The 144,179-nt window shown below is 37.1% G+C and overlaps 1 protein-coding gene across 5 annotated transcripts; it reads right to left on the bottom strand.

The window, feature by feature from the left end:
* Positions 1-53,788: 53,788 nt before the first annotated feature.
* COLEC10 (collectin subfamily member 10) lies at positions 53,789-141,564 on the bottom strand. Of its 5 annotated transcripts, XM_079142421.1 has the most exons (9): positions 141,434-141,564; positions 119,041-119,127; positions 113,962-114,075; positions 91,796-91,971; positions 72,151-72,222; positions 70,641-70,712; positions 62,632-62,685; positions 61,206-61,301; positions 53,789-59,286 (listed from the first exon to the last, which is right to left on the bottom strand). In XM_079142421.1, the coding sequence occupies exons 4-9, from the start codon at positions 91,941-91,943 to the stop codon at positions 58,895-58,897; spliced, it is 834 nt and encodes a 277-aa protein (XP_078998547.1). In that variant the 5' UTR covers positions 91,944-91,971; positions 113,962-114,075; positions 119,041-119,127; positions 141,434-141,564; the 3' UTR covers positions 53,789-58,894. The 5 variants fall into 5 exon arrangements, with proteins under 5 accessions (XP_078998547.1, XP_078998546.1, XP_078998548.1 ...); XM_079142420.1 differs by lacking the exon at positions 113,962-114,075; XM_079142422.1 differs by lacking the exons at positions 113,962-114,075; positions 119,041-119,127 and having other exon boundaries at positions 141,434-141,541.
* Positions 141,565-144,179: the final 2,615 nt, after the last annotated feature.

Here is a 144,179-nt window from a genome sequence, read left to right as displayed (position 1 = left end):
TGGTTCCATTCCAAGCTTTCTGAGGAATCTCCATACTGCTTTCCACAGTGGCTGCACTAATTTGCAACCCCACCAGCAATGTATGAGTGTACCTTTTTCCCCACATCCTCACCAACACCTATTGTTGCTTGTGTTCTTGATAATCGCCATTCTACTTGGGGTGAGATGAAATCTTAGGGTAGTTTTGACTTGCATTTCTCTTATTACTAGAGATATTGAACATTTTTTCGTATATCTGTTGATTGCTTGTACATCTTCTTCTGTGAAGTGTCTGTTCATTTCCTTAGCCCATTTGTTGATTGTATTATTTGTATTCTTGGTGTAGAGTTTTTTGAGTTCTTTATAGATTCTGGAAATTAGCGCTCTATCCGAAGTATGAGTGGCAAAGATATTCTCCCACTCTGTAGGCTCTGTCTTCACATTACTGATAGTTTCCTTTGCTGAGAAAAAGCTTTTTAGTTTGAATCTATCCCAGTTGTTGATTCTTGCGTTTATTTCTTGGGCTATGGGAGTCCTGTTAAGGAAGTCTGATCCTAAGCCAACATGTTGAAGATTTGGACCTACTTTTTCTTCTATAAGATGCAGGGTCTGTGGTCTGATTCTGAGGTCCTCGGTCCATTTTGAGTTGAGTGTTGTGCAGGGTGAGAGATAGGGGTTTAATTTCATTCTGTTGCATATGGTTTTCCAGTTTTCCCAACACCATTTGTTGAAGAGGCTATCTTTTCTCCATTGCATATTTGTGGCACCTTTGTCTAGTATGAGAAAATTGTATTTATTTGGGTTTGTGTCCATGTCCTCTATTCTGTACTATTGATCTACCTGTCTATTTTGGTACCAATACCATGCTGTTTTTATTACTATTGCTTTGTAATAGAGTTGAAGATCTAGTGTTGCGATACCCCCTGCTTCGCTCTTTCTACTGAGGATTGCTTTAGCTATTCTGGGTTTCTTATTCTTCCAGATGAATTTCATAATTGCTTGCTCTATTTCTGTAAGGTACATCATTGGGATTTTAATTGGAATTGCATTGAATCTGTATAGAACTTTTGGTAGTATGGCCATTTTGACAATATTAATTCTTCCTATCCAAGAACATGGGAGATCTTTCCATCTTCTAAGGTTTTCTTTAATTTCTTTCTTTAGTGTTCTGTAGTTCTCATTGTAGAGGTTTTCACCTCTTTTGTGAGATTGATTCCCAAGTATTTTATTTTTTTTGATGCTATTGTGTATGGGGTAGTTTTCCTAATTTCTCTTTCTGAAGATTCATCACTTATGTATAAAAATGCATTGGATTTATGAGCATTGGTCTTGTAACCTGCTACTTTACTGAATTCACTTATGAGTTCTAAAAGTTTTCTGGTGGAATTTCCTGCTTCCTCTAAATATATAATCATGTCATCAGCGAACAGGGATAGTTTGAGTTCTTCTTTTCCAATTTGTATCCCTTCAATTTCTTTGGTTTGTCTAATTGCTCTGGCTAGAGTCTCAAGGATGATGTTGAATAGAAGTGGTGAAAGAGGGCATCCCTGCCTTGTTCCAGTTTTTAGGGGCAATGCTTTCAGTTTTTCACCATTTAGAATGATATTGGCCATGGGCTTAGCGTAGATGGCCTTTACAATGTTAAGGAATGTTCCCACTACCCCAATTTTTTCTAGTGTTTTGAGCATGAAGGGGTGCTGTATTTTATCAAATGCTTTTTCTGCATCCATTGAAATAATCATGTGATTCTTCACTTTTAGTCTGTTGATATGGTGAATGACATTTATTGATTTCCAGATGTTGAACCAACCTTGCATCCCTGGGATAAAACCCACTTGATCGTGGTGCACTATCTTTTCAATATATTTTTGTATGCGATTTTCTAAAATTTTGTTGAGAATTTTTGCGTCGATGTTCATTAAGAATATTGGTCTGAAAGTTTCTTTCCTTGATGTGTCTCTGTCTGGTTTAGGTATCAGGGTAATATTGGCTTCATAGAATGAGTTTGGGAGGGTTCCCTCCTCTTCTATTTCATGGAATACTTTGAGAAGTATTGGAATGAGCTCTTCTCTAAAGGTTTTGTAGAACTCGGCTGAGAACCCATCTGGTCCCGGACTTTTCTTTGTTGGTAGGCTTTTGATGACCTCTTCTATTTCATTGCTTGAAATTGTTTTATTTAAGTTGTGTATGTCCTCCTTGTTCAGTTTAGGTAATTCATATGTCTCTAGAAACTTGTTGATGTCTTCAAGGTTTTCTGTTTTGTTGGAGTATAGATTTTCAAAATAGCTTCTAATTATGTTTTGTATTTCACTGGTGTCTGTTGTGATATTTCCTTGTTCATTCCGAATTTTAGTAATTTGAGTTTTCTCCCTCTTTCTCTTTGTTAGTGTGGCTAAGGGTTTATCAATTTTGTTTATTTTTTCAAAGAACCAACTCTTTATTTTGTTAATTTTTTCCGATTGTTTCTTTTGTTTCAATTTTGTTGATTTTGGCTCTGTTTTTAACTATTTCCTGTCTTCTACTACTTTTGGTGTTGATCTGCTCTTCTTTTTCTAGGGCTTTGAGCTGTAGTGTTAAGTCATTTATTTGTTGATTTCTACTTCTTTTGTTGAATGCGCCCCATGAAATAAATCTTCCTCTAAGTATTCCTTTCATAGTGTTCCAGAGATTTTGATATGATGTGTCTTTGTTCTCGTTTACCTCTAAGAATTTTTTTATTTCCCTCCTGATGTCATGTGTTATCCATTCATCATATCATAGTGTATTATTTAATCTCCAGGTATTGGAGAAGTTTCTGTTTTTTATTCTGTCATTTATTTCTAATTTCAATCCATTATGATCTGATGGAGTACAAGGTAGTATCTCTATCTTCTTGTATTTGCTAACAGTACCTTTGTGGTATAAAATATGGTCTATTTTAGAGAAGGATCCATGTGCTGCTGAGAAGAAAGTGTATTCGCTCTTTGTTGGATAGTATATTCTATATATGTCTGTTAAGTCTAAATTGTTGATTGTGTTATTGAGATCTATGGTTTCTTTATTCAATTTTTGTTTGGAAGATCTATCCAGTGGTGAGAGAGGCGTGTTGAATTTGCCTAGTATTATTGTGTTGTGGTCTATTTGATTTCTGGAATTGAGAAGGATTTGTTTGACGTACATGGATGAGCCAATGATCGGGGCATAGATATTTATGATTGTTATGTCTTGCTGATTTATGCTTCCCTTAAGCAGTATGTAATGTCCTTCTTTATCCCTTCTGACTAGTTTTGGCTTGAAGTCCACATTATCTGAAATGAGGATGGATACCCCAGCTTTTTTGCTGTGACCGTGTGCATAGTATTTTTTTTCCCCATCCTTTCCCCTTTAGTCTATGGGTATCTCTTTCTACGAGGTGAGTCTCTTGCAGGCAGCATATTGTTGGATTTTTCTTTTTAATCCAATCTGCCAGTCTATGTCTTTTGATTGATGAGTTCAGGCCATTAACATTCAGGATTATTATTGTAATATGATTTGTATTCCCAGTCATTTGACTCATTTTTGTTTTTTGACATGATTTGGTTTCTCCTTTATTTGGCTATTCCTTTAGGCTAGTTCCTCCTGTTGCTGATTTCCATCATTGTTTTTCATCTCTTCCTCATGGAATATTTTGCTGAGAATGTTCTGTAATGCCGGCTTTCTTTTTGTAAATTCCTTTAGCTTTTGTTTATCATGGAAGGATCTTATTTCGTCATCAAATCTGAAAGTAAGTTTTGCTGGGTATAAGATTCTTGGTTGGCATTTGTTTTCTTTCAGGGCTTGGTAAATGTTGTTCCAGGCCCTTCTAGCTTTTAGGGTCTGGATTGAAAAATCTGCTGATATTCTTATTGGTTTCCCCCTGAATGTAATTTGATTCTTTTCTCTTGCGGCCTTTAAAATTCTGTCTTTATTTTGAATGTTAGGTATTTTCATAATAATGTGCCTTGGTGTGGGTCTGTTGTCATTTTGTATATTTGGAGTCCTATAAGCCTCTTGAACTTAATTTTCCATTTCATTCTTCAGATTTGGGAAATTTTCTGATATTATTTCATTGAATAGATTGTCCATTCCTTTGGTTTGTTTCTCTAAGCCTTCCTCAATCCCAATAATTCTTAAATTTGGCCTTTTCATGATATCCCATAATTCTTGTAGATTCTGTTCATGATTTCTTACCATCTTCTCTGTTTGGTCAATTTTGTTTTCAAGATTAAATATTTTGTCTTCAATGTCTGAGGTTCTGTCTTCCAGGTGTTCTATCCTATTGGTTATGCTTTCTATGGAGTTTTTAACTTGGTTTATTGTTTCCTTCATTTCAAGGATTTCTGTTTGTTTTCTTTTTTTTTTTTTTCAGTCTCTCTAACTCTTTTTTGAAATGATCTCTTGCTTCCCGTATTTGCTCATTTAACTGTTGATTGGTGCAATCATTTAATGCCTGCATTTGCTCTTTCATCTCCTCGTTTGCTTCCCTGATTGTTTTAATTATGTACATTCTGAACTCCCTTTTTTACATTTCTTCTGCTGTGCTGTCGTTGGGTTTCATTGATAAAGTATCTAGGTTTGTTTGGGACCTTTTCTTCCCTTGTTTTCTCATTTTGTCAGATGTCAGTGGGACTCTGAGATATTGCAGATTTCCTCTATTGACTTACAGTGTCCCTGTAGATTTCCAGTGTATCACCTCCCAGCCCTCAGTAGCCTGAAGTCTTGGAGGAAGTTGATAATGCAATGCTTCCGAAGAAAGCTGCCCCTAGCCCGCTACTGGTTCCAGGGCTTGGAGCTGGCTCTGTGGGGAAAGGCTCTCACTGGGGGGCCTGCTCCCAGAAGCTTGCCATGTGGGTGGAGCCCACCACCGGAGTGAACAGGGCTACCTGGGGAAGACTCTAGCTGCCCTGCCCTGCTCTGATAAGCTGCCCCTATCCGCACAGGCCGAGCTTCACCTGGTGGGGGAGACTCACCCCGTGGCTCTATTTTAGTCTGAGTCTCTCAATGCCTCCCCTTCTGGAATCCTGGGTTCTGGAGCGACTGGAGATGCAGTCACCCTCTAGTCTGCCATCTTGGATTGCCCCATGGAACCCCAAGAAACTTTTATAGGTAATGGTATATCATTAGAGGGTTTGACTTCTACATACATGTGCCTAGGCATGTGAATGCATCCATATAAATCTGTCAAAATTATGAAAACAATTGTTGAAGTTACTCGGAATAATAGACTTTCACAAAATGGAAATGAGATCATGTAATGAAACAACAGTGCTGCTGGACATGATAAGATGCCAATAAGTGGCAGCTAATCACATCTTGATTTACACCAGTGAAATGCTTGGGTTCCTGGGTTCTGCACTGCCTGTTCTTTTCACTTGTATTTTGGTGTTACATGTGTGAAGTGACTGACAACACTGCCCAAGAAAAGGGCTGAGTTTTTCTGTCCAAGTTCATCTCCATTCATTCAACATTATTTTTGAATCCAGGATTGTGATATTCTGGTGCCATATTGAGAATCTGTTCCCCATTGTTAACAGAAGAAGCTGCATTCCTAAGAGTGAGTTTCTTTGAGGGTGCAAAAGAAGAGACCCCTGCCACACGGACCACCCAGCACATTGCATTTCAAACCTTCCTGACTTTTCTCAAGGTCCTTCACCACTGTCTTCTCATTTTTCAGTCTCTGCACCCATTCTCTCTCCCTTCCCACTCTTAGGGATGTTCCTGCCAAAGACCCTTTATTTCATGGATGCCCTGCATCCTGCTGCAACCCAACTCTGTAGACTACAAGCTTAGCAGTACATCTCTATGCATCCTGGATTTCACCCTTTCTTATCTGTTTTCCCATTAGACTAGAAATTGATTCAAGTCTCTTCCACCTTCACAAACAAAAAAAGGCAATTGCAAAAGACTCTTTCCCTTGCCACGATGTCCCTCCTCAGCTACTGTGTTTTTCTCCTTTCTGTGGCTACCAATCTCTATAAAAAGAAGCTTGCGTTTCCATCTGTGACTTCCTTGCTTCTTCTTGGCCCACTTTAGTCTGCCTTCTGACCCCACTCTTCCACTTCTCTGCTCTTCTTAAGGTCTTCAATCACTCAATCCAACCATTTAGATTTTTTTCTTTTGCTTGTTCTACCTTTCTTGCCTTTAACTTATTTCCAGTAGCTACTTTCCTTCTGTTATTTGATTTCTTTTCAGTACTCTTTGAAATGTGGTTTTCCATGGTTTTGTTTTGGGGACTCAAATTTTTTCAGTCTATACTCTGCAGGAGAGCTCATCCATTTGCACAGTTTCAATTGCCTCTACTCTACATGCAGATTAATGTCCCAATTTGTATTTCCAGTTGAGCCCACTTTCTGAATTCCTATATATCTAGTGGCCTACTAGATGTATTCATTTGAGTGCTCTATGGGCATCTCAAACCCAAAATGTCCAAAACCAAATTCAAGTTTCCCCATAATTTTACTCCTGTCTTATTACATAATCTGGTGGATGATAACTACCTTCAGCTCACTGATCAAGTCAGAAGTATTATTCTTTTAATAAAATATAAAACCTACTTTATGCAGGGGTGGTAGAACCCAGATTAAAGAAATGGTCATGCTCCTAAGGAGCTTTTCCTCCAGGAGAGATATCTGCTTTTCACCCCATCTTATTTATATTGGAATCTCCCTGGATTTGCCTCTTCACCATCTCTTAGTCTGTGACCTCCTTTCTAATCCCATTCGCTGACTTGTTTAGATAAAATATTTGCCATTGCTGTCCTGTAGAAAAACATAATAATGAGGTTCCCAATCCTTCCATGTCTTTGCTTCCAATTTGACCTAGTAGAGAAAAGTTTATTTCCTCCTTTTCCTGCTCTCAGAGGGGTGTTTTCCTCAATACTCTTTACCCTTCATTTATCTCCTTATTCTTCCTCAATCTTGATGATTTCTGAATCTTCTATGCAGAAACTTTACCCTTCAATGATAGAGTCTCACCCAGAAAGAATTCCAGTTTTCATAATCCCTTTAACTTTGATTGATATTACTGACACCGTCTTTTCCCTAGACCCTATCAGTCTGTTTTTACCATCTAGGATGAATCTCTTCATTTTTTTTCCCCCTAGATGTGATGTGTTTTGTGATTTGGACAATGGAATTTATTGTTATGAACTCTATTCTCAGCCAGCCACATTATCATTTGTTAACATATCAACATTCCTGGATCAGATTTTTAGGGACAAATCATTCTATGAGAGTTAAATCCAGAAATATAGTGTTATAAAATGATGGTGAAGTTTATATACCTGCAGAAACTTAGCTAATGATTCCAGAATGGATTCCTCACTGTCCCAGGTGCTTTGATACCCACATATAGGACTTCAGTTACTTGAGTGCCAGCTCAGACTCCCTAGCTTTTCCTGTATTCCCTTGACATTCTGCCCTGGGGCCTTCTCCTAATCCTCAGGAGGATGCTCAGTCCACATCAATAGTCCCCAGAAGTATGAGAGAGTTAACCCCATGGAGTCAATACTGAGTGATGATAATTCTCCAGCCTTTTATCTTGCAGGATCCTAAGGAGTCCTAGCAGAATCTAGCCTGGTCATCCACAGCAGGGATCTTGAAAGCATGCTCATGCTGATTTTCCTTCTTCACTATTTTTTTTTTCCCACTTCCTCCTGAACTTGTTACTAAATAAACCACTGCTTCCAAGTCTGTTGTAGGCTCCGATTTAGTGGGAAATTCAGGTGAAGACGCATACATTTGAAAATGTTATGGATCCACATGACTAATGGCCATATACTTGAGCAGCATTTTCTCCAGTGATCTGTTCTTGGGTTGAAAAATCCCCCGTCCTTCTCCTCCCTTTCCCCCCTTGAGTTTGGCTCATGGGTAGATGCCATTTTCTGCCATAAAATACTTCCCTTCCTTTATCCTTGAGCACATTGTTGAATTGTCTGCCTTACCCTCTGGATCAGCAGCTTTGTGAAGACAGGGTTCAACTTTATTTTATTTATTTCGATATTCTTAGCCTTTTGCCTAGGACAAAATCACATGAACTTAATCATATGAAACCATTGTCCATTTCATATGGTTCAATCCAATAGGTTCTCAATAAAGGTGTGCTTAATAAACAAATCTAAGGAAAATAATATTGAAAATGTCAGGAATTGGTCCTGAGCTCTGTTCCTACCTCCCTAATCTGGGAAACAGGGCAGATTAAATGTGCCAATGAATCTCACTGCAGTAAGCCTGTAACTTCTTGTCCTGTGAATGCAATAGCCACACCTAGAATGTAAGCACACCCAGATGTATTTAAAACAAAACAAAACAAAACAAAAAAACATGAATATAGATCTCATCCTATAAAATGCTTTGCTAGAATCAACTCATTAATCCTGTCAACAACCCCACAAGTAGATGCTGTTTTTATTCTCATTTTACAGAGGAGGAAATCAAGATCAAGAGTTCAAGTGACTTGCCCAGACTCAGGTTTCCTGCTACTGGCAGTGCCCAGATTCAAGCTCGGTGTAACTCCAAACCTCACCCTCCACTGCCCTTCAGAAACAGCAGTCCTGTTAGAGGTATTGGCAGTACCACAGAACTTAAAAGAAACAGTGTGTGTCTGCCTGTCCTGGTTGGGAAGGAAGTCTCTGAGATGTGGCATGCTAGGCAATTAAGATCTTGAAATCCATTCAAGGATTTCCTAGTGCAACTTAGCCCGACGAGCTTGCACATTTTATGATAAGGACATAGTTCTACTGATAATTATTTTTCCCACAAAGAAATAAGTCACTTTTTTTTGCAAGTATAAGGTGAAACTTATTCTCAGAACACTGACATTTTACATCTGTAAATTTAAATAGTTCATGAAGGTCATGGGAAACAAGTGGCAAAGAGAATGGGTCTGCTTGAAAATAAAAGGATCACATAAAAGCTATGTTGGAATGCTAACATTCTATTAAAGCATAACTAACCTAGTTAAACCATTATAGTGCCATTGTAAATATGCTTTTAGATTTTTATATTGCAGACAACTTCCTGAACTCTATTATTTTGCAAAGCAAACATTTTAGTGAACATATGATAGGTAGCTTTTGAATAATAAAATTGGTAGATGTATTACTGTCTTTCTTGCAACTTGAATGCACTCATTGAGAAGCCAGGGTTTTTATTATAATGAAGATTGTCAATCTCATCTGTTGAGACAACCTGTATAATGCTGTCACATTTTCATTGAATACATACATTTCTAAGATATTTTATTCTGGTGAATTCAGCTAAACTTCTAAACATCAAGAGACCAAGTTTTCATGGCAAATGAAAGATGTCATTGGTAAGGGAATCTGCCTTGCACATCACTAAGCATGTTTTGCCACAGAGTAATATCCTTTTTATTATAGAGCAAGCCAGTGATGTCCAAGCTCAAAATAAAGCCCATTGGCAGTTTCCTTTCCTATCACTCCAAAAATGAGACGATGGTGCAGGGTACCCAGGATCTATGTTTCCTAAAAGTGTAATATTGTACAAGCTAAATACTTTGGATTCAATTTAGTCAAATGTGGTACTTGTTAAAAACCAGCTATTTACAAGACACATTGATGGTTACTGCAAATAAATAAAGTTGATGATTGATTGCTATTATTCAAAATACTCTTTAGAATACATCAAAGGTATAAAGAGTACCTGGGAACATACCAGGAAAGAGGAATTGTACACAAAACTTAGTTAGAGGAGATTATGCTCTTGGGTTCACTGAAATGAGTGAAATTTGATAGTTATTGTGCAGCTATTCTGTGCCTATGTCTAAGTACAGGCTCCAAATAATTCAGTGGTCATTCAATATGTTGCTGTCAAAGAGTTGCTGTCACTGTCTGGGGTGACACTGTACTGAGTGCAGGGGAGTCAATGTATAGCAGTACAGACTGCGACTTTGCCTCAAGAAGGTACATTTAGCGGGGAGACTACAAACATAAACACAGCAGAGCCTCAGGCCAACAGTTTCCAGGGCTGGATAGCTTCTCTTCCAGACTCTTCCTCTTTTCTCCATCCTGCTGTGCGCCCAGGTCTGTAAGCACAACATAATGGGCTCCTTTTCCCTCTGGCTGTGTCGTGCTTGTCCAGCACCAGCAGAAGACAGAAGGTTGGGACTGTGGTGAGATCAGCTTCTTCCCCACAAGGTAGCTACAGGCTGGCTGAGCCTTGTCTTAGGAAAACTTTACAGCTTCTTTCAAGTAGCCCTTTCTGCACTGTTTCCAGTTTCTAGCACGTGCTTTCGCTTTTAGCCCTTTTAGAACTTGAGGTTGACCTCCTGTTATTAGCCACAAGATACTGCCATGTACATGTGCTTCCCCTCATTTTGCCCATATACCTTAAAAAAATGGCACCTTTACTAACCTGTCTTTAAGTGTCTTCATGTGTGTGCGACATCTGTATCCTGCTGACACTCAGACTGTACGATTCCTAAACTAGCCACTGAACTGGAGCCTTCTGCTGACCTACGATAAATCTTTGTAGGGAGAAGTCTGCAGTTTTGAAGTTTGAGGTTAATTTACAGCACAACTATGCTTATGTAATACAATAACTAACCCTATTGCAGCAGTGTGTGAAGATTTTAAATACCATTGAAATCTACAGGATCAGAAGAGATCATTCCAAGTAGTATAAATTTCTCTAAAGCAAAAGAAAACACTTTGGAAAAGAATGAAGTATGTAAGTAGGCTACATACTTCAAAGATGCTCAGAATTTGGCATGCATGGCTGCTAAAAATAAAAATCTGCAATCAAGTTGGTCCTTGGCAATAACTCATTGATGAATTAGGTAAGTTAGATACTCTATAGGAGATGTTCCCTATTCTGACCCCCTAGGGATCCTCTGATACATATACTGACCATGGAACTTTTCCTAGTATACATAGATAAATATCCAGAAATCATTTTTCCCTCATTTTCTATTATTTTCCTTTAAGGAGAGAGTTGAAGCTTTTTGGGATATAAAGCAGAGTCTGCACAGACGTTAGACTCTTGCCAGAAATTTGATTTAAGTTACTTATTTCAGATGACTACATAAATTCACCAATGATTTAAAGCAAAAACATCAAATATTGGTTACCTTAGAAATGGGTTATTGTTATTAATTATTATTATTTTTTGTCCTGAACTTATAGTTCAGACCCTCACATAAACTGAAGGTACAATAAGCATTTATTGAATGAATAAGCAAAGAAATGACTAAAGGAATATGAATAAAGATCAAAATAAATTCTAGTGGATTTTCTTTGAATTACTCAATTGCAAATTTAATTTTTAGATAAATGTACCAGAATTTATCCAGGTATATGAATGTCATTCTTTGAAGGAATCACCTTGGGGTAGTGTAGGCAATAAGCAAGACTGTCTCAACAATGCTACTTTTATTCAAGGTATTTTTCATGTACTGTTTTCAGAGGCAGTCATACATTCTCTTAAAGAGTGTCAAATCAGAGCCCTTTGGGAAATGATTCATTTTTTATTACTGCAAAGTTATGCAGAGTCAAGTTTTGAATGTAGGGTGAGTGACCAAGCTAGGTCTTTTAAGCAAGTCATGATTATGAAGTAATGATAAATTTTAAAAAATGGTTAGACTCAAATATACTTGGAGGTAGTTGAATTTCAATGTATGGCAATTCCAGATATATTCTTTGCAATATCACAGACTGTTGAAAATACTGTACAAGAGTTGTTGCAGAGGATGAAGAAGAAGCAGACTCCAGAACTTGGCAGATGGACTTAAGTCCTGCCTTGGCCAGTTATCCACTGCACGGATCTTGAGGCTCTTGTCTCCATCTACAACAGAGAGTGATGTTGGTCACCTTAGGATGCTGTCAGAGTTGCTCTGTGATCTGAGCCAGGTCCTCACCACTCTTGGTATTTACACCATACCATGATCTTGAAAATAATTTGAAGTTCTCAACTCAGGAATGCACTGAAGTACATCCACTGTACTTGGGTTTGAAGAAAAGGATGCCATTGTGAATTGAGCAGCTATGAACACTGATGTGGCTGCATCTCTGTAGTATGCTGATTTTAAGTCCTTTGGGTATAGGCCAAGGAGTGGGATAGCTGGGTCAAATGGTGGTTCCATTCCAAGATTTTCTAAGGAATCTCTATACTGCTTTCCAGAGTGGCTGCACTAATTTGCAGCCCCACCAGCAATGTATGAGTGTACCTTTTTCCCCACATCCTCGCCAACACCTATTGTTGCTTGTGTTCTTGATAATCGCCATTCTAATTGGGGTGAGATGGAATCTTAGGGTGGTTTTGATTTGCATTTCTCTTATTACTAGAGATGTTGAACATTTTTTCATATATCTGTTGAAGGAAGGACTGTATAGAGGGACAAGAGGGTGGGAGGGATGGAGGGAAGGGAAAAAATAACAGAATGAATGAAACAACATTACCCTATGTAAATTTATGATTACACAAATGGTATGCCTTTACTCCATGTACAAACAGAGAAACAAAACATGTATCCCATTTGTTTACAACAACAAAAAAAAAAAAAGAAAGGAAAGAAAAGAAAAGTATGCAAGTTGAATGGCTGGAGCCAAGCACAAAACTACACATAGTGGGTAAGTGTTAAATGTAAGAAGGTAGAAGACAGCTTCAACTGTATCCACAGCTGCAGACAACATCTTGTCATCATTCATGCTTTGTCTGTGACCCTCTCTTGGAAGTTCTTATTTAGAATATGATGGCATTTGACAAGAAACTAAGATTTGGGGATCCTCCAATAGTTGGCTAATACCCTCCTGGATTCAAGAAGGCATTATGCCAAAGGATATTCTTGGAAAAATCATTCTGTTTATTTCTAAAAGACTTTCCACTGAATCTCAATAGAGTCTTCATGCCATATAATTCTGTGAGAAAGCCTTTAGCATGGATTCTCCTCATCAAGACAGCTGGTCTCCTTGGTCCCATTTCTCTAGGTCTATACCCTAATCTCAGCTTTCCATTTCAATGCTGTGATGGGCAGTGAAATAGGTCCCAAAGAAAAGAAAGGAGAACATTTGTTTATTTACATGTCTTATACTAATAATTCAGTAATGTGGCCTGAATTGTTCTTGGATGCCATCCCTGAAAAATAATAGATCTCTTGTGGAATAGAAAGTTAAGATGAGCCCTGGCCACCACACACAATTGTCCCCATGAATCCTGTTTCTGCCAGCTCCACTGCAAAGTCCCCTTTCCAATAGAATATATTCAGATTTTCGGTTCCATCTCAGCCTTTGTTATCTTTATCATTTTGATGCCCTTCTTTATTATCACTGAGTACTAATTCTTCATTCTGGACATGAAGATCATTATTTGGGGAAAGCAAATAAAATAATACTAGAAAAAACTTCTGAAAGTTGACTAGCTCTCATAAAGTGTTAATTCTCCTACAAAACTTCTTTCAGAGTCATTTGCTACCTCCCATTGGTCACTTTGATCTTAAGGATCTTAAGACAATTTTGATATAAAGAAAGGCAAGGGAACCAATGGGAGAGAACAGAAAAGTCAAAAGACCAAAAGAGAATCAACCAAATAGACATATTCTCAGATAGAAGCAATTACCTTGAATGTCCAGCGATTCTCATTTCCTTCTTCTGGCCACTGGTTCTGCACCCTCAGTCTCTTTTGCACACTTAATGGTCTAAAGGTAAGCAAAGAAATTCAGAGTGATATACCTTACTGCCCCACTTTAATTTATTGGTCTGGAAAGAGCTTTTCATTTTAATTGGCCAAATAAGAGATCTCATTGATGGTTTAATTTCAGGAGGAAAGAAAAACAGCAGGTGTCAGTCATATTCTGGCTAGGACTCTGAATGATTGAACAATCCATGCTTCCTGTTGGTGGGAAAATCTTTTCTAAGAAAATGAAGCAATATGTGAAGAGAAGACATGTACCACATTCTGGAGACAATGCAGTTTCTATTCCTAGTTGTGTTCTAGGCTACATTTGCTCTTTCTGTGCTACAAATTGTCCAATAATTTTTTTTTTTGCTCAACTAGTTCTTCTTGAGAAATAAACTTGACTTAGGAAATCATTAAAAAAAAAAAAAAAAAAACACACACCCCATAAACCATCACTTTAAGGCATAGAATTGCCCAGACAGGAGATCTAGAAGTTGAAACTAATTCCAGAGTAGATATTGCCCTTGCCTGACTCTACTCAGAGCTAAATTAGAAAGGATTGAGGTCTGGGGTAAAGGAGAAATTGGAAAATAGAAGGCATTCCAAAAGAAGCTGTTGACCCTTATGAGCCAGTAATAGAATGAGCAAAAAAGATAACAGACGTAGTCGAAATCTAGAGTCTTCAACTGTTCATAATCAAACAGAGCAAATAGACCAGAAGTGGTTGTTAAGAGACAGGATTGGGCTGGGGAGATAACTCAGTTGGTAGAGTGTTTGCCTCTCAAGCACAAAGCTCTGGGTTCAATCCGCAGCACCAGGGGGTGGCGGGGGAGGAGACAGGATCGATCTTGTAGATGCTGATATTCAGTTACTGATAAGAGGCTAGTGCCCCAGTGAGAGGGTGACTGTGACTTCACTTGCAGAAAGGAAGAGTGCTATGAAATGGGTGGTATAAATACAGGTACAATGCTTTGCCACCCAAGGCAACGAGATGAATAAGAGCTTACTCAAATCATAGTGTCTTAATTCTTCATCTGTATCATCTCTTGGTCCAATGTAGATACTTCTGGTTCCTGGGTGAGGTTTCCACATTAACAATAGCACAAGGCCTAGGGAGATTGAATCCTTATGTTTAGAACACAAAGCATGAACAAAACCAAATTTATAAGACCATTATGTTTCAGCACTGAAAGTTTCTTCACTCTACAAAAGATGTATCACAGAATTTCTCTAATCCAAACAGTAACCTCCTTCCAATATAGCTAAGTACAAGTCAGTTTGTCTGTAGCCATCCAGTAAGTGTCAATTACATGAAGAAAGACAAACCAATAAGAACCAATAAATTGTCCAATGTGTTTAGCTTGCTGAACATAAGAGTTCAAAGATTGTACACATGCTCACTTCACTCCAGATGCATCCTATTTACTACTTTAATAGTTCTGAGTTGTTCTCTCTCTGTTTATTTATCCACACCTACAATTAAGATGGAAAAGTTGTAGACTCTTGAGGTGGGTCTTTAGAACTCAACATTCTAAGTCAGGAGTTCACTAACACAGTAGCAAGGACTACCGTATGGAACAATAACCAGTCTCTTAGATGAGGATGAGTCCTTTAGCACAGAAAGCCCTTTCCATGAAGTATTGTACATGAGCCTTATTGCACGCCTTTAAGACTCGTATTCTTTTTTTTTTCTTCTTTCTTTAGGATGATGAAATTGAGACAGGAACATTAAATGACTTGCCCAAGGTTGTACATGGGGAGTCAGGATCTGTAACCTGTTCTTGTGACTATTTTGCTTTCTAGGACAATACAGCTACTTCACACCAAAACACTTTATCTGTCCTTGAATGAGCTGTCTGCGATAGCTTGTAAATGACAGTAACAAATTCCTCTTAAGGCAGTTTCCTGTTTTCCAAGCATGATACTGCATAATTGGCCCAGGATTGAAAATTGTTCAGAAATCAAAGCCCAGAATGCATTCAGGCAGTTTCTCAATTGCCTGACACCAAACTTTCCTTGGATCTGATCCTGCTGTCAGATAAGGGACAGACATGCCCAAATTCTTAACTGATAAATTAACCACTTTTATTTATCTGGTTTTAATTGATTTAGCAAAATATGTTTATTCTACAAGTAGCTCAAGTATATGCTAGAGTAGAACTTTTGGGTTTTGCTTTGCAGGAATAAGTCAGAGAAGAATTTTTAAAAACCAAGTCTGTAGTGCAGATACAGATTTTTTTTTTTTTTTTTTTGGAGTTTTTCATCACAACTACACATTTTTGTGAGTCTTTAAAATATGTAGTCATTATTTTTATAATGGTGTTTGATTTATTGAGAAAATCCCCAAAATAATACGGTTTTTTTCCAGATTACCAAAAATTTTAGATAAAGTTAGAATGTGTTTATGATTTCATACAGGAAAAAAAATGGGAAGCAGAAGAATAGTTGATTAATAACTATCTAGCAAAGAAAGAATGTTCTCCAGTCATCAGTTTCATCACATCATTCTTCTTTCCCAACAGGGAAGTTTTAATTATGTATTAAAGCACTCTGTATGAAGGAACAAAATTTATTAGACCTAACACTTTCTCTGAACAGTTTTACATACATATTTATCATTCCAGGATAATAATAATAAAAGGAAGCACTTGGTCACTTCACATTGAAGAATTTTGAGGGAGAGGAGCATCCAGCAGCCATTATGCATCTTTAAAATCTATGCTACCCTGAATCACAGCGACTTTGGTCATATTTGGAGAGTCCCTTAGTTGGTATGTTCTATCTCCAGCTAACTTGAATCTGTGGAAAAATCAAGGCTTTCTGAATAACTTTGCGGCAATAGTGGTTTCCAACTTAAAGTCATTATCTATACAATTATTTGCCAAGGCCTTTTTTTTCAGTGAAAGCATATATATGCACAAGACATATGACTTCTCACTTAATTTTGGATTTATTTACGGGGCCTATCTTACAGCAAGAACTTCCTGCTTTGAAAGTCCTCTTGAAATGACTTCTCTTTTTGTTTAATTTACAGTGTTGCAATATGCAGCTAGTTTTTCACACAAATGCCATGTTGCCATGATAATCCTTTACCTCTTACTTCATCTTACAGTCGGAAAATCCAAGTCTTTCATACATTGTACCAGACATTGTCACTATGTTACAGAATGAAGTCAATTAAACATACCTACCTACGCACACTTAAAACATAGGTTGTTATAAAAATTTCTTCACAGACATATGGCCCATCTCAATGGCCTCAGGAAGGGTGTCTCTCAAGGGTAACCAACTGGTGTTGGCACTTTATCCTGTCTTGGAGTGAGATTTGTGTGGGTTGGGCTCCAAATGTTATTGAAGTTGCCTAGCTACCACATTTCAGGAGAGGAGAAACTGATAGTTTTGACTGCATTTAGTCATGTAGCAATTTACCAGGGCCTCTCTTGACAGCTGGGTCCTAGGGAGTTTTCCATTTTCACCTAGTATGTCTTTAAGTAGGATTGGCTCTGCTGCAAATGCTAGGGTGGACAGTTCTCCTCCTCTGTTACTCCTGATTCACATCAGTGCTTAGTAGTTTTTAGGCTAAAGTATAGATCAGAAGTAAATTTTAGTATTTTTGAAACACGTTTTAGCTTTCCTGATTCTAAGATGCAATGGAGATCTATGACAGACAGGAGGGCATTTGCAGCCTGCTCTGAGAGAATGGAGATGGTGAGAGAAGCTTCCTGGAGAGCAGATCCTCAAAGCAGGACACAAAGAATGTGATGGCACAGAAAAGAGAAAAAGCCTGGAAGCAGATGACTCAAGGAAAAGAGCACAACATGTTCAAGGGCCTTGAGAAAGCTTCATAGGACTGACAGAAAGGTAACTAACTGTATAAAAGGACCAAAAAGGAAGTCCAGCCCAATTCAGGTAACATCTTAAAAAGAAGTATTGAAAAATTTGGACTTCATCCTAAAGACAGTAGGTAGTTTTTAAAAGACCTTAATAGACAGGCTTCATAATCACAATGACGATTTAAAGAGATCCTACCCACAGCCCATGGGAGAGCAGATTGGTGACCCAAGAGAGGTACTATTTGATGCAGGAGTCCAGTTGGAAGGATGGCATGTTTTCATTGTGCTGTCACAGACAGAAGATGAAGCATGCACTAGGGTGGGGCCTCTAGGGATTAGAACAGGGGGATTTAAGAAGCATTTTAGAGGCAGGATTGTCTGGAGCAGGTGCATGGTATGCGAGATCATAAAGGCAGGGAGGGATCAGGATGAATACACATTCTTGCAAATGAATAAAGGAGCAGAGGCGGGGCAAGCATTTTTAGGAAAGCAGAGATTTAGATGCTTCTGAGAAAGCCAAACAGAGAGACTTGGCTTTCTAGGTTAGGACTCAGACATAGATTTGGGTCTAAGAAATGCATAGCAATGGAAACTATGAGGATGTTAGCGATTGCTTAGGAGCAGAGTGTGCAGAGGCTGGATTGAGCCCCAGAGAACTCCAACATTCAACTGCTATTTGGAGAAACGTAAACTGGTCATGGAGATGAGTTTGAGCAGAGTGAGAAATAGAAAAGAAAAATCAAATATAGATGTGTTAGGAATGCCAAAGTAAATGATTGTTTCAAGAAAAAATAAAAACCCCTTTGAATGAGGCTATGAGATAAAATGAAATGAGGGCTGTAAAGTCTACATTAGTATGTTTGCTTTGGAAAGTATGCTTCTTGGTAACATTTAAATTATCAGTGACTTGTCAAGAACTGTTGGTACAATGGTAGGAGGAGACGGCTAACAGGGAAGGGAAGTGAGAAATGGTAAATAGATATGACTGTGAAATGTGATGGTAGAAAGTAAAACATTGGAGTAGAAGTAGAGAAAGAGCAACATTTGAAGGTGAAAACACACAGCACACACTCATGTACATGTACACACACATACCTGTGCACATGTAAAGAACAGATGCACATGGCTGACTGATGATAGAAGAGAGAACTAAACATGCTGGGTTCCTAACGAGGTTTTCAAAATGAAGGAAAGAAACAAATGTTGGAGTTGAGTGTTTTTGTACGTTTTAAGACTGAGAGTTGAGGCAAATTTTATCTGCTGACTTGTGTTTTTCTGTGAATTCAGGGGATTACTTGAGATTTTCTGCTGAGACAGAGCAGGGAAGAAGAGACATAAGAGGTTTGAGAAATATAATAAAAGAATTTTAGTAAGAAGGAAGTCTTAGACCATTTACACTATTATAACAAGATACCAGACTGTAAGAACTAAAGTTTATTTTCTCACAGGTTTGGAAGTGAGAAGTCCAAGGTCAAAATTCCAGTATTCAGTACCTTTTTATAAGGTACTAATCCCATTCACTGGACAGTGCTCTTACAACCTAGTCACCTCTTAAAGGTCCTACCTCTTAATATCATCACACTGGGGAAGGGCACCTAGTTGGTTCTATAGTTTAGTCATTGTGAATTGAGCTGCTATAAACTTTGATTTGGCCTTATCACTTTAGTATCCTGATTTTAAGTCCTTTGGGTATTTCCCCAGGAGTGGGTTAACTGAGTCAAATGGTGGTTCCATTTCAAGTTTTTTGAGGAATCTTGATACTGTTTTCCAGAGTATTTGTACCAATTTGCAGTCCCACCAGAAATGTATGAGTGTACTGTTTTCTCCACATCCTCAACAAAAAATTATGGCATTTGATGGTTAATAAATGGAACTTGAGACTATCATGCTAAGTGAAATAAGCCAATCCCCAAAACCAAAGACCAAATGTTGTCTCTGATATGCAGATGCTAACTCACAATAAACCAGGTGAGGTTGCGGGGAGGGAAGAAAAGAAGTTCACTGGATTAGACAATGGGGAATGAAGGGAAGAGCAGGTGATGAGAATAGTAAAGACAGGAGAATGAATCCGACATAACTTCACCATGTTCTTATATGAATATACAACCTGTGTAACACCACATCATGTGCAGCCACAAAAAGGGAAGTTATACTTCATGTATGTATAATATGTGAAAATACATTCTATTGTCATGTGTAATTAAAAAGAACAGAAAAAGATTTTAAAAAATATTATCACACTGGAGATTTAGGCTTAATGCAAGATTTTGAGCAACACATTTGGACCCTAATGGAGAAGTGTACAATGACTAGCATAACAAGCCAGCATTTCAGGGCTGTACTCAGGATGTGGGGGTGTGGGGGAGTGCTGAGCACAACTTTGTACTGGTAACAATTTGCCCACTAACAGGAATTTCCCCAGTAGTATTCTTCAACCAGAGCTGTCACAGAGGAGATGGATAGTTACTTTCTTGGCTATTTGCCATGGAGGAGCAATGAAAGGGAAAAAATAATAAGGGAATTTTAGATATTAAGCAAAACTATTGGTGGCAGGAAGAGTCTGGAACCCTAATTGTGACAAGCCCTTATTTGGTTTTCTGTAGGCTTTGATGGGCTAAATCCACTCTATGTTCTATGCTGAGAAGACTTTCTCTAGGGAAACATCCATACCTTTTTTTTTCTGTGCTTTGAATATCTTATGTGGCTCCTCGTTCTTGTTGGAATAGCTTCTTCTAATATATCACTGGCATAGGTCCAAGTAGTGGATTTTGTAGAGAGAAGGGATAACCATACCTTTAACTATTTCCCTGCCTCTTTTCTTCATTGCCTATTAGCTGAAAACCTCCCATGTGGCTCAATTTTCCTTTCCCTTAGGATGATTTGTTTCCTTAGGAGGTTGCTCCATATACAGGTTAATTCCTTTTGAGGACACCTACCATTGTAGACCTAAGGATGCATCAAGTTTCCATGAAAGATTTTCATAAGCAAAATATGTGATTTCCTCCATGTATCTTCCTATGTTCCCATCAACCAAGAGAATCAACACCCCTTTCTATCCCCAGTTCTTCACAGCCAAATCTCAAGATTCTCCTGATAAACAGACACCCTTGTGATGGTGGAAGCCATTATTATGTATTTCTCACTAAAACTTGAGATGTTTTTCTGTCATTATTGTTTATGTTCTCCATCTTGGGTGAGCTCTGATTTGCACTGGCTTTTCCCAATTCAAGGTTTGAGGCTCATACAGAGCCAGGTGGCCTGATATTTGTATTCACGACTGTGGCCCAGCTCCTTTATCTGGTTGCGATAATGAGAATTTGGGCAAGAACACCTTTCCCTATTCATCTCTGTATAATACTATCCCCCATTTTTTTTTCTTTTTTATATCATTTACAAAATGTAGGGAGAAGAAAATGGAAACTTGTGTAGGTAGACCAATGAGTGTTTTAGGAATTTTCAGTGTATGGCAATTCTACCAACAAATGATAAAATTGCTTTAAACCTATCACTCACGTGATGAAAAAGAAAATGTATGATATTTCAATATAATATCCAAGAAGGGCTATTTGGCCACCTTTCTAATAAGTATACTGTGTTCTAATAGAAAGTACATTATTTCTCATTACTGAGCCAATTACAAAATAATGGCGGTATTGCCTAGACAAGAGGAATAGTCTTGACCAATAAAGGCAGGGAGGGAAAACAGGAAACATCCACTCTTTTTTCCTGCCTTTAGTTTCTGAATATTATTTTGTTGTGTATTCGAATTCCTGAGTTTTATAATCCATGTTATTTAGTAATTTCAATTACACACAATAAGAAGATCAAACACCATTTATGTATGATCTATCAAAATGTATAAATGCACTCCACAACAACTTAGAACAAATAAAAAAGTTTTAAAAAGGAAGCATAGGAGACAGATAGCACAAGGATTCTTTGTAATAGAAGTTCAATTCCAACTAAGAAATGTTTACAAGATGGTAAATTAGAGAAATCACAATTCTATAATTCCTAACCAGTTCACGTTTGATTTGTCCCAACTCCGAGAGCCTGTGGTTCCTGCACAGTTTCAGTGCCAGTAAGAACCTGCTTTTTGGAGTGGACTAATATGTTCAATTCTGGGGTCATCACTTTCTAACAATGTGACCACAGGCAAGCTGCATAATATCTTTAAGTTTCAGTTTTATTCTGTTAAGTGGTGACATTAGTAGTGTCTGTCTCTAAGGATCAAATGATATAAGACATAAAGTGCCAAATTTTCATTAAAATATCATAAATAGCTACTCTGCAACAAATACTGATCTAAAGTTGATTTTGAAATGGACAGGGTTCTGGTGACGAGACGCAGGAACATGTACAGACTCCCAGCTTCTGGCTTTGTGGAGCTTATGTTGCAGTGGTGAAACAAACCAAAAACAGCATAGAGGCAAGTGACGACAAGTCCTAATAAAGGCCCAAGGAAAGTCACTGCCCATTAGAGTTATCACAGAAGGCATCTCTGAGAAGGTGACATTTAAACAATGAGAGGAGAAGAGACGGGTGGGAGAGGGAGCATTTATATGAAGATCGAGGAAGAGCTTTGTCTTATTTACAGAATCCATGGGAATAAAGCCAGCAGTGAGTCACCAGAGAGGCAGGAAATGAGCCTGAATGACAGCAAAAGCCAGATCATAATGTTACAGGCCAGGGTTAGAAATATGGATTTTGTTCCAAGTGCAGTAGGAAATCATTAGAGGGCTTTGACACAGACAAGTGATCTCAATGTAGGTTTTAAGTAGCCTTTCAATGCTGTGTGGACTCAGGATGGGCAGGGAGTAGAGGGCACGTGGTTGGAAGGCTGTTGTTTCAGGAAAAGCAAGAGTGGTAGTTTGGTTTAAGGTGGTGTGAAAGAAGAGAGAGAGAACCCGGGCTCCAGATGCAGTTCTGACAATATGAAGAGGGCTGGAGGGTAATTAATGGAAGGAAAGGAGTGGAGGAAGTGGAATCAGGACTGCACTCCATCCAGCTTCTGGCTAGTTAGCAGGGTGGTGGGAGGGATGATCCGCCATATTCAGAGATGCAGAGAGGACAGGAGGGGAAGCCGGACAGGACTGGGGAAAAACTCAAATCCTAATCAGCAGTTCTTTATAGGACTTGCTAAATGTGAGAGGCTCATGTGTGAAAATAAATTGATGTTATTTTTTTTTATAATAATATTGATAGTTTTAGCATATGGGATTATTTTCCTTGGAGTATTTCTTTAGGAATTCTTCCTTGCAAACCTGAGATCATCATCAGTTACTATTCAAAGATTTGGGATTCTATTTTGGTTAAAAGTTTTATCATAAATTCTGTTATTAAATAGTTTCAGGATATGCTAACTTTTAAAAATCATGGCTTCAGAAAACATAAGAATGGAAAAATATGAATGTGACAATGAGTGGTCAAGTTGACATGGAGACCTCACTGGCTGTCAATAAAATTGTGCAATTTTGAAAGCCAACAATAGCTCATTAGTTTTTATCTTCATTCCATAAAAGGATAATATACCACAATAAAATTGAGTTTATGTATCTGTATTAGTTTCCAAATTCCTTTAATAGCAACATTTCAGAAGAAGCAAATGGTGTAAAACCTTTCTCTCGAACTGTGAAACATTTGCTCTAAATCAGGATAAAAAAGGGCATTAATTCGCATTGTGACTTAAAAATATAAACACAAAACTCAAAGTTAAATGGTTTAAATTTATTGTTCCCTTAGCAATTACAGATCATGTATGTTGAGTTGACATTTCCAGTGTGATTAGGCTGGAATATGGTATCACAAGATTGAAATGATTGCTGGAGAGAATTTTCCTGAGAACTGGATGTTTTGAAGGTTTGCATTTTTTTGTTATTTGAATTCTACTAAGTGTTTGAATTTTCTTGTCACTTTTTCAAATAACGATATAAGTAAAACTAAAGCATACTGTTTAACAACGTGTGTGACGTGCATGTGTTGTTAAGTAACTAAAAACCCTATGTACTATTGAAAGATTAAATTCTTGGTTTGAGAAATAATAACTTCACCTACAATGATCTATTGTTTCTAGAAGAGTTTGAGGCATATAAGAGAAACTCACTAAGTACTTTTAAAATTAAACTTACCTGAATCTGGTCCTGTGTAAGTAGGCTATCCATTTATTACAGTTTTTGTGAGAGTGAGGGAGATTTGGGGGTTTCAACTTTACAACTGGCACATTCTTGGGCAAACTGGGATTTTTTTTCCCATTTAATTTTGATTCTTCAGTGGCAAAGTGCTGTCTTCACATATCTGCAGTTTTTAAATGTGTAAGTCTGCCTATAAATCATTTAAAAATTGAATATGTTGATTTGGGAACTTTAAAGAATAAGTATTTTAAAACTCTAAATTTTTTTTGCTCTTTTTACAGTATGTTTCAAGCCAAGCTGTCTCTTATACTTTTTACATGATCAGTATCTCAGAATGACGCTCATAGTAGCACTTTATACGTTGATTTAACAGAATGGTTATTTGTCAAGAAAATAAAAAGAGACAGCAATAATCACAGTATAAGGGTTGCTTTTCTTTCCTTGCAGACCCAATTTTCAAGTTTGCATGAAAACAGAAAATTACTATGATGTATGCTTTGTAAAATATACCTGGGAAGAAAAATGTGTGAGTAATGTTTAGTTCCAAGACTAAACTGAGACAGAAATTTACATGAGCCAAAAGCAATAACTTGGTAATAAAAATATTAATCAGAGCAGAGTTTTGTTGCTGTAATAAAGCCTTATTTTAAGCCCATCATTTCCCTTTTTTCCTCCTAAATAACAATTCTTTAGTCTTCAACGTTTAATTGAAGTATCAGACATGTAGTTTTAATCAAATTCAAATTAAAGAAAATATTTTCCTTCTGTTCCTTTTTAATAAAATTTTTAAAAATACATAAAACTAATCCAACCAGTTAGTCTACATTCTTGGTAAAGCATTACCTGTTTCTTGACACAAGGAAGTAAAAATACAAAATATATATAAAGAAGTGTTGGATCAATGCCATATACTTTTCTATTTATGTTGTCATTTGAGACCAAAGATCAGAAAATGCCCTCTTTGGTCCCACAAATTCTTTTTTAGCCATGTAATTGATTCAGTGAAGGAGAGGCTAATAACACCTGTGAACAGAGGTAGGGTTTTATTGTAAATTAGGAAAAGAAGTGATGCAGAAATGTTAGTGGTTTGCCCCTCACATGGTTTAAGAGTGGGAATAGATTCAAGCTGGTGCACAGGAGAGCTGAGTGTGCAGCTGGGAGGGAGCAAGTTTCCTGCTGGTGGAAAGGGAGGCTCTGGTGATGCTTGGACTTGTCTGCAGAGCAGTTAGAGTAACAAGACAACCTCTTGCTGTGTCCTAAGTTTAAAAAATTGAACAAGTTTATAATGGCAGATATCCCATTATTTCTGGAAATATTTGCCTCAATTGTAGATGTTTAAAGCAAAACGGTCTTGAGTAGTTATTCATGGCCAGGCCTGAACATGCAGGAGTGCACGCGTGCACGCATATACATACACACACACACACACACACACATTTTGGTTTCTCTCTCTGTTTTAAGAAGTCTTCATTTAAAAGAGATTTCTGCCTTGTTATCTTGTAATTAAGAATTATAATTAAATCAATAAAATTTTTCTCTGGCAATTTGGACTGAGTTTAGAGAGGTTTCGGTGCATGATGTCTGCTGACATACTATTAGAATGAGCCAATTCTGAAAATGACAAAAGTAAATGTGTTACTATCCTATTGCTGCTGGAACATATTATAACAAATTCAATGACCTAAGCAGCAAAAATTTCTTATCTTCCAGTTCTGAAGTTCAGAAGTGTGGGTTTCTCTGGGCTAAAATCTGGGTTGTGTCTAAGTTTCTGCAGGCTGGCCTGGCCTCTCCCAGTCTCTAGAGTTTGTGTCCTTCTTGGCTCATGGTCATTCCTCCATCTTTAAAGCCAGTGCAGAGTATCTCCTTCTTGGACTCTGACTCCCCGGTACTACCCTTATGAAGATCCTTGAGTCCACCAAGATAATCTATCTCAAAATCCTTAACAGAGTTATATCTAAAAGTTCTTTTTACCATAAGCTAACACACTCATATTCACAGATTCTGGGGATTAAGGCCTAGATACCATTAGAGGTCTATTATTTTGCCTATCACAAAAAATACTCCTGTTGTTACAGTTCATATAACAAACACCCAAACCTGGCCAATGTAAGATAAAAAAGAAAATGGAAGATCAATTTACTTCTTAAAACAGATGCAAAAATCCTAAATAACACATTTAATGAAATACAGGTATATTTAACAAAATAATTTCAGAAAGTTCAATAATTTACTATTAGGAAAATTGTTGAAATAATTATTCTTAAGAGAAAAAAGACACACACCTATGGTGATTTCATAGATCCTTGAAAGGCATTTAATAATGTTTACAAATCAGTACTGATTTTAAAATTAGTAAAATCAAAGTAAAAAATGGATCCATGATTATGATAAAAATGTATATATCACAACTATTGCCACAATTCTGATGTTGAACCTCTAAAGGCAGTCCCATTGAAATAAATAATAAAGAGTACCAGTTTTCCCTGCTCTTACTTGATACTTTGGTAGACATGGTAAAGCATGCTGCAGGCCCCCTTTGGGAATAAAGAAGTCCCTGCCCCACTGCTGGGAGACCCAGTAGCATAGAGCTCTCTGCTGTCCTTTATTGCAGGGATCACCTGAGTTGAACAGATTTGCTTTGCCCAAAATGACATTCATCTTCCAAGATGGCTGCCTATATCCCATGACTTTGAATAAATAAAACGACACACTTTTCTCAATTGTTTAAAGACAATTGTTTAAAGTAATAATAGCAACATATCATGGGGTTTATATGTAGGTATAAAACTCACAACACCATAGCCCAAAGCACAGGAGGAGGGTAAATGAAATCGTACTGTATATGGTTCTTACATTAGATGCAAATGGCAACATATTAATTACAGGAGAAGCTGTTAAAGAAGTATATTGTGCTGCCTCAGCAACTGTTGAAAAACAGCACAAAAAGATAAAGCTAAATGCCAAGAGAAGAGAAGGAGTGGGATACTAAAGCCACTGGACTAACCAAAGAAGGCAGGTTATAGAGAAAAAGTAAGTTTAGGTAGATGGCAGGCTTGCGTCCAATCTTAACAATAATCACATTTTATCTAAAAGGCATGATTTTTTCAGAGTGGATAAAAAGGAAAGGCCATTTTAAGCACAAAATCAGACAGGGTGAAAGTCAAATGTTGGGAACAGATCCACCATGTAAACATTAGGCTAAAACAGCTCATCAGTTTGTAATAATACAAGACAAACTAGACATCAAGACAAGGAGGTTACCAGTTCATTATAAAGGAGAAAGTGCTAATTCATGAAGAAGACAAAACTGTTTTAGATGTGCATATATCTAGTAACAGTTCCAAATTACACAATGCATAAATTGACAGATATTTTATAGAGGGAGATAGATAGAAATTCGCTGGCAGAGAATTTTAACACTCTTCTCCTATAATTTATATAACAAGTAGACAGTGTCAAAGATATTAAAGTTTTGAAAATCACCATCAAACACCGAAATCTGGTTGACACATAGGCATGCCACACTAAACACACATGGGAAACTTACCAAGACAGATAACGTGCGGGACTGTGCAGTGAGTCTCATTAGATTCAAAGAGTTGATACACCACGAGTATGTTCTATGAACACAAGAGAATGGGTTTTATAAACTCAACAGAATAAAATTAGAAATCATTAAAAATTAAAATTTTTTAAATGGGCAAAGGAGCTGAACAGGCACTTCACAGAAGAAATATGAATGGTCAACAAATATATGAAAAAATGTTCAACATCTCTAGCAATTAAAGAAATACAAATTAAAACTACATTGAGATTTCATCTCACTCCAGTCAGAATGGCAATTATCAAGAACACAAATAACAATAAACATTGGTGAGGATATGGGGAAAAAACGTACACTCATATATTGCTGGTCAGACTGCAGACTGGTGTAACCACATGGAAAACAGTATGGAGTTTCCTCAGAAAACCTGGAATGGAACCACCATTTGACCCAGCTATCCTACTCCTCAGTTTATACCTAAAAGACTTAAACTCAGCATACTACAGTGACACAGCACCATCAATATTTATAGCAGTTCAATTCACAATAGCTAAGCTACAGAACCAACATAGGTGCCCTTCGACAGATGAGTGGATAAAGAAAACATGGCATAAATACACAACAGAATATTACTCAGACATAAAGAAGAATGAATTATGGCATTTGCTGGTAAAGGGATGGAATTGGAGACAATCATGTTAAGTAAAATAAGCCAATCCCAAAAAAACAAAGGTTGAATGTTCTCTCTTATACATGGATACTAACACACAATGGGAGTGGGGAGAGAGAACAGAAGTTCATTGGATTATACAAAGGGGAATGAAGGGAAAGGAGGGAGATGGGAAAATAAAGACAGTAGAATAAATCAGACATAAGTTTCCTATGTTCAAATATGAATATATGACCGGTGAAACTCCATGTCATGTCAATCACAAGAATGGGATCCTAATAAGTTATATTCCATGTATGTATGATATGTCAAAACACACTCTGCTATCATGTATATCTAAAAAGAACTAATTAAAAAAATTTTTAAAAAGAAACTTCAAAAAAATAAAATTCATATACTTTACTTTTCTTTGCACAATGCAGACTTAGACTGATAGTTATTTGTCAGTAGATGAAAGAGCAAAATTACATTGGCTTTTCAATTATGTTCTCCATAAATTCTCTTTCAAAATTATAAAAAAAAATGTTTCAAGAAGTTCCACATATTTGGAAACTGAGAAAGAAATTTCAAATAAAATATGAAAAAATAGGAAAAAATAGGAAAAATAGGAAAAAAATGGAAAACAGAAATTTAAATTAAATGTTAAAAAAAGACATAAAATTTTGGAGCTAAAATTATGGCTAAAATAGTGCTTATAGAGAAATTTATAACTCTGCTTAATATAAGAAAGGAATAAATGACCTAAGCTGAAACCCTCAAAATACTAGAAAAATAAGATCAAATTAAACCAATATAGGAAGAAAAAACATAATAATAAATATAAAAGAGGAAAATGAGTGAAAAATAGATGAGCAATGGAAAGAAATGACAAAGTTGAAAGTTGGCTTTTTCAGGAAGAACTGATATAAGCAAGACTCATCAAGAAAACCAAGAGGCAGAAAAACATTGGCCTTAATATTCAGAAAAAATGAGGAACTATTACTGAAAATCTTCCAGAAGGCAAAATGATTATAAAAGAATATGTCAAAAAATTACCAATAAGTTTGAAAATATAATTAACATAGATGAATTTCTTAAAAACACAATTTATTAAAATTAACCCAAGAATAAATAGGTAATCTATACTTGAATACCTCCTCTATAGCAAAATATTAAAGTAAGAAAATACCTTTGTACAAAAAATGTCCAGGCCCATTCAATGGGAGAATTTGTGAATTCTATTAAACATTTATAAAAGAAGTAGCATGAATATTACAAAAATTTTCCCAGAAAATAAAGGAAGGGGTATTTCTGGCTGTTTTATGAGGCCAACATAACCCTGACATCAAAATGCTTGATGCATAAACTTGACATTCAACCTTGAAGGGATATCCTTAATCTGATGATATCTAAGATGATAATTCTTCATGTAATCTGACTACTTTTTTCCTAACATGAGGAATAAGAAACGGATATCTGTTCTCACCATTACTACCCAACATTGTTTCAGAAACCCTACCCATAGCACTAAGGGAAGAAATAGTAATAAAAGGAATACAGGATAGAAAAGGAGTGAAACGTTTATTCACAGATGACATTTTGAAATTGAAAATACAAAGTGATATACAGAATATAGAAGGGCTTCATATCCTTAATAGCACAGACAAATAAATTTAGCAAGGACATAGGAAACACAGGCAATAAAAATCACTTCATTAGCAATGAAAACTTATAAAATGTTATTTATAAAATAATATGATTTACTGCAGAATTTCTTTTTTTACACAATACCTGTATTTTATTTTTATGTGGTGCTGAGGATTGAACCCAGAGTCTCACCTGTGCTAGAACAGTGTTCTACCGCTGAACCACAACCCCAGCCCCTACTGGAGAATTTTTTAAAAAACAAAATATTTGGAGCTAAATCTAACAAATATGTGTGAGACTCCTACACTATAAACTATGAAATAATTGCACAATTTAAAAATCTACACAAATATTAAGATGTCAGTTCTTTCCAAATTGACCAATAAATAGACTCAACAAAATCGTAGTCAAAACCCCAGAAAGATTTTCTTTTCTTTCTTGTAAAAGTAACCATCTAAATGCATATGGAATTTTGAAATACTTAAAACTGTTGAAACAAACTTTACATTTAACATTGGAAGGCAGGCACTAACTGATTTTGATGCTGGACTATGAAGCTACAGCAATCCAAATAGTGAGGTATTGCACAGGAAATAAACAAAGAGATAATGGACCAGAATTAAAAATCTGGAAATAGATCCACACATACTTTTTATTTTCAAAAACTTAACTAAGATAAATACAAGGGGAAAGATTAAAAAAAAAATAAGTGGTGCTAGAAAATCTGGCTATGCTTATGTTAAAATGATTCTTCTACCTTTTACATCATTATTTTGAGATGGATCATAAATTTAAATGTAAAAGCAAAAACTACAAAGCTTTGAGAAGAAAACAGTATATCTTTGCCATTTCGAGTATTTTTAAAGGAAGATTCCTCAGGTCACTTACAACACTAATCATTAAAAGTTATAAACCAATTTCCTCAATATTATAAATTTCTACCCTTCAAATTAAAAATTTAAGAAAGCTAAGTACTGGGACAAAATATTGGTGTAACATATCTGAAAAGGAATTTGTATACAAAATATATAAAGAACTCCTGCAAATCAATAATAAGACGTCAATTCAATTTTAAAATGTGGCAAGTGTTTTAAGTAGACATTTCATAAAAGATACACAAATACCCAATAAACACATGAAGAAACATTATTTGCCATCAAAGAAGTGCAAGTAAAAGCAAGTTAAAATCATTGACAGTGTTAAGGAAAAGCAGGATGAACAGCTAACTGAAGCTCACATACATTGCTGGTGAGAGTCCAAAGGGAAAGAGCCACATTGGAAAAGGTTTGGCCCATGCTTGGAAAGTTAAATATACACTTACTTATGAGTCATAAATTTTGTACATAAATATTTTTCCAGGAAAAATCAAAACATTTGCCCATGAAACTTGTAAAAATGATCAGAAAATGTTTTAACATGAGTCCAAAACTGAACACAGTGCAAATATTTATCAGCAGCCTAGTGCATAAACACACTACGATACAACTTAGCAATGTAAACTGAACGCATGAAAGTCTCCAAAACACCATGCTCTAAATACACAGCATTGTCATAGTTTTATTTTAATAATGTCACTAAATAAATAGTGCAATCACAAATGTTAGGTCTATGATTAGAGTAGCTCTGTTTTTTGATATTTTATTAAATTGATTATGTATATCATTTTATTTATATTTAGTTATACTGTTTTGTTATAGTATATGATGCTTTATATTATAGATGCAATTTTTTAGTGCAAAATAATATAAAAGTACATTTATTACATTTTTACATTTGATGAACTTGACTTTGGGTGTTATATGTTTAGGGGATTGAAAGCCTTTAAATTAAAACATGTTCTGATCTCAGAATTTTCTTTTTTTAATTTATCTTTTAATTTTTTACAGACTGCATTTTGATTCATTGTACACAAATGGGGTATATCATTTCGTTTCTATGTTTATACATTATGCAGATTCATACCATTCGTGTAATCATACATGTGCACAGGGTAATGAGGTCAGTTATAGATGTAATTTGATATAATAAAATATATTCACTATATGTTAATATATTATTTTATTTACTTATATTTTGGAAAATTATATTTTATTGATACAATTTATTAGTATAAAAATTGTTTAATAATCAAAATAGTAAAGAATGTCTTCAAGCTGGGCACAGTGACACATGCCTGTAATCCCAGCAACTAGGGAGGCTGAGACAGGAGGACTAAGTCTGAGGTCAGCCTCAGCAATTCAGGAAGACCATGTCTCATAATAAAAATAAAAAGGGTTGGGAATGTAGCATAGTCATATAGCACTCCTGGGTTCAACTTCCAGTCTTAAAAAATAAAGACATCAAAAGTTAATCTTGGGGAGCTTGGCAAAGCCCTTAAATTGTCTGGGATTCCCGGGGTTCCTCTCCTGGTTGTCCAGATTTTCCCACTCACAGTGGACAGCAGCCTTCTCTACTGCCCCTAGCTAACAACTCTCAATATATTTTTCATCCTGCAGAGTCGCTCTCCTGGGTATCTCCAACTGAATGGCAGGGACCTCAAACTCAACATTTTCTTACTAGACATAACTGAGAAACCACCTCCCTAAATCTTTCTGCATTTTAAAGACACACACTTGCTTCTCACATAAAATGAGATGTCGCCTTGGCTCCCCATTACCAGCCCTGCACACCTAAGTGAAACCGAGGGCGGCCAGTTCGCCTCCTGGAGAGCTGTTAGGCACAGTGCAGTCCCGGTTGCGCCTCTTGTTAGTTCAGGTCCTAGAGGTGACTAAGCTGCCCTATTTCTCTCCTTCCATCTTGACCTTTATGGCATTTGCCTTTGGGCCTACTGCCAACAGGCCCTTATCAAATACAAGTTGGCTGCTGAGGAGGGTAAAGAGCAGTGAAATAGCGCGGGTGCTGGAGCCAGGGCGCCCAGGTCTAATGACACTCCCCACTTGGTGTGCCTAACAGTGGGCGGGGCACCACATCGATTTCCCCATCTTCGCTGTGAGGAAATGATAGCACTTATCATCAAAGTGCTATCAGGAGCCTTAAATGACATGCTCAGTGAAAAGCACCTCACACGATGTCTGATATTTGAGCTTAATAAATAAAGTTGATTTAATTCATATGAATATATTTTGTATTTTATAAATATATACACACATTAAGTTATATGGAACACCTAAATATTACTTTGGTATCCAAAGTTATGGCTGACAGCTCTTCCCATTAACTAAACTTATTTGGCTTATTATCTTAGCTACCTTTAGGACTTAGTTTTCATTTCATATCAAGAGAAACTTGGAGTTTTTATTTCATAAAGAGCAATAGAGAAGTCCTCCTTGCTTTATCTTTCTCTGTGACAGGATTTTTAATTTTCCACCTGCTATTCCTTAAATTGGCTTGATTTTGTGGAATTCTTCAGTATATCTAAAATCTTGGAATATTGAGGGCAATTTGCTGTTTCCTGTTTACTTAAGCCATTTCTTTCCACCCTATGTAGTACACAAAGCAAGTCTGATGCTCAAAACCAATGGGATATCCTGCAGTTGTGTACTGTGGAGTCACACCTGATGAACTACCTTTGCTTTCTCTACCAGGTGGTATAACCTAATTTATAACTGAGTAATCTGTACTGATGTGTATTTAACAAGTTCTGACCAGGAATTGTGCTTTTTCCTTTTTGTTTGTTTGTTTATTGATTCGCTTGCTTATTTCCCTACTTATTTTGCAATGCTGGGGAGCAAACCCAGGGCCTCATGCGTTCATGGGCTCTGGGCAAGCAGTCTGCTACTAAGCCATATCCCAGTCCTCTTTCTCCCCTCCCCTCCTCTTCCCTTCCCTCCTCTCTTCTCTTTTCAGTCTTCTTTCCAGTAGTCACACGAGAAGATGGTCAAAATTCAAGGGTGACCTAGCTTTTCATTTATTTTGTATCATCTGTAGAATGTAAAGTGGGCATGAAGTTGTGCTTACGTAGTAGAGCATTTGTGAGAATTAATTAATACACGCAAATCACATAGTTCCTGTGGTAGTTTGAATCTTAAATGCCCTTCAAAGGCCCTTGTGTTAAAGTCTTAGTTCCCAGCCATGACACTATGGGGATATGGTAAACCTTAAGAGCTAAGGCCTAAATTAGGAAATTAGAGGAAATTAGGTTATTGGGGGCATGCCCTTGGAGGGGATACTGGAATCCCAGTCTCTACTCTTCCTTTCTGTTAACTGCTCAGTCACCATAAGGTGAACAACTTGCTCTACAATATGCTCCCTGCTATGATGTGCTGCCTCACCAGGCCCAAGTAACCATGGACTGTACTGTGAACCAAAATAAATCTTTTCTCTCTTTAAGTGGATTTATCTCAGGCATTTTGTTATAGGAATGGAAAAGTTGACTAGTACACTAGTATATATTTAGGACTTGATAAAAGTTTATATATGCTGTTTTATTATTGCCATTATTCTTATGACATTCTCAGCACTCAAACTCTATGACATGGGAGATTTGGCATTAAAAATGGATGCATCTACATATATTTAACTATACTTACACTTCTATAAATATATTAAAATTTGATTAATTTCCTTTGATGTAGTTTTAATTTCCTTTGCATGCAGCAGTTTCTTATTATATGTCTTCAGTACTTGTTAAAATTTGAAATCATGCAGACTATATTTCCTGCATGATTTATTATATTATAAATCAATCACCTTAAGGTGTATAGAACCCCATGCCCACATCACATCTACTTCAAAAGTAAATGGCACACTTATAAATATCTCACAGGTCAAAAAAGAAAGCACAAGAAAAGTAAATAAAAAGTGCTTTGAACTAAGTGATAATAAAAGCTTAAAACATTAGAATCTCTGGGATGAAACAGTATTCACATGAACATTTATAACTTAAAGTACTTGTATCAGAAAGAAGCTAGATTAACAATCAAATTATTTTCAAATAAGGTAGCAGAAAGGAACAAATAAGAGTAAGAGCAGAAATATGTGAAATAGAGAAGAAATAATACAACTAAAATTTGATAAAAATCAAACAAGCCTAATCAAGAAAAAAGCAAGAACATAAAAATAATATCAATATCGAGGGAGCTGTCAAAATAACCCTACAAATGCTAAAAATAAATTAAGGTAATATTGTAATTGTACACCAACATAAGTGATAACTTATAGAACATGGTTTATATTAGAGAAGGATCCGTGTGCTGCTGAGAAGAAAGTGTATTCAGTTTTTGATGGATGAACTATTCTATATATGTCTGTTAAGTCTAAATTTCTTCCACGTGGTGTCATTAGATTCTGTTATTCAAGTATCTTTGTTTGCTTGGGGTGATTTGTTCCCTTGCTTTTCTTGTTATTTGTGTGTCTACTCATCTAGCAGTATGGATCTGAGGTAGTAGAGTTTCTGCCCTGTGGACTTGTAGTGTCCCTAAAGATTTCCAGTACCTCTCTGCTTAGGGGGAGACACATAATAACAACCAATGCAAACAATATGTAGCATTAAACCAAATAGTTCCTAATAAGACATCTGCAATGCTAATTGTCACAATAAACAGAAATGGTATTATCAGTTATTGCTCACAGTAAAAACAGTTAAGTTTGCAAAATGGTTTACAATTTTGAATGGTCAACTGGGAGAGAACAGACGTAATGGAGGATGTAATGATTATGAGGGAGGAGGAAAGAAGATAGAAATAAAAAATTAAAGGAAGAGTAAAAGAGAACAATGGAGGTTGGCGTTAGCAGAAGAAAAGAGAGACACAGAATCAAGGGAAACAGATAAGTGAGAGAAAAAACATACATATAAAGTAAAAATTTAAAAACTACAAAACAAAATTGAAATATATGAATCAAATACCCTAGTCCTCAAAATATTGGTCCATGAAAAATAATTGGCTTCAAAAATGCTAGAAATGAGGGAAAAAAGCAAATATGAATGTATATAAATGTCCATAAACCATTAGGGTCACAATTAAACAGAGAAAAGAAAAAAGAAAACCTCAATGAAAAGTTAAAGAATTATGTCCATTGGAGTTCAGGGTTCTCAGCTTCCCTCTCAGCAGCGTTGGGTGGGGTTCCTGGGGTGAGAGAGGTAATCCTGTAGGTGGAATTCCTGGAAGCAGGGTTTAGGGTTAGCTGGGTCCCAGGCTCTGAACTGGATGCCAGTTGGTCTGAAGACTAAACCAGCACATCTCCAGGGCCCAGCAATTGCTGGTCTGCACTGAAAGACTGCACCCCAGGGATCTCCGCAGGGTTCCACTGGTGTAGTTGAGGAGTCAATTCTTAGTCAACTATTTCTCCTGCAGTCCTCTCACTTTCTGGTCTCCGGTTCAGTCTCCCAACTGCAATCTCTCCTGCCCCAGCCCTCTCAAATTCCTGCCCAGGAGAGTCTCTCTCAGCCAGTCCTGCAAGCATCCAGGAGGAGCGGGAGGGGAAAACCAGGTGGGTTTCCATGACCAGTTGTCCCCTGTGTGAACCTCTCTTCATGTTTGATTTTCTCATGGTCACTTAGGCACACTCTATGTCATGCAGTGTGGGTTTGCCAGAAATCTGCCCCCTCAGCTGCTGGTCCCTGTGCCAAGCTGCAGAATGGTTCCTTCCTGTCCTCTGCCTGCAGCCTGAAGAGATGGCAGCTACTTTCTGCACAAGGACATTGTGCAGCACTCCTTTCAGTTTAGTCGGGCAGTGTCCCTCCATCTCTCTAAACTCTCATGATCTCTAAGCTCTGGCTGGTGACTCCGGCCGCAGCGGTGGGTGTGGTGATGGGGATTTTTTTCCCCTTATTATATCCAACCTCCTGAGTCCCTGATCTGCTGTGAATGTCCCCTATTAAATTTTTGTTCACCTGCATTGCTGAGATGCTGCCTATCTGCTTTCTTAGTTTCATGTCACAGAGAAGCCAGAAAAGTGATTTTCTGTATTATCCGTCTTTTTGTAAATGATTGAAAAGACTTTTATACTGCTTCACCTATTCAGTTTTGTTCCATTCAGCTAACACTTATTGAGGTGAGTGTCATCAGACACTGATGTGTGACAATAGGCATATGATGGCATGTTATACTAATATAACCTTGCTTCACGTGGGGCTTTAGAGTGTAACAATAAATATAGATATTAAACAAGAGGTTGCAATTTGTATTAATGTTATATTTAGGGAAATGTATACAGTACTTCAGTAAAGTACATAATCATCCATTGATTTGTGAGTTTCTAAACCATACATAGAGTTAATTTATTTTGATAATGGTTTCTCAAAATGTAGACCCTAAACATGTAAACATTTAGTATTTCTTGCCTAAGTTTTTTTTTTTTCTTTTCTTTGCTGTGTGTGTGTGTGTGTGTGTGTGTGTGTGTGTGTGTATTTGTGGTACTGGGGATTTAACCCAGAAGTGATCTACCACTGACAATACCCGGCTCTATAACCCAGAGCTTTTTTTTAATTTTTTTATTTTTTTATTTTGAGGCCAGTGTCTCACTAAGTTTCTGAGACTGGCTTCAAACTTGTGATCCTCCTGCTTCGGCTTCCTAATAATTGTCATTAAACATGCATGACACCCTGCCTGGCTTACCTAAATTATTTTAAAAATAGCAATTTGAGAAATTAACTTACCCTGACAATCAAACATTTAATAACTTGGAATAAAAGAACAAAGATCTTGAACCAGGTTATTCACAAATTTCAAATGCAAGAGGTTAATAAAAGAAAGGCACAAATTCATCATCATTAAATAATACTCAAATTATCAGTGCACATGATGGATAAATCAGTTTCACAAGCAAAAGAAAGGTTTAATTCTGAATGTGAACTGCTGAAATACATCCTTTAATTTTAGATTTGCCAGAATAACCTTTGGCAAGTCATATTTTTTTCTTTTTACTAAGATTTTGGTCTTTTAAAAAAAATAATGAAGAGTAATGAAATTGAGTACCAGTGCTTCTCAACTTACAATGAGGTTTCAACCTGAAAAACCCAATGTAAGCTGAAAATATCTCAAGTTGAAATGCCTTTAGTGCTCCTCAGCTGCTGAGACATGCAGGGCACTGCACAGTCTTGGTGACTACCTTTGTGATTGTGTGACTGACCCTGAGCTGCAGTTTGCTGCCTCTGCCCAGCATCGCCGTGCTCCTTGCTGTCCTGGGAAAAGATTGAAATTTAGAACTGAAGTATGGTCACTACTGAATGCATATCACTTTTACACCACTGTAAAGACAAAAAGACATAAATCAAATCATCCAGAATTGAGGGCTGTACTTCAGAATTTACAAACTGCATCAACTATTTTGAATGAAAGTAATAAATGTAAGGAATAATGTTATAAAACTTTCAAAATTTCAGTTTTATTTGACATTTTAAATAGATGTGCTGCCAAATATAGCAGAAATAAAACAAGCCTTAGGTATCATGATGTGTACCACATTCTTCAAAGGAACTATAGTCCTCTTCAGGGCAGAGATTTTGTTCTTGATACATTTATCTTAAAGATTCAATAAATATCTTTGGAAGGAATTAAGTATTTGGGTTTATAATTGATTGAATATCTCATGAGTGATTTTTTCCCTAATATATTTATCTATATACCCTAATACATATTTATGTATTTACCCAGGCAGTCAACAATGTGTTTTGAGTTTTGTAAAGTTGACAGTCATTCTACAAGCTTTTTGAGGGTGCCTGATGTGTGCAGTACTGGACCAGGTATGGCAAGAGATGCAAAGATGAGTCTGAATTGTTCTGGGTTCAGTGAGTCACAATCAGTATCTAAATGTAATTCTCTAAATATCATAAAGTGAGTTAGTCATTTCCTTGCTCAAAATCTCTCAGTTTTAATGGTTGAAGCCTCTAGGTTCACATAATTGGCAATAATGTACTATATTGTATGAGACAGATGTTTCTTCAAACAATTTTAAAATCTTTACATAGAAATTCTCTTTTATGGTTGAAATTTCAGAATTTCAATTTTAGTACTGCCATTTTAGTACTCCCATCTAAAATTTCTATATTGAAGTCTTTCTCATTCTGTCTTTGATATATCTTGAAGTATACAAGTAAAGTTATAATTTTCTATTATTAAATTGTAAACTAAGAGCTCCTTCCTTTGTTTATGCCACATACATAGTTCATAACTTCTAGGTCATCTGTACCAGGGTACAGTGAAATACACAAAAATGAATAAGAGCTAGAGAGAGAAAGAGAAGATATTAGGTTTTCTGGGACCTAGAACAGTTGTCAGGTTAGCAAGCCCATGAACTTTACCACGGTGTGGTTTGAAGCTTCTATTCACTGACTACAGGTTGCACACAATTCTTCTTCCTTAGTGACTAAGTTTCCCTAAATGTAATGATTAGCTATCTATCGAGATAGCAAAAGCACTCAAGCAATAATAAAAATAAATAAATGGCAACTCAGTGGAAGGAAAGAAAGAAAAATAAATACATAAGATGAAAATTCAATATCAAAAATCTGAAAGCAATGACATCTGGGGTCAATGATAGAGCCCCGTGACTTTCTTATTTTATGGTACTCATATTCATAACAACCATTTCAATTATCAAAACGTTTTTCTAATTCATACGTTCTTTTGAAGGACCGAGTGCAAGTATAACTGTTCATAAAAATTCCCTCTAAAATAGCTAACATTGTTTAAGAATTTGATCAATAAAGAAAGTTCCATCAACTTAGACAAACTTCTTTGAAATAATTTATTCCCTAAAAACTTTGGGCAAGTAAGGCAGTTCCTCACTTTTACTGGGTCTAATTGTATGTGCTTCTGTCTTTCTGGAGATTCCTTTTTATTTGCCTCCTCTTCGTAGTGATATTTCCTTAGACAAATGTAATTTTTAAATACCAATAAACAGATTTGCTTACATTAGGTCATGGGGATATTATTTTAAGTTTGTCATCCTTTATTATTTGTAGTGGCAAAGTCCTCAGAAGTTTTTGCCATAAACATTGTATTTTCTAAGTTATTTCACACTTAAGAATATGAATGCCTCCTGATTGTCCTCTTCCAGTGTGCCATTTCATTTACTCATTTGACACTCCTTTGCTAATGCATTCGATTTCCCTGAATGGCTCTTTATAACATTTCTTGGCTGCTGATATCTTCAGTACTTCTGGAATCCTGAAACTTAAAAGCATAAAGCTTTATAAGTCTTTCAAAAATTCTACCATCTGTCTTTCATCTATTTTAATTCTTTAGGCAAACACCAAGTTTGATTACAATTTGGTTTTTAATATAGATTTAGTAGCTTATTGCTTGTGGTTTTAATTTTTTTTCTTATTTTCTACTTATTTGTTTCTTTTCTTCTCTATTAGTCACATTCATTTCTCCATCTTCTGTTAACCCCAATTTTCTTCCTACACAAAATGCAATCTCAGGATGTCCATCACTAGTCTCCCGGCTTTTCTAAACTAACAGATGTCTAAACCCCCAATGGCTGAAGTCAGATTAGCATACATGAGTCATACAGGAATGCAATGAGATTCTAGATTTTATAATATCCAGCAAAGAAAGGACTGGTAATAAAATCTTTTCCCACATGTGTTAAGTTAGGTTATTGCCCTTATTAGTTATTCTCATTTTCCCACTGCGAATTGCTTCTACCTTGTAAGAAGGAAGGGTATCTGTGACAGCAACATCACCTTCATTGCTTGCCATCCCAGAGGAAGAAAGACAATCTTTCCCATCATTTGTATATTAAACCTTGAGGAAAAAGAGATGGTCCTGTGCTTGAATCACATGCCCATTCATGACCTGATCACAGTGATTAGAGAAAGCTTATCTGATTGGGGCATTTGTAATATGCCCTTGCCCATAGAGGAAGAGGCAGGGCAATGTGCTTGCAAGTATCCTTACAACCACGTTAAAGAAGATATGTTGAACAACAAAGCCAGGGTTCATTATGGGGCCTACTCCAGGGCACTACTTTAATATAGACCTACCTTCATTTGTAACATTAAAAACAAATTTTACTTTAAAAAAGTGCTGTGTCAAAGGCCCATGGAGCAGACATGTAACTTAATGCTAAATACTGTTCTTTTCTAAATAGAATATGATCAACTGTCACCCTGAATATAGATTGGTTTTTTAAAAAATGTAAGTCTATTGATAGTGCCTAACAATGACAAGTAATAACACATCAACAAGCAACCTGAACATAAGAGCAGAATCATGTTAACAGTAGTGAAATCTATTTTAAATCCATTAGAAAAGCTTCAGTAGGTACCAGTAATGAGTTTTAAAGTACCTAGGTCAGAAACACCAAACAAGCTGCTAGCTCACCACACAGGAGCCATTAATCATTTATGTTGCCTGCAAAACTGGTCTGTTAAAATGGACCAAGCCTTCAGGGGAGGCGAGGCTGATCCATGAAATTTTCATACACGAGGCCCACACAGACGCTGATGATCAGTGACAACTTCGATAAGAAACTGAAGGCTGTTGATACTGTAAGGAAGAACAGATTAGGAAAAATGACTTAGAATATCCTAGCCAGACAAATGTTTCTCCATTTGTAGTACCAAGTGAATACAGTCACACACTCAGCGTAAAACCTCACCAACAGCCTCTCTTCTCTACTCTTTAAATCTGATCTGGTTTCACTGATTCTGGTTTCACTGATTTGCTTCATCACTTGAAAAATCACAGTGACCCTTTCCAGGGGTCACTCAGTGCTGGCACAGGACAGGCCTCTGGGTGCCACCTGCACCCTTCAGCTGTCACCTGTCGATGTGTGATGTATATGCTGAGTCAAACATGTTTGTTCCCAAGCCTACGTTTGCTGGTTCACTTATTACTGTGATAAAATAATTAAATATTAATAAACTACGGTAATAGTTATCATAGAAGAGAGCTGTTTCCGTGAAAATTAAGTTGGGTACATTGTAAAATCTTGACTAATAAAATTTTTTAAATATTGCATCATTGGGGGAGTGCACTGCTTATTTAAAGCAGTTATGCTGACTGTCCTCTTCATTCTTCAGTCATTCTGCTTCATTTTCACCTTGGATATCCTCTCCCCCTGCCTTCTAATTAACTCCTCTTACTCCCGTCCTCACCCTCTTCTGCTATTTAGGAGGTGGAAACATGAAAACCTATTCATCAACAGGATTGCTCCCTGGCCTCCACTTGTTTGGGCCAGTGAGGAACATTGGGAGGAGATCAAAGAAAGTGAAGTTTTGAGAATTTATTGCCCTGGTTCCTTTCCTACGGGGTCATGTGAGGCTGGCTACACCCTGGACCAAAGTTCGCACCTTCCGATGGGCAGCCTTCTCTCTCTGGTTTCTGGGGACATCTCCCTCTCTTTTCCTCTCAGGGCTGTGGGTGGTAATGGTGCTCAATGGTGCCCTGGTGTATTACCATATCTCTGTGTTTCTCCATCCTTTGCCCACATTTTGTTAGTCTCTCTCTTTTTTCAACTTACTTCGACCCACCCATTTTAAGTGTACTGGCTGCTTCTTCCCAGCACACTGACTGACATGGTAGAGGAGTCAAGAGAGTGAGCGTTTTCATGACATAGTCCTGGAAGCAAATTTTGATCCAATGATAAGTGGAGAAAGTAGAGCATCCAGGGTACCTGTTCAAATTCCAATTACTTATTCATAACAGTTTGGATAGTAATGAATTCTCCTACATACACACACACACACACACACACACACACACACACACAAAATCTGCTCCTACTGCCATAGGGAGAATCAATTATTTATAGCTTTTTCTGTTGTTTAGTTCCATTTCTGGCACATACTAAGTGATTATTAAATTTTGGTAAATTAACAACTTAACTTATAAATAAAAGACAACATTTTATCACACAGATACAGTTCCTGATAAATTTTCCCGTCCTTGATAATTACTCTCTGACATTTAAGACTGTTCCATAGGTGAGAACCAGATTAGGCTCACATGAAGACGTAAGAAGCTTTATTAGTGTCTCTTTCCATTTCATTTCCACACAATATAAAATAAATCACACAAATTTAAAGGAGGTAAAATAAAAATGACAAACACGGAGTCATGAAAATAGTCATTATTTTGGCTTTTGAGTCCTGTGAGCTAGGATTTTTAAAGTGTGTGTGTGTGTAAAACTTCCTAGTCAAATAAGTAGCTTTGCTAGAAAATGACACATTTGCTAATTCTCTGGTGTACTCTGTACTGACCTTTAACACTTTTCTTCGACACTTACACAATCTTCTATTGCATTTATTATGTTCCAGGCTTTTGCTAATTAGTCTCTATATATGACCTATGGCCCTCTGATAGAGCACCTCTTTCTTTAGTTCCATTTTACAGGGGAAAATACTGAAGGGCAGAGGTTAAGAAATTTGCTTAAGGTCCCATGGCCAAAAGATGGTGAAACCAGAATCTGTGCTCTTCCCTAAGAGCTTGCAGTTACCTGTGGCAGGATCAGTGCTATGTGTTCCTGACATTTCTTCTTCCAGAGCCTACGTTGTCATGTAACTTGCTTGCTGTGTGCCTTTTTCTTTTGGCTCATTTTTTGCATGGCTCATTTTAGGTTGTGTGCTTAGTCCCCAGGAAGAGAAACCAGTAAAATTCTTCATATGAGCCTAATCTGTTTCTCACCTAATCTGTTTCTCCACTGGGCCTGCTGATGGAATCCCAGCCAGAGAAACATAGGCAATAGCAAGTAATCCCCCTTGCAGACCTGACCTTCAAACCCGTCCTGTACAGTCCTCCAGCTTTGTCTTCTTTTTCTGTGACAACCTACGAAGTTAGAGGTTACAAGAGAAATCCCTAAGAGATGGAAAAAAGGCCATTCAACCTGTTTTCAACTGTGCAGTGAATGAGAAGTAACTTTTATTGGGTCAAACCACCATGATTTGAGGGTGCATTAATTATTTAGACATGGTATGTTATAGCTCGACTAAGAAAAAAGTTGGTGTTTTTGAATCAGGCTGCTTTAAAGCAAAGCCATAATATGGGATAGACTTCATTTCTAGGCGACAAGGTCAACACCAGAGGCTGAGATGTGTGAGAAGTTAGCTGCCCCTTTTATGCTGTGAAGAGCAGCTAGAAGATCTGTTGCCATTAGTAACTTGGGAGGCAGAATAGATGCCTCCAACTTGTGTTTTTCGGGGAAATGGCTTTATAGGACAAGAATATTAATGCATATTGGTTATTACTGGCTGCCTTTGGCAAGAGTATTACAAGTATATATCTCCAGAAAGAACTGGTCAGTAGACAAGCAGAATGAAAAGGGAGTAGAAAGTACAGAAGTTGGAATCTTGCTGTGCAGAAGATGACAAATAGTTAAAGATGAGATGCCACAAGACATTGAAGGAAAGGTCTAAAGAAAATTTCTCAGTTGAATAAAGTGATCTGGAGCAAAACTCATATATGGAATGTGAATGTCCCACCTATATCTCCAGAGATTCTCAAAGAAATAGCCACTGAATTAAATTAAGGAGATCTGGATGGTGGTGGTGGTAGCAGGGAGATTCGCAGGGTTTGAGAATTCTTCTGCTCAAAGCACATGGTGTGTGGCTGCTGGCACATGGAGGCCAGAGCAAGTAGCTCAAAGTCCTGCTAAATTTTGAAGGGATCTCACTGCTAAGGAAATAATAGCTCTGGTCTAAATTTTTAAAAAATTTATTCAGAGACCTCAAACAGTCAGAGACTTAGGTCTCAAACTTTTGGAGAAAAAGGGCCAGGTTTCAAAGACTATTGCAGCTCCAGAAGAAGGCATGGTCTCCAAAACCCACAGCAGATGTGGTCAAGGAGAGTAATGGACACACAGGATGTTCCCTTTCACAGATACAGGGGTGGCAGAGAAGAATGGTCAAAGGCATCCTCCCAGGGAGCAGAATGAGGGTGATAGGTCAGTAGAATAAAAAGCACGCTTCTTCTGGCACCCCAAACAACCTCATGCTCTCAGACGGGCTGATGGTGCTGTCCAATTGCCAGATATAATGTACCACTTTAAGAACCATATATTGCTTTAAATAATAGAAACATACATTTTCCATCTCCCAAAGTGTCAACTTGATAAAACATAAATGGACAATAAGATCACCATGAACATTATAACAATTTGAAATACCCCAAGGCAGTTGCTTCTTGGAAAACTATAATTGCTAGCTCTCCATTTGGGAAACTTCCAGTAATTGTCAAAACACTCAGGGAAACTGAAATTTCAGTGAATATGAAAGTGATCGTGGCACAATAAGATTGATTTCTAGCCAGCAGTTATATCCTTATAGTCTTATCCTTGTTTGGTTTCTGTGTAAGACAGTAAGCACAGCCCTGCTGATTGGATTGGAGCTCAGACCAGCGTGCCAAGGAGGGGCAGGGCAAAGGATAATGTTGCCTGTCTTTCTCTACTATCATTTTACTCAAAGGCTGAGTGCATGCATTATTTTTTATGAAAATAAACATGCTGTATTATGGAATAGATTGCTACATTTAGAAGAATTTTTTAGATGTGCTGTGGAACTGAAAATAAATTTCATTTTGCAGCATTGACATACGTCAGCTTCCTGGGCTGAATCCCTTGGCAGGAACAAGTTGGCATGCCTAAGTTAACTGAGAAATTGGGAGGTGAGAGGGAACAGAAGGAGAGAAGGGGCGTAGGAGGTATTTTACAATTTAACATGATGGGCATTAATGCTGAGTGATTATATCTAAAATCCCACTAATCTTAGGATACTGAGTAGAGGGACAAGATTGTGAGCTAGGATTACTAAAGTAGAATGCTCCAAGTAGTTGTGATGGTACAGTAATGGCATGGATATCTCCTTTATTTCTTTTAATTTCTTTTCTTTTTCTCCTATTCAATTGAAGATTTTTTTTTTTTTTTTTTTTTTTTTTTTTTTTTTTTTTTTGTGGTGCTGGGGATTGAACCCAGGGCCTTAAGCATGTAAGGCAGGCACTCTACCAACTGAGCTATATCCCCAGCTCTTTTTCTCCTATTCAGGACTTCAGTTCAATTCAAGTTACAATAATTCAGAATACTGGTACTTCATACAAAGACTTCTCTCTAGACTGTTACAAATGGATGAATGGATGGATGGAGAGATGGGTGGATGAAGAGACACAGAGAAATACATCATTTCCATGAATTAATGGAATCCATATCCACCCTCCCACACACAATCTTATCCCTACTCCTGTCACATTGATGAGTACAAGATCAAGACTGGGGACAATTGCAGGACATTTCATCATACCCCTGTTGGGCATTCTATATTTTCTCCAAAGCTGGTAAAATGGAAGGATGAGGGACTTATCTTATAGATGACCATCTTTCTCATCATTGTATGTGAATCTGCAGAAGAAGCCAAACAAAGACTAAGAGAGCCCTGTGAAGGCAGAACCTTTGGGATCCTAGATCTAGAAGTACTACAACCCAGCTGCAGCACAGTGTTACCCAGAGTCCATCCCTGCTTCAGTTAGGGTGAGTTGAGATTCTGCCTCTTGCCTTTACAAAAGACTTGGGTTGAAGCTGCACTATAGGAGAAGCAACGCTATATAATGGTGTAGAGGAATGGGAACCCTCCATTTCTTGTGGAAATGTCCTTTCTCTTGAATGAGCTGGGAATGATTGGAAATAAAATGTTGGTCATACCCTATGTGTGGATATTTGATTAAACTTAAATTCACAGTAATCAACTAACTGGTATTTTAAGAACACATAACTGCATGTATAGGCATACATATATACATATATATACTTTTACTTTTTAAGTATAATGCCTGTAGTGTCAAGGAATTTCAGGGTCTTATTTCTGGAAATGTTTCAAAAACAGTTCTCAGAGATAAAGTCTAGGATCAAAGAAGTTATCAGAGACCTAAAACGCTAGCATGTGCTCTTGACTGTGCTCTTGAATTGTATCTGGCCTTTTTCTTGAGCAACTTAAAAAGTTCCTCAAGGTAGAAATCATATCTTAGTTTTTCTGCACCTGCCAAAACCAGCTCTGCAGGCTTAGCAGTTCTTCACCTATGAATAAATCTGTAGGTATTTTGTGAGAAGTACCTACAACCAAATCTATTGTCTTAGAGAATTCTTTTTTGCCCTACCTAGTTTTCATTGAAACTCTCCTGTTCAACCTGGATTCTTGTAGTATTGCACCACATCTGGTTATTTATCTGGTTACTCTACCCAGTTTTTAAATCTGAAGCACTATAGAACTATCTGTATCAATCCTGCTTCTTCACTTCTTACTGCTTTCTAATTTGGAAGATCTTCTGATTTTCTTATCTTACCCTGGTTTCCAGAATACCTATAGACCACCATTAGCCTCTGCTGGCTGAAGAAGCCAGTTTGGATTTAAATATTTGTCTGTGATGTACTCTTTTTTTTTTTTTTTTTTTTTTTTTTTGGAGGGGGGGGGTACTTCAATTCCATCTCTGTCTGGTTCCACTATGTTCAGGGTCTCAAGAGTCTGAATTTCTAGCTGGCAACACATGGATGTTTTATCCTCTGGCTTCTGACTGGGGTTGGCCAATGCCAAGCCCTTGTAGAATAGAATAGTAGGAGATACAAGTCAGTAGATGACCTTTTGGCTTCCATTTGTGATGGGCTACAAGTTGTTTTCCTAGTTTGCAGGCAGTTCCTGTCAGATAGCTCTTGCATGAAGCTCTGCCCAGGTCTGGGAAAGTGTCTCCCACATTGGCCCTTCAGGTTGTTGCTTTCCTACATGTTCCGGATTCCTTGATGGTTTCCCTTAACCCTACCCACACCTTTGTGAACAATTCACCTTTCCTACCCCTCTCAATTTCCCCATTTATATGTACCTTCTTCCTGTCAGGACAATGACTAAAGCATCCCGAGAATAATATCCTGCACATAGTAGGACCAAGAAGCACCAGGGCACCTTGAATTATACTCCTGGATTCATCATTTATATTGTAGTTATTAAGCAAATGGGTATGATTATTAATTATATCCTGGACAGTTTGATTTGGACTTTGTACAACAAAGTGAATATGGTATAATGCCTGTTGTCAATAAAAACAACATGACAGGAATGTGCAGAGATACACTGACAGTCAGCTGTGGAAGAAGCCCTGAGGGACATGTGAGTTGTGTGTCAAGGATGAGTGCAGGTGCCTAAGCAGATGTGATGTCCTGAATGTTGGTATCTTCCCCAAATCCATATGTTGAAATCCTAACCCCTGATGCAAAGGTATTAGGAGGCAGGAACTTTGTGATGAGGTTACTAGGGCAGAACCCTCATAAATGAGATTAACATTCTTTTAGAAGAGATTCCAAAGATTCTTTCTCTCTTGTCTCTATACCTAGTGAAAATGAGAAGTTGACTGTCTAAAATCCAAAGAAGGTAACCCTAGCCAAAGATTGAATCTTCAGTCACCTTCTTCTTGGACTTCCCAGCCACCAAAACTGTAAGAAGTAAATTTCTGTTTATAAGTCATCTGACTTATGGTATTTTGTTACAGAAACCTAAGCCAAGTAAGACAGCAGACAATGGGGAACAACACACAAAGCTTAATATATACAAATCAGAGAGATGAATCTACTGTGAAAACTGCCAGCATATGCATATACAGATTGGGAAATGTGTACCTAGCAAGGGCGTTGACAAACAGCAGGCTGGAAACATGGCAGAAGCCATATTACAAGGAGTGCATATTCATTCATCGAGTATCGAGGCTTCTAGTTGGTCATGAATCTGTGGCTTTATTCTATAGGACTATAAAAGCTAAGAGAAAGAATTCGAGGCAACATGGCTACGACTATACAACTATAAAAGTGAGAAAATGATTGCCGTCACGGACAGATTGAGTCCTACTTCATTCTTAAAATTAAATAAAAGCAGCCCATCCTGTTACATACATCACAGTAATAAGAGAGGAAGATAAGAGTCATTTTAAACTGATGAGAATAGTTTTCCTAGTGTAAGATAATATTTCTACAGCTGAGGACCTGAATGCTTTTAGAATCCCAAACGAAGGACTGAGTCCTTACCACCGTGTACCCAAAGGCCAGGTTTCCCTCCAGCAGCGCTCACGCTACCCTTTCAGAAGACCCTGTGCTCTCCATCTTCCCACTCTGCCTGGGATCACATTGCTCTAGCCCAGGGGACCCCAGCACATCATTTTTCTCTCTCCCTGTCAGAGCAGTCGCCTCTCAAGGTTCTTTTCAGGAACTTTATCATATCTGACTTTAAGTGTTTTCAACCAGATCCCCCTAGAACACTCTATCTCTATTAGAATCATTTTCTTTATGTGAGGCTGTATTTTTTCTTGCCTTCTGAGGGACAGAAATAAAGGAATAGTCTTCAGAATTCTTGAAATATCTATTTGTTCCTTTTGAGGAATAGATGAAATGTTCCAAAATTTCAAGCCTATTCATGAGTGATGGAGATGTCATGAAATAGCAATGTTTTTGTACATTTTTCTTCTTTATGAATAGATGTGTTGTACACACAGATAACAAGCTTAGAAAAATTGAGTGGTAAGAAGTCACACAGAAGGTGAATGGCAAAGCCAAAGCAGAGACTCTGAACCTTCCAAATATGCCATTATCATATGGTGAGACAGAATAGTACAGTAGTTAACAATGCAAGCATTGGATTGGACTGCTGTATTGAAATCTCAGCAAAGTAACCTTAGGGTGACAGTGTGTGCCACTCAATTTCCTTACAGGTAAAATGGAGATCATAATAGTATCTGCTACCTAGTACTGACTTGAGGATTACACTAAGACCACGTGTAAAATGCTTAGTGTAATCCTCAAGTTATGGCAGTTATTGCAGACTATTATTAGTCCCTTCTGACCTTAAAGTTTGCTTTCTGTCCTTTTAGTTACCTGTGGTCAACTGTGGTTCAAAAACATTAAGTGGAAAATTCCAGAAATAAACGATTCCTAAGACTTCAATTGCATACTCTTTTGAGTAATGTGATGAAATCTTGTGCTGTCCCACTCTGTTCCACCCAGGATGTGAATCATTCCTTTTTCTAGCAGGTCCATGCTGTGTACACTGCCTACCTCCTTAGCAGCACCTTGGTTCTCAGATCCAATTGTGGTATTGCTGTGTTCAAAGTGCCCTTATATTACTTATTAGCTCCAAAGCACAAGAATATGATGCTTGCAATCCAGATATGAAAGAGAAGTCATAAGGTGCTTCTTTAAGTGCAACGGTGAAAGTTCCCCATTTAGTAAGAAAGGAAAAAAAGCATGCTAATGTTATTAAGATCTATATTAAGAATCAATCTTCTCTCTCTGAAAGTATGAAGAAGGAAACAAATTTGTGCTAGTTTTGCTGTTGTACCTTGAAGTGAAAAATTATGGCCACCATGTGTGGTAAGTGCCTTAAAAAGGCATTACATTTGTGAACATATAAGTGGGGAAAATATTATATATATTTTATGTAATAAAATATAATTTTATATTGATACTACCTTTGAATTCAGGCATCCACTGGAGGTCTTACAATGCAATCTTCCCAGATAAGGCAGGACTATTGCACAGTATTGCACTGTTTCCTGACTAGACATGTCCAACCTCCATTCTTGATCTTGTTGTTTTAACTCTTCTTTATGGGCAAACTTCTTCATCCTCTTTTTTTTTTTTTTATTGGAGATTGAACCCAGGGTTGCCTAACTACTGAATCACTCCCCATGCTCCTTTTTAATGTTTTAAGACATTGTCTCATTAAATCCTTACAACCTATCTAAGTTGCTGAGGTCGGTCTTGGAACTTGAAATCCTCCTGCCTCAGTCTCCCTTGTTGCTGGGATTACAAGTGTGTGCCCCCAGGCCTGGCTACAGGCAAACTTCTTGAAAGTGTTTGTATATATGTTTTCTCAAATCCTTTGCAGTCCATTTCCCCTACAACTTTATCTTGACTTATGTTAATATCATGCTATTGACAAATTTCAGAGATAGTTTTAATCATTATTTTTAATTAAACTTTCAGAGACATTCAACATAGTTGACTGTTTCCTCCTTCAAACAATGTAGGAATCTATCAGTACTTTTTTGACTACCCTTCATAAGTTTTCTACCTTCCCCTGAACATGTACATGTTAGAATAACTGAGACCTCAGTGTTGGGAATTTATACCCCGCTCATTCAACATCCTTACTCTAAGCAACCACATCCATTTTATACTATCAAATCCCATTTCTGTGTCCATAAATCCATGGTACTCTCTGACCAGGACTGTCCATAGAAAGAGCCTAATGTAATATAAATGGAAAATGTGTAGGTGTTAAGACACAGGTTCAGATAATGCAAGACTGCAAAGTTGCTGGCACAGATTTACAAGTTCTAGAAATTGCTCTTTAGGAGTATATGAGATGGTTGCTGAATTGCAGAATCATGACCTTATGTAGTGTAGCTTAAGTTCTTTTTGATAGTGCTTTGGAAGAAGAGGAAAATAGCATGCTTCTCACATCAGGTGAGGGTGCTGAGTATCCCTGTCTTGAGTGATTTATAGTGGGTAACAGAAGGGAAACTTACTCTGATGTATAATTCGGTAGATAGTCTTGATTAATTAATCAAACATTTATGATTTCTATCTTTTCAGTCCTTGAGTTCATCCCTGATTTCTTTGATCTAGATCTAAGACATTTTTAGCATATGGGCTAGTTGGTAAAAATTATCTAATACCTATGTGAGAGGAAACAAAGATAAAAAGGCGCTGCCCTCATGTCACAGTGAAATAGTACTGAGCATGATCCATGGTGGTAAAAGGTCCAAAGACTTAGTGGGCATGTTCTGTTAATGAGGAAAAAGGGAGAGTTTATCCTGATGTATATGAAAGGAGGTGGATGAGAAACTAACTCCTAGAGTGGTTGGAGAGAGAGTTTAGCAAAGAGGCAGGACACTGATAATGTGAAAGCTGAAGCCCATACCTTTCTGGAGCACATCATCAAATCAAGGGGAAGTTCATGGAATTGTTGATCACCCAGGCAATGGGGTCCTGGTCCCACAGTGCAGTGCCCACTGATCCTTTACGGAGGATCCAGTTAGCTATACATGACATCTCTGGAGAAAGCCCTAGAAGGGCAGGGGTACAGAAATGATCAAATATGGCAAAGTCTCAGGTTTAATTCCCTGAGACTCTAATGTCCAGTGAGCACTCAAGTTCTGCTGTCTGGCACTTCATAGAGCATGCTCTATGTTATCTCTCCCCACGACCAGCAGGGGAGGTCTCGTTCTTCCAGCGGGAGTTTGACTAAAGACATCTGAGAAGAAGCTAGAAAGACCTGCTGTCTTCTATTCCTTGTCTTCAGAAACAGGGACGTTATTAAAACAACAATGTTTCCAGGTTTTTATGAAATGAGATGGGATTTATTGAGTTTGATAGGAAGAAGATTAGTTCGGGGGTTAATTGAAGGTCCCTTATAATAGACCTAAGTGAGGAGGGCGAACTTCCAATGAGCATGGTAAATGCCCTTTATTGGTCTCTAGATATCAGAGGAAGAAGTCATGTCAAGAATAAAGGTTGGGTATACAGTACCAATAGTATGTGGTAAATGCACTCTGCAAAGGCTGCGATATGGCCAGTAATGTCCAGGAATTAATGGGCCAGAAATATTTTGTTAAATGCAAGGTTGTTTCTAATCCCGAACATGCAAATTATTTAGGAGTGTAAACAATTTGAAAACTTGCAAAAGAGTCTCATAGGTTTTTCATATCAGGGCCCAGATTCCAAGTAACTTGTCCATTTGGACATAAGGGCTTGCTTGTGGTGATCAAAGAGATACATTCTTTGTGTCATGTATGATTTCACCTTGAAAATATTATCTTGATAACCTATGGGAACATAAATGGGGGCAACCAGAACATTAGTGCATTTTGAGCTATTTGAATTTCCTAGCATGCAATAATGAGAGAAACCTATAGCAAAAATAATTTTTAAAGAGAAACAGTCATGTGATACCCTACCCCACGCCCAATGACACAGATCATCTGAGGTAATTAGCACTCAGCTCTTTTCTCTTTTGTGCTCTCAAAGATAGAGACATAAACATGAATATTTATTCCCTGCCTTCTTCCTTTTATAAAAATGTCCCTATGCACGGGTTAGCAAACTCAGAAAAATACTTTCAAGCTCATTTGGAAACTGTTCTTTTTGATACTTTATTGTAGGGTCTCAAGTATGTTTTTGGCTATTTCAACATATTTCCTGTTCTCAAATAGAGACCAGAATTGGACATAGCTTTCTGCGTCTACCTCTGTTCTTTAAGTCTTATGGTCCTTGAGGGCAAGGACAATGACACTGTTATGTAGTAAGTGAAGAACCATGATACATGTAAATGCCAGTAGAATCAATTCTAGAGTTTGAGTCTCTGAAAAGTACCAAAGTTAATGAAATCAAAGATGAGATCACAAAATGGGAGGTTTGGGGAAAAGATTTTTAACCATAAACTTTTCCAGAAAGTATTTGCTTCAAAAACACATCTCTTCCAATAAGCTGTCTCTAGAATCACCTTCTCTAAGTTGATTCAGGAAACAACCATTTGAATCTACTAGGTAATCATAAGGGAAGAATTTCCTATAGTTCATAGTACCTAGACTATACCTTATGAAAATATTCACCTTGAACTTATTGGATTGAAATTGAATGTGTCTTTCAATTTCATCTCCCCTATACTTCATTTTCTTGAGACTTAGAAAATACTTCTGTGCCTTCCTGGTCTTTTTGTATCATGAAATGGGTTACACGTGCCCTGTGCCCTGGCCTAAGACTAACATTTTATCAATATATTGAGGGGTGACCTGGAGTCAGTCACCACCTCCAATCCCTCTCTCAGAGGTCCATCAACCAGGTTTACACCAAGAGCAATGTTTAATTGATAAGTTAACCTGTTTAAGGTTCCTAAAGTTACATATATATATATATAAATATATAATACATATATATAAATACATATATATGTAAAATATATATATATAAAACTTATATGTGTGTGTGTGTAAGAAAGGTTTCTATATCTTTGAAATTGTACACACACACACAAATCTATATGTATCTCCCAACTTCAGTTGCTAATGTGGTGAAGAATGTGGGGATGCCAAAAGCATAGGTCAGTGAATTGTATGTGGCTGATTCACTTCTCCTGCCTCCCTCCCTAGCCCTCCTTATTTCACAATGAAAGTGACAATCTATGGCAAATCTGAGTTTCTCGAATGTCAGGTGCAGGTCACCAGGAGAAAATAAGGCAAGAAGAAGCATTTGCCACTTGTCAATGCTCATTCATGTGCAACCACAGGATATATTCTGTCCTGTGAAGAAATAGTGTGGGCAGGTATATATATTTTTTCTTTTTTTTCTTTTTATACTTTGACATGGGAACTTCGTGTTCACATCAAAACTGGTAGGAGTGCTAATGTATTTGAACAAATGTGTCAATGTTACTCTTTAAGAAAGGGTGACGCAAATACTCCCACAAGAAATTCCTTTGCCCAATTTATTTTAGTACATTGTTGAAGAGTTGTTATGTTGTAACATAATAGAGATATAAAAATAGAATACATTTATATAATCCTGAAAATGTACTGAATCCAGAGGCTCAAAGTTAAAGACTTGAGACATAGAATGAGCCTGACATAGGATGATCCTGAAGTACATCCTGCCTATGAGACTAGAAATCTGATCTGTCTTCTCCATTGTGTCTCCAGTCCTTATCTTGGTGCCACATAAAACGTATTAGATAGTTCATAGCAACTTTTGATGAATAGTGAGTTAAGGAATTCTACTATTCACCTTCCTAATTGTTTCCCATGTAGGCTTCATGTATGTGGGCTCTGATTTTGACTTTGTTCCTCGACTGGCCCTACACCCTTTCATTGTAGCTTATCCACCATCTACCTCCTTCCCAGGTGGTTGAGCCCTGTGCATCCTATACTACTTCCTAATATACAGATTACTGATGATTGAGATGCTCCACTTGAATCTGAATATAATTCACAGCCTCTATGTCTCTTGTGTCTCACCAACAAAACGTGAATTCAATAGATATAGAGCTTGCAATGTAGGTTTCCAGGAACATGTAGTACTGGATAGTCACCTTATTGGCCAGGGTAAGAGTGGGGGCAATTCTTGCTTCTATTCATCTTTTCCATAAGAGCCTGTATTGATGCCTCAGCTTATCTCTGTGCCAGGCCTCTCAGATAGAAATAATAAAAGGTAAAATAAGGACAATGGGAGAAATCAGGAAAAAAAAATGTATTTTAGGTTTCTATAAGGAACATGTTCCTAATAGGCTTATCAAAATTTTCAAGAATGTTCAAGTATAGATTGCATGACTATTAGGAAACAGTAAAATTAAGTCCTTTATTCCTAAAAAGATTCATATACTATATGGAAAAGGGCAAACTTCCTTCAATACCCATTTGAAAGGACATGATAGGTTTTCCCCTCAAATTTTACAAGATTTGATTGTATTATGAAGGTCTTACAACTTCAAGTCAATACAAGTCAATGATTTCACTTTGAACTTTAAAAAAGTTGATTTACATGATAGGTTCAAATGAGCTGCATTCTAGAAAAAGTATAGATGGTTTTAAAATCAATCATATCCAGTTATGAACCTCAGATCTATGTATAACAAGTATAGCAACTTCTGACAAGTTTAAATTCATCTATAAATGAATAAATTCATCTACATATAAGTATAAAAGGGTTACTTTGCTGTATATATTCACATACATATCTAGTATACACGCACACATATATATATTATATGCTGCATGTATAGTTTATATAATTTATTTATAGCATATATGTGATATATATACATTTAGGTATGTTTTAAAATATATCCTAAGATGCAGTTTGTTTTTTTTTCAAAAAAACTTGTAGCACATGCAGCTGGTAGTAATGTTTAAGTTTTACTTCATACAGACAACATGTTTAACTGGTTCTCTATTGAATATTTTGTTACATTGCCTCCTAAATTATCACGGTACTTTCCAGAGAGGGACAATGAAGATTACGAAAAAAATTTTAGAGCACTTACAATAGTCCCTTAATGTGGTTAGTAAAGGCACAGTCAGTATTTTTACTCAGGTAGTCCTAACACCAGATCTAGCTTTTGAATTCTAAATGATGCTCTCAGACTCTTTGTTTCCTTCATGGGATCAATCACACCATCATTTTCTTATCAGGGATAGCACTGGTGAAAATTCAATTTCAATCTGTCAACGATGCTGTGAAGATTCTGTTTAGTTTACCCTCTCTATCCTACAAATATCTTGTTGCTTCAAAATATGCAATCCAGACAGCTGAAAATTAGTTGGTTAACAACAAATCAGAGCAACTCATATTTGGATAATACAGATTTTAGCAGAATAAAACACATTTATTTTTATTGCTAGCAGTTTTTATGGGTGAATTGTACAAAATGCAATCAATGTTTGTTATATCTCTTTCCACCTGGGGTATTCACCTTTCCACTGTGTTTGAACAATGACTAGATCTAGGCTATTTCTTCCAGCCTGGTTAAAGAATGTGTTGCTTTGAAGGCAGGGTTGTGAGTTTGTGCACACCTTAAAAACCATTTCTCTCCTTGAAACTTTATGTAGTCCTTGGGAGATACCCAGATGTAATCCTGAAAAGTTTAATATAAACTCATTTGTTGAGAACAAAATTGATTTTAAATACTGATTATTTATGGGACTTCTCTAGTGAATTATTGCATGGAGAAATAATTATCCAATCAATTTTATTTTAGAAAAATCTTGATTTTTTTCATATATCTAATACGATTTCCTTCTATCTGTAGATATCTGCAAAAATGTACTGAGCCTGTACTGTCACCTTCACAATACTCCCGTCATATATTGGCACTCATGAATTTAAAAAGAAACCAGTGAACACTGAATCTTTAAGGCAAGTTTCTGAATCCCCTGCATCTCTGTTAATTAACCTTTGTCTTTTCCTTGGAAAAATAATAGAGATGGACTATTTGAGACCCTGCTATCACAGGGCACTGAGAATGAACTTCCCATTCAATGTTAAATCAACAGACATAGGCTGGACAAGAAAGTACACTGGATTGGCAGTTTCAATCAGCAGGTTGGAAGCCTGCTTTTTTTTTTTTCTCCAAAGAGTCTATTTTGTTAAATTTTCTTGTTTCCTTCGACCTCAGTATTCTCATTGGGAAAATGACAGTAAACTTCTATGCTTCATAGTTCACAAGCTTTATCAGGATCAAAGGAACAATGATGTACAGAGGCATTTCATAAAGCAAAAGTTCTTCACAAATGTAGGTTTTCAGAGTAATTCCAATTAAATGTGTGATGCCTTCTAAATTTCTTGCAGGCAAGGATTCAGTGTGAATCTTACTCTTCGAAGGTTTGTTATCTCTTGAAAACATCCAAAGCAAAGATGAGTCATTGAATGAACTTCTGTTGGTATTATAATATTCATAACAGAATGATAGCATTTGCAGTATGCATAATAAACATTCATACTTTGGGGAATCTAGAACAAATCAGAATATGGATCCCAGTGGGAGCTTTTCCTAGGCTAGGTGGTTGTCTGTTCCTCCCTCCTTTCTTATCCCTTTCCCTCCATGTATTTCTAGGTGTTCCTGTTCCTAATGATCTTGGCTGGCATTCTACCGAAGGACATAGGCATAGGCATGTTGTCCTGTTTTATGATTTTTATTAAGTCTGTCCAGTACTCAAAATAGCCTATGTCACATTCTCAAAAGGGACTAAGTAATGAACTCCATAACCTGACAAATTTCTGTTATTAAGATGAATTGAATAAGACATTAATGAGAGACCTTGACTTTCATGTCATCATATCCTAATGACTTTCAATATGATTAGAGTCTTCAGAACTTTGCCCCAGAAGTGAGAAATGGAAAGATCACAATTTTGGCTAGTAGACTTTTTTGTATGACTTTAAAATCTAGGTTAAAAATTGATTAGCTGTCAGCATTTAAAAATATGAAGATATAAAGTTCCAGCTTTCTGACTTCTCTTCAAATGCCAGGTCTTACACAGCAACAGGAGTTACTCTATGGCAACATTAGCAGAGGCTGAGGAGCAGGTGGCTCCTTCAGAAGAGCAATTGTGTTCATGTATTGAGGTCTTCCCCTGTTCCATCTCATTTACCTATGTTGTTGGTCTACCCCCTGTAGGATCTGAGTTTGTAGCCCTTGCTGACCCCACAGAACTAACCTCATTAAATCTTAACTCATAACCAGTCATGGGAAAAATCATGGACAGATGGTTTAAGGAGAACATATGTTGTTGATCAGTTTTTCTTATTTCGTTAACCCTTTTGCCAGCATTTTAGTCTAATCTTATGTCACAAACCATAACTGGAGCATCAGTTTATAAGAGGATAATCTAGAGTTTTGTTGAACTGTTTATTTTTAAATGCCAAGTGAAAACTGCTTTGAGATTCAGTCTGCCGTTTGAGGCAGAATTTTACTAGCTTGATAAATGTGAATTCTACACATGTTCCAAATTCCATGCCAGACACAGACCTGTGATGTCCAAGCATTAGGAAAGGACCTCTGGAATGGATTTTTTCACCCCATAAGTATGTAGGGAGTGAAGGGCTTCCCATGAAATGTTACTGAGTGACACATTGGAGGCAAGGGGGAGGGCACCTGCAGACCCGGTGATGGTAGCAAGTTATAGCCTCTAGAACTTTTTGAAGACTTCACAAACCCTCCCTCATTTTCCATGCTTAAGGGGAGGAAAGTCTATATGAATAAACTTGTAATGAAGAAAAACAGAGCTGTGTTAATGGGAGGCAGCAATTTATCAGGAAGACTATTAAATACATTGTTTGAAAATACTTTTTTTTTTCTTTTCAATTTTCAGAGTTCCCTTTTACTTAAGTCCAAAGGTTAATATCTAGGGGCCTGAAATGAATATGTAGGTCTACAGAACAGGTCCAAGTCTCTAGTCTGGTATTCTTCAGTGAAGGATACAGATCAGAAGCACAAAAGGAGTGTCTCTGAGCCCACGTGATCTGGAACAGAGCTAGGAGTTCCTCATAGAGAGGTTTGGGGTTAAGTATTTCTATGCCTGGGTAAACAAAGGGAACTTCCAAGTTTGACCAAGGCCACAGTGAGTGACTGGTCAAATATTTGGATTGAAATACAGGTAATACCGTGGCAATACTCACAGAAGTCCTTCCTGGGTGTCTGGCTTTGAGCAAGGGCAGGTTAGCTTATTCATGACCAATCAACCTAATCATCTCCAACCAACTGGTCAACTACCCACAGTGGAGGGGCTCAAAGGAGAGGTGTCAGAGCAAATTCCAAGTGAACACTTCATGTGAGCATAGACAAACACCTCCTGCTCAACTAGTAATTCAAACTCTCTCTCAGGACCCATGTCGTCTGGTGAGCTATTGGGTCAATGATACATTACATACAAACATGACAAGTATGTCACAGAAGAGCGTGGTGATGGAGATGCCAAGACTTAGTATTCCAATTTCCTATTGGTCTTGAGTCAGAGTGCATTTAGTGTAATTAGGAAGACAACTGGTAACCACAGGGAAACTACAACTGGGTAGCATGAGGGAAATTACTTTTTCTTCTTGGCAAATTCACAAACAAAGTACATGGTAAGATGGCACTCGGTGTCATTCCATCCACCTGAACTCAGCATTTCCACACAGTCCTCATGACCATAGGGATCACTGGGCTCCCCCTCCTTCCAGTTGCTGTAGTTCTGCAGTGGAGTGTTGTCCGTGAACACGTACTGCCCCTCTCTTTCAAGGTCATTCACCCCAATGAACACCCGGAAGAAGCCACTCTTGGCAATATAATCAGCAATCAGGGTGTTGATGGCTTCATCCTTGGGCATGGCTAGCATGCCACCCCGGATCCTGCAGTGGGTGAGGGATTCCCTGTAGTTCTTTTCCTCCTGTACAATGTAGTAAAATTTCTCTTCAGTTTCCCTGATCCCTGCAATGACTAATTAGGGAGGAAACAAAAAGAGTATCATTATGCATCTCCAAAAGACAAGAGGCAAGTTTGACCAAAATATAGACAGATTTAATTTCATTTGTTCAGCATTCACGAATTATTTTGCAAGGTCCTGTCATGAGAGCATCACTGTTTTTTTTTTTTTTTTTCCCCAAACATTAAGTGGAAAATGAAAGTCTACCATTTGTCCTTCCTTCTCTGCCTGCTCAACTTCCCATAGAGCTGTCGGTCGGGGAGCTCTGTTGACAAGGACTTGCTATGTAAACTGCCACCCAGATCATCCCATACTATTTTCCCAGCCCTGCTTATGTTTTAGCCATACTTGGCCCATGATCTTGTCCCCCTCTGTCTTCCACTTCTGTGGCTTTCGTGCCTGGAAAGTCTTCTTACTGCTTTTCTACCTGAAAAACCCCTATTCACATTTAGATCTCAAGGGAAATGATTTCTCCTAGAAGCAGTCTTTCTGATGCCCCTGCATAGACATGGGAGTCTTCTGCTTTTCTCTGTTTCCTTTGCTCTCCCACTTCCTTCTTTACTGCTCTCTGCACATTTTGCTCTAATTGTTTGCCCAAGTGTCACTTCTACTCAACTGTGAATGTCTTGAGGATAAGGCTCATGTCTTTGATACACTAAACCTTATTGCATGGAACATTCCAGGGGATGAACGGATAGAAGAATAATACAGAACCTTGTCAACTTTGGGCAAAATTCTTAGGCTGTGAACTTGTACATTGATAGAGATTGTCCATATGTTACCCAGGTATAAGAGGGAGACCAAGCTACTGATTGAGTTTCCAATAGAATGAGGGACCCAGAGTCATTCTGAGCTCATATAATAGAATGCATGCTTTGGGCTTCAGGGGCATCTACATGTATATTTGTGGTCCATAACTTTAATTTTAAAAGAAGTCTGTGACTATTGCTCTGTGTTGTATGAGGTCTGGTTTATTCATGACAGTCTATATCATATCAGACACAAAATCTTCAATGGGGTTACAACCAGAGCTGTAATTAAGGTGGTTATTTAAAATGTAGTACTTCCTATGCCTCTAGTATTACCAGATAACTATGAACACAAGATGGCAGCTGTGTGCTTCCTGTAATACACAGCATACATATGTGAATTACAATAAATAAAAGCACAAAAAACAAAATCAGTTGTAATAGTAACTACAGGTCCCTCAATAACACTTTCTCTGAAGGTTCTTCCTAAGGACCTTACTAATAACAGTTATGGGGAAATGGACAAAGGACAACAAAAATGACCAATATAGGAAGTTTCAAAATTTAGAGAAACATAAGGTTTGTACTGAGTTTTACTGTGGGGTAAAAGGAGTCAGGAAAACCTGTATTCAAATCCCTGTTCCACTGCTCATGAGGTCTGTTATCTGTGGGCAAGATACTTTCTCTGAGCTTTACTTTAATCATAGTAAGTACATCATAACAATTATTATAAACATTCAATGAAATACTGCTAGTACCTGTGCACTATCTCAACTGCTTGAGGAAATAGCTCTTGTTATCACCTCTTTTCCTGAGACTCTTTCTTTCTTTCTTTCTTTCTTTCTTTCTTTCTTTCTTTCTTTCTTTCTTTCTTTCTTTCTTTCTTTCTTTCTTTCTTTCTTCCTTCCTTCCTTCCTTCCTTCCTTCCTTCCTTCCTTCCTTTCTTTCTTTCTTTCTTCTTCTTTTTTTTTTTTTAACCAAGAGGCACCATACGGATGCATGAATCTATGTAGTGGACTTACAATGTCTTGGAGTCTCAGTGGATATTCAACATTTTGATAGGTCTTTAGACTGGTGACAATCTCCAAGTAGGTCTTTTTCCAAACTTTCCTGCTAGGAAATGTAGGGTTGAAAGAGACTAAATTGACAGATATATAGCCCAAAGTAAAAAAGAACTTGCTCACCATTCTTGACGAACTTCATAGATGTCTTAAGCCGAGCAACACTAATATCAAGTTGTCCAACAACTTTCCGGTATCTTCCACAATCACAGACAGTACCTTAAATGACAAAAACTGTGAATTCATGTGGAAGTAAATGCAGACCAGTTACAAAGGGCATTTATACCCTTACCAATATATACTGTCCTTTTCTAGTCTGGTAATAGCTCTCTGAATGGATATACAGTTAACATTTTGTTTAAAACAAGGTTTCCAATTTATATCATCTTTAGGAATCCAGGAAATATCATTTTGAATGTTTGAAATGATTTGAAAAAATCTAAACTAAATTTTTGAAAAGAAGAATAAATATGACAAACTACCAAACGTGTGGAGAACCATTTGGCATTTTTGTAGAACACAGAACTTGTTTGCTCGATCTCAGAATAAAATTCTTACAGCTTCCTTAAAACAGCCAGGATGTCTTCTTTCTGCATTATTCACTAGCTCACAAGGTCTCCAATGAGAGGAGAAACTTTTCATGATTTGATCAAATGTTAATTCTGATCATTCTTTTAAAGTACAGCTCGCATGTTTCAGTGTCTAAGTTTAAATCCCAGAAGTGGTTCCAATTCATAATTTTGAAAACCAGCTGTCCAGTTTGTTAGTTAACTATGATTTTAATTTGCCATTCATTCTCCTTTTCTCACCTACCTTTTCAACTACCTGCTGAAATTGTGAAATTGTGAAAGAGAAGCAATTATACAGAAAATAATATAAAACTCAAATCATTCCCTTTTCTATTTAATGTCTGTTTCATGTAAACATTTGTTTTCTTTGTCCTGGGTCATGTAAAAAGTAAAAACAATTTTATTTGTCAAAGGAACAACAACAAAAAATTTCTGTGGCTTAATTTATCCATATTCTCCATTAAATAGAAGGAATGAAAACAGTTCTTTGAATTAGTCTTCACCATACCTCTGTGAATAGAAGCCACTGAAATTCCCTCAGAACAATCTACCTTCTTTCTCTGGAAATGAAATTGAACACTAGGGTAACTCCCTGGCCATGGAGGGCATTCTGGAACCACAGGGCCTTTCAGGATCAGGCCAGCATTTGGGTGAGATGCTGGTGGCATGTGAGGCATGGCATGCTCTGACACAGGTTCTGTTGATCTCCCCTGGGTCCCGGAGACTGGGGGCTGCTTCCTGACTTGCTGGGTTTGCTTTTCACAATAAGCATGATGGGCATGGAATGCACCCTCATCTCCTTCCCCAGGGCTTGGAAAGTCACCAGTGGGTAGAGAGGAAAGTGCCCTTCTCCCCTTTCCTCTAGTTTAGAAAAGTAAGGTTAAGCACACTAAAAGTAATTTTTAAAAAACATTCATTTTTGAGATGAACATATTAGGGATGATGCTAGAAATCCAGGAGAAAAAATGAGTATACCATACCTGCCTTGCCTTTCTCTCCAGGTATCCCAAGCAAACCTTTTTCCCCTTTGTCACCTGTATAAAACAGCAGCAGCAGCGACAGAACAGCACAATGAAATTAAAAGGTAAATTATTTATTTATTTTGGACTGTGGATTGAACCCAGGTACCTTTAACCACTGAACTACATCCCCAGTTCTTTTTATTTTTTATTTTGAGACAGGGCTTCATTAATTTGCTGAGGGCATTGATAAATTGCTAAGGTTGGCCTTGAACTCAAGATCCTCCTGCCTCAGCCTCCCTCGTCTCTGGATTTACAGGCATGTGTTATGGCATCCTGCAAAAAGGTAAATTATTTCAAGCAGAAAATATCATACACATTTAAAATCAGAAAAAACAGGGTTTCAAATATCATTGGCAATATCTCCAACTAATGTGCTTTGACTTTAGATAAACAATTTGCTTCTGATTTGGCACAGATAATCAAACGAGTCAAAATTTCTTTAGATGGAACATAGAATCCCAGCAGGATGTATAAGAAAGGTTTGAATTTGTGGTATCTGTCCTACCAGCATGTTCTTTTACAATGTGGCCTTCTGAACAAGGCTAATAGAATTCTCAGTATGTTTTTAATTTTAAAAATACCATTGCTTTGCAAATCTGGATCAGTTGGTTATCACATTTCAGTGTCAGTGTGTTTATTAAGCCCCAAGTTATTCTGCAGCTTTGCCCTTGGATTTTCAAAAACATGTGTTGTGCTTTTTCAATTTAATTCAACAAATATTTATTATTTACTCTATGCAAGACAAAGGCTAGAAGAGGATGAACAGGGAGAGAAGATTAAACCTCTGACTCAAAGGTTTTACAATTTTCAGGAGAGATGTGATACATGCCAATATCTATACCATAAAGTCATGTCAAATATATCATACTGATAATTTTCCTCTGTACTCATCTTTGTATGTGACTACATTCTTATTCAATCAGAGACATCCTAAAAATGATCCTTAAAGAATTAAGAATTTTGGGCTGGGGATATAGCTCAGTTGGTAGAGTGCTTGCCTTGCAAGCACAAGGCCCTGGGTTCCATCCCCAGCACTGCGAAAAAAAAAGATTTAAGAATTTTGAAACAAACAGAAAAAAAAGTTGATTTTTTTAACTTCAAAATTAGCTCTCAAAACCCACATAGTTGAAAGAAAAATCTTTTGATTTATAAGAGAAAATGTTTGATAGAGGTTCTTGAGGATCAAAAGAGAAGACCCTGAGAGAAGTAAAATAAATTTTAATGTTTCAATTGTGATCTTGGAGAAGAATAAAAAAAGCAGATGAGGGATAAATACAGGCTGAAGGTCACTCAGTCTAGGAGGAACATGGGGCTTAACCCCATCAGAGCCTGGTGCAGCCAGAAATTGCAAAGAGGAGGGAAGAGTCAGCAAGGATGTTCTAACTTCATCCTTCACCAGGTACAGGGAAAAATCGAAGCCACTCCAGAGCCTGTAGGGTGCCTTTGACCACTGGCACTAAGGATGCCCATTAGCTCTCCTCACGTCACTGTCTGATGAGTGCTTTTCCAGAATGTAATTTAAGTGTGGACAGGAACGTCTCAGAACTTGAGATTGAGGCAGCGGTAAAGGCAATGATACTAGAAGGTGAAAATGCTGTGAGAGAGACAGTGGACAAAGATAACGTACCCTGAGAGGGAGCTAGAAGCACAAGTACGTCAGCTGGAAGCAAGAGGGAGTGTGTAGCCTTTGAACTTGGCTTTGAAATTTTCAGCATCAGAAGATAGAAGTGAGGGCTTGGACAGCATATAGCAGTTGGGGAAAGAGCATGGAAATATGTTGAGCACCTTACTGAGGAAGATTGGTCTGCTCACAGCTTGGTTGTTTCCTGTGAATTCCTTATTTCCTTATATGCAAATTGGAAAAGAACATATTTTTCAGAATATATTAAGGGAGGAAAGGGAACATGTATTTACTCAAGGCCGATCAGTTGCCAAGTACCATTCTGTACACTTTACACATGTTATCAGATTAAATCCTGTGAACGAGGTACTATGATTATCTGTATTCTACAACTGAAGCAACTGAGGGTCAGAGTAGCAAAGAACTTCCTCAAGGACATCCAACAATTAAATAGAAGGACTGGTATTCAAACCCAACCATGTCTGACTCTACAGTTCATGGAATTTCCCAAATGATTTAACCAATGACTTAATGAGCGAAAGTAGAGTGTTTGAAAAATGTTATTGAAGTGAAATAAACCAGATACAGAAAGACAAATACTGCATGATTTCACTCACAATGTAAAAAACTCAGCCTCACAGAAGTAGGAAACAGAGGGATTGTTACTACAGTGTAGTAGGGAAAAGTTGGGAGAGGTTGTCAATGGGTACAAAGTTGCAGCTAGAGAGGAGGAATAAATTTGGGGGTTCTATCACACAGTAGGGTAGTTATAGTCAATAATGATGGATTGTATATTTCAAAATAGATAGAAGATAAGATTTTGAATGTTTCATCACATAGACAACAATAAATGTTTAAGGTAATGGTATACTAATTAATTTCATTTGATCATTACACAATGTATACATGTATAACAATATTATATTTTACCCCATGAGATTGTAAAATCATTAGGTATCAATTAAAAATAAAATAAGAAAAAATGGAAAGTAATAGCAGTCCTTATCATCACCAATAAATATATTAATATCATGAATATGAGTTTAATATTTTCATTTTTATAAAATTTATATTTTCTTTGCACATGAGTCCCTTTTAATTCAACATGTATTGAAGATTGATTCCAGTTCTGTTATGATTCTACCTCTGGGTAAGTCCCACAATAGGTATACAAGAAATATAAATAGAGAAGAGTACTTCCCTTTTTTTCTGCAGTTTTAGCTTACAAGGTTTCAGTTTTCTGTGGTCAGTTGCAGTCCAAAAATATCAAATGGAAAATTCCAGAAATAACGATTTTTAATTTTCACATTGCATGCCATTCTGAAGAATGTGATGAAATCTCAAACCATCCTGGTCCGTCCTCCCTGGAAAGTGAATCATCCCTTTGTCCATAGTATCCACATTGTATGTGCTACCTACCCATTAGCCACTCAGTAGTCATCTCAGTTTTCAGATGAACTGCCATGATAGTGTAGTGCTAGTTTTCAAGTAACACTTATGTAGTAACTAAATGCTATGTCATAATGCCAATGTTTTCACATCACTTCATCTTATTTTATAGGCATCATATCATCTCATATCATCGCAAGAAGTGTGAATATCATAAAATAAGATATTTTGAGAGAGTGAGAGAGGAAGCAAAAAAGACCACATTTGCATAACTTTTACAGTATATTGTTATTATCATTTATGCTTATTTTGCCTAATTTTATAAATTAAACTTTATGCTAGGTATGTATTTATAAGAGGAAGCATAATATATATAGGGTGTGGTACTATCTGCAATTTCAAGCATTCACTGGAGGTCTTGAAATATATCTTTTGGGGATAAGGGAGGAATATTGTATTTGCTTTGGAAAAATGATGAGATTTTAAGAAAATGAAAGCATATATAAGAAAACAAGGAGAAAAGATCGACAATATCACGTATGAACAGTGAAATAAATGAAAATCTTTCTAGAATCTCATCAGGAGAGGAAAAGATGCCAGCCTGTGGCTCACAGTAGAGAAGCCTACATTGCAGCAGTCAGCTGAATCTTAAAAATGCAGGAAGCAGCTTCTTAAATTGGCATGTGGCTTTTCTTCTGAGAACATGTCAACACTCTGATTGCTTCCTAGTATTTTGATATTAATTCCTTTCCTCTCATGACAAATGGGAACACCAAAGCAGTGTGGTGAAGTGAGACCATGGAAGTCCCACAATTCAGGTTTTAAATCCTGGCTCTGCTGTTTAATTGCTAAATGTGGGCAGGTTACTTAATTTCTTCATATCTATTTCTTTATTTTTCTAAAGTGGAAATGACAGTATCTGCAATGATAAGATCATCAGGAGAATAAATTAGGTAATAAATTAGGTGTCAATTAAAAATAAAACAAGAAAAAAATGGAAAGTAATAGCAGTCCTTATCATCACCAATAAATATATGAATATCATGAATATGAGTTTAATATTTTCATTTTTACAAGATTTGTATTTTATTTGCACATGAATCCCTTTTAATTCAACATGTATTGAAGATTGATTCCAGTTCTGTTATGATTTACTTCTGGGTAAGTCCCACAATAAGCATGAGCATTGGACTGACTCACGGAGGATGCTCAACTGATCTGGCTTCTGCCCTACACCTGAGTTATGGCAGAGGAATGCAGGACAGGATCTTAGCTGGTACACAGAACACCTGGATTAGTGCATCCATTTCTCCAAAACTCACTATGGTTAAGGTCATCTACAAAACTTATTTTGATCCATGAGCGGGAACGTGTCTATAATAACTGTCTTAAGTTTGACAACTTAGAGGTCACATTCAGACAAACAAACAAACAAACAAACAAAAAACCCCATAATGCTTTCAATGTAAAAAGATTATTGACCTCAAGTAAAAACATTTATTTTGCTATGAGATTGAATTTACCTATACTAAATCATTCTTATTTGTTATTTCTAAAATGAAATATTGACATCCAGAAAGCCACCTTACCCATGCGAGTGACAACATTAAGGTCAGCCTAAAAAGTTAAGATTAATCCAAGTCAGTGAAAGACTTAGAAGGGCCATCATCAAAATGAGGGTGATAAATATCAAAGTAGAGATTAAACATTAAATTAATCCAGGTGGCCCAGAACACTGCATCTCCATTTTTTTTTTTTAAATTCGAGGACATGATCATAAATTTTGATGACATATCTTTGGAGAAGAAGGAAATCTTAGTAGCCAATAGTGGAAATTGATGTTAAGGGAAAATGGCATTTATAGGACTAAGGAGTAGAATAGAAAGTCACATTGTGGGAATTAATGTGTTTTATTATTCTTTTTAAAAATTCTTAATGCATCAAACTTTTGGAAACTTTCTGCTACATAACAGGTATTAGGATAAAATTAGGCTTCCTAAGTAAAGCGTATACTTATTTAAGCCAACTGACCCAGTGAATCTGTCATTCATGTTTTAACCCCAGAGAATCAGGGGGAAACACAGGAGCCAATGGCCATGGCAATGAGGACAGAGACAGAGGTGTGTATTTGTACTAGAGCCTCTAAGGAGGAGCAGGTCTAGGGGAGATAGGTGTAGTTAACCCTCTCATTTCCAGACTGTTACTGCTCTACATTTCTGGGAGTTCATCCACATTGAGCTTCTGCCAATCATGTGGAGACTCTGCTTTTTCTTGTCTCTGTCATCTACTACTTTCCCCATGTCACTTGTTCTTGTTTTAGGAGAGGATTAAAATTTGACCCAAGATCTTTAACTCCAGCTCTGCTTGTTAGGGACTCCATAAACTTGACATATCTACATCTTGGGAAGTGTGCAGTGCCTAAGAAGCCCTGCACTTCTGGGCTTGTTCCTGTCAGTGGATTGCCTTTGTCCTCCACCTCAGATGTCTCCAGGGCAGTACATGGAGTCTTTAGATGGGTCTAGACCTCCTCTATCATGGCTAACTTCCAGAAGTCTTGAAGTCCAATATATTCCTTTCAGGCTACACCCTCCTAGGTGTAGATATGCTAATTGCAGATGATCTGTGCACCAACTAAGAATATGGCCTGCATCCTCTACCAGAAACAGCTTATCCAGTGATTCCCTTCTGATCCAGATCATGGCTCCTAAAGTCCTATTCATTTTGATAGCCTCTTATGCCTCTAAATATGTATGTGATTTCTTTTTTTGACCTAAATAATCACACTTAGCAGAAAGAAAAACTTAATGCAGGCCCATTTCTCCTGGATCACAGCAGAAGTCTGAATTTTGCTTTCATTATTGTCAAAATTTTCTTTCACCTTTACAAATTATTATTGACATATGTAAAGTAAGAAACTTTGTACAAATTGAAAATATTTCCCTGCAAACGTCTTTTTCATTGATACGAAAGCTTTGGATTTGGAAAAACTCTCCACATACTTGCTCTGGCCCTGTTTTTTTGTTTTAAGTTATTTATTTCCTACAAACTACATATTTCTTGTGCCAGATTCTCTAGGACATATTGAGATGATGATCTGACCTGTGACCAGTGGTTTTGCACCAAGACTTTGGATAGACCTGCATTGTAAGTGGTAGTACTATGCTTGGAGGTTATTCTTACATTGGACTTGCTAGCAATAACTTGATTGTACTTGGAAGTAACTTCAGACTATGTAAATGTATCTCATTAAGTTCAAACTTAAGGTTTTACTCATTCAAACTCCTCTTAGCTAGTGTCCCAAATGCCTTATATCCATTCCCAGGCCACCAGTTGGAGCAGGGGAGAGCGGCATTAAGACACACTTTCTTGATGGGTAACATCACCTCCAGAATACAAATGTCAGTTCTTGGGGGTGAAAAATTATACTGGTTAAAATATAGAAAGCATAAATATATACAAGTATACATAAATGAATATACAGTCCACAAATGGCATTAAAATTTTACTGGAAGAGGCAATTAGGAAAAATACATTGGCAAAGCTAGGCTTGATGGAAGAACAGCATTGTTTGAACCAACTGAGGTAAAATGCCTGACTTTATAAATTTTACCAAGACATGTGGCCATGTGAACCATGCAAATGAGGGGCTTGCTAAGGGGTCTCGGGAACCATGCAAATGAGGAGCTCTGAAGTCAAAGCTTCCTTAGCCACAAACATAGCCGGCAGCAGGACTGTGAACCCTGAGGAGGGTGTGTAGCTCTTCCCCACCTACAAGGACTTCAATACAGGCGAATGTGCAGTACAAACCATTGGATCAAAAATTACCACAGCAATTTCTTTTCAGTGCACTGCTCTCCATCCCTGCCTTCAAATGTGACCTAAGGAAATTCCTCAAAGGAATCAGTTGGAAAAGAGTGGAGAGAGAAAGAGTACCAACTGAGTTCCAGAATGGAAGAGAAAGGCCACGGCCTCAGCTCAGACTCCCAACTATCACCCTGTCTACAGGAACACCCTGCAGGCCACAGCAGGGACTTGTTAAACTATGCAGGTGCTCAGCATTTACGAAAAAACAGAGGGGGCAGAAATGGTAGCACCCATGCCACTGAGCTTCCCTAATGGGTGCCTTTGTACAAATGTTTCCTGCATCTTCTTCAAACGCCTTCTCCCCATTCGCTCAAGAAGTAGATCACGCTTCCTCATGACAGTCTTGCCTTACTCCCCCACATGTCCCCTATAGTAGCCATGCCATACCGTATTATAATTTTTCTTGAGAAATTTCTATCTTCTGAGTCCTTTGCTATACAATTTTGATTTTTGTTCAGCTTTGTATCCCCAAACCAAGTGGAACAATGCCTGTAGGTTTGAATTACTGAATACCAGAAGCAATTAGAACCTGTCACTATGTTGGGGTTTTGGGAGAAAAGGATAGGGAAGGATTGCTTAGAGAATAAAGAGACTATCTCTGTTTTCTAATATTGAGATAGTGACTATGTTCAATCAGAACATGTCTGCAATCAAATGGGGCTGCCCATGTATACCTCGAGTTCCTCTCCTGGTAATAGGTCACAGGTATAGAATTATTAGTTACTTCATTCAAATTAGGAAAGAAAGTTATATTCTTCTCAGTTGGCGTTATGTTTTATGAATAACTGTGATATCATTTTAATTGCTTCAAGGACTAGTAGCCAATGAGTGGATCTGAAAGGAAGTTTAATATAGAAACCACTAGAACTTTAGGCTTGAAGGTGTCCCTGAAATCTTGTTTAATTTTGCTCAAGGACTTTCTTTCTTTGAGCTGTGAGATGTATTGCTTGTGTATGAGCCAAGATAGAAAGACAGAACTTATCTTTAAAAAGACAGAAAAGGTATCATTTTCATCACACAAAATCTTAAAAATATATTAGTGATATGTTCAATTTACTTTTAATTGCCACTGGGAAAGTAAAATGCAGCTTACCTTTCTTGCCAATGGGCCCAGACTTGCCAATATTGCCCTGGGCTCCTATATCACCCAGTTCTCCTTTAATTCCTGAAGAACAAAATATGTTGTTTTTATAACATAAAGTTTTATCTTCTCTTTAAGGGTATGGCTAACACGTGATATTTACCAAAAAGAAATAACAAAAAGTATATTCTTCTGCCTGAGATATCTGATTTATATCTTGTGTTATCTTATCTCCTCTAACAGATATATATATATATATATCTGTTATTATATATATATATATATTATCATGAAAATGAAATAATAGGCTAATATGACAATCCTGGACATGATGATATTAAAATACTTGATGGTACAGTATTTCTAGATGACCACAGCAGAGGATGTTCAATTTGAATATTTGAATGTAGATAAGGGCTGAGTGGAAGCCCTTGTCCTCTTTTCTGAATCTGTTCCTTTTCGTCCATTCTGGCTTTACTTTGGGATTCTATTTCCTCTCTCTTTTAAAACAAGATTTGCCCATCTTAGCCACTTTAAAACAGGGGATGAAGGTGAAGTCATAAAATCTGGTGATCAAAGAGACATGGGAGATTGTCTTGATGAGTTTTTATTCCAAATGTATGGTCAGGGATCACAGATTCTTCTAATGTATTATTTATTTTGTTTTTCTTAGATATGATAATATAAAATATTTATAAGTAATATAGCTTTATTTTTGTAAAATACTTTTTCAGTTGACATACATACTTCTAGAATAAGATGGGCATTTCTTAAAATAAGGCCTCAAGGATCTGTGAATTCTTTCTTCCCTTTAAGTTGCTAAAAATTTTCAAATAAGGGCAACTATCTTGTAGCAGTTGGCAGGGAGTGATTCAAAAGTTCAGATGCATCACAATCCAGAGGCCCTGTATTAAGGAGGCTCATTCTGGTCCCTTCTGAAAAGGAAACATTCCAATATAGCTTTGTGTTCTTCTCATCTCCTTTGCTCCTGCACCTCTCATCACCCTGGATTTGTCCATTGTGTTATTCATTTTTATAAAGAAAGAGGGGTTAAAGAAATAGAGATCTTGGGGAAAGGTGAACATATCCATGGATCAGGCAGCTCTTTTTGGTTTTGTTGTTTTGTGTTTTGTTTTTTGTTTTTGGTCTGGGTCAGCCACGGAAAGTCACTAAGCCTTAGCTTCTGAAGGGAGACACAGTCACGAACACAGCTGTGCTTCCCAATCTCATCTTTTCTTGGATATTCTTGGAGAGTGCTACTCCCTTGGGGCTCCCAGAGTGTCCACTCTGGTCAACCCTAAGGATGCAGCTGCAGAAATAGGTCCATGTCTTGTTAACAGGCAGGCTCATAGCAGCCCTTGGATGGTGATTTAATTCATGTCTGACATACATTCCATGTGTTGTGGGGACAGAGAGGATAATGAAGCTGCTAATTTCCAGGAGGAAGGCCAGGGCCAGGACCAGGAGAGTAAAACACAAGTACTTTCATAGTGTAGTGTCAATTTCGTGTGGGTTTACCTACCTTTTGGTCCCCTGCGCCCCACTTTGCCATCCTTTCCCTCTTCTCCTGGATCTCCTTTTTCACCATCATCTCCTTTAAGAACAGAAAACGAGAGAGAGTGAAACAGCTCAAACAGAAACTGAAGTGCATTCTTCCCAGGGGAGGGTGAGCATGGTTAGACTCCACCCTGCAGTCCAGAGCTTGTCTTCCAGCTCAAATGTGATGACATATTGAATCTACATCAAAAGAAGAAACTTCTGGTACGTCTTCTCTTTTACTTTTCTCCGCATCCTACTTTATGTTAAAGAACCCCCAAACTGTAAACATAAACCAGGAAGTGAAGAACAGGAGCTGTGGAATGTGGAACAGCTCCAAAACAGTCTCACATGAGTGGCAGCTCTCTGAGTCATAGGCGAGTGCAGCTCTAGCACCCTGAACAACCAGGGAGTGGTTTTATGGAAGGTGCCCTGGACTATGAAGCAGGAGTCCAGATTTTGCATCATGTGAGTTAGTAACTAATGATGCGATAGCTTTTTCCCTGCTGCAACCAAAAGAACTGATGGCTGACTCCATTCCTCGGGGCCTGCGATAAGGCAGAACGTTATGGCAGAAGGGTGTGACAGAGAAGAGCAGCTGGCAACACACACCAGGAAGCAGAAAGAGAGAGCTCTCCTCACCACCACAAAATACAAAGCCCAAAGGCAGGCTCGCAATGACCCACCTCCTCCAGCCACACCCTACCTGCTTTCAATTACCACCCAGTTAATCCCTTGGGGCATTAATTCACTGATTGGGTTAAGGCTCTTAATAACCCAATCATTCTACCTCTAAACCTTCTTGCATTGTCTCACACATAAGCTTTTGGGGGCACCACATATCTCAACCATAAAAAAAAGTGAGTTGAACAAATCTTTGATAAGTCAGTAATTGAGTTTACTGACTTTGGAGTAAGACTGATCTGGACTTGCATCTCAGCTACCCCACTCACACTATCTGGAGAAATTTGAACACAGGTTCTTTGAGTATCACTTTCCTCTCCTGAAAACTAAATTAAGAACACCTACTATAGTGGGCTCTTGTACCAACAGAGAAAGAACATGTATCCCATTTGTTTACAATAAAAATAAATTAAAAAAAAAAAAAAGAAGTTCAAGTAAAATAAAATACATAGAAGACCTGGGACACAATCAGTGCTTAGCAATGATGGCCATTGCCATTTCTTCCTTTGCCGCTGAAGTTTCTCTCTCCTTGTTGTGTGAATATTATTTTCCCTCTCTGCCTCGCCCAGTTGTTTCAAGATCAACAAGGCAAGTGGGTGATTGTTGCTTTGAAAATAAACACGGCAACACACACTGTGCCAACACCAGATACCTACATTATCACCACAGTAATCTCAGGACACGTAGATCTCCGTCCATCACCAGAAGAGAGATGGAAAAACATAAAGTTCTGATGATATAAGTGAAGTTCCTGGAGTTGGGAAGTTTGGGGAGAAGTTGAGATGTTCATTGATTTAACCAGAAAAACAAACTTACAAACATATAGGGTTATTTTTCATTTTTTTCCTGAGAAGAGAAAGGGGAGGGAAGGAGAATGCTGGGGAGTGATACTGACCAAATTATATTGTTATATTGTGTGCATGTGTGAGCATGCAGCACTACATCCCATCATTCTGTACAACCATAATTCATCAATAAAACATGTAGAAAGAGAAAAAATTAAATTAAAGCATAAGAAATATATGAACGAGCTGGATTTCTAGGTTGTGAGATTAGTCAAGCACTGGGGTACTTCCCAAGGGGATCTATAAACTTCTGGGGAGGGGAAAAGATGCACAGATGATTTGTGTGGTTAGACCAGAGGGGTATGGTTTTTACCAGGTGGCATTTTTCTAGCTTAAGAACAGTGAATGTCTATTGAGAGATTTTAACCTGTGCGAAGTGCTGAGCTAAGGACTTGACATGGAATCATCGTAGCAATTCTAGAAGGTGGAAACTACTATTGCTGCGTTTTATCAATAGGAAAAAAAAAAAATGCCACTCTGTGGGTGATACTGTGTGCTTATTGTCACAGAGCTAGTTAGTGGCTGAAGAAGGATTCAGCACCATATACTCTTCTGCCCCTCCAGATCTTTATCAGTATGCAGTATTTGGGCTTCTGGGACTCTTGGCAGATGGTGAATTTTAGAGAATTTGGCACTTTGTTGAATTTTTCAGGAGAAAAGGTGAGATTCAGGAAAAAAAAAAAGACAGTTTATGTTATTTTTTTAAACAAGAAAGAAAATGGGGAAAAATGAGAGAAAAAACTTTAACTCACTATCTCAATGACTTAAATCACAGAAAATGTATCATTGTGGTGGTTAGTATAATTGAGAACTGGTTTTGCCACTCTCTAGCTAAGATACCTTAGGGAATTCTTTAGTTTTTCTGGTCTTTGTTTTACTCATTTGCACAATGAAAGAAAATTTTTCCAAAGCAGTTTTTCTTTCTTTTCTTTTTTTTTAAGAAAGGGTCAAATTAGAAAGGTATTAGACCAAAGGAAGACCACTCTGTCACTCTGTAGAAATTTACAGCTAAATCATTCAATTATTCCTCTAATGGCCTTTGTTTAAAACATTACTTTATACTCAGTGTGTCAGTTCATCTCTGTCTATCCCTTATATCCTTCTGTAACTTCACAATTGGCTGGGATCATAATGTGATTTATTCTAGCACATCCAGATTTTAGCAGAATGCATGATTCTGGTACTTAATATTTGTAGAATTATATGTACTTTGTGGGAACTATAAAATATTTTTACAAATGTAGCCATAATACTATGTGTCAAGAGTATTCTTGGTTCTTGACATGCATTCCATCATTTGATTTCTGCAGTCTTTGAGATGAATATTATTTTGAGCTCCTTTTCACAGTTGAGGAAAAGGTGCCAAGGGGAGGTGATGTCATTTATGTAGGGTCACACAGCTTAAAAATGGTAAAGTCAGGATTCACACGAGACCATTTGTCATCAAAGTCCATTCTTCTAACAAGCTGTGTGATTTGGAACAAATTCCTATCTTACAATTTCTGGTTTTTATATTGTTCTTCTATACAATGGGACTAAGGAGATATGTCCTGTTCATCAGAAATCGATGTAAATTCATATAAAGTCACATGGATGTGAATATTAGCATTATTATCACTTCCCTTCCCACTCCACCTTCCTGTTCATTTTCCCATTCATTTCCAAGCAAGTGTCTAACTGGTGAGTGACAGTCATCTGCTGCTCCCTGGTGGTTCTGGGAGGGTGAAAATCACATTGCTGTTTTTGTGACCTATGTGACTGTATCCAGCCTGGTGGTAAGCAGGAGGCTGGCAGAGATGAAGTAAACAACTTGTGTCCTTGCCTTCAGCTTGGGCTCTGGTTCATTTGATCTTTGGGACTTGCTTTCATAAGGACAGAAGGGAGACATAAAAGCAAGCTCTGGGAAGGACCCCCACTTGGTTCACAGTTGTCTGCTTTTATCCTTCTGGCAATATTTCACTGGATTATTAGTGCTATTTAGTTTTCATTTAAAAATAGCCACTTACATTAGAAAATTAGATGAAAAGCTATAAGCTGAAATAAACAAATTTCAGTTTTATAAAAATGATTTGTTTGGACCCCTCTAGGCCATGAGCTTGGTATGATAATCTCTCCTGCAGAATTCCAGCAGAGCACACAGTTGACCATATTTTATTAGGTACTATTTTCTTCTCTCTCTCTCTCTCTCTCTCTCTCTTTCTTGCAAGCAATATTTTAAGATTGAATTCTACTTTGAAATTCAATAGCTGAACCTAGGTCAGTACCCTGTACTCAAAGGAAGTGATTATTAAAAAAAAATTAGTGCATTCATTTTGGAAATGCTAAAGAAAATTCAAAGGAAGCTGTGCCTTTCTCATTGCCAAAATCATTTTAGATACAGACAAAGTTGTTAGCAATCTTTCTCCTGATCAGCATTAGAATCAAGTAGGATTGGTACCATGGTGTTCTTTATTAATGGGGCAAGTACTCCTGCCTAAAACGTATCCTTTCTCCCCTACATACATCTTTTTTACACAAGTGCCAATTGCGTCCTCATGTTTGGAAATTTCAACAGTCTTGTTGATTATTCCCCAGACCTCTGGTATACACCAGATACACTAATAGGGTCATACAATGGACCAGCACTTTTCCTTCTCCAATCACTTTGCTGAAATATTCGGACCTTCTTGGAACTCACTATTGCTTGCCTTCTCCCCATTCACCCAGCTTATGATACCCTGGGTACCTCCAATTACCCCCAACCCATCTTGAGCCCTTTCAACCCAGTCACATCTACACAGCTCTCCCCAAGGCAAAGGGACTGCACTGTTGTTAAGAGCCTGGAGCAAGTCATTTCAGTTTTCTAAGGCTCAGTTTCCTCCTCCATAAAATGGAGAAAAATCATTCCTACCTTGTAGGATTATTATTGTGAATTGAAGGAGATAGTGGATGAAAAGTGCTCACACAGCTCACTGAGTACATCCCTCTATTTTTCTTTAATAATGGAAGGGAAGTATAAAGTGATTGTTCCTTTCTGTTCACTACCTCAATCCCTATCCTATAACCATTGCTTATGGTTTTTATTTGCCTATGTTTTATTTATTTGTTTTTACTCTTTACTATTGTGTATCAGCATTTTTTTTTTCACTGTGACCAAAATACCTGACCAGAACAACTTGGAGGAGGAAAAATTGATTTTGGATTCACAATTTCAGACCATGATCAGTAGAATCATAACGGAGGAAGGGCGTGGCAGAGGAAAGCTATCCAGTTCATGGAAGTTAGGAAGCAAAGTGAGAGATTGATAGGAAGGGACCAGAGACAGATATACTCCCCAAAGCCACATTTCTAGTGACTTAACTCTTCCAACCATATCTCACCTGCCAATAATTTTCACCACCTGCCAGTAGATTTATTGAAATCATTAGTCCAGCAAGTGAATTAATCCATGGATAAGGTTAGAGTCCTCACAATCCAGTATTCTCACCTCTGAGCATGGCTGCATTGCCTAACTCATGAACTTTGTGGGGGGACATTCCAAATTTAAATCATAACACCTATGAAAACTTTCACAATTCAAAGATGAAAAAATGTATACACCCATCACTGAGTTTAGCAATCACATTGTCATTGCTTCATCCTTCTTGCTGATTTTTTAAAAAGTCAATGGCATACATGACTTAAATACTTTCTTCAGCACTTCCTTAAATACTTTAGCAAGTGTCCCTAGATGATGGGAACAGTCTCTTACATAAACCTATCACCATTATATCAATCTTGCTTTTAAATATGCTACAAGTGTTGGCTAAAATCACCTTCATAGAATTCTGTACTCTTGTTTATCTTGATCCAGTGCTGCTATGATATATTTAATTTAGTAAAAAAGGAGAAACAAGCTATTGGAAAGAGATGCAAAAATTCAAAGACTAACTCTAAGTTCTTTGAAAATAAATCATGACAAATATTTCATTTGCTCTTCTGGAAGAACTAACTAATAGAACAAGAAACTGCCTTGAACAAGTGTTTGGAAGAAGACAAATTCCCATTGGTCATTCACAGAAGGTGGGGTGAACAGCGATGAAGCCATGACTGCAAGCTTACCTATCCTCAGTGCAAGTCCTCATTATATTGATCATCCTGTGCTATAAATGTGTCCCCACAGCCCGTGTGTTAAAGACTTGGTCACCAGGATGGTTCTTGCTGAAGAACAATAAACATTATGCTTCTCAGCAATAGGAAAAGAAATATTCACTTGGCAGTAGGGCATGGATCCTCCAGGAGATATTTCTGAGGTTTTCACCTAACATGTCACACAGTTATGATGAATGTGCATGAAATGAGATCATTCATGTAGAACAATGAACAGATTCCCTAACACATTTAAAGTGTTCTAAAAAATTATTTATTCTGGTCTTACAGTAGGAATATAGTTACAAAAGGACCAACAGCATCTTAGTTTATAGGAAAGTGTGTCTAAACTAAGGAAAGTAGAAAAGATATCGCAGGGAGCCTCTTATAAGAAAGATAGCAACACTTTACAAAGATGTAATTTGCCAAAGATCTTCACTCTCAGGAAACATGTCTATTCAAATTCCCTCTGGAAGCTTAGTGCAATAGATGAAACAGGAATTTATACATATATCTGTATGTGTATACAGATTCATGTGTACATATACATATTATATAGATATATATACATATATATACATATTACATTAGTATTAGCATTAATATACCTTAGTATATATTAGTATCAGTTCTTCCAGAAGAACACATGAAATTATTTGTCAAGATTTATTTTCAAAGAACTTAGGCTTACTCCTGTGAATTTCTGCATTTCTTTCTGAGAGTTTGCGTCTGTCTCTATATAAATATATACACATATAAATACACATATACACATATATGTATACACACGTATACACATATTTATGTATACATACATATATATAAATACTCATATACAGATGTTTATACACATATGTATAGTTGCATATGTATACATATATGATATATAAAATTTAATTATATTTATTTAGTTATATATATTATATATGTATAGAGAGATGAATATGTATGTGTGTATTTTATATATATATATAATATATATGCATGTGTACAGACTTAGGTTCCAAATTCTGGATTTGTCATATAATAGCTCTTTAATTGTATACTAAATAATTTATACCTATACTTCAATAAATAATTGAGTTTAATAAATAATTGAATTTTAATCATTTTAATAAGCAACTAATTTAATAAATTATTTAAACTTAAATCTTTTACTAAATAATTAACTTCCCTGCTTCAGTTTCCTATCCTGGAAAATGGGGATAATGACATTTTCTCACAGGGTTACTTGAAGATTAAATGAGATTATGGAGGTAAAATTCCTGAAAGAGCACTTTGCATGGGGTGTGCCCCACTATTCAAAGAGACTGTGTGTATGGTGGGTATCTTTCCTGGTGTCTACCCTATGGTGTTCTGGTAACAGCTCCACAATTTTCTGTAGGAAATCAACCCTCACTCATTCTCAAACCACATGGTTGGGCTTTACTCATGGTGATTTGTTCAGAAAATTGACATGTGACCCTATAGATGAACCTGTAAGTCTCAATTTGAGGATTTCAATTAGAACTTAAAAAGAGGGGTGGAAAAACTTGATCTGTCTTATAGGGATCACAGAGAAGATATATTATCATTGAAGGGTCTGAATCTGTCTTGACACCATGAAGACTGAATCTGCTCTACAGCAATGTCATTATGGAAGAAATTGGAATGAGTAGACTGAGTTCAGAATATATTGCTCAGGTATTTGCATCTAATGCATCTTGAATCCCTTTCTGTACTGAGTCTCTAAATTACGCTTGTCTCCTGTTTGCTTGTTTGATAAACCAGGTTAGGTTAGGATTGTGATGGGTTCTTGTGTTTGCAAACTCAAGTTTCCTTACTAATACCAGCACTAGACAATGACCAGGAGAATGAGGTCCCTTCCCAGGGAAGGTAAAAACCTCAGGAGAAGACAGACCCTTTAATGAATCACTGTTATGGGTGTGCAAAGGAGGGAATACCTAACTCAACCTATTTTTTTTTTTTCTTTTTTGGTTAGAAATATGTAATTGAAATCTCTCAGATTGGGCTCCACCAGAATAATCTTACATCTCAAGGTATGTGCAAAGAAAATAAGCAATCATAAATTTGTTACTACATTGTGGTAGGTTTGTGGAGAAGTGTCCTCACAAGTGAAAGTTCACGTGGACTGTTTTCTGTTGATCTCCTTGTACCTTAGGGTCATGGGTCACCTCCTCTGTCAAGAGTCTTCTAAGTACAATGTTCCTGCTTCCACCTCCCTCTTCAACAGTCAGAATTGATCTCACTCCCTGGGGGGCACTTGTCTTCCCCTTCAGAGCACCATACCGCATGGTGTCCTAGAAGGCAAGATAGGTCTGGGTTGACACATTACCTTCTTTGCATCCCTAGCTGTTGGCACAGTCTGGGATGCAGTAGGTGCTTTCTCAATCAGTGTTCTCAACATAAAAGGAATAGTGTCTCCAAAGACAGGATGGATAAATGTGAACTTAATGACAATACAGTCAAATGAATTTGTAATTGATTGAAATGTCATTCTCAGTAGTGACTAATTAATGAATTGACTTCAGTCTGCTGGGGGTGGGTAGCGGTCTGTGGTGATGCTCCATAATCTGGCAAAGCAGCCCAGATGAACACACAAACTACCCTTTCTACCATTTTCATTGCTGCCCTACACTCCATATTTATGCTTTCTCTTCTGTTTACCTTTGTTTCCCATTAGTTCTGAATTTCCCAGGCTCAATAACCAACTCAGCTTTGATCACTCCCCCTTCTTCAAGTCCATCTTGATTCCCATTTTTTTCTCAGGTCTATTCTTTCTTTTTCCTCCCATTCTCACTAGCATTACTTTGACTCGTCCTGACCTTGTACCCTGATCCTTGTCCCTGTAGGTGATTCCTAAATGGTCTTCAAAGTGTTTAATTCACTGACATATTCAAAGTGCCTAGAACAATTTCTGTTCAATAAATAGTGTTGCAGTTCTGGTTTCCTTGCATCTGGACTTCACTTTTCCAAGCCATCTTGCAAATCAATCTTTATAAAAATCATGTTTTAATCATGCTATCATGCCCTTAAAAATGTTTCAACAGTATTTCTGTGTTCATAGGCCTAATCCAAATTAATTACTCTAATATGCAAACTATCACAGTTTGGCATCAAGGGAAACTCCTAAGGTTATTTTCTGGCATTGACCTGCATGACCATTTCTTCCTGTTCAACCTGTCTGTTCATCGTTTATCAAAATGTCCTTCAGGTCCTGTGTCCACATAGTAGCACATGCTGTTCCTTCCTATATGAAATTTATTCACTTAGAGAAGAATCCAAAAGTTGTAAATGACAGACATATGTTACCATATGAGATATTTAAAGTTTTTATATGTTAAAAGACACCACACAGATATACCAAGTATATTAGCAAATAAATGATAGACAAGAAAAAAAAAATGGAACACTAAGACATAAAAGTGAATAATAGTCTTAATATACAAAAAACATTTGCATATTGCTTTGCAAAAAGACAATAAATAAATTAAAAAGATGGACCAAATATTTAAACAATAAATGAGATGAAAAGTGTCCAGACTCTTTATTAGTTATACATATATATTAACATATATATGTAAATATCTGTATCATATTTCACTAATCATATTCAAAGGTACTATAGATATAGAGTCAAATGTTCTCATTCATTGCTCTTGACAATTTAAATTGCTACCATAATGAAAAATAATCTGTCAATAATGATTAAAATAAGAAACACACATACCCTAATTTACCTTAGGGAACTTAATTTACAGGAGTAACAGTAACAATAAATATATGCAATAATGTTTATAGTGGCAGAAACAGAACCCATAAACAATCTAAAATTTATTATCATGAAATTGATTAAAAATATAATGATTTATATCACATTCCTATGATTAAATTGTATTTAAAATATGACACAATCTTCAGTGAGAGTAAAACTAATGAGCCGGAGAAGGTTTTCTGGATATGGAGTGTGCTCCACATTACATTTCATTTAGAATGTGTCTTGTTGAATAATATGACATCTGATACCATTTAGAATAAGGGAAAGATACATATAGAGAATAGTATTAATACCAAGGTATTGATGGCAGTTATGTGGTAGAAGTGAGTCCAGAAATGGCAGGGTAACTGTGAAGAAAGACCAAGAGTTTTCTTTACACGTCTCTATTTGGTACATCTTTATACATATTACACGGTCCCATTAGCATCAAATACTCTAGCAATTTAAAAATACATCATAAATAATGTAAAGAGAACTATGGCTGTTCTCTCTCTCTATAAATTTTACCCAGGAGTCCTGTCTCAAGTTAATTTCTAATTTCTATGAATTTATTGATAGCATTATATCCTTGGTAATGCACCATCTGGTTCCTTGTTACTACTTTATAATTGCTGCCTAGGAGTATTATTTAAATAATGCATTCTTATTTAACTGTTCATATTAATGTCAACTTAATTAGACTGCGAGTTCTTTGGTGATAATAGCGGAACACTTTGCTCTAGAGTATTGTTCAAAGCTTCACAATTTACTTACTTCTTCACTCATTGAACAAATATTGATTGTGTTTCCACTAGCTATCGAGTTGTACATTGGGTCTTAAGGATTTCAGCACCATCTTGAACATTACTATGGGTAAGAGTTTTGTGGAGAAGGAGGCACCAAAGAAGGTCTTTGAAGTGAATTAGTTGCTAATGGGAAATTGCAGTGTGATTGTTGGTTTCTAACAAAGTGAGACTTTGGAAAGGTCAATGACTTGGGAATCAGGAGAGTTGGCTTTTACTGGTCTGTGCTACAAAGATAGCCTCTTAATCCCCACCCATATTTCTATATTCTTAAAAGTAAAACAAGAAAGGATATAGGAGAATGTCTGTGATATGAAGCATTTGGGGAGATTCAGTTCCTGTTAATAAAGACTTAAAGGCAAAGGCAGAGCTCCTTTGACAGCAGTCAATGCTGGGCGCGTTGCTTTTCACGCATTCATCTTCTCAGAATTAAAATGTCAGAGAATCAGGAAAGGAGAGCAGCACAAAATGTCATTTAAATGATACCCACATGCTGTTGGCTCCTCTGATCGTGGGGAGACAAGAAAACCTTCCCTACACAGGTTACTCAAATTTTGAGCTCATTTTAATTTGAAAAACAAATGAACATCATACTCCCTAAGTATACTCCAACTGGGACAGTGGGTCGCGTCCCTTGAGTTGTATTCTCTGTATGAGCTTCCTGGCAGGATATTTGCTCTGTGAATAGGGTCGCACACTGGCATTACCCCACAATCATTGGTGGACTATTCCTCAGTGATAAGCATGGCACTAGGGTGACACTGGTAAATAGTTCCAGACGCCCTCTTTGTGGTCTGTCAAAATCTCCTTGTTTCCACGGGGACCTTCCCTTTTCTTTGGAGCACATTACCTACTTACCCTACGGGCTGCCTCTTCCATCTCCCAACTTCCCATTAGACATATGGGTCTCCTCTTTTTGGTTGTCCTGTCATTTGGTCACCCAGCATGTGTTCTGATGAGGGAAAGGTGACTTTGTTGCAGATTTTGGCTCTGAACAGCAAAATCATTTTCTAGATACTGGTTCATCTCAGGCCAGACAGAACAACACTATTAAAAATATTTTTGATTATACCCAATAGTATAGTGTCTTACACGTACACTGGCTCATAGCCATAAATAAATGACCTTCAGAATCTAGAAGTTCTTGATTATGGGGAACAATAAGAGCCACTTCCCTCAAGAATTTGGTCTCATTATTATATCTAACCTGCTTTATTAAGGTATGGCTGGTTTCCTGAGACAAGACTATCTTGTTTAACAGAGCTCTCAGTTCCTGTCATTAGTCAAGTGGACTCTGTTCCTGCCTTCAGGGTTGGGGCGAAAGAGTGGGCACAAATGTTCTCTTCAGAATCCTCTCTCACAGCTATGTAGTCCAATCACATCCACAAGAAGCAGGCTCTAGCTTCTTTTTCTTCAATAGGGACAGCAACCCCTACCTAAGTCAGCAGAGTTGAGACAAAATAATAAACCCTTGTAAATTCTCAAGACTTATGTGCATACACTGAACAGATACAAGTATAATCTAGTGGTCCCAAGAGACCTAAAATGATGCCCCCAGTGTCAAATCAAGCACAATCACAATGAAGAATATGAAAAGTATTAAATTACTTAAATGCTCACTCACTTGAGTCTCTGCATGTCGGGTTTTTACTGTACATATCTACAATTCTTTCCTAAAAGAGCAGGGAAAGCTATAAAACGTAAAGAATTTTCTAAAATTATAGGGTATGTAAATAAAATACGTGATGCAGAAAACAGACAAACTGGAGAAGGGATAGAATATCATGAGAAGATATGGGAGGCCTAATAAAATCATTCCAAAGGAGTTATCAAGTTTTCACAAGTAGAATTTCATAAACATAAACCTAAAGAGTAAGAGAACAGTTGTGGCTGGCTTACGCATGTCATCAGTGACCTGAGCCAACAGAACATCCTGCTGGCGGCACACATAGTAACTGAAGGAAAACATTTCTTAAGGAAAGAAAAAGTATGAAACCAGTGGAAGCATGTAGTCTCTTTCTCCTTTGGGTCCTGCTAGCCTCAGTTTTGTCACATCGAAGGAGTGCTTGGCACTGTGTCCGTTCTATGTCAAGAGCTCCGTGTGTCTTGACTCACTCTTGCTTACCTCAGCCCTGTGAAGGGGTTGTCCATACTACTGATGAAAACACTCAGGCTTCAGTTTGGCATGTCTTAAAACCTTGAGTCCCTGTTATGCCCCCAGGGGTGTTTATAATCTTATTATTCTCATGTTTCTAATAAGGAGCACCAGGACCAGATGGGGAACTACAGAAAGGAGGCAATGTTAGTGAAGAGGAAGGGTGGACTCCCATGGAGGCTGACTTTGAAATGGAATTGAAAATAGGGAATTACAGTGAGGAGCAGAAGGTGGTGGCCTTTCCCCAGCAAATTTCTATTGGGAGCCAACTTTACAGTCTATGAGCCTTTCTTTAGGAACTGGAGAAAGAGAGGAAGCTTATGGTGATTAATAACAGCAATGGAAGTTAATGAAAGAAATAATGGTTGCTAAGTTATATGCTAGCCATGTTTTAGCATGTTTAAAATGAACATTTGAGATGGGCAATATTCCTATCTCCCTTTTATAGATGTGAACACTGAGGCTTAGGTCACATAGCTAGGAAAGCAGCAGAGAGTAAATTCAAAACCCATGATTTTAACCAAGTGGTTATTGCCATGGTCTCTACTAGCGATTGATATATAGCCAAATTATACATAAAAGAGTTAGGGAGATAAATGGCATTGGTAAAGGATATGCCTTTATTAAAATGAAGCAAACAATTTTTTAATCATTACCTCCTGATTCATATTTATCCATATTTTGATGGATTGGTGTTTTGCTGTTCCCCTCCTGACCTTGAAATTTTCTTGGCATCTGCTCAAAGGGAAAGAGGAAAAAATGGTCCAAACATCCACACACTAGAATATAGAAGTTAAAACAGAAAACCATCTGAAATATTGGTCTGCCCTTTTGCATAAAATACATATATAATGCGTAATAAATGAATCTAAATTTTTATACAATTAATAAAAAGGTTTTGGGGAAAATGGCTACTTGCTTAACCTATCTCATAAAGTCACAAAAAAGGAATAGTCAGCTTAACTTATATCAAGGTGACCGAGTTAAAGCAATTCTGTGCCATGTTTAAACACTGAACTCTTCTTCTAATGTTAATTTATAACTCTGAAGAATTATTTCATGCTTAATGAGAATGATTAAAGGTGAGTATGATTATGTAATAGAGAGGAATGGGAAAATTCTAGGAATCTGGAATCTAAGTTCTAGTTTTAGCTCTGCCACCAGTTAGTAGCTGTGTAATTTGGAACAAGTTATTTAATTTCTCTGGGCTTCTGTATTTGCAAAAGCAAAAACAACTGGGGCAAGTAGTAAGACTTCTGCTTTGAATGTTTGAGATCCAGAAATCCTTGGGTATGTCTCTCCTTGTTTGGGGAAATCACAAGAAAGCCTCTGTGATGGAGGCTAAGAAGTTTTTGAGGAAGTAACCCAAGTTGTGTCAATTGCTAGGATACAGAATCAAATCTACTAAAATAGTAGGTGGTTAAATTGAAGTCTATTTTCTTGTAGTTAATGGATTCATGACAAAAGGAATTTATTCCAGAAAATAGGTGTGAGCTCATAGGACTTCCCTCAGGGCATGGCCTCATTTACCAAAGAAGAGATGCAATTGTGCACACTTTCTGTAGCCTGGCACTCAGACCTATGCTCTAGTCTCTCCAGACATGAGTTCTATGAGGATCAATGGAATTTCTAAGTAAAAATCTAAGTAGCTGTTTTGTCTGGCCCCATAAAATACTGTGGTACGTACAGTCAGCACTGCCTAAGAGCCCCTTCTGCTGATTAGAAGGTTTAGCAGTCTGATTGGCACACAGAATCCAGCTATAACTGAATTGATTCCAACCTGCCCTTCCAGGTCTGTGGTTTGGGCTACTGACGTAATAATTCTGAACCTCGTTTTCTTCATCTGTCTAACGGGAATTGCAATGTATTTTTCTCATAGTTTGTTGAGATGCTTTGATTTACCTATGGTTGTAAAGTGCTTGCACTGTCACAAGTGGCAGCTCTTCATGTGCTCTTGACAGTAATTCTAACACCCTGGTTGACACTGTCCTTAACCTCTTATTGAAGCAGGAGAGAGCCTTTCTCGGCCCTGTGATCCATCATAGCCACATGAGTGGAGGAGGAGTGATGGCTACTCACAGGAGTTGTCATGTTCTAGCAAGTGACCCCAAACTCTCCTTGTTGAATGAGGTGGCAGCAGGTCAGTGCCTGGGTTGGGCTGAGACAGAAGCACCAGGGAAGCAATGGCACTGTTGTACTTAGCAGAGAAGCAGTGGCCACAGACAGGGAGGTCCTGTGGCCATTGAAGAAGTGGCACAATGGCAATGTCCCCCAGGAACAACCCCTTTTTAGGATCATTCACAGCATTTTTTTTAGAAACAGGATATTCTGAAGTTGTTTTACCAGTTACATTGTTGCTAAAATGTTAGGGGATATTAAAAATTTGAGTTCATTTATTTATTTAATCAAAAATGTAAATGAGTACCTACTATGTGCAGGAGCTCTTCTAGGCAGTAGGAAAATAAATTTAGTGAATGGGTGGGGTCCGGCCTTCATGAAGCTTGCATTCCAGGCCTGACTAGATACATATAAAATGCACAGGAGGTTTTCACTTAGTAGTAAGTCTGTGGAAATAGTACGATGTCTCAGGAGGAGTGCAGGTGAAGCCAGGCATGGGCTTGCTATGCATATGGTGTTTGAGCTAAGACCTTAGTGAGAGGAACCATCTTTGGGAAGACAGGCAGTGAAGTGACCAGGCAGAGGCCAAGTCTCTGAGTCAGTGCTGAAAGACAAGACCAGACTGTCCAAGGGAAGCTACAGGCAAAACAACAGTTTGAAGTAATATGGGAGAAGTTGGAAAAAGCCAGATATGAAAAGCCCCAGTAGACTCTAAAGACACAAATCTACTGAAAGAAAACTAAGAAGCTAGCAGAAGCCAAGATACACAATGGGGTAAAAGAGCATTGATTTCCAAACAAATTAATGAAGACCTGGTTGATTTGCAGAGAGGAAATATGCCTTCGACTTTCAGAATGCTTTAGTGTCCAATGCAACTCTTAGGCTATGAGGTTGCATGAACTCCATTGTCTTGTTCACTCCCTATTACCAAAAATGTGGCCAGTGGTTTGTTGTGTGTATGATGTGTATGTGTGTGTGTGTGTGTGTGTGTGTGTGTGAGAGAGAGAGAGAGAGAGAGAGAGAGAGGGAGAGAGAGCGAGAGAGAGAGAAAGAGGAAGAGATAGAGACTGACTTGGGATTGAACTCAGGGCACTCTGTACTGGACCATATCCCCAGCCCTTTAGATTTTAAAAGGGATTATCCCTAATGTGCAGAGGCTGGCCCCAAACTTGCATTCCTCCATCCTCAGATCCTCAGTCTCCCCAGTAACTGGGATTACAGGTGTACACCACTGTGCCCAGCTGGTCTGTTTTAAACCCAATATATAACTAGTATAAAGTAGTGGGTGTCATGGAATGACACTGGTCCTAGACTCAGAGGCCAGAGGTCAAATTCAAATTTCATTATTACACCTACTGAAAGACTGTGGACTCTCATTGAGATTGTTCCTTATGTTATGTTTAAGAAATTACTCCCACATGGGAGAATTGTAAAAATTTTTGAATTTCCTTGGACATTTTTAAAGCATCATCCAATATTTCTTGCTGATTGAAAAATTATTTTCTTAAATTTCTTGTCATTGTTGTTTTCAAGTAAAACCACTAGGGGTCAGAATTTCACATAAGTTTCTAAAAGAAACCAGCAAGAAAAAAAACGAAACAGCACTCTCCTACTAAAGCAGCATAAAATAAATTAAGGCATAGAAAGAAAATTAACAGCAACTTCAACAAATAAGTTTTGATAATTGTAATGATGCTTATTCCCAAAATTGTTACTTGATAGACTTAGGAAAAATTGTTACATATCTATTGATGATGCCTATATAACTTTACATTACATTTAGGACAAGTCTATAATGAAGGTTCATTTTTCAGATAAAAGAACTGAAGCAAAAATAGATACAATAACAAGCTGAAGATCGAACATTCTGAATACAGTGCCTTTCTTTCCACTAAGTCATGTTTAGGAACTAATGCTCTAAAATGATGTCTTTATATTGGACAACATATTCTATAACTGGATAGTATTATTGGTTTTTCATCTGCAACTCAAAATAACCTATGTATTTCCTATAGGAATTTAGGGGAACTTATGATAAGTTCCTCTTATTGTCTGTTTCCTATAGTACCTAGAGCTTCTGAGCTCAGTGCTACAGTGCGAGTAAATAAGGTAATAAGATGATTAGTCATGGAGAAAAATACAGACCACTTAACTTAGAAAAAATATATTAAATAAAAGTGATAATCCAGCCATTTGAAATGTTTATCTAGCCATCAAGGATTTTGTTTTTTCATTCTGTGGAGTTAAATATACAAGTGCGCGTTGTTTGGGGTTGGGAAGGGGCTGTTAACAGTATTCATGAAGGAATGAAGTGGAGTAGATGGTATTTTATGTTTGTGAGATGTTGCCATGTCTTGTTTTTTGGTGTGCACAGGACATCTAACATAGCATCTATAGTAGAGGAAAAGCAACAATAAATATGCTTAGATTGCTCCATGTACATTTGTAGGAAATTTACAGAGAAAGAAAGAAGTTAACTAGGTGTTGACCCCAAGAGTCTGCCATCTAATCCCAAATTGCCAACTCCTAGGAAGGTTCCATATCTTAGCTTTAAACCCCCAGATCTAACAAGATATCTGGGACTCCAGGGCTGTACAGTACCTTCCAGAATCACGGAATCACTTTATTAAGAAGGGAACTTAGAATGCATTTGATGCCAAGTCCCCAGGCTCCAGGAAGAGAAGAAATCTCTAAGTCCTTACCAGACTTGAACGCCCCTCTTCCAGTGTCCCTCTTCCCTAGGTGCATCACATTTTCATCCTGCCATATTCTGGTTGTAATCCTCGCATAATTCTACACAGACTCCAAAAGAGACTTAAGGAAATTTCCATCCCTTGAAATTGTAACAGCATGTGTAATGGGAATGAATTTTGTGGTAGATGAAGAAATAAGGATAAAAAGATACGTGGTAGACAGCCTGCTGGCATTCAGCCAATATTAATCACATCTTCATTAAAACAATAAGGCAAAATAAGAGGGTTTCAAAGGATTTCTAAAGTATATGCCTTGCCTTTATTATTGGAAAGATTTAAGTTCTTTTTTTTTTTTTTTTTTTTTTTTTTTTTTTTAAGTAACGGGATTGAATTTAGGGGCACTCAACCACTGAGCCACATCCCCAGCCCTATTTTGTATTTTATTTAGAGACAGGGTCTTACTGAGTTGCTTAGTGTCTCGCTTTTGCTGAGGCTGGCTTTGAACTCACGATCTTCCTACCTCAGCCTCCTGAGCCTCTGAAAGATTTAAGGATTTTATCTATACTTTTTAATATTTCAAAGGCAAGGATTAAGTGGGGCATGGTGGCATATGCCTATAATTCCAGTGACTCAGGAGGCTGAGGCAGAAGGATTTCATGTTCAAAGTCAGCCTCAGCAATGTGGCAAGGCCTGTGCAATTTTGTGAGACCTGGTCTCAAAATAAGACATAATAAAGACTGGGGATATGAGGTTCAGGGGTTATGTGCCCCCAGATTCAATCCCTGATTAAAAACAAAACAAAACAAAACAAAAAGCATTCCAGGGATTCTTCTGCCAAGAGCATTCTGCACATTTTCTAGTTTCTGCTAAGCTTTAAGCTTTTTTTTTTTTTTTTTTAAGCTTTTTCTTTGGATATTTGCATCTGCCTAAACAATTCTTACCTGAAACCCAACTCAGTCACCACCTTCTTGGAAAATCTGCTCTGACCTCTGTGCCCTCCATAAATTATTTACCTCTCCCTTGCTCATGGCATTTATCCATATTATCCTATGTACATCATGCGCCTAAAATAGTGCCTGATACTAAGTATTCAATACATGCTGGCTAAATTGCAGTGAATGGAGTTGTTAGATTGACATGCATTATATTTTGGACATTATTTTAATAATACCTATTCTCTTTCAGTTGGAGAGTTACAGTTTCTGTGCATGGAAAATGATTTACTAGTGTTCTTTTAAACAGACCCTCCCATTTACACACTCAAGGAAAATTTTAATTTCAGCACTGTGCATGACACCACAGGAATAACGACACAAAGTTTCCTACACTCTTTGGAAAGTCCAGTAATGGTTTTAAATAAATACTTTATTTCTAATCAAAACTTTCTTTTCTGAACATTTGCCCTCACATTATTCATTTATTCACTCAAGAAATTATTTGGAAGCCCAAGGTCTCATTGTTCCTTCCTGCATTTATTTTATGGTATCAAAGGTTAAAACTTGGATTGCAATCTTAGGAGGAAATTAATTCACTGATTAAAAAATGCACTTTAAGCAATACACATTTAAATAACTGACAAGCATCGGGCCATTTTAAAAATATTTTTTAGAAAGACCCTTTTTTCTACTTAAAATTTTAAGCAGCTGCAATTCTACTGCCCTATAGCCTGGAGAAGCATAGCATGAATTACTAATAAGAAAGCACCAGTCTGCAGTGCAGTGACCACTTTTAGAACAAAAGGGTAAGAGCTGAAGCCAGGAAAAACAGATTTTTTATCAACCAGTTGCTTGGAGCCTATTTGGACCTCAGCTCTACTTGAAAAAAAATTGCAATATTCAATCATTCTTCATCGAAAGGCACTTGACCTCAAAGATTCTACTTTCAAATTTAAAAAAAATGTTTATCTTTACACTACTTCCAAGCCTTCACCGCCCCCATCTTCCACCCCCCAAAAATACATCCTCTTTATTGGAACCTAGGAGCCAATTAATTAATGAAAAATGTATTTAATATTTAAATTTTCTTTTGCTGAACTTTTGCCTAAACAGCTTTACCAGAATCAGCATGAGAAAGGAGAGCAAGAAAAACAGCCCAAGAATAGAGATAGAGGATAGAGAAGCCTGTGCTCAGTACTTGGTCTGACAATTTTTAGGTTGCTCTCCAAGAAAGTGTTCCCAGAGACCAATGACTCGGTTGCACATCTTCCTCTGGGCATGATGGAGTAGGAAATTTCCTCTGCCCCTGGAGCATCCAGTCAGATTCCTATCCCAGGGCTTTTATCCCTTCCCAGTCCTCTCTTACCTAACATCAAGGGAAGACTTCAAATAAATACGTGCTCTTGGTTTTCCAAAACAGAAGGTAAGTGGGAGGAATCTATGGAAGTGATTAAGTAATGTTATTAAGAAGATAGAGTGGGGATGAGGGAAGAGATCATATTTACTACAAGAGATTTGGGGCTTCTTTCCTCACCTTTGGGTCCTGGTGAAATTGTGTGTGTAGCGCAGACTTCCGTGGTAGGGCGACTATCAATATCCAGACCCAGACTCTGAATTTGCAAGAGAAAGAAGAGCAGGAGGATGAACTGGTTACTTCGAAGCAGGACTCCAAAGCCATTCATTGCTGAAGTTCCTCAGAAAAGGATTTTCCTGAAATGCCAAGGGAACAGCTTTATTTTAAATCAAGCTTCTACTGCAGGGAAGAAAGGAAAGCATGGGAGAACACATTCCAGAAAGTGCTACCAAGACAAGAAGGAAGCTCACCCTGAATTGTTTATTTTTTCAGTATCCCAAATGGACCATACATTGTCCAGACTGTTTATTCTCAAGTGACAACAGTTTATTGAAAACTATCTCTGAACTAAACACTCAAGTGTGCAAGTCAGTAGAAACACCCCAAGAGTAGAGAGGATAGAGATGCCTCTGTTCAGTATTTGGTCTGACAATTTTTAGGTTGCACTAAATTTAAATACTGGATACCAGAGGGTTGTGAACCAGAGGTTTCTGCAGATATGATGGGAACACTCTGTGTGACTTTGAGCTTTTCCTGAGGTGACATCCATCAGCTGATGTGGCAGCTGACCGCAGAGACTTCCAACGTTCCCCATGTCTTTCCCTTGCTAACAAAAAGTGATCTTGGGATTGAATTCCAAAGGAAAGAATAACCAGCTTTTCTGCAGAACAGTTTGGCAAAAACTGTTTGTAACTGTGGCCCTTAGTAATTGCCCTTTGGAAGCTACCTCAAGGAAATATTCTGCAATGTAGACAAAGTTTTATTTGGAGAGATGTGACAAAGAGTCTTACAGTATGTTAAAGGTTGGCAAATTATGGTAAATAAAAGTGTATGAGAGAGTATGATGTGACTGTTTTCTTAAAGTGATGTTTGTAGCAATTTTTTTATAAAGTGGAGGAAATAGCTTACAATATATGTTTCTTAAAAGGCAGACTAGATTTAGACACAGATTATAAAGATCTGACATAGACATAGATATCAACTTTGAAATCGATCAACCAGCTGACAGACCTTACTACCTGCCTGCCTGCCTGCCTGTCTGCTTACCTATCTATTCCACCAACCCACATCCTTCATGAATAGACTTGTCTTGGTAAGATTTTGGATGATTAGAACCAGAATCACTTTTATTGGAGAGGTTCCTTGCCTTCTTTATTCCCAAAGATACAGGTTAACTCAGAGTTGGGTGAAAGGGATTCTCAACCTACTTTCAGTGAATTAGGAAAAGATAGAGAGATGTTGTTACAAATAATGGTCAATCCAAGAAATATGAGTGTGCAACTTTCCCAGAGCTGTCGTAAAAAGGATCACAAACCCAATGGCTTACTTGATATACATTTGTTCTGATATACTGGGGGTTGGGACTTCAACATATAAATTTTGAGTGGAGGACACAACTCAACATGTGACGGAGGCTCATAGTACGTTTGCACTGATCTCTTCATCAGCAATACAGGGAGAGAGAGTGAAAGGAGTTGGCAGCAATCTAAGAGTCATTATGCACAGGCAAAGGGCTGGTCTCAACTCACGTTTACTACATTTAGGCCTTAGAGCATCCCTATGGTACAGATAATAATCCTCCCGTTTTGCAGACAAAGTATCTGATGCTAAGGAAAGTTAAGCAACTTGCATAAAGTCATCCTTTGAACTAGCCACCCCCCCAATCAAATGCAAATTATTTCCAAAGATGTTTGCTCTTAGATGGAACAGGAAACTGTTTTCCATAAAAGTGAATATTTTCAGTCCTTGAGAATGCACTAATATTACACATGTTTAAAATGTCCAAAGTGAATGCATTTGTCAGGTTAACAATGATAGGAAAATAATGGGAACTAATACCTTGATGTTAGAATCCTCACATTTCATATGTTATGACTAGATATGACATTGAGCAAGGCACTCAGCTTCAATTGCTACAAGGCACATAAAGAGATGTGGACTTGCTATCTAATGTTCTTTTTGAATTCTATGATTCTTTGAAATTGGTGCTCTTTAAATTGTTTAGATTACTCTAAATCCACTCCTCCTCTTTTATTTATTTATTTATTTTTATCTTCAAGCTTCCCCTGGAATGTAATGTAAGCATCATCATTACATTTACACCTAGAAATCCACTGGTAAAAATCTGAAGAAAATAGTAGTCCTTAGAATTTTTCTTTGGCATGCCCCATTTCTTCCCTTTGAAAACTCTATTCCTTTTAAAATTTATTTTTATTTGATTTTTAAATATTTTTAGTTGCCAATGGATCTTTCGTTTTGTTTATTCATTTATATGTGGTGCTAAGGATGGAACCCAGGGCCTCACACATGCCAGCCAAGTGCTCTACCACTGAGCTATAACTCCAGCCTCCACCTCTAATTTTCTTAACTCAGCAGTGTATATAAATATATTTCTGTATCTTTCAATAGAATATTACATCAAAATTTAAATTGTTGCCGAGTATTCATTGCATATTTTATGTATAAAGCAATATTTAATCAGTCAATGCCCTGTGTCTAGGAACTTCAATATTTTGATATTATTAATATAAATGACACTGTGGTGCACATCTTTGCAGCTCAATCTGTGTGTCCATTCCTTGAGGAAGACAAATGCATGAGGTTTTGTAATTCATTGAATCTTAAGAGCAACAGGTAAAGGTAAAAGTTTAAAATATCTCATATATAATAGTTATCCTCTACTCGCTTGTGTCTGGTTTTATTTTTCAACCCTGGCTTGGAAACTTTAGTTTTTTCATTTCTTGCAAAAAGCAGGGGAGCTTATAAATAGATGGATATTCAAAGAAGAGGACTTTAAGGGAGCAGAGAGGGCTGCTCTGTTTTTAGCCAAGATTTACAAAGAAAAGTGATCTTCGAAATCACTTTGAAGTTTCAACCTAGATGACTGGACAGGTGTTACTTCCATGAAGTCAAGCTGGTAAAGAATTCGTTTTGAGGCGAAAGTAATGAGGATGTTTGAGTTTAAGGGTCAGGGAAATAACTAGTGGAGGTTATGAAAGCAGGGAGTTTGGGAGGCAGGTCTTGATTCTGTTGAATGTTGACAGAGTCTGCATTTAGGGACCTAAAGTAGAAGGAAGGACTAGACAATGAACCAGGGAGGTGGCAAAATGTACCGGAAGCCAATGGACAAGGAAGTTTAGACATGTTGCTGTTACCAACGGAAGCATGGAAACATAAGACAAAGGCTGAGCACAAACTACGGGCTTTAGGAGTCAATAATTTGTAAGTCGATTCTTATAAACTAAGTAAATAATCCAGTGGAATAATTTTGGAAAGATAAGAGGGTTATGAAAGCTTGGTCCTCACCCCCAATGCCAATCCAATAACGGAGACAAGGCTTTGAGAAAAAGGAAAAAGAAGTTTTATTGCTTTGCTAACGAAGGAGAAACACAGGAACTACTGCCCTAGAGTCTGTGATTCTCCCAATCACAGGGAGCAGGGGGTTTTTAAAGAGGTGATTCAGAGGGATTGTTTCCTGAGATTAGGGAGGTGAGATTAGGAAGGAGAGATTAGGGAGGAGAAGATGGGAGAGAAGAGGACCAGGGAAGACAGGATCAGGGAGGACAGGGTCAGGGAGGAAAGACTGGGAAAAAGGAAAAAGCATTTCAGTTTTCGAGCAACAAGGGGTATATTCAAAGCATAAAGTGAACCACAGTTAAAAGAGGAAAGGAGTGGGGGCTGGGGAGATAGCTCAGTTGGTAGAGTGCTTGCCCTGCAAGCACAAGGCCCTGGGTTCGATCCCCAGCACCGCCCCGCCCCCCAAAAAAAAAAAAGAGGAAAGGAGTGACAACAGGGAAAATCATTACAGAATGGTCATGTCTATAATAAAATTGATAATAACACCAACTTTTATTGAATACTTGCATGCGACAGGAACTGTGCTAATGATTTAACACTATCTCAAGCTGGTGAATAAAAAGTAAAATATTTACTGTATTTCTATTGTAAACCATTTAAGGGAATAATGTATATACTTGAAAACTGTGAGCCAGATATATTATTTTAGAAGTTTTTCAGGTTTCTTAATATCCCAATAAATATGAGATGACATAAACATTAAGATAGAAGATATGATTGAATAAATGAAAGTTGACAAATTATGTTAAATGTATTTTCTTCAACTAAAAATACTTAATACTACCCAGAGAGACTTCTATCATCACTTAGAAGAATTCACTTTCAGCTTTCATTTCAAAAAATGAAACTATTGAGAGCATCAAGTCAGCACTGTTGTTTCTTTAAAACCTAGTTTTGAAATAGACAGCAAACCAAACAAATTTATAGCTGACATTAAATTGGAGTTGGGGAAAAGCAAATGCAAATTGAAAAAGAGAGGAATCTTTGACCAGTTTATGAAATTGTCTCCATCATTTCACATTTTCTGGCTAATTTCATCTTCCATTTTCCAGGGCACTTAAATTCCAGGCTTAGCTTTGTGCCTCCTAGTTGATATGTCACAGAAGTGAATAATGAGTGATATTTTCCCCCTGTTATTCTTCTGTCCATTTTTATTAGGTTGAATGGTGTCCCCTCACAAAATATGCTCACATCCTACACCCGGAACCTATGAATGTGACCTTATTCATGTTTGTGCAGATGTAATTAAGGGAAGGATCTGAGATCATTATGGATTATCAGGGTGGACCCTAAATTCAATGGCAAGTGTCCTTACAAGAAACACCTGAAGAAATGAGACCGAGGCAGAAAGAGAAGACACATGAAGACAGAAGCAGATATTATAATTAAGCAACCACAAGCCAAGGAATAGCCTTGCAACCACCAGGATAAAAGGCATGGAAAGATTCTCCCCATGGGCCTTCAGAGTGATCTTGGCCCTGCTGATACCTCGATGTCATACTTTTGGACTTCCGAACTGTGAGAGAAGAAATTTCTGTTGTTCTAAGTCACCACATGTTTGGTAATTTGCTATGGCAGCCCTAGGAAACTAACACACTAGTCTTATGATATTCATGAACAGTTACAGGAAGAAATGACACATCAAAACATTTGCTCCGTGCCTGACAGGGACCTAGAAACATCTGCTCTTGTGCATTTTAATTATCATGCATCTAGCTCAGATGATATCTGGAGAAAAAAAACAAAATACAGGATATGAGCATATCCTAAGGCAGATGTGTTTTACCAGTTAAAACAGGACAGTGACATGATGACAGTCTCATCTCCAGAAGGGATTTCCTGACAAATTGATATAACTCAACTTTGGACATGGTTTTGGCTCTGTCCGTTCACATAAGTACCTTATTGGATTAAAGTTCTCTTTTGTGGGTTAACTTAATTTGATGCAGTTTGTAAGAACTGGAAATTTGTAGAGTGGCTTTTAAAATAACACGTGTAGAAAGCAACATGCAAATATACATAATTATTATTTTTTTACATTTCAAATTTCTTATTTTTAAAAACATAATTTAGAAAACTCTGGTGGTTTTTATAGGCTTATGAGATAAAAGCAGAAGCCTCCTGCTCTTTCCTTCCCACTGCTGATCCTTACTCCTATAAGAAAATTTTTTAAATAGTCTAATTGCTTCTTTACCACCTCTGAATTTTAAATAATAAATTGATAATATGATTTTTTTTTCAATTAGAAACTCATTGACTTCTGTACATGGAAGTAGAGATTTATTTTGATCCCTAGGCCCCCTTCCACATACATTTCACTTCTTTCTGCATTTGTAACTTAATGGCATGATTTTAATACCAAATCCAATGTTTATGTCATGATAGCTCTGTAATAATTACTCACAGTTGAGTTACATACTGCATTATAATTGCATTTTGTTTCTTGTATTAATTTTGTTTTCCATAGGTTAAATAACTGTGTTGTTTTCTTTCGAATAGCTTTGTATGTACCAATTCCACCTTAACTACAAATTCTTTCAGATTTTTCAGTTTTATGGAAGTGTAAAATGTTCAGTTAGTTTTCACTGCTCTTAGAAATATCTATCCTGAACACTCAAGCTTATTGCTCCACAGACAGGAAAGCTTGCCATAGAGCTGTTAATCTGTGACTTCTCTCTCCATTGTCTAGGGACCTGGGTTACAGCTAGGTAACCTTTTTTTTTTTTTAGTACCGGGGATTGAACCCAGGGGTGCTTAACTTCTGAACAAAATCCCCAGCCATTTTTATTTTGAGACAGGGTCCCAAGTTACTTAGGGCTACACTAAGTTACTGAGGCTAGCTTTGAACTTGGAATTCTCTTGCCTCAGCCTCCCAAGCTGCTGGGATTACAGGCATGCACCACCTGATACCCACATTTTTTTCCTTGGTTTCATTACTCATGTAATGTATTATGGCCCCTACTGTTTTCCTGAAAGCAATTTGTAGATGAAGTTTTGAAACATTGCATTTCTGAAATATAATAATTCTACCTTTGTATTATGTGACATTTTGGCTGGGTATAGAATCTCAGCATGAAAGTAATTTTAACCCCAAGGTGTAAAATATTGCTAAATTTTCCTTTCTCTTCTGGTGTGGCTATAAAAAAATTGATGTCATGCAAAGTCTTTGTGTTTCTGGGAAACATATTATTCCTTTTTGTGGATGCTTTTAAGAGTTTTTCTTTTACCAGATGTTCTAAAATTTCAGTAATAGAGCCTTAATGGGGGATTTTTGATTCATTGTATCAAATCACCTGTAGATCTTTAAGTCTGGAATGACTTAAAGTACTATAATGGAATGACATCAGTACTATAATTTTTTTTTTTTTTTTTTGCTACTTCTAGATAAATCCCTTACCTGCACCCGTCTTCATTGTTTCTGTTTCTCTGCCTCTCAGGACCTTTCATTATGAATATATTGGATATTTGGACTGATTTAATTTCTGAAATCTTTCTCTATTCACACCTTTTACTTTTTTGTTGAGCATGTCTTTTTCTATTGAACCATTTTTTATGTACACACATTCTTTGAAATTATACACAATTCATTCAAAATTTTTATTGAACACTTACAATATGTCTTTCTTGCTAAATCTTCTTTCTTTATAGCACCTTTCTTTTTCAACAATTTAGCTATCAATTAGTTTTTAAAAGAAATTTCTGTTTCTTATATTGCTCCTATTTAGTCTTGATTCTGTTTACTTCTGTTTGCCTTACATATTTCTTATTAATGCCTTTATTAAAATATCTGGAAATTCTACACTAATCCATTTGTAATTAGGAGCCACTGAAACATAATTTGGAAGATCTGTATATGTTAGTGTAATTAATTGACTAAGGACGGTACTTTGTTACTACTGTACTCTAGAGTAAAAAGTTAATGACCTACCTAATCTGTGGGGAGCCCCTCATTCTCATTATCTGTGCAATTTTTCTTGATCTGTTAAATCTCCTAAGGGGATACATTCATCTCACTACTAGTATTTGGACTAAGGAAGGAATTTAAATGTCTCCTGGTTTATGTTTTCCAAGTCTTCTGTGGCTCACCATCACCTCAACTATAGCTGCTATCCTGAAGTCTAGAATCTTTCTCATTCAACCTTCCACAGGACAAAACCTCAGCTGTGTACTCTGGAATTTCAGGTATAGTCTTCTACATAAAGTGGTCATTGTAATCTGAGCAGAAATTGCTCATTTTAAAAACTCTTAATCTTCCTGGTTAGTCTCATTTTCTCACTTTTCAGGTTACATGGCATCTAGCACTTTAAGTTCCCAAGACTTGACTGTCTGGTGCATTATAAACTTACACCTCTCTGTCATTCCTAGTCAGAGACAGTTGTTTTTTTTTTTTTTTTTTTTTTTTTTTACATTTTCCTGATCTATTAAGACAGTTACAGTAACCACTTATCTATACTTTTGCTAGCTTGCAAATAATCATAGTGTTGCTTTTCTGTTTTGTCTTCCCTTCTTTTCTTTCTGTTGTTGCATGTTTTAAAATTCTATTACTGCTATTTTGATGACATTCTATTGGGAGCAGAGAATAAACATGAAGATTCAATCTGCCATATGGACTCGGCTGTTCCAAAAATTACTTTATAATTTAATTTCAAGCAACTCCTATGGGAAAGCCTGCTGAGATGAGGTTCAACAGCATATTCTTCCCCTTAAAAATCTTTTATGGGGAGGAGGTTCCAGTAGTGGCTATATGAAGAAGCCAGAGAATCCGTTCCACAAATATTCATAAACTAGAAAACATTATCAAACAAGATTATTTCAGGGTTATGTATATTGACCAAAGCAGTCAAGCTTATATGAATTTATTCTTGAAAAGATACCACAGTTTTGTTTAAGAACAGTGTAAGTGTAAAGGCTTCTTGCATGGAGTCAGCTCATGACTGCCCTCATCTCAATTGGTGTGAACAGTTTGATTGGCACAGGAAGGCCAGAAGATCCAGCCACTTTGTTGCCACTGGAGAGACTCAATAAGGAGTGGGGCATGAAAACACACAAGTGATTAACATAGCCAGCTCATAAATGCAGAAATAAATTTCACAGTAATGGCTAATTGTTAGCAAAGATACTAAAGTAATTCATTTGGGGAAATTATTGTCTTTTCAACAAATTGTTTTGAAAAAATTAGCCACATGCAAGGAAATGAATTCAGAACCATAATCTCACCTATGCACAAAATGTACTCAAAATAGATCAAAGACTTAAATATAAGACATAAAACTATAAAACTTATGGAATAAAACATAAGATACTTGTGACATTTGCTTAGGTAAAAGAGTTTCAGATATTTATACTAAGAATATAATTTATAAAAAAAATTATAAATCATATTGCATCAAAATTAAAAATATTTATGTTAAAATTTTAAAAATAAAACTAAGTCACAGGACAGAAAAGAGTATCTTCAAGTCATATTCAATAAAGGGCGTCTACCCAACTAGATGAAAAAGAATATTTGCAAATCATATATATAATAAAGGACTTGAACCAAACAATAAGACAAATTAACAAATACAAATGGATCAAATATCTGAATAGACATTCAAACAAAGAAGATAAATAGCAAACAAATGTGAAAAGAGGCTTGAGATCATCACACATTAAATTCCAATAAGGTGCCATTGCACATATATAGACTCACCATAATAATAATAAATGTGACAATACTGAGTGTTGGCTAGGATGTGGTAAAATGGAACAATCATTCACTGTAGGTAGGAACATAAAATGATTTAACCACTTTGGGAAACAGTTTGGCAACATTTTAGAAAAGTTAAATATAAACTTAAAATACATATAATCCAGCAATTCAACTGTTAGATATCTATTTAGCAGAAAGCAAAATGTATGTCCACAATACTTGTACATAAATGTTTATAATAGCATTATTAATAATAATCAAACATTGGAAAAATGCAGACATTCATGAAGCAGTGAATGTGTACTATTATTTTCATACAATGAAATATTATTTAACCATTAGAGAAATCAGTTACTAATAAATGAAACAACATGGATGACATTTCCTCTCCAAATTATACTCCAAATTATAAAATTTGTGTCTTTTTAAAAATTTTCAGGAAAATTTTTAAAAAGACACAAATGACTGGACACCATATGATTCCTTTAAATGAAATTTCTGGAGGAAGAAAGTATTAAATCTGAAGAGCAGATGTGTGGTTTTTTGGGTCTGAGGGTAGAAGCAGGAAGTGATTGAGAATCGACACAATGGAACTCTTGAAGGTCACAGCTGTGTCATAAAACTGGATTACAAGGATAATAACACAATTACATAAATGCACTAAAAATTCCCACTTTTCAGTTACAATTGGTTACTTGTGAGATATATAAGTTACACTGCCATAAAATTATAACAAAAGAACCTATCATTAAAATTATATTCCAAAACTCTTGGAATGATCATAATTCTTTTATAACTTTGCAGTAGTATTAGTAGGTGTAGAAACAATCAATTAGACAAATTCAGTTTTGCCTCTATTTTGGAAAGAATTCCTTATAGATTCAGGAAGTGTGTAGACCCTGATTCAGGGTAGCTATTAAGTATCTTTGAAGCATTTGCAATCAAAGTAATGGATTTAAAATAAGACAAAAGAAAAATATTAATACAGACACATAACTAAATTTTATGATTTAAATGTACCTAATTATAAAGTTAATTACAAAATTAATTTCATTAAAGAATACATGCATCTCTGACCAGTTTTACTTACTAGGGATCAATACCCTTTTCTGGTCCTAATGGAGTTGGAGGCAAGTCATTGATTCATTGTTGTTGTTTGTTGATTAATTATATAGCAGTGTCCTGAATAACATTGGATGAATTAGAATGGATAATTATATGGACACATAATGATGAGAGTTTGGGCTTGAATGATGGGTATGTGCAATGATAAGGCATTCATTCAGCAATTATATAATATTATTTATCAGATATAGTGATAAGCTAAGGAGTAGCAACAGTGAATAAGAGAGCCCTTTCCATAACAGATTAATCTTCAGCTTGTTCAGGGGATTGAGAAGTACAGAAATGGTTGTCATTAGTGTGAAGAGTATTTTTTAAAAATACCAGGTTTGTGTAGTTACCAAAGCAACCCACAGGAAAGAACCCAAACTATCTAGGTTTGATGGGTCAGGAAAGATTTCTTAAGCAGGATTTTGTGAAAATTGTTGAAATCAGCCAAGTAGAATGGGGAGGAGTAAAAAGAAAACACTTCACATAGGTAAGTGCATGGAGAACGGAGGGGAATTCACTGAGGCTGAAGTTTGGAACTTGATGAGGGAGAGGAGGTTCAAGCTGCAGTAAGGACAGGGGATCCAGAAGGGCACCATGCATGTCACCCAGGAGTCTGGACAATATCCTAAGGATAATGAAGCTCCATGCAGAATCTGAAGAAAGAATGTCACTATCAGAAGATAGTGATGAAAGACGTGGCAGAAGTAGAACTTCATTGTCTTCATGCAATGGAAACCCAGCAGCAGTGACTTGATGGATGAATGAAATAAGAAGAGTTTTGTTTGCTTGTTTTTTGTTTTTGCTTGTTTGTTTTTTCAGGTAAGAAATATGGAGACAGAGAATCCTGATAAAGTAGCACCATGTACTAAGACTTCTCTCTGGCTTCCCCATTCTCAGCATTGCTCTTCACAATCACAGAAAGGCTATTATAATTTTGACATTGCACCTATGCTTCAGGCAGGGCAAAGGGAAAGGATGGGGAACAAGGGTCGAGGAAACATGACAGTTAAGTAAATCAACTTCCTAAAGAACTTTCCAGAAATCTTTGGTGGTCAAATTCACTTACATCTCATGTACCAGGATTATATCTTGTGCTAGTAGCAAGTAAGACTCAGAGATTAAGAGTTTTACCTATCTGAATTAGCTAACAGCATTGGAGGCAACAATGGATATTGAGTAGGCAACCTGCAGTGCCTGACTCTCTAAGTGTCTTGAACATTATCAGTGATGATGGGGAAAAAGAGAAACATTTTCAAGGGATATTAACAAAAGGAAAAGTGAAAAGACTTAAAGCTCCTTTAGAATGGAGGGTAAGGGAGAGGGAACAGCCAGGGTGATCCCCAAATTTCTGCTTTGAACACCTAGGTGTGGTGCCATTTACTAAGATGAGGATGGAAAGGTAGTACATTAAATTCTGGATATGTTGAGCACAACTTTCTGCTGGAATATTCAAGTGGAGGTATCTAGTGGGCTCAAAGAAGATACCAGCCAGAAGGACATGTTAGAAAGTGATCCATATCAAATTTAACTAAAGCCATCAGAGTACATGAGATCTGAAAAAATAGAAAGTGAGAAGAAAAATTGATCAAGATGCTTTTAAAAAGAATCAATAGGATTCAGTAATTTGTCAATTCTGTGTAGAGGAAACAAGTTCAGATTTTATAACTGGGAGATTCTTTGGTGGTCTTGGCAGTACAAAAGGAAATTGATCCTTTATAGCACTCTTTTGTTCTTTTTGACAAGGCAGTTTAATTCTCTGTACTCAGCTCAAATGCATGATCACTCTTGAATTGCTTTATATACTCCAGAAAAAAAAAAAGATGATTGAATTGAATATATTAATAGAAACTATGTTAAACAGTAGTTGTGACTTGACATTTTAGAGGCCTGAAACAAACTTTCAGTTCTATCACTCATTTTATTTCTAGGATGATTATTTACTTTATCTACATCTTAGCTCTCCATTTTGAAAATATGGTGATCAAGGCCTTTACTCCTGGTCGAGGTACGTAAAATTAAGGTTCACAGGAGCAGGATTCCGGAGAGAAAGACGGATAAAGGTTGGGTTACTGAGGAGCTTCCTTACCTCTTTCCTTCTTACACAGAGGTCAAGGATGAGTGTTCTTCAGGGTGATTCTAATGCCCATGCGCTAACCCCTTACCTCCAAGAGCTGCAAATTTCACAGACTCAACAGAATGCAGTTGACCTTCTGCATTTGACACAACACGAAGGAGCAAAGAGACACTACCAGGCATTTGTTGAACTGATAAAACACAGAATACAACTCATTTCTGGGAAAATATTTTCAACCCTACTGGACATAAATATTTATTTCAGCACTGCTGGGAAGTATGTGCCTAATAAATGATGTTTCAGTTTTAATGGTCTGTTTACATTTTAGAAAATTCACATCAAAAATTTTTGGTCATTTATATCACATATAATTTTCAAGGCATACTTTCATAAAATACTTCTGAGAAGATTAAAGCTTATTCATCAAGAAAATATCCTTCATTTTCTAGGTTCCCATAAATGATTTCAAAGTTTGTACTTCATAACATGCATAGATACTGAAGTCTTTTATTCATATAATAACTTTTTTATTACAAAGGATCCAAAACTTTACAAGGGAATGTCATAATCGATTAACATCAAGACAACATTTGTTTAAAAAGAAGCATTTTGTTGCAAAAACATCTTTTAAAAACATGTTAATTCCGGAAGTGTGTTAGTTAGCTTTTCATTGCTGGAACAAAGTATCTGAGAACAAGAATTTCAATGAGGGAAGATTTATCTTGGCTCACAGTTTCAGGGGGTTTCAGCCCAAGGTCCACTGGCTCCATTGCTTTGGTCATGAGGGGTGGCAGAAAATCATGTCAAATCACTTTAAGTTCAGTTTGTGTACAAGCCATCCTACAGAGGCCTTTATTTCACTTTTGTATTACCCACAATCCTGAGAGGCAGATACTATCTGTACTTTAAAAGGATTTAGCAACTGTCTTAAGATTTCAGGGCAGGTAGCAAAGTCGGGATTCAAACCCTATCTGCAGACTACAAAGCACCTTTTAAGGACCATAGCACAAGGCCTCCAAAGTGGCTTTTCACACCACATATGTTAGAAAATATGGAGCCCAGATGCCAGCCACCGAAGGCTGCTCAAGCTTTCCTGCATTGTGTGTCATAATGCTCTCTCAAGTTAAATAAAGTTGTCTTGAGCCTCTGCCTTATAAACTGTGCTAGCCTATTGCCCTACTGCTGAGCATTCTGGAGGATTCTCATTTTCTCAGGCCTTGTTCAGCATAATTGCCTGTTGCTACTTATCTCTTTCAGCCCCTTCTGTGTTTCTGTAGCTCATTTTGTTTGTCCACCCTGCTTTCGATCACAGAAGCATCATCAGCACAAGGTAGCTGGGTAGAGTGCTTTTGTCTTTCACTGGAGTGCTCAAGGTAGCAGAGGGTGATCATTTCAGAACACCTCAAAGCACTTGAGATGGGGAATGAGGCACTCCTCTTCTTCAGAGCGCTCTAGGCAGTATCACAATTGGAATTTCCTCGTGCCCATGTTTCTACGGTCCTTTCCTTCTCAAGATATTGCTCTAGAATTTTGCCTCTTCCCTTTACTTTTTTAAAAAAAATTGGTTTTTTTTTTGTGTGTGTGTGTTTTACAGACTGCATTTGATTCATTGTACACAAATGGGGTACATCACTTTGTTTCTATGGTTGTGCACAATGTAGAATCACACCATTCATGTAATCGTACATGTACATAGGGTAATAATGTTTGTCTCATTCCACCATCTTTCATACCCCCTCTCCCCCTTATTTTCTTAATCCCAGGTGCTCTCAACCTCGGTCTTTCACAGGCTGCCAAAGAAGCTCTCATTTTGTTTTGTTTGTTTTTATTTAGCAGTGACTTCAGCTTTCTTGCTTGCTTATCTTCTAGGAACTTCTTCTAATACATTCTTACATAAAATGTCCTCTTTTTTCCTTACAATAAATATTGACACAGCAATATATCTTCCAATTAGAATATAGTAATGCTTCTTTTACTCTCCCTTAAGATGGAATGTGTAAAAACCATCTAAAGTCGGGAGAGCACACTCTTTGACTTTACTCTGTACAGTCTATAATTTGTTCCACAGTTATTATTTTCATCTGAGAATCTCATTCATTCCATGAAGAAATGGAAACTAAGGGACTTTAAAGGACAACAAATGTGTATGCTTAATAAGTTTCATAACCACATATTCAGATCTTAGAAATTAAGGTACATACATAATGATAGCTATGATAGCTTTAAAAATTACTTTCTTTATTTTATTTTATTTGTTCTAATTAGTTGAACATGACAGTAGAATGCATTTATACATTTTGGTAGATCATACATAAATGGACTGCAAGCTCTCATTTTTCTGATTATACATACTGCAGGATTACATTGGGCATGTAGCCATACATGTACATAAGGTAATAATGTCTGTTTCATTCTGCTATCATTCCTTCCCATACCACTTACCCTCCCTTCACTACCCTCTCCCTCCAAAAAAAAAAAAAAAAAAAAAAAGGAAAGTTAAATAAAATAATGACTCAGATATTAGAAAGATTTGTGGATTTTATTTATTTATTTTTTGATTGGAAATCAAACACAGAGATGTTCCATGACTGTCTTTTGAGACAGGGTCTTACTAAGTTGCAGAGGCTGGCCTTTAATTTGCTGCCTTCCTACCTTAAGCTGGGATTACAGGTGTGTGCCCCTGTACCTGGCTGGGAGGAGTTATTGTTTTGTTTAAAACACTGGTCTAGCAGATAGGACTTGAAAGTAGCTTTTACCCAGTGACTTTTACTAGTAGTGTTAATGTGATGTTTGGTTCTTTGAGCAAGGTTCGTATAGTCAAAGACTTGTTATTGCTACCATTCTCTATAATTTGTCTAGCCTATGACCTCCTATTTCAAAACAAACAAACAAAAAATACATGTGCTTTGCAAGTTCTAGCTAACACTAGGAGAGGTTGCTAAGATCATATAGGCTAAAATGTTCTTTAATCACAAAGTCAAATCAACCTTGCTTCAGAATGAGAATTTTGAAATTGTTTTTGGTGACATTTTAGAAGAGAACAACTATAACACTTTCACCATCCTGTTGTATTTTCTATTCTCAGGTGCTCAGGGGCTGAAAAATTACCCCCAAATTTGCTTATTTTGCAGAGTATCTCAGCTGTCTCTTTTGACGCTTAGTATACCCCAAATTAATTACTGTCTTTCACATTTTATATGCAATACAACGGAGACACAAAATGTATAAGTAACTTGTCTAATATTACAAAGCAACTGAGGTACAGAGCTAGGATTCAAGCCCCAAAGCCTATACCTATGCTAATCCCGAGAATCTATTTCCTTGTTTGGCTGCTAGATTTAGACTCTTCACCTTTATCATTTGCCATAAAACTTCAATATATTAAATATATGTTCTCAAATCTGCATTTGAGAAACTAACAACTTAATGCCTCCCTATTCTGTTAAGTCAACTGATTTTTCATATATCTAAAATATTCTAAGACACCTCCCCAAACAACAAAGACTAAAGTATCAATAAATATTTGGACTAAGGATGAACTAGAGCAAAAGGGAATAATCTTTTTCTTTTTTTTTTTTAATTTTTTTTAGTTGTAAATAGACATAATATTTTTCTTTCTTTCTTTTTTTATTTGTCCTATTTAGTTACACATGACAGCAGAATGCATTTCAATTCATTGTACACAAATGGAGTACAACTTTTCATTTGGTTGTACACAATGTAGAGTCACACCATTTGTGCAATCATACATGTATATATAGTGTGATGATGTTCATCTCACTCTACCATCTTTCCCACCCTCTGCCCCCTCCCCTCCCCTTCTTCCCCTCTGCCAAATCCAAAGTTCCTCTATTCTTTCCTTACCTCCCTACCCTCATTATGTGGCAGTATTCACTTATCAGAGAAAACATTTGACCTTTGGTTTTGGGGGATTGGCTTATCTCACCTAGCATGATATTCTCCAATTCCATCCATTTACCTAAAAATGCCACAATTTTATTCTTCTTTAAGACTAATATTCAATTGTGTGTATATACCACAGTTTCTTTATCCATTCATTTATTGAAGGGCATCTAGGTTGTTCCACAATTTAGCTATTGTGAATTGAGCTGCTATAAACATTGATGTGGCTGCATCACAATAGTATGCTGATTTTAAGTCCTTTGGGTATAGGCCAAGGAGTGGGACAGCTGGGTCAAATAGAGGGTCCATTCCAAGTTTTCTAAGGAATCTCCATACTGCTTTCCAATAAACATTTTATTTATTTTTGTGAGGTACTGAGGGTTGAACCCAGCACCTCACATGTGCTAGGCAAGCACTATACCACTGAGCTACAACCCCTGCCCAAGACAATACTCTTTGCTTTCAAAAATATATATTAATTCTTAGTTTTTCCAAAGCTATGTGTTTAAATAAAACACGTGCATCTCTCAGGACTGTTGGCTGAAATCAGTTTCCAAATTGGAGAAGTAAGAGCTATGAAATTAAAACAAACACACAAAAAATGATTTTATTTATTTATGGCCATGAAGGGTCTGTAATAAAAAATAAAATCTATAAGTCATGTATTCATTTCCAAGTAGCTATGATCTGCCCATCACCTTTACATGGTGAGCAGAGGCAATCAGTTTTAGAGACTGGGTTTTAGAGATGCTGAATTGGCTCTCCTTGCACTGGCCACAGCAAGGGTACCTTCCTCCAAAAGAGAAGGAAGTTGAATTTGTGGATAATTGAGTTCTCTGGTCATTGATGGAAACAGGAAGTATGAATGGAAGCTAGCGCCTGTTTCATTTCCCAGTGAAATCAATGTTGAAACCACATTTTTGCTTCTTCTTCAGAACCAATAATGCAGTATCCTATAATTAGTGTGACAAGAAAAATCCATATGATCACCAGGAATTCGTGATCACCTACCACATGCTACAAACTTTCCTACTCCCTGGAGATACACAATGAATAAGACATAGACTTTGAGCTTGTAAATCTCTATGAAAAATGACTTTTGAAAAGAAACTAAACTTTAGAAATACTATTTTGCTATTCTTCTGGCTTAGTAAATAAGTTTGTTACAAATAATTTCTTTTGTTGATGATTGATTACTCAAAGATTGAGAAGTATCATGTAGAATGATGGCTTTTATTTTATAGTCATTTGCAAGGGTGTGTATATGGAGATAGATTAAATTTGTTCAAAGTAGGATTTGTCTTGAAAATTATATTTTTCTAACATCCAAGAGACAGGTTTTTTTCTCGATATTTCTTTTTTAATAAAAGAAGGTGATTCGAACTTTCCATTTATTTGCATTATTGCTGAGGGCTGTGTTATTTTTAATTAGTTCTTTACTGTAATTGCCATGACACGCTTGACATTGAACACTCAAAGCCATTTGTTGTATCCTGTTAGTTTTCAGTTCTTCCTTACAACAAAATGCAGAAGACTTTAGGATTTTAGTACAGAAAATGAACTGGATTTGTGTTTAAAATATCATGTATTTGCACATAAACATTTTTAAGAGAGGCGATTTCATCATTTCAACTGATGGAAAAGAGACTTGAGGAACCTGCATTTACATATCACATACATAGATTAGTTATTTTAAAAATATTTAATGGTGCATTGTAATTATACATTAATCATGTCACATGTCATTATGTCATATCTGTACATGCACATGTGTAAATTTGATCAATCTATTCCCCCTGTATCTTTCATTTCTAAAAAAGACAAAAATGGTTAGGTTCTCATCAATAGCCTGAAAGAGAAAAGTGTAAATCCCTCTATTCTCTCTGCCTTTCTAGTACATGACCAATATAATCCAACTGAAGCTTCCTTTCTAGTACACCAAACACAAGAGCAACTCTCCTGACTTGGTCTGGAAGGCTAATGGCTGGATTTGACACAGCATATGTTGTAACATACTATTGGTTACTGAGTACACACAGAGGTTCAGAGAGCTGGCCATGGCCACGCTTTTGGCTTGGACTTGTGCCCTGAACTTCCACAGCTGAAAGGAGTCCATGATTTTCTGGCTGCCTGATCCACTACCCATGTGGCAAGAGAGCCAAAGTGGTAAACCATTTTCACCAAGGCTCCATTGTAACCAAACTGTTTACCTTTTACTCTGATACAAATACTCTTTTATTTGAAGGTGGCTGTTCTTTTGTGGAAATGATGTATTACCTCTTTTGAGATAGCACCCATTAACATATGCCAGTCCATATTCAAAATATATAACTGCATTCTTGAATAGAGTTCAAGATAGGAGGGTTTAATTACTTAGGAAAGCCAAGTCAACATTTAGGGGTTTTCCAAAGGTATGCTGTCCCAAAAGCCTCATCACATTCTTAGCTGAGTTCTTGACATGAATGTTCATGTTGGTTACTTCCTATTAAAGCCAATGGTATGTTACCAACACAAAGAAATGATAATGTCCATGGTGATAGACAAGCCAGTTACCTTTATCTGATAAGCATTCCTTGCATACTCTACTGAAATATCACCATACACTACAAATATTTAGAATTACTATGTATCAATTAAATACAAAAATATATTTAAAAAAATTTAAAGGTGAAGTAGAAAATTCTGTAGTCCAATGTGTGTTGGAGCCATTAACTAGTTCATAGGAAGACGTCTATAACTCAGGGTCAGGTTTAATTGAGAGAAAAGAACCCAACTTGATTCTTAAATAGACAATAAGAAACAGGATCCATTTTTTGTTTGCTTGCTTGCAAGCAGGTAACCAAAGCAAACAGCACATAAATATAATAACAGGCTAAGATAAAAATTATAATCATTTGGAAAGCCAAGACCTCTTTTTACATATTTGGAAGAATTTTGACATCTACAGCTTCAACTTAGAAATTGGCTGTATGGGTTGAAACATCTGAGCTTTGTATTGTTTCTTTAAAAGGCAGCACTAGTGTTTTAGCCACAATAAAATATGGGCAAAATAACTGTTGAAATAAGATGCAGCCAATATTTATCTGGATGATAAATTCATGTCAAGAATTTCCAATTTACTGTACATCTACGGAGTTATGATACCTACCATTAATCACAGTCTTCCTGCAAGAACCCATTATAATCTGCACAGAGCCACCAATGGAGCAAAAGCACAGAGAAAATAAAAAAGAGGTTGCTAGGATGAAGGTTGCAGATTCTAAACAAAGATGAGTGACACGCATTGGGTAGGATAAATCTACAAATAGCCTAGAGCCAGACATCAGACATTATTTGAAATGACAAACTTCACATTAACTAAAAGAGAAGAAAAAAAGATCACAAATGGAGACAGACAGTGGGGCTAAACCTTATACAACTGCATGATTCATTTCCAGAAGAAATCAATGTTGAGATGACTTCTTTCCTTCTTCAGAACCAATAATGAGCCGCCTATAATTAGGCAAACTTTCTCTGTCCTATCAAAACAAACTCTGAAGCCGCAGCGAGACTACTGACACATCTACCCCTTGACCAAAGCTATAGTATTTTAATCTAAGTACAATGCAAAGATGCATGAGTCAACCTACCGTAAATTTTCAGCAAATAGTATGTGTCATTGGAAATAACTTCTGCTTTTCCAAAGACTGTAGATTTATTCTGTAGGAGTTTTAGAAACAAGCAACAATAATTTTAGCTAAAGCAATTCCCCATGTTCACTAAACCATAACTGTCTGAAACTAGTTATTTCTAGAATTACACAGAACCAAAATAGCAAACATGTAAACAGAGAGCTATGGGTTAGAATTCATCAAATGAAAGAAAAAAAGTTTCAAATTTTAAGGTATAAAATGTCACATCTGTTAACTATTTATGCATGCCCAAGTTTAATGCACAATTCGAACACTAATTAAAAATATTCTCCACAAAGAGAGAACCATTTTCCTGCGTGGGCAGAATGAATAATATAATCTACCTTTCTCAGATACCAGTTTTCTCTCCATATAAGCAGTCGAAAAGTAATTGACCTTTGGACTTCTCATTAAAACAGCGTTTGAGGCTGGAGAAGAGGATCTGGGCATATTCACGCCAGCAAATAGGATTATCGCCACTGTTTCAGTTTTCTCTGTTGAAAACATGAGCTTCTAGGCTGTGCTCTGAACTGGTTGGAGATAAAGCAGAGTTGACCAGAGAGGCCATGCCACATTTCATCCAGTCCATGCAGCTGTAGTTGGACTGTAGCTGTAGATGGAGTCTTCGTTTCCCCCAAGCTGACAAACTAAATCAGAAGGCATATGACTGACGTCTGTTGGAGCCAGGACACTGGAATGGAGAGATGATGCTCTTTGTTCCAACCTTAGGTGGCTGGATTGTACTATCACCAAGTGCAAACTCCAGGAGGAGTGCCACTTATTTCTCTTCCTTTCTGAAATTTCTGAGGAAATAATTGTATCATCAAGACCTTGGGACTCATTTGTGGGTGGTATGTGATACATTTTCCTGGGAATGAATACAACTGAGGAAATTCCTTAGCAAGTCTGTGGGAGTGTAAAACTCAAGCCGGAAAGAAGCAGAGGTGGTCTACTTTGTTCTTCTTATTTTATGCATGATAGAAATGATGAGGCCCAGAGAAGTAGAATAAAGAGCCTTCAGGCACCTTTTGCGAAGACTGAACTTGAGATTCAACTATCAGCTGAGTGTCCTCAATTATAACATTGCTTCACTACTCTTTCATGAACTTTCATTTCATTTATTAAAAACAAACAAAAATTTTAAAAAAAGAACCACAATTCTCACTGAAGACATCTTACAAAGATCTGTGAACATACTTGGCTCTTTCTGGCAAGGATTAGCTCTACCACATGGACATTCCATGTGGTCTTGCTCATTTGCAAATGCACAGTATCAGCCAACTCCTGTTTTTAAGTCCAAACCCTGGTGATAATTTTTGTAGACCTTCTTTTGAGAAGCAAAGTTCTAGAATATTTTTTTGTATTCTATTCAAGTAAACTATGAATGATGACCTCCAACGTGAAATGTGTGTTTACTTGTGCTTTAATTAGGGTGACCATATAAATTATCTTCCACACCAGCACATTTGGGGCAGGAGTGAATGGGTGTGCTGTTTACTATTACAACAAGAGGACAGGTACAAGTTTGACTTAGTCTTAACAAATTAGGCCATATATATATCCCTACCTTTGCAGTATTCAACATCTGAAATATTAAATAAATGTCCTGTATGTTCAGGTATTCTTGTTTGTCTGTTTTGTGGGGATTTCAAACAGCTTTTTTTTGGCATGTGTTTTCAATTTTTATTTTTTCCCCTGACTTGAAAGGTAGCACAATATACTGGAAAGATAAAAAGAGGTAGAAGGAAATGAAGTTAACCTTAATTTTAACTTTGAGGACTCTAGCAAGTCTTCCTCCTCTCTTGCATTCAAAACTTGCATCCATAAAAGAAGAAAGCTGAACAAAGTCACCATTAAGCTTTCTCTTAGCTCTTGTGGCCTAGGGTTTCCATTTAATGTGCGTGCATGTGTGTGCAAGTGTGTGTGTGCAGAAGTGTGAGCATGTACGTGTACAGGTGTGCATACACACACGTACTCACATGCATATACAAAGCCTACGGGTTGACTATGAAAAGTAATGAATTGCAATAAATATCAGATAAGAAAATAACAAGCATGAGTCTCGAATGTACTATTGGTAGGGTTATCTTTGAAAGGGAAGCAAAATTGTTTATCTATATTGAAAGTCACACCCAGAGAATAATGTTATAATAACCTGGAAGTACAGTGACAGACAGGAATTTTTTTTTTTTATGTGTGTCATTGACAAAACTCTACAGCTTTGGACACTGGTGGCTTTGGGTCTCTTCTGTGGTAGTGTCACAGTAGACACTGTCTGGTTGCTCTAGGTTACAAACACTTTTTCTGTTTGACTCACCTTTAAGTTTTAGGCAGATCTTCTGGCTTCCTGCTAATGTTTCTGAGCATCTACAAGTTCCAGTCTTTTTTTTTTTTTTTTTTTTTTTTTGGTGTGGTCTTCTAAAAGGAAAGACTTGGGGAATAAAAGAGATTTACATAGTCACATACTTTAGAGGTGTGAATTATTAAACACATAAAAGTGGTTGGATGAAAAACAGAAACAGAATTCGTCATAAATTCTAGATCCATATCTAGTTTAATAAATCCTCCCTTTTAAATTATAAGCGATAAGCTTTATCTGCTTTCCGCATATGTTGTGGCACAATTTAGGAGGGTGTTTTGTCTTTCCACGTTGCCTGTCTGAACTCTCACATTTCAAAACTTCCACAAGTCCTCTGGCTGAGCCAGGGAGACAAATACAAGCATGTGGCTTCTCTCTTCTGTCAGAACCCTTTGCTTTATGTTTTAGAGGCAGAAGTGCAAGACTTGATTATGGTGATGCATTCCAACCCAAGCTTCAGGGAAAGAAATACTTAATAAAAAGAGCCCATTGAACTATGGACTTTGGTAATATGCTTAGCATTTTACATAGAGATTCTCAACTAATCCTCAAAACAGTGTTTAAGGGATAGGTGTAAATATTTCCACTACAGAGATGAAGAAATTGAAGTTTGAAAAGAATAACCAATTAACCCAGTTTGCTCAGCTACTAAGTGGTGAAGCCACGATTCACACACATGTATCTGAAACCTAAAGCCTGTGCTTTTAACCACCATGGTTTGTTCTTTCTGGGGCATACAATGTGGTGGTAACTTTCTTTTATCTATTTGCACAAAGTCCCACGTTTTTAAAACTCTTAGTGGCAAATCCATCAAGCTTATTTGGTCCTCACGATATTCTCTAAGGGCAGTAAAAAGGAGATGCATACACAAAATTTATTTTGCAGAAACAAAATCAATACTTAGAGAAGATACTCCAGGGTTATAAAGCCAGAAAGTGGCAGTACCAGTTCCAGAAACCATGTCTTTAAACTTCTAGCTTAGTGTGAATTCTCCAAAGAGAGAACTATTTCTTTAAAATAGCTGGAACAAAGATAAAACATTAAAGAAATAAAATTGAAAGCATGCCCATCATCAGTAAGGTTCAGATGTGGATTAATCACAAATGGAGGCACTATTTAACAAATGCCTTTTTACCACACTTACCTAGTTCATATCCCAAACAATTGAACCAGTCTGAATTTGTGACAACCCCAATAAATTAAATGGCTTCAAACCTCTGTGATTCCCTTTGTCTTATCATGGGCTACTCTTATTGATGAGTTTGTTTCCTTCGCAAATTCAGTTGTTCCTCAAGTACAGAAACTATTTGTTCTAGGTCTTTCCACAAAGTGGGTGCTCACTAAATTCTGGCGAATAAGAGTAGAATATAATCCTTTCTCTCTTTTTTTGCATCTTGAGTCTTTATTTTATTAATTTTTAATTGTTCTAATTAGCTGTACATGACAGTAAAATGCATTTATGCATTTTGATAGATCATACGTAAATAGAGTATAACTTCTCATTTTCTGATTGTATTTATTATTAAGCCTCATAATGGTAACATCTATTCAGTTCTCAATCTTTAATACATGTTAGATGATAGGTATATAAAAGAACTTAATCCTAACAGCAATATTATGGGGTAAGTATTTTATCCCAGCTTCACAAGTGCAGACAATGTGATGCAAATAATTAAATAGTTGTCTGGAGTTGTATTGTAGTTAGGGTCAAGATGAGAGTTTGAACTCACTCTAAGTGCAATTTTGAAAACTAAAATCTTGAACTCATTAACACTTAGCCATTCTGTTAGGTTGTATTCCTTGTCTCTGATTTATTTCATAAATTTAAAATACATCCCAAGAGTGTTTTGCAGTTACATTAATATATAACATTATTTTAAAAAAGGAGCTTCAGGTATGTTTTACTTTTTAGTACTAAACAGCACTCAATCATTCAGGGATCATACCAGAAAAAAAAAAAATTGTTACTTTAACTGTTCTCTGTGCTGAGAATCTAACATCAAGAGCCAATAGAAAGGGGACACAGCATGGGCTTTGGAGAAAGGTGAAGTGAGGTTTGAGATCCAGCTCCATCCCTGTTTCTGGCCAAAGTTCCCAGACTAGCCCCTTGGGCAAGGATTTGTGTGCTCTTTTGGTATGGTGTCAACGAGACTTTCACCCAGGCTTCATCCAGGCATACAAACTGCTCTCTCTGCACTAATTATCCTCTGTTTGCCCTGCTCTTTTCCCCTGGGTACTGTCCTTATTAGGTCCTATCACAGTCTCACTACCCTACAGCTTCCAGGTTTGGATTTGCCCATTTGTTTGGAGATGGGAGTCAGGGTGAGGAGTAAATCAAGGTCTTCCCACCAGGCTCACCCATGAGACTAAGGTTTTGGCAGGCTCTTTCCTTTCTCTATAGCTATAACTCCAGGTCCTTTTCTTCTGTTGGTAGCTGTTGGTGCTTCACCATCTCTTGTTGTTTCCTTTAATTCTGCCCACAGTTCTCTGTAAATGGTCCTTTCACTAAACTTTCTTTTCTCAAAGCCTTGGATGCACATCTTCCTGCTAAGCACCTGACTAATATAGCCCATATCTGTATGATATTTTCATTATGGATTTTAAAGAAGAGAGAAGTCCAGAGCACCTGTTTTACTCTATTTCTCCCTTTTGTTTCCCTCTTCTTCCAAAGGGTCACAGAATCAGGAGGGGTGAGCTTTCCCTCTTCCCTTTAGGATCCCTTTCATCATATCCTGAATTTTCCTTCCCATGGTTTAGAATAAAGTTCTACTTTCTATCTTGCATTTGATGTGCCAATATGATAAGAAGGAATTGAGAAATTTTTTGCTCTCAAGAATATCTGATCACACTAGGTCCTCAAAACCAAACACAAAACGATAAACAACTTCAGAATCAAATGTAAGGAATGATGTTACTGTGGTGATTGGCAACTGCTTTCTTTTTCTCAGCATGTGATGACATGACTTGGAATTGTTATAGTCAAGTCTGATTTACCTGAGAAGACAGAGGAGAATATACCTATTTTAATAATTCAATACCATCTTCACCACTTTGGCTAGAGCCAGAAGATACTTTAGAGAGCCACTAACCCCACATATTACTTTACAGATGTCAAAGTAAATGAAGAGTAACATCTTTTGATAAGCAGAATTATAGCACCCCCAAATGCTCATGCCCTCATCTCCAGAACCTGTGATTATGTTAGGTTATGTGGTAAAGTGAACTTAAGGGTATGGAATTAAAGCAGCAATCTAATCAGTTAAGTCATTTCATTTCCCTTTAAAAAAGGAGATTGTCATGGGTTACCTGAATAGACCCAGTGTAATCCAGAGTCCTTAAAAGTAGAAGAGAGAGGCAGAGAGGCAGCATGAGAAGGAATCAGCTTGAATTGCTGACTTTGAAGGTGGAGAAATGGGTCACAGGCCAAGGTTTCTACAAGTTGGAAAAGGCAAGGAAACTGAATCCCTTCCAGAGTCCCCAGAGTGTACACTGTATCACCACCTCCTTGATTATAGCTCATGTGGGGGGTTCTGCACTCCCAAACTATGAGCTAGTATATTGTTTTAAATGATTAAGTGGTTTGTTTTAATAGCAAGAGGAAATTAATATAACTTTGCACCAAATATCTTTGTCTTCAGCTCAAAATTTTCATTCACAGTTATTTATTGAGTATCTTAGATGGATCTTGCACTATGCCAGACCCCAATATGTGACAAGAAATCAGACAGATGTAGTCCCTAGCCCCTTAGGTCTTGCAGGCTGGTGGGGTGAGTCAGAGAGCTAAATGCACAGCATTACTATCAAATTAAGGGAAGAATGACCCAGATGAAGGGCAGTATGCTGCAATGACCTGGTGGACTGAGGGACACAGGGCTAGGAAGGGCTCTGGAGGAGCAGCTCTTTCCAGTTCAGCACTGCAGGGTGAGCAGAAGTGAATTGACCCTAGAGATGTGCGTGTGACAGGGAGCTGGTACACGAGAGACAAAAGCAGAGGGAAGAACGTGTTCCAGAATTAAAAGGAAGGAATTAGTGCACTACCAAAGAAGTTTTGCATGGCTGCAGAGAAAGCCCAAGAGAAAGTATGGCAAGAGATGGGGCTGCCAAGTGTGAGTAGGGGCACACACGCTCTGGAATGGACCTTGGTCCTGTTGGACAGAATTTGATGATGTCATTTAATGCTATTGGTAAGATGTTTACTACCATATATTTAAACATTGATATCATCCTTCTCTGTATAATAAATAGTAGTAAGGACGTCATGTAAAATAGCAAAGTGCTCGAAGAAGAGAAATATGAAATATGAGGGAAGCCAAGAAAGAGAGAGGAAGGAAGAGGCACTAGAGGGGCTGGTGGGACCAAGCAGACTCTGATGAGTTTGGAAAACTGATTCTACCATCCCCTGGAGTTGGGGTAAAGGTTAAAGGGTTAAGTAAATATTGGGGACAGGTCAGCTCATGAATAAAATGTGGACTATTGTTCTAAAAGACATTATTTCACAAAGAGATGAAGCTTCACAGGTGTCACATGACTACTTAGACACCAACATGTGTTGGATCAAATGTATTCCTGAAACAAGTTCAAATGCTGGCTTATGCAGGAAAGAGGGGAGTGAATGCACCTAAGTTGTTGTGTTTTGTTCAGGATTTCTTTTTTTTTGAGAGAATAATCTGTGTACCCATAAGGTTTGGTTTCTACACCTCATAGATAAGAAAGCTTAAAGAATGATTCCCATTATGTCCTGTCCTTTTTCTAAAATTACAATAAGTTCTTTAAATATTCCATTTAAATCTACTGGCCCATACTTTGACTCTAACCAGAGCACAGTTTTTTTATATCCTTAAGGGAAAAATAATACAGAAAGGAAAGCTAATATTTTATCAAGTGTCAGAGAATTTACTGTGTGTGTAATCCTATTACATTTGCCCAGAAACCTCAGAGAAGTTGAATAATGCTCAAGGTTATCAGGTTAAAAATGGCAAAGCTGTGATTTGAGCTCAGGTCAGTTTCATATCAAAAATCAAGTTCATTCTATCTTACCATGCTGATTTCCATGATTTCTGTTCAACAGCAGCAAAGTGAGAATTAACTTTCTTGCTGTATCTCCAAAGTCAAGGGTGGTGCATCCTAGAAAAGGGTAGAAGAACGTTGAAGTCCTGCATAAATTCACCTTCTATTTATTGAACCTCTATTATATGTCAGATTGGTTAGTGAATAAGTTGATGAAAAAGACAGGGTCCATGTACCTCAGTCAGCCATATAACAAAATTTTCTATTTAATCCATTCTTTCATGAAAAAAAAAATGCAATTAAATGTGATCATTAGTTTCTTAGAATGAATATCAGCCAGGTATAAAGAAAACTTGCAGAAATAATGACCTAGGTTTATGTGACAAAAGAAGAGAAGGCTCCACCAAAACAATCACAGAATGTGCAGATGCTTAGAATTATCCTGTTAGGGTTCACATGTCTTGGAGAGAAAGCAGGAATAGAACCTTCACATAGCCCAGAAAGCAAATTGTATACCTGGAATGTCTTTTACTACTTATGTTCTCTATGGGGATAAAATCCATATGCCAGTACTTACCCTAAAGCAGCACCATCTAGAAGATCAGCCAAGGCCACTTTTGTTATAGGCCTGAGATATCAGGAGGCACTGGAGACAGCCATTCTCCAGAGGGAAATTTCCCTTGACCGTTGTTATACTGCCAACACTAAATAATCCATTAATGATAAATAAATTGGCTTAGATAGCAATATAAAATACCAATTTCAGAAATAAGAAACATTTGTTCTGAGCTGCATTTATTTATACATGCATATATTCAATAATTATGGATTAAATACTTCCTGTGTGTCTGGCATCCTTCAGGGTTCCACTAAAAGTGTGATGAATGAGTTAGAACACAGTCTTCCTCCTCAGATGGCTTACCAAATAGGATAATTAGACAAAGGACAAGACAACATTTTACTAAAATAAATTTCCTTTGCTCCCAGGCATATATAAAGGTTGGTTCCCATGCTAATTCGGGATGGGTCATTCTTCATATCAATGCTAGAAATCATCTCTGTGCTAGGATCATTTGAACTTTCTGCCCCCTCAGGTCTATTCTTTACATCCCTTAAACTCTGATTTTTGCTTTGTGAAGTTGACCAATATGAAGCCCAGCAAAGAGCGTGTCCTCTGGTTTCTGTTGGTTTTAGCCAGTGGGAGGCCCTGGGACACTGAGAAAGGGGAGCCTCAGCAAGTCCAGACCCTCAATCTCAGGACACTACTCCTCTCACAGTGAGTTTCTCTACATGACCCTTCCTCTCTCCAGTTTAGCCTTTGGATGGTAAAAACCCAGCCACTATCTCCTAGTTCCCGTGGTTGCAGCATGCCCAGAGTCTACCTGCATCTTTATCAGGTCCTTTTCCTTAAATGATTTTAATTTGAGTAAGCTTCCATTTCCTGTTGGGACCCTGACTAGAGGGACACCTTCATTGTATTCCAGATTTCTATTCTTAATTTCATCATTCTGTTGACTTTCATGAGTACCATTACATCAACCAAAGTACAGGAGGATACAGAGACAACATAAAACTTACTAAAAATAAGCTCACTCATGTTCTTCAAACTTAATACATCTCTCAAAATTTACAAGGTAGTTACATTTTGACTTATTAATTCCATGCAAAGAATATTCAGTTCATTAGATAGATGAACACACACCGCAGTTTATGTACATTATTGTCCACCCAAATGGACAGAATGCAGAATGGTATGCAATGTCAAAAAAAAAAATAAGAGATCCATACGTAATAATATTGAAAAGTCTCCAAGATATATTATGTGAAAAATCAAAGTACTAGGCAGTATGTTATATATGTCTTTGTGTAAAACAAGCAATATACATATAGGTGAATCTATACAACAATTTTATTTTTGTTTATTTTTGCTTTTTTTTGGATATAGAGAAAATTAGATGCTAAAAGGGATACCTTTGGGGAGAGGTACTGGAAAAAGAATATTGTTACTTTGAATGCTTTTAGTGTTCAGTGTTTATTTTTAAAAACCATGTGCTTGAATTAATTTTATTACATAAAATAGAAATAGAAATGTAATCTTAACCTACTGTTTTGTTTTGCCTAATAGAGGAGTTCTGATTTCCAAAAAGTAGTCATTCAGAGGGAAAAAAGAAACTCCTTAAAACAAATTTACAAGAAACTACATCAGTACATTAAACAATATCACTTTTGAAACCTGAAATAGGAATATTTTATTCCACTTATTTCACATGAAAATCTACTGAAACTGACTTCAAAGGCCGAACCACAGGTCTGTGATAGCCACCAGGGGCCTGTTAACATAACTCTGCTTGTTTCCTCTCTTATTATTTTTGCAATACAATTATAACTGGAAGTCCCAAAACCATGTAATTGTCAACTAACTTTTGGAAAATGCAAATGGTTTACCGAGAATTTAAAAGGAAGGCCCCTCCTATCCTCTCTGAACTTTGTGGTGGTCTTTGGATACAAAATGAACAAGCTGGGGCAATCCTCAAAGATGAGGCAAAGAAGAGAATAATCACCATTTCAGGAAGGGTTTCCTTTGGACATCAAAGGTCTCTGAGAAGGGATCTGTATAATACTATTTCCTTTTCCCAGAATATATTGGCATCCATCCAGAGTTTTTCACTGAAAATTTGCATCCTCATATATACAGATAGGTTTGATATCTGGGCTCAGTTGGGTTAGCCATTTTTGTATGAAGTATATTAATATACTGTTCATTCCTCAGGCACTATCATATTAATCCAGCACAGTTTCATATATCTTCTCCCTATGTCTGCTTTTCACAAATAATCACAACCAATCATAGATAACAGATATGAAAGTTCACCAAAAAAAAAAAAAAAAACATACAAAGCCATTTGGAATTCAGATTTTCTTCTAGAGGGATTCAGATCATCAGTTTTATAAATTCTGATGGAAACTTGCAAGCACATAAACATATTGCATTGTTTTCCATTCTGTTTGCTTTTTGACACCATATCTGTTGCTATCATTACTTTTATTTGCTCTAAGGAGACTAAATATGCAAGATGGGAAAAATATTTTATAGATGGTCTTTCTCAAAACACAGGGAATACCTTGCTGTGAGTATTATTTGTGTCAATTCAGAAAACTAGTCTGCTATCTTTGAAGAATGTCGTTTCCTTGTGTTAAACTTCAGTCAGGCACTGAACTAAGAACTTACATGTAAGTACTTTACATATATGATTACATTTACACTTCATGACCAACTTATAAACTAAGGATTTTAATTCTCATTTTACAGATGCAAAATGGAGGTTCAGGAATATTAGCTAGAATCACATAGTTAAAAAGTGGCAGAGCTATTGTTTTTGCCTTCAAAGTGTATGTATTTTCTTCTAAACCTCATGAATAGAACTAATTTCACACCCTTTTAATTGAGCAAAGTGGTCACTTTTGCTTTTTTTTCTTCAATCTCCAAAGAAAATAAACTATTAAAAAGCTCCAGTAACTTTCCTAAAGCCAAAATGAAACAGAAGTTCAAAGACCAATGCAAAAGCCCAAAGTTAAAAACTGCTAACATTTCAAAACCTCACTCCCATCTGCAGCCCTTCTATGGATTTTCCTTTTCAAAGCTGTACCTGGAAGGACTTTAATTCTACCATATTTTGGAACATAAGGATAGGGTAAAAAAGAAGTGACAAAATTCAAGAGAATACAACCTTAAAAGCCCTTTTCTGAATTGTTTCAAAATGTGCAGTCTCAGTGAAGACCTTTGTTTATGGAACAATAGTTTTCTTTCTCCAAAGAAACCACTCTCATCCCTTTTCTTATAAAGGAAATGGCAGTAATTCAAGCAATTCCTTCATTTGAGTGAAAAACCATGGCCAAGAGCACTGGGAGAGGACCTTCAATGAATGCATGGATCAAACCAGTGGCCACATCAATTGGGTGATTGTCTTCCTTGTGGTGATGTGTCCGTCCTTTCAGTACATTGTATAGATTAGTGACCATATCCCTTTGTGCTCAGAGTTACCAGTGGACAGTGCAGTCCACTCTGCACTGTCAAAAGGGCTACAAATGTCTTCAAGTCCAGCTTCTCCAGTCTCAACTGCTATAATAACCCATCCCTCAACTTTTGCCTTATAGGTGAAAAGGGTGATGTGACTACTGCCTGGTTAATACATAGTAAAATTAGGACTTCTAACCAGACTCATGGCTTTCCAATCCTCTGCTCTTTCCACAACATGGGAAGACCTCTTATTGAACTATGGCGATCCTCTTAAAAGTGGGTAACTGAACTTTCCAAGCCTCAATTTCCCTATCTGTAGCATGGGAGGAATAATGAAACTTACCTCATGGATTTATTGTGAGGCTTAAATGACCTGATGCGGGTGAAGAGCTTAACTCAATGCTTGCTACTTGTTAAGTGCTAAATTAATATCAGTTATTATTATTAATGTACTGTTTTCCAAATCAGTGTCTTACTCTTTAAGATGTGATGACATATAGGTTTTAAAAGTTCAACTTACTTTCTGTGAATGCTTAATTTTCATTGCAGGTCCAGCTCAACTAAAACAACAGACATTTATCAATAGTTCTTCTGAACCAGATTCTAACATAATCAAGACATTCTGGGTAATGGAAATAAATATATGCAGTAAGATAAGGCTGAGAAAGAGTCACTTTAGAAATGATCTTGCCTGTCACCTGCCTGCTGTGCTCCTTCCGTGTATGCCTCATGCCAATTGTCAGGATCACCATTCACCAACCAAAGGACTTAGGTCAGAAATAAAATTCTCTTTTCATGGCATTATCTTGTTTGGTAATTAACTTCTTCTTGTCTCGTAAGATTTATCTCAGACTCTGTAATCTGCAGAGTCATCATTACAACATCAACCATTTCTTACTTGCTTTATCTCATTACCTAGAATTGTACATGCCATAATTATCATACTGTATTGCCAGTATTCTGCTTGCCTCTTTCATCCATTAATTGGAATTTCCTTGGCCAGAACGTTGGTGTTTTCTTTCTATTGGTACCCCCATGCCTATCCCAATAGCTGGCAGATTGTGTGTACTCAACAAATGAATGAATGAGGACCTTTCTGACTCTTGTGACTGATAACCATCTGTTGCCATGTGGTGTATCTTTTGGTCTACATATTCCAGAGATGGAGCTTTGAAGGAAGCTCCATGTGCCCTTAGTGGAGAAGTGGGTTCTTATAACAGGGTGTGTACAACCACAACTCCAGAGACCTTTAATCTGATCTGGAATGTGATGCAACACTGGCTCTGCCCTATGTCTTTGTGTCCAAGGAATACATTGAACCTTTAGATATGGTTTCCGTTTGAGATGATTAGAGCTAAAGAGATTGTGATACTCTGACAGCTGCCATCCCTCCCAGACTCATCAAATTTTTAAATATTTCTATAAATTACATGATTGGTAATCATGAGTACTTTTCCACATAATAACTCAGAATTATAGGTGAGGGATAGAGTAATACTTGTCCCTCATATAAAATATAGCTAATTCTACAACTAATATATTGTCATAGTAGTCAACTACATGGCTTTACTCTTTCAAATCTGTCATATTGCATTGTCTACTATGATAAAGATGTAGATAAGTGACACCAAGCAACCAATCATCTGAGTGGGATTTGGTCCCACAAAGGAACATGAATATGGATATATTCTTATCCTATCCCTGTTCCTACAAACTATATATATAACTGAGGAGAAAACTTTGGAATTTCTTCAGACATAAGAACAGTGGTCTTACTGGTCAACCCCTATTGCTGGCCATTAATTTACATAAATTTGTTTAGACCCAAAGGAATCATAAGAAGTTCTCATCAATCAATAAGAGCTTGGGGAATGTTTAGTTAGAATAATAGTAGAAACACAATTAGCCTTATATTCATTCTTTACCTGTGACTTCAAGTCACTCTAGATAGAGTTATCTGTTTTCTTTACCTTGATTAAAAGGACCTTGAAATTAGGGAGCATGAATCCTATTTCTCTTCTCTCTGGGGCATATGTAATCCAAAGCACATGGACTGGACTCAGTGGGTGGAACTTAGGCGAGACAGTCATCTTTGTGAGGCAAAGTTCTTCCATCCAAAAGAAAGAGCAGTGCATAAGATGACTTCTATAGGTTCCTTTGCCCTGAAGTTTCTTTTCCTTGCATGCCGTCGTAGTCCTTATTATCATAACACCTGTGGTACTGACTCCTTGTGATCATAATACCATAATAACCAGTAACCATGCCTTGAAAGACAAGCAAATACTGAATGGGGATCCAGATTCAGAGACTGAAGACCTACTTGACCTGACTGGTGGTGGCCTCCCAGATGATCATTCTGGCTTCAGTTTCCGTCTTTGGATCCAATATCTACATGAAAGTCAGAGTGTTCTTTGTGAAATGGAAATCTGGTGATGTTACTACTTTATTGGTTATGGTATCTGCTTAAACTGACGTGGTACACTTGCTTAAAGTATAAAGGTTTAATACAGACTGCAGACTGCTCTTGGGAACACTGTGCTGAACCACTATGCTGCCACACTCTCCTTCCATGGCCTCTCTCCAACTAGTTAGGCCCACAGCTACCTGTTACTAAACCATCTTGCATTTCCCCAGGAAAGATCTTACCACACTGCTCATGGCTGCAACAGTTTTCCTCCTTGGTTTGGCTGTGGTCTTTGTGAGGGCAGGAGTCACATTTGTACTAATTCATTTCTGAATTGCTCAAGCACTTAGTCGATGCTCAGCAAACAACTGATGAATGGATGAGTGACTGGATGCATGAACACCACATTACCAATAACAAACTATTGCAATTTTTATTTTTGTCAGGGATAAGTAATGCTTGCCTGCCTGAGAAGACATGACAATATATTAGTTAACTTTGAAATCGCTTTCACTTAGATTATAAAGCATTATTATTTTAGAGTAGTGATAATTCCTGGAGTTTCAGTACCTTATGTACTTGACATTTCACTTTTTTCAAAATTGTCCCTAACATTCTTGTACAATTTCAATAAGATATATGATATGTATCAACCTTTTCTTTGGCCATAGACCTAGTAGTTATTCTTTTAATGTGCCAGACATTCTCTTACTTGTCAAGAAGCAAAGGTATATAAGACAAGACTCCTTCTTCTGAAGAGCTCATACTGAATGGAGGATGATAAGCCCAATGATACTCCTGCTTGCTACATATGGAGCATATGCTTTGCATATTTTGTATGTATTCCCTCATTTACTCCTGACAGACCTTGTAGGGTAAGATGAAAAATTAAGGTTGCCATTAGTCCAAGGCTGCTTCACTGACAATAGCCAACATAAAATTTAGACAGAACTGCTCAGTGCTAGAGCTCACTGTACCATGTTATGATACTATATATTACGCGGTCTAACACTTAGCCTCAAGCTCTGACAAAGGAGCCTGGTAACAGAGGAGTGAGAGACAGTAACTTGTATCTAAGCAAAGAAATAATGGTCTGAGTGTGTTGATGCTTTGAAATGAGTCAGAGAAATATTTATAGAAGAGAAGATGTTTTAGTTATGAAGAAAAGTTGAACTCACAAAACACTTGCTTAAAGTACCAGAGCAGAGCAAGAGCCTGATAAACAGGGTTAAAAGTAATTAACTATTCCTAGTGAATTAATTACATATAAGGGAATGACAAGACACACAGTCTTAAGGAATATTAACTTTGTCTTAATGACAATGAGACATTAAATAGGGAAATGATGATCAAGTTTGAATTTGTACAAGTAACAATAACTGTTGGTGAGGATGTGGGGAAAAGTATACACTCATACATTGTTGGTGGGACTGCAAATTGGTGCAAATAATCTGGAAAGAAGTATGGAGGTTCCTTGAAAAACTAGGAATGGAATCATCATTTGACCCAGTTTTTCCACTCCTCAGTATACATCCAAGGACTTCAAATGAGCATACTACAGTGACACAACCACATCAATTATTTACAAGAGTACAATTCACAATAGCTAAGCTATGGAGCCAACCTAGGTGCCCTTCAACAGAAGAACAGATAAAGAAATTTTGGCATATATACACGATGAAACATTACTCAGCCATAAAGAAGAGTGGCTATTTGCTGGTAAATGGATGGATCTGGAGACTATCATGCTAAGTGAAATAAGCCAACCCCCCCAAAAAAAAACAAAGGTCAAATGTTTTCTCTGATATGTGAATGCTAAACCACAATAAGGAAGGGGTCAGGAAGAATAGTTCAGTGACATAGACAAAGGGCAATGAAGGGAAGGGCGGGATATGGGAAAAGAAAGACAATATAATGAATCTGACATAACTTTCCTATGTTATATGAACATGTCATGGTTAATCTCACCATCATGTACATCCACAATGAATTAATTTTAAAAAATAACTATGGGTAAATGGCTGAAAGAACAATAGAGGGAAGGGAGCAAGAGAGAGGGGAAGGAAGGGAAAGGAAAGATATTGGGAACTGAATTAGAACAAGATACATTCCAAGCTTTTATAATTATGTCAAAATGGATTCTGCTGTTTTATATAACTAAAAAGAACCAATGAAAAGATTACTAGTTATTTAAAGAATTATTTGGAAGGAAGAAAGACAAGAAGTTATGACATATTAGAGTCAAGAACACACAAGGATCTTCACCATGGAAGTATTCATAGAATACTTCAGAGGCCATGAAAAGAAAGAATCAGCTGGGCATGGTGGTGCATGCCTGTACTCCCAATGACTCAGGAGGCTGAGGTAGGAGGATTGCAAGTTCGACACCAGCCTCAGCAACTTAGTGAGGCCCTGAGCAACCTAGCAAGACCTTGTCTCAAAATGAAATATAAAAAGGGCTGAGGATGTAGCCCGTGGTAAAGTGCCTCTGGGTTCAATCCTCAGTTCCAAAATAAGAACAAAAGAAGAAGAAAGGATAGAACTTATGCATTGAATGTAAGTTGAGGATGACTCCAAGGTAATGCAGTTTGGCAATCTGTTTAATTTAGCCCCATACTAAAGCTTATTTTGCAGGTATTTTGTGTGGCTATGAAATAAAACAAAAAGTGATTATTTTCTTGACATTTACTCTATGCCAGTTATTGTTTTGAGCAACTGCAACAAACTCATGTGGTATATACTGTCAATATTCCTATTTTATAACTGTGAAAGTGAGGCACCAAAAAAACTAATTTCCCAAAGACATAGAGCTATGGTAATGGAAGCTGCAAAGTTCTTCCTGGATTCCCTTAGGAACAGGATGTGTTCCCTTAATTGTTGACAGTGCTGCCATCTGACAGCCCTCAGCCCCCAAACCCATTAAGGGAAGAGAACATATTACCCAAAGTCATTCCACCTTTCCAGGGAAACCTGTAGCCAAAGATGGATGGATGCAAGGTAATAAAGGCACAGAGTCTTTCCCCCAGCTTCAGATAACTCAGAAGTCCCATCTCAACTTCAGACATCCCCATGAGGTTGTTGAGATTGTGCACAGCCAATTTCTTTTTTCGTCCAAACCTTCTGCCTTCCCTGGCTCCCAGTGATGTTTATCTCAACACTCTACATATGAGTCTACATTTTAGTCTGCTTTCTGAGGACCCCATCCTGAACAGCCAGCCACCAAATGGCAGAGCTAGCATTTGCACTGAGATAAACCAAATGTAGCAGCCATATTTCAGCAATACTTTTCTATATATATATTTTTCCCCAAATCAAAAACTCTATGTCAAGGCCAAGCAACTCTAGAAATGATTCATAAATGGACAGATGAGGATATATCTATTAGTTCACAAGAATCATTCAATAGTCTACAAATAAAACTTTGATTGAAATGAAGAGAATTGAGATGTTGAACCAGGTACTGTCGAAGTCAAGGAAGGAGAAAAGCAGGGAATACTCACCTACATCAAGTCCTGAGGGAAGATGATATGATGTAAGTTCTAAATAGTGTTCAACAGCTTTGGTCACAGGAAAGTATGAGGAATCCAAGGGTGTTCTGTTGACATGGTATGATACAGGCAAGGATGATATTGTCATGATCCAGAAAGAAGGGAAGATGAGAAGGTAGAAATGAGCAGTGATTGCAAACCATGATGTCCATCACTTAAGCTTTCAAAGTTGATCTGAAGACATAGTATTGCATACAGATAGGGAATCTAAGTATTATGGTTTGTAACAAATCTTCAGCAAATATCTGAAACCATTCACATCATGCCTTTTCTCTTATTGTTATCTGGAGGTTCCCAAAGGGAATTCTTAAATCCCACACTGTGATGTGGTCAATACTCATGGTTAGTCACTTTGTGCCCAGTGTCCATATTGTTGATTTTATGGAAGCTGAAATTTTTCCTAAAGCTTGACCTGCTTTATACTATGAACACCAGGAACTGTTTCAGGTAAGGAGTTCCTGACCTAAGGCCACAGGGATGGGTGGCCCAGAGGACTGAACCACAGAGAGTGTTCCCCACAAACCCACAGAGTACAGAATCCAGGTTTGAGATGCTGGTGTTCCTCTGTGCTTATTTATTCTTAGCAGAGTGTAATACCACACATTATGTAATAGAAGCAATAGCAGCTAAAACTTTAAAAAATGATCTCTGTGGTTAAGTCAGAAAGAAAATGTTGAAGAGTGGAACATTTTAGATTTTCCACTCAGTGGATTGAATTGCCAGATACTTCAGTATCACTTTCTCTCCATTTAGCTTTGGAAAGCAAAGATCAAATGCATGACCTCGCAGTCAATTTCAACATTCCGGAAGGAATAAACTCTGCAGATTGGAGCTGGACACCAAGCCTTGAAACACGGCACTACGTAGAAACAAATTGTGTTATACAAATACTTTACAGAAAGTGCATCTTTTTGTTATGATACTTTATGCAAATTCCCAGCTTCCTGTAACCTGATGGAGGGAATTCCATGACTATTATATTTCTAGTCCTCTTGTGGTTTAAATAAGAGTCACATGAAAACTCTAAATTGACAAATCCTATATCTGCATTCGGTTTCTCTTTTGAAGCAATTGTAGCAGGTATAAATTTTGTTCTTGGTTGCAAGAAAATCCATATTATTCTTTCTTTGTAGGTCAGAAGACTTGTTCTGAGGCCTCCATATTTGTGTAAAAAGTGAAAAAATGTATCCAATCTTCAATATGACACCTCCTCTTCTGTGTTCTATGAGAAAAGGAGTGCTCTCATGTCATTTGAACATTTAATGAAGGACACTCTACCCACTTCCTTCAAAGGCAGGTGGCTGAATGCTGTCACAATGCGTGTGTGCATGTGTCTGTGTGTTGGGGTGAGAGGTTCTACCATGAGGGCTGGGCCTTAAAATTCAGTGTCCAGTATCTCAAGATGCTTAATGAAGCCATTCCTGTCAGAAGTGACACACAGCTTAGGTTCTGTTGTAGCGTAAGCTGCTAACATCATCTGCCCAGTTACCAGGGATGCTCTAAAAGTAATTTATTAAAACGTTCTATTTTGGTTGGGCATGGTGACACATACCTATAGTCCCAGAAACTTGAGAGACTGAGGCAGAAGAATTGCAAATTTGAGATCAGCCTCAGCAACTTAGTGAGATCCTGTCTCAAAATAAAAAATTAAAAAAGGAGCTGGGGATGTGTGGCTCAGTGGTTAAGCACCCCTGGGTTCTATCCCTGGTTTCAAAAAAAAAAAACATAAAATAAACTAAAATCCCTATTTCATTCCATTTCCATTTGTGCCAGTTCTTGAAGCCTTTCTACATAACAAGCTAAACTGAAGTCTAAACAATAACCTATGGATGTGTAAGAAATAACTTCTGGCTGCCCATTGACTTTGTGATTTATCAAGAGCCTACTGCCATCACAAGAAGATACAAGGGAACAAGAAGATACATAGGAACACAAAGGTTAAAACAGTTTCTTGGAATGGAGGATTAAAAAGTGGGGAAAAAAAATGAAACAAATTTAACAATTAAACTGCCTTTATAGTCTTTACCTCCCAGCTCTTAAAATATTGGCACATAACCATTTTGACCAATGAATCCTTCTAGAAGGAATGTACTTCCCTACAAGGTGTGATCTGCAGTGCCTCACTCTGCACAAAAGCACCTAGGAGACAAGAATGTCAGGTACCCTGCTAAAAAACAAAACAAAACAAACAGCAACAACAGTCCTGCTTCTGCCTGTTATAAATCCATCCCTCCAATTTCAAATGATATATTCCCTCAAAAACATGCCTGAAATTGTAGCTCTTACAGAATATGTAGACATTAAATAAGTTGATTCACAAATAAATATGGAATGCAATGTTGCATTTTGCTGAAATTGTTAATGACCAAGATAAAAAAAAATCCCACAAAACAATATCATTGTTCTCTTTCACCAAATGTTATCTACTTTTTAAATATAACAAAAAATTTAAAGTCAGGATATTTTCCAACTTTCTTAAAATGTACAGAGGGAGAAAAATATAGTAAATGCATTAATGTGCTTACAAACTTTGAAACTGAGTTTTAGTTTTGTTGACTAAATTTCTTGTATCATTTCTCTTTCTTTAGTGCTGCCCTCCCTTTATCCCATTTAAAAAGTGCTCTGGGCCAGGCCCCATGATTTTCTTTAAGATTTATCTCGAAATCACCACCCTCAAAACATCTGGATCTGGGATACCATTCATTTTTCAGCTGGTAAATGGGATACATAAGTGAAGCAAATAGACAAAAATACTTGCATTCCTAGAACTTACATGGAGAATGGGTAGAAAATGGTCAATAAATCATAAGCAAAATAAATAAGTTATATGGAATATTACAGTGATAAGAATAACAGACAAAAGAGAGCAGGGTAAGCAAGATGATGAAAACTTCAGTACAAAGAGATCTTTAAGCAAAGTGTTGAAGAAAGTGGAAATACAGCCCAGGCGTGTATCTGGGATAACTCACTGACCATCGCAGCCTCTTCCAGCAGAGTAAATAGCCAATGTAAAGACCTCAGACAGGAAGTGCCCACTGAGTAAGAGGAAGATGAAGGTGCCCTGTGTGAGCCAGGGGAAGATGGATAGGAAGTGATGTTAGAGAGGTAGGAGAAATGGGGAATGCAGGGCCTCAGTGAGCATTCTAAGGTCTTGGCATCACCAAGTGAGTAAGATGGCAGCCACTGAGGGATTTTAACAGAAGAATGATGCTGTGTGATGTATTTTAAGAGGGTCACTCTGTGTGAGGATACACTAGGGAGGCAGTCAGAACTGGGAGAACATAGGAGGCCGCTACAAGAATCCAGGTGAGACGTAAAAAGGTGGGTAGAGGAAAGGCAGTAAGAAATGGCCAGCTAGTCACTTTATGGATCCAGTTTGAAGAAAGAATCAACAGAATTTTCTGAGATTTGATAAGGGGTGTGAAAAAAATGACTGGCCTTTCCCAATGCCAACAAGGCTTGAATGATTAATTCTTTTATATCTTCTCCACTTTGTTCAGTTTCTTCTGCTTAGCATTCAAATAGATTTTACAAAATGCTAACATTTCACATATACTGTTCTACTTTTGTTGTTTTGTCCCTGCAGATTTCACAAGAAACTGAACAGGTTTAAAAGCCACACATACTTGACTATGAGAGAGGCTGACTTTCCAGGAAAGGGTGCCCAGTCTCCCTTTTCATTTATTCTCCTTACTAGAAAAGGCCAGTGTTCAAACAGTCAGAGAACAAACAGAATCCAGACTTGTTTCATAATTCATGTTGCAGATTTGATTCACTTATGACAGTTCTATCACAGTCCTGACAGTTATAGCTTTTATTTTTCCTCTAAGATACCAAGATATTATATTTGGTTGTTGCTGGGAGAAAAGCGAGAGGAATGTTGGCATTTGAGTAAGATGATTGCTTGAGGAAGGGATGCCAACCATGAAATGGTCTTGCCAATTTCTGCCCTGCCCCACCACAAGCTTTATGGGCAATGATATTACCCAAAAAGTATAGAGATTGCTTCTTATCTGGCTGAGCTCTTGATGTACACTAGTCTACCTATGTTTCACAGAAAACCTGTGAATAGTGTATCATGGCTGCATTGTACAGACAAGGATATTTTCTCAAGGAGTTTAATTGACTCCCCTTCATCATACTGCTGATAGTGACCGAGACAAGCTCAAAACTTGGTTTCAGAATTTGATTCCAGTCAAATCTCTACTGAATGCTCAGCATGTTCCTTCCTGTTGTAGTTGATGGAGCTGGGAAGAGGTGGTGGACCATAAATGGACATTGTTCTATTTAACAGTGTTGCTGAGGACTGGTCTTTCTGGAAACAAAAGGTGGTTGGTGTTGCTCAACAAGATTAGAGATCCCTAAGGCTTTCACCCAAAAAGTCAGACTCGTGCAGAAACACTGCCCATTCTGTTTCCCTCTATCAGTCCCAGCAGAAGTGATTCCAACAAGCTCCTATCACAGGGCATTCCTTCCCCATCACTAGATGAATTACAGAGCTCCTGTCTTGCATGTATTTGCTGCTATAGTTCATCTGCAGGGTGGAAAGTTCTATGATGAATTAGATGACCTGTTTATGAAGTCTGTAGTGCTTCACAGCCTTTTAAGAAATATTAAACTGTGTTAGTATAAACTGAAAATAATTTGATACATGACTTCTTCATAGGCCAGAAGAATGAAGTCAGTATCTGCCTTTCTACAAAATAATAAATATGGGTCTAATATTGTGGATTCAAATAAGGCAACCTCAAAGTTAGGGAAATAGAAAGCACAGAATTCTCTCCCTCAGAAGTTTATTGGTTTTTCCAATTAACATTTTAGTTTTGCTTCTTAAATTTTTGCTCACTGTCTTATGAACAAAGCCTGCCAGTGACTTTGACATTAATTACTCTAGGCTCAATATCATCCACAAAATCAGAACAAATCTTGCTGCTTACTCTCTCTCCCACTGAAGTAGCATCATTAGAAAAGAGATTGCACAGCTTGAAGTTCATGTGCATTTTAATGATTCTAGTTTAAAAAAAATATGCACAAAATCTAGTTTTAGGTAAAACTAAGTATAATAAAGAGGGAGTGTATTTCTTAAAAAGGTCTAAGCACTTTTTAGAAAATAGAATTTAATTTACTACAATTTTAAGAACTGACTCAAGACTGCCCAGATTTCCATTTTCAGGACATTTGAGAATGCTTTAATGAAATAGCATGAGAAACCATTGTCCTCACACTGGTATTCGTGCTCATGTTGACTCCACCTGAACATAGAAACTGCACACTTTGCCACTATCTGTGTTTTCCTTATCGAATACACATCATCAGGGCACTAGGTCCATCCACAACTGAGGAGGTACTACTAAGCTTGGCTCTTCATCATGCCCTTTGTGTGTTCAATACCGAGTATTTAGCAACTTGCACCAGGTAACTATGTTCATTTTCTTAGGTAACCACAGTTACAAAACAAACCTGGAAACCATTTCTCAATTTCTTGGAAAAGTTAAAACGTCTACAATATTTATTTGAAGGGGGAATATTTTATTGATGTATTCTAAGCACCAAAAGCAGTGCCTTGTAAACAGTTGGGTTTTCAATAAATATTTATTGAATGTTGGTTAAATGAATAGGTGTTCTATTTTGCTCACCAGCATGTCCATCATTTTAGCCAACATGAGAGCTTTCTCTGTGCTAAGCGACAGACCAGATCCCAGGAAAAGCAGAATACAGCGAAGGAACCAGAGATTCAGCTCATGACTAGTAGCGAGTGACCTGGTAAGAAGGATGGAAAGAGGAGCCTGGGTGAAGCCAGGCTATGAATGAGCCATGAGATCACGGTGGAGAAGTCACTCCCTGTCCCAGGCAGGACAATACGTGATCTGGACCTTGTGAGAGAGAGGTACAATGAACCTGCCAGAAGCAAGGATGGCTTCTTTTACTTTTCTTTTTTTCCTTCAAAAGTCAGTCCTCATTATTCTTTACTAAACCTCTCTCTGAGATTTTAACTGTGCTGTCTAGCTTTCTAAATTATTTTTTATTGGGGCTAGGCTTTCACATCAACAATGCTTATGACGTCCCAAGCCTTGTGCCCAGTGAGGTGGTACAATCCCTGCCCCAGTGCAATCAAACTGGAGTGAGATGACCATACAGTACACCATAAGGCACAGTGACAGTGGAATCTGGCTGGAGTAAGGAAGGGGAAGTGTAGCAGTGTGTCATGGACACATTACGTGGTGGACTTTCCCCTGGTCGGTGGGCTGGGAAGACCTGGTACAGCAAAGAACTTCGAGGCTGAGACCCAGTGGATGAGAATAGAAAATCAGGGGAAAATGGGAGGGGGTGGAAAGAGGGAAAAACATTCCAGGAAGGGGGAAGTGCATGTGTGGAGCCACCACTCCCATTGGGGTCCTCTTTAAAATGACTGACTTCAAGAGCACATGGAAAACAGGTTTTCCTGTCACTCGTCCCCACTCCACCTCCTCCTGGGCTCTTCAGGATGGCCCACACGGACAGGCTACGAGGAACACGGCCCTTCAGTTTTCCGGTATTCTCCTCCCACTGACCCTGAAGTTGCAAGCCACAGGTTTCTTGGAACTGTGAATATTGTTTGAACTCAGGCTAAAACTGGAGATGTGTTTTGAGTCACATTATGCAAGCATATTTATACCATCTGTTTATGACACTTACAGGTGGACACAATGATTCACTACACAGCATACTAAACATAGAAGCTGGGAAAATCCTGAGCCCTGGGGACTTGTTGGATAAGTGCACAGAAGGGAAGATAGTAAGTCTTCTCTGAGAATTTTACAGTTTTTCCAAAAATTTCTTTATCTTGGCGAAAAATGATTATGAGAGTATTTCATCAAATGATTTGAGTCAATGGGGATAGGATAGAAGGAGGAGGGTGGCAAACACTAAATTAGAATGGGACAGTCCCTTTTCTGTGGGGCTTGGAATGTGTGTGTGTGTATATGTGTGCGTGCATGCGCATGCACATGTGAACAAGGGCATAAATGTTAATGAACTGGAAAGTATTTGCTATAACTCTGGGGTCAAAACAAATCATCTCCATATCAAAAGGAAGGATTTGGTCTTAAGGCAGTGAGCTCCTTCTTTCCAGGAATCTGTCAACATACTTTGAGTTTTATGATTTGTGTCACTTCTCTTCAAATATAGGTAGTTTCTTAGGCTTAAAAAAGTCATATTAGAACCCTTTGATCACAATATACATAGTCCTAAAAATCGAGCCCCAAGACTTATCCACTCTTTTGTTTTCAGAAATTATCCCCTTATCCCCAAATTAGGACTACCGCTGTTTATAAGCCAAGGCTGATATCATTCTATTCTGTGTATTTGAGCCCAATGTGCAAACTTTTAACTGCCCCATAAAAAACAATAACTTTTAAAGTAGTTTTGATAAGCAAGTATCTCAAAGCCAAGCTGTCTGAGGGGGACCCTTCCCCTTGGGGTAGTAGAAACATCCAAAAGAGTCAAGGAAGTAAGAACTCACTGCTGAATTCAATTAGTTGAGAAACCATCAAAGTAAATAAGGCAATACCTTTAAGAACACACAAGAAAGGAGTCAGTGAAGTAGAACAGATTAAAAGAAAAAGGAGAAGTCTGTTTTAGCTACCAAGTGACCCCAGGGGTGAAGAATAATTTCTTCTTCAGGACACTTTCAGTCAAGGTCTCCCATCAAGATGGCTCAGTGGAAGCAATTTCTTTTCATGTCTGTAGGGAACAGAGGAAGTGTGCAGGAAATACAGGCAGAGCTTAATTCCAAACAAAGTACAAAAGGTCAGCTATGTGGGTAACTTTAGAAATCTTTTGTCCCCTCCTGGAATACTAATGGCTTCGAACAGTCCAGTGATCAGGAGCTGAGCCATTTGCATTTCAGGGATCAGATGCGGCCAGAGGAGATGCTTACAACTCTGAGCTCAGTTTTGCTCTCCTCCTGAGATGGTTTCCACCAAGACCTCAACCTCCTCAGGCATCTAGACACCTTTGAGGTTATTTTTAGTTACACATTACTCAGTAACTATTTACTGAGTCCTGCTATGGACCAGGATTTGTGTCCTATAGAAGGACACAAGATATATGAGGTCCTTGTCTTCAAGAGTAAGTAAAATGCTGTTAGATACTTGTACAGTTGTTTGTAAAAAGTCATAGTGTATGAATACTGATGCAGGTGCTGCAAAGAGATAACTCTATCCAGAGAAAGTAACATAGAAGACAGCAATTTCCAAAGCAAATCTCAGTAAGAGGAGGAGTGAATACCCTGAGGCATGGGAGACAGGACTGGTCAATCCCTGCATTCAAGTTTGCAGAGCTGGGTTCAGCCTCCTCAATACCAAATGTTTCAAACATTAATAAGGAAAATTGGATGCAGAAACTACTTGGTAGTCTGGCTCTCAACAAATGCAAAGACTTGTTATGAATATAGTTTTGAAAACAGTTTTCTACCTAAATTATCCATTGCCAAAAGGTATCTGTCAGACAAATTCATTTGAAGGGTAAAGGACAGGGTATTGGACAGTCCAAAGTCATGCCTTAGCTCTGTGACTATGCATAAATCCTTTACATCAAAAATTCTTTCTTGATAGGAAGTGGGAAAATATTGACTACCTGTGAAGTTTCTGAAAGTATAAGTGTTGATTTATACTTTATATTTTATACTTCATATTCATACTATATATATATTAAACTATATAAACTATATATTAAACTATGATGATATTCCTCATTAAGGGCTTGCTATTATGGTCTTAACTGATCTTTTTATAGTATTCTTGGGATTTTCACACAGCATGACCCCACCCTATCCCCAACCCCACTTTTCTGGTATTATGTTTCTCTGCTGAAATGAAAATTAAAAGTGTCTATAAAATAGGAAAGAAATTTGAAACACTTGAAAGAGCAGGAACTGGGAGTTCCTGTGTAATAGCCTGAAGGTGAGAGCAAGGTGTCTTGAGCAGAGTATGTTGGACTCTTCCATCTGCTACCAGCTGTGTGATATTGGGCAAATTTCTTAATCTCTCTGGCCTGTTTTCTCATCTGTAAAATGAGATTTCTAACAGAACCTGTCTCATAGGAGTTTTGTGAGGCTCAACAGTGGTTTCATGCAGTTTTTAAAACAATACCCATAGACAGGAGGATCACAACTTAGTAAGACCCTGTCTCAAGAGTTTCAAGAGAGGGTGGGTGGCTGGGGATGTAGTTCAGTGGTAAATTGCCTCTGGGTTAAATCTCTAATCCCAATACAAGAACAGTAGCAACAACAATAACAGAACAGTACCTTTAACGTAGTACACAATAAACAGGAGGTGTGTTTTTATTAACCAAACAGGTATGTATTGAATGCCTCAGATGTGCCAGATCTCAGAAGGAAGCAATTGCTCCTGCCAACTCCCCCAAATCCCAATTTTGTTCACTTCACAACAAAAATCTCAATATACTAGAACCAAGGGTAGCCTATGCTTCTTATCAAGAAAACTTATTTGCTCTGGGAAAAAGTTCAGGACCCTGTGTGCAAATCTGTGTGCTTTGTCATTCCTTCAGGATTAAACACTGTGTAAAAGGACATCGGCTTTCTCTCCCTTCCTTCTGCCTTTTCTGCTTTGTTTCCTTTTCTTTCCTTCTTCCTTCCTTCCCTCCCTCCCTCTTCTTATTGCTTCTTATTTCCTTCCTCTTTTCTTTCCTTCCTTTTCTCTTTCATTTTATTTCTCCCCAATTCCTTCTCGTGAGGCTCAGAACATGCTATTTCAAAATATGGCACAATAGCATTTGAGAAAAGAGCAGAAGCAGGAAGGTCACCTTCCTTCCCTGAACAGGTTGTAAAACCCTTGTTTTGGAGGTATTTTTCCCATACCCAAAACAGAAGAACAGCAGTTTCTTGGAAGACACAGGGACACAGAAAAATCTGAACAAAAGTTCTTGGCTAGGATCCCTCTAGGTTATTACCATTAGATCATACTCTTTGGCCTTCAGACACATATTTCTCCATGACTGTTCACTTCTCACATGGACAAGCATAAAATACACGAGTTTACTTGTTTTGGGGTCTTCATTTCTTAAGGTTCCCAAGTTTTGGTTAAAACTTATTTTTAAAAAGTTTGTTTGATTTTCTCTTGTTAATTGGCCTTTCGTTAGAAGAGACTGAGCAATAAACCTAAGACAAGAAAGAAAGCTATTTCTTATATCATTCCTTTGCCCATCCTTTGTTCCTTCCTTCTAACAATATCCTTTGAGAATTCATTATGCATTTTATTCTACGTGTCTTAGTCCATTTTCTGTTGCTATAACAGAATGCCCAACACTGAGTAATTTATAAAGAAAAGAGATTTATTCCGTTCATGGTTGTGGAGACTTGGAGGTTCAAGATGGAGTTGCCACATTTGGTGAGGAACTGGTGCTGCTTCATCTCAGTAGAAAGCAGAAGGGAAGTAGGAGTATGTGGAAGAAAAAGAGCATGAAGCATGCCTACTTTATAACTTCACACTGCCTCTATAACTAAACCAGTCCCACCGGATCTTAGGTCTCACTCACATAGGAAAAACAATAATCCATTCATTGTGGTAGTAGAGGACTCTACTACCATGATGAAACATTCCCCACTAGATCACACCTCCTAGGGTGCTGCACTGAGAAATTAAGGTTCCAACAAATCAACATTGGGACATATACTCAAATCATAGCACTACCCTAGAAAACCTAAAAAATTTGTATTCTGGTGTATCTTTTGGGAGAATTGTTAACTTTGATATTTAACAAAAAACTAGTAAGTTTTTAGAAGGCAACTTAAATCACCCAGTGAAAATGTAAATTGATTCCTTGTAAGAAAGCAATGAATGAAAGGTAGTTACCCAAATTCTATCATCATAAAGCTGTGATATTGTTTGAATATTCATCTTTATCAATGAAAACATTTTATTCATCTTCAAATATGTATGTTATGAATTTGCAAATTACTTTGATGAACTATTGTAATAATAATTCCTTATTTATTAGGAGACATTAACAATACAGCATTTTTAAAAGAATGAAATAAAATAGATGGTCTAGTATTTCAATGTATTGTCCTGTGCACCCCTTGGAGTTCTCATGTCTCACGTAGAAGTTATTTCCTCTGTGGGATTTATATAGATTAAAAATAAACCCTGCAGAGGAAAGATAACTATAAAATGACAGAAATGTTTACTTTTTATGAAGCCAGCATATTGTGAAATATTTGGAAACTTTTACTCTCTGAAAACCAGAAGAAGACTTTACTGGAAATAAACAACAAAAATTCTACAAAAGAATGCACTATATTTTCTTGTCCAAACTCAGCAATAGAATATAATGGTTAAGCCCAAAGTCTCTAGAGTCACATTCCCTGGGTTTGGATACTGACTCTACCAATCTCTATCAATATAGCCGTGAATATGTTACTTAACCTTTTGGTGTCTAAGTTTCCTCAATTGTGAAAGGTCTTGGTTTCCTGGGTTGTGAAAGGTGGAATGATCCTATACCTGTATCATAAGGTGTCTGTGAGGATTAGTGCACTCTCTGGCATGTAATATGTGTTCAAGGTTTGTTACTATTATTAACTTTAACAGAGACAACAGAAAAAGCTAAGGTTTGCTTGCTTCTACTTCAGCATGGAAGAAGCCTGGAGGTCTCTACTTAATCCTGACAAGTTAAAAGCTGAACAAACTGGAAACCACTTCTTTTAGATACCTATGATAAGGGAGGTTACTGGGCAGATCATTGTCCCTGAAAATGGAGGGACAGACAGGGAGATGAGAGAACCACAGAAACTTCTCCAGGAACCCATGCAGTCATAATTGACATATTGATGGATTGGCAATGCAACAAATCTGAAGGTCAAAAACTCTAGTGTCATGGGACAGTACTCACACATTGGGAATTTTCACTTCCTTCTGAATATTGGGGGAAAATCCTTACTTACTTCTAGCAGGGGGAGGGGAGAAAGTTTTCAAATATTTCACAATATGCTGACTTCATAAGAGAGAATGTCTGTATTTTGATATATATCAGAGCATTTTGTTCTTTGGTTGGTTCTTTTTAATTATACATAACATTAGGATTTATTTTGACAAAATTATAAAGGCATGCAATGTAATTTGTTCTAATTCAGTCCTCAGTACTTCCCCTTTTCCCTCTGGCTGGTTCTTTCCATCTAATGGTCTTTCTGCTACACACACACACACACACACACACACACACACACATATCTAGATATTTTTAATTTTTTGTACATACATGATGGTGAAATTCACTGTGGTGTAGTCATATATGTACATAAGAAAATTAGGTCAGATTCATTCCAATGTTCTTTCCTTATGCCATCCTTCCTCCCTCCCCTTCAATCCAAAGTTTGAGTGTTTTCTTTGATATGTGGAAGCTAAACCAGAATAAGGGATAGGGTATAAAAAATAGAAGAAAGCATTTTGTTCTTACCGGAGTCTGCTGTCAGGAGAAACTGTTCAACAGAGCCTAATCTGCTAACATTTTATCAGAGCCCAACTGATCTGGGAGAAGAAAAATTCCATTTCTAGTCCAGAGTGGATATTCTGTCATACCCAATGGGCAGCGTTGTCAGAGGCTTTAATAAACACAGGTGAAGTCCACAGTCCAGTGGCACAAGCTCATTAAAATACTGAAATCTAATTCATAAAACTATAAAATTCTTCACCATCCCCTACATTTTACAGCCATATGAGTAAAGGACTATTTAGAATAATTTATTTTATACAATAAATTGAGGCCTACTATCAAGAAAAAAAATTACAAGGTATACTAAAAGGCAAAAATCACACTTGAATAGAGAGTTAAAGTATTAGAACTAGATTCACATATGGCAGAGATATTGGAATTATCAGATTAGAAATTTTTTAAACTATGCTTAATATACTAAGTGCCCTAATGGATAAACTAGAAAACATTTAAGAATATATGTACAATGAAAGTGGAGAAATGGAAATTTTAAGAAGGAATAACAAAAATAAAGTTTAGAATAGAAATCATTCAATGTCTGCTCTCAGACTACAATGGAATTAAACTAGAAATTAAGAACAGAAAAATAGCTTGAAAATACTTGGAGAATGAACAGTAGACTTCTTAATAACATACAGGTCAAAGAAGAAATCTCAAGAAAAATGTTAATTATATTTTAAATTAAATGAAAATATAACTCATCAAAGTTTGTGGGAAGCTTTGTTAGAGGAAAATGTATCTAATTGAATGCATATTTCAGAAAACAAAAAAGACCTAAAATCAATAATCCAAGCTTTCTCCTCAGAAGTCAAGAAAAGGAGTACTAGATTAAATTCAGAGTAACCCAAAGAAAGAAATAGAAATAAGTTGAGCAAAAATTAATCAAATCAGAAATCAATAGAAAATTAAATCAGAAAATTAATTAAATCAGAAAATAAGAAATCAGAGAAAATCAACAAAACTAAAAGCTGTCTGAAAAGATCAATAAAATCAAAGAACCTCTGGTCAGCCAAATTAAGAAAAAAAGAGTGGATAAAAATTACTAATATCAAAGGGGACAAAGGGGACATATAGATCACTCACACAAATTTGTAACTAGATGAAATGGACTAATTCCAAGAAAGATTCCATCTGCCAAAACTAAAATGAGAGAAGAAATAAACAATATGAATAGATCTATATCTATAAAATAAATTGAATAAATAATAAACTTTCAAATCATAAAACACTTTGGTCATATTATTTCACTGGTGAATTCTATCAAACATTTAAGCAAAAAGTTGTACTAATTTTCTGCAATCTCTCTCAGAAAATAGAAGCACTCACTTTGTGAGAGTAACATTAGCTTAATACTCAAACAAACACAAAGATATTATCTCAGGAGCATGAACACATGAAATCCTCGGCAAAATATTAGTAAAATGAATCCAACAATGTATAAAAAGATTCATTTAAAGTTGTATTTATCTCAGGTATGACAGGATGTTTCAACATTAAAAGATAAGTTGATGTAAGCCATCACACCAAGAATCTAAAGAATAAAAATCACATGATCATTTTAATAGATGCAGGGAAAACATTTGACAAAGTCCAATGCTCATTCATGATATTTTATTTTTTTAAAAAAAGTCTTTCAGTAAATTAGGAATAGAGGTGATATTCCTCAAGTGACCAAGAATAGAATATCTTTTAAAAATTACTTCCACAAATATCATCCTTAGTACTGATATGCTGCACATTTTCTTGCTAAACTCAGAAATAGGATGTCCTCCCTCTCCAGTCTTTTCAAATATCACACTGGAAGTAATTCCTACGTAATGCAACAAGAGAAATAAAAGATGTACTGATAGGAAGGAAGAAGTAAATGTTCTTGTTTCCAGATGAGTGATCATCAATGTAAAAAATCTGGAAGCATCAACAAAATATCACAGAATATAATAGGTAATTATTACAAGGCTAATCAATAAATTTCCTGTATCAGCAATGATGAAGTGACATTTAATATTGAAAATACAAAATCTCCTTTAGAGTCCAAATTCACCAGTTGGAATAAAGCACTTATGCATAAATCTAACAATATGCATACAAGAACTGTATGAATAAAATTACTAAACTCTGATGAAAAAAGTAAAAATAGAACAAAACAAATGGAAAGATATTCCATATCCATAGATAGGAAGACTCCATTGATTGATTCTATTCAATCCTAATCTAGACTCCAGAAAACTATTTTGCAGATATCTACAAAACTAAAGTGTATAAGGAAAATCAAAAGACCTGGAAAGACTAATGGAACACTAAAAAACAAAGTCTGGGGACATTGCCAGATTTCAAGATTTACTAAAAAGCTACTCTGATTATCATAACGTGGACTGGTGAAAGAACAAATACATCAATGGATCAAAGTAGACGGTTTGGAAAATGACCCACATAAATAAACTTAGGGATCTCTGACAAAATTTCAAAGATGATACAATGAAGTAAAGATAGCCTTTTCAACAAATAGTGCTGGAAAACTCTGGATGTCCACACGCAAAAAAAAAAAAAAAAAAAAAAAGGATTCTTATTACTCAGTGAAAGACAGTCTGAAAAACTGTCAGGATCTGATTTTCAACTCTATGAAGTTCTCTCAAAGGCAAAACTATGGAAACAATACAAAGATCAGTGGTTGTCAGGGGTTGGGGGAGAGTGAGGGATGAATAAGTAGAAA

Source organism: Sciurus vulgaris (genome assembly GCF_902686455.1).
Source record: "Sciurus vulgaris genome assembly, chromosome: 1".
NCBI lineage: Eukaryota > Metazoa > Chordata > Mammalia > Rodentia > Sciuridae > Sciurus > Sciurus vulgaris.
Note: the sequence above shows the minus strand (reverse complement) of the source record. Positions and strands in the feature narration are given on the sequence as shown.

What these genes read in the sequence shown, in the direction of transcription:
- COLEC10 (XM_079142421.1), bottom strand. Translation starts at nt 91,943, where the DNA reads ATGAATGGCTTTGGAGTCCTGCTTCGAAGTAACCAGTTCATCCTCCTG. An exon ending in AATTTCACCAGGACCCAAAG is followed by an intron (nt 72,223 to 91,795) that starts GTGAGGAAAGAA and finishes CTGTTCTTAAAG; the next exon opens with GAGATGATGGTGAAAAAGGA. An exon ending in TGGAGAGAAAGGCAAGGCAG is followed by an intron (nt 61,302 to 62,631) that starts GTATGGTATACT and finishes TTGTCATTTAAG; the next exon opens with GTACTGTCTGTGATTGTGGA.